Genomic DNA, 144,179 nt, shown 5'->3' with positions numbered 1-144,179 from the left:
GTGAGCAAGCTTGCCAACACTATCTGGCCAAAAGGCACCTTCACGGAAACCTCCAACTTATGGCAGCGGGAGTGGTTCTATATCACTGAACCCCGCGGTACCAAATGGGAGGCCACACCGGCGTTCCAATCTGGCCCTGCACTGCAACTCGCATCGTGGATTAATAAAGGGCTAGACTGGGGATCAACTGACGACGTGCAGACGCTGCAAAGTCGTATCCAGAGCATCCTCGACAAGAACACCGGCCTCATTAACGTGATCCAGGTGATGCTAGTCTGCCGGATCCTCCCGTGCCAGCGACAGCCTCTACGCATGTGGGAGTTCAATCTGGAAGGACCGCGGACCCTTCAGCAATTCTTTGGCACAACGCACAGAGGGATGTGGAAACTATTCTTCAAGACTCGAAAGTAGTGGCCGGACACATCCAAGGACATCGGCCTCGACTGCAACCATCCGGATACCTCGGTAAGCACCCAACTTCTGAATGCAACTCGGTTGATTATCTCATAACGCTGTACTGAGGAACCTATCTTCAACCAGGGCTGGATAAAGAAGGCGGAATGAATTAGGTGTCCGGCTCCACTTCCCAAAGACTCAGCTAATCCTGTGTTAATTAGGATGCTGGCCCCGGCACCATATCAAATGCCGGCGTAGGAGGACAAGAAGAAGAGCAAAAGGGCTGAAGGTGGCCTCCGCTCTAAAGGTATACTGGACGCTACGTCCGGGGAGACTGAAGCTCCCTCTTCTGAAGATGAAGACGAAGGGGAAGGAGAAGGTGATATTCCTTCTCCCCACGGAAAGAAAAGGACTGCCTCCGAAGACTTGGAGGTGGAGGCGCCCAAGAGAGGGAAGATATCCCTGTCAGATGGTTCGAGTGCGGAAGCCGATGTTGACGAAGAGCTCCTCTCTAGGGACAAGCCCTTTGCCGAATCGTAAGTGAACAAGGATGCTCTAGACGTGTCCCGTTCTTTTCGGTTTGGCAGGGTAACATTTAAACTATATGTTTGCAGTCCGGCCCGCTATCTACCTCAACAGTGCTCCTCATTGGGGGACTTGCCTCCGGAGATGATGGAAAGCGAGATGCCACCACAAGCTTTCTCGCCCCTAAGGGCGGACGACTTAGAGGTGTCGTCCCGGAGGATCTCCCCTGACCATCTAGCGGCGCGGGGGACAACGAAGACGGCGCCCGAAGGTGATACTTCGACCGTCAAGGATCCAGGGGAGGGAGCCCCCACGGGGACCAATAATGAGGGCCCCGAACTATCTGGTGTACATCAAAAGATGACTCTATGGTCAAGTAAGTGTGCCCCTCTGAAGGGAGTCTGTACTCCCGCAGCTGCCTCCAGGAATCCGGAGGTGCCGGATACACTGATGTACACATTGCAAAGCGCATCCATCTCAGAGGAACATCGTACCATAATGGGTACAATAGGTTAGAGGATTCTGTCTGCGAGAAGCGGATTGAATGAAGCCTTTACAGGCCTGCTGAGAGGCTTCGAGGTATGCAATGTAATATCTTTAACTGCTCTTTACATGCAAGAATGTGCCTGTGTATAGATAGTAGCCCCTGAGACTCTGGTCGGTCCACAGGGAGGCGATCAGAGGATCAAAAATATATGCTCACGAAGTAACATAATTAATTTGAAAACAGGCTGTTATGTCAACGACGACTGCCCAAGCTGCGGAAGTTGCAGATTTAAAGCATAAACTTGAGTTAGCTGATGAGGACATTACTCTTATTAGCAGGCGGCTCGACGAGGCACAAGGTATGTTTTTGGGATAGCCCGCTTATGCATGTATAATAGTATGAGCATGAAGCTAAATATTATACACTGTGACATGCTAAACTGTAGACGGTGCTACCGCGGTTGAGACCCTTCGGGCCGAGCTTGCCCGGGCCAAGGAGCAGGCCAGAGTGAGTGAGGCAGCTGCTGATTTAAAGGCCGAACAGGCCACTCAACGCCAGTGCGAGGAGAGAATATCTACCATGGAGCGAGAGCTAAAGGATGCCACTAGCAAATGCAAATAACTCGAGGAGGATAACAAAGCCAAGGCAGCCAAACTCGACAAGGCCTTACTAGAGGCGAAAGAAGCACGGTCCGAGTCTAGAGTGGCTCGGGAGGAGATCTGGCAAGCTGGGGAGATAGCGGCCGGTAAGCCCTTTCTTTTACAAACTAAGTTCGGCGACCCGAAGTATGCTATGCTTAATCAATTGTGGAGTTCTCCAGACGCGTTCTTGGACCTGTCGAAGAGTCTCCAACGCGACGCAGTTCTCCAAGCACAGGCAGGACGTGCTGTGGAGAAGCTTTTCTGGTCACAATTCAATATGCCACGGCGTCTGGCATTGTTGAATGAACAGTTGGCCCAATGGGACGAGCTCCACAAGATGTCTAGAGCTGCCATGAAGGACGTCGGAGCCCGGCTATGGCCGGCTGAACCCATCCCGAACAGCTATTTCGGTTTGGTGCAGCGACTTGTCGATGCAGTGCTGCGTATCGACGCCGTCAAGCGGTCGGCGTGCATAGAAGGTGCCCGGATGGCCTTCGTTCGCGTCAAGATGTACTGGGCAAAGATGAAGGCTGCTGATGTTGCAACTAAGGGCCCGTCCGGAGGCAAGGACCATCGCACGCCGGAGCACTATTTGGAGGACGTCCTAGAGGGCGCCCGCTTGATAGAGGGTCAGTGCTTGAAGGACATTATGTTCGAATAAGTGTACCGGAATTGTGAGAACAATATTATGATACATTAAGGTTGTGTTATATGTATGCCTTTGTCTGGAAGTTATTTCCTCTTGTGTGGCCATTTTTATAATCTGAAAGTTTGCCAGTCGTCGGCTTTAGCCCCCTCGCATACAATACGGGGGAGTTCGGAATAGCACCTGATCACACTTGACCCAACGTCTTGGTCCGTAAAGGAGGTGTCAGTGCGGCGAACTAGGCAATCGGACTATAGGGCTTTAACACTTTCACTTAGCCATAGGAGTTTGACGGTGGGACTACGAAGTAGCCCCTGGTATGTACGCGGTTATCCGAATATGGTTGCGTTACATAAGCGACCCGAAAACGGTCCTTCGTGTTATACGGAAGAAATCGCAAAAGATTCTAATAAGTCGCCGAGTGGTTGACCAGCTCTCGCCGCATCATGACAATCAGTTTTCGGCTTTCTCTACTGAGGTGTTTAACCAGGTGAACCGGAAACACAATCACAGTAATTCTCCCTTTACTACCCTAGCCGATAAGACGGAACGTAAGGTAGTAAGCACAGGAGCCGGGCAACCCAACTATTGACCCAAGACATGATTCGGAGCTGATGCATATAATGCCAAACTCATGACGCCAAAGTATGCTGTAGAGCTGTTCAGACTTTTCGGCAACCGATGTGTTGCCATATCAAGCCCCTGGCAATTAGTGCCGAGGTGTATGCGTGAAACGCCCGAAGAAGCAAAATATAATTCTATGAGGAAAAGCAAGTACTGAAGACGGATTATGTTCACTGGGATCTGATTGATACATTGAACGTAATCTTACAGATTATAACACCACCACCCTGGACATTTTACATGCTAGGGGTCGAAGGCTGAGAAAAAGGGCTCTATACAGGTTTTAAATAGAGTGTTTGGTCTACCAAAAATCTTTTGGACCTCCTGTCGCACGTCTGCGCTGCCTTTGCCTCAGCGAAAAGGATTCCTTAAAAGGAGCAATCTTTGGTTATTCGGACGAAACCGGGCTCCGAAAGAGTCCTTGTAGGTCTGTAGGATGAACAGGTTTTGAATCACCTGTGGCAAAAGATAAGAAATAGTTAAAAAAGAGAAGAAGGCTGTAGGAGGGCAAACCGTATTGTAGGCCTGTCCGTATGTGCCTCCGCCGATGATCAAGGTATTTTAAGTGCATAATTATGCATGCGCGATACGAACTTCACGGGTATATGTGGCGAACGATGGAGGCGGAACTGCTAATCCTGCTCTAAGATTAACCGGTCCTACGTAGTAGAGGCTGGTGGCTTAATGGCCGATGGGGTATGCGGCTTGATGGGGCCGCTTTGTATTTCGGCTACGATGGCCGTGGTATGCTCCTCGATAAGGAGGGAGCGTTCTGTGTTTCCGTTCATCGTGATGACACCGTGTGGACCGGGCATCTTAAGCTTTAGATAGGCGTAGTGTGGGACCACATTTAAACGAGCAAAAGCGGTCCGTCCGAGCAGTGCATGGTAGCCACTGCGAAACGGGACAATATTGAAGATCAAGTATTCGCATAAAAAGTTGTCCGGCGAACCGAAGACGACTTCCAGTGTGATAGAGCCCGTGCAGTGAGCGTCAACGCCGGGTATTGCTCCCTTGAAGGTAGTTGTGGTGGGCTCGATCCTTGAGGGATCGATGCCCATCTTGCGGACAGTGTCTTGGTAGAGTAAATTAAGACTACTGCCCCCATCCATAAGGACCCACATGAGATGGAATCCATTAATAATTGAATCAAGGACCAAAGCTGCCGAACCCCCGTGACGGATACTAGTGGGGTGGTCCTTGCGATCAAAAGTGATCGAGCAGGCCACCCATGTGTTAAATTCTAGGGCGACCGGCTTTATGGCGTAGACGTCTCGTAGTGTGCACTTGCGCTCCCTTGTAGGGATATGCGTCACATATATCATGTTTACTGTTTTTTACCTCGGGGGGAAATTTCTTCTGTCCCCCTGTGTTCGGTTGGTGATTCTCTTCGTCTTCGCTGTCACTGGGCGGCCCCTTCCCTTTGTGTTCGGTATTGAGCTTGCTGGCTTGTTTGAAAACCCAGCAATTTCTGTTGGTATGGTTGGCGGGTTTGTCAGGGCTGCCATGAATCTGACAGGGCCGATCCAGTATCTTGTCTAAACTGGATGGACCATCTCTGTTTGCCTTGAATGGCTTCTTCCATTAACCGCCATGTCTTGGGTTCCTGCATTATTGTTTTGATGCTTGTTTTTATTGCGTCGTGGCTTGCCATTGCCGTCCCTAGCTTCGGAGGTGCCAGGATCGCTGGTGCTATTGCTTCTATGAGCAAGCCAGCTATCTTCTCCCGTGCAAAAGCGGGTCATCAGTGCAGTAAGAGATGCCATGGACTTAGGTTTTTCTTGGCCGAGGTGACGGGCAAGCCATTCATCTCAGACGCTATGTTTAAAGGCCGTGAGGGCTTCGGTGTCCGGACAGTCGACAATTTGGTTCTTTTTAATTAGGAACATGGTCCAGAGTTTCCTGGCTGACTCTCCGGGCTGCTGGATGATGTGACGTAGGTCATCGGTGTCCGGAGGCCGGACATATGTACCTTGGAAGTTGTCGTGAAAGGCGTATTCCAAGTCTTCCCAGTTGCCAATGGAGTTCTCTGGGAGGCTGTTTAGCCAGTGCCGGGCTGGTCCCTTTAATTTTAGTGGGATGTACTTAATGACATGGAGATCATCGCCGCAGGCCATGTGGATATGGAGAAGAAAATCCTCAATCCATACTGCGGGGTCAGTTGTTCCATCATATGATTCGATATTCATAGGTTTAAACTCTCGTGGGAATTCATGCTCCATTATTTCCTCGGTGAAGCATAGGGGGTGTGCGGCGCCTCTATGACGGGCGGCATTGCGACGGAGTTCGGCCGACGTTCCTATGCGGTGTTCACCCCGAGTGAGGTTGTGTAGATCACGTCGGGCCTGATAGCCCTCCTGTCGTGTTGGGGCACGTTCCCTTGACCCGTATATTGATCTGGCTAGGCCTGCCCTAGTGTCCAGGTCATGTCGTAGGTCGTAGGTGTAATCCCGGGCCGCTGTCTCCCTGCCTTTACGGCAGGGTAATGCGGGCTGGTGTTCGGCGTGGGTAGCCGTTCTATCTCGGCCATGCGATGGCCGGTCGGCCACGTTACGCACTGATGGTACGGGCTCCAGCGCCTCGTCGTCGAATTGAGGTAGCAGCTTACGCTTCAGGTAACTCTTGGTTGGGGCCTGAGACCGTATTCCTGGGCTGCCAGGACGTTAGTCCATCTGTCGTTGAGCGTATCTTGTTCGGCTTGAAGACGTTGCTGCTTCCGTTTCAAGCTCCTCGCGGTTGCGATGAGCTGTTGCTTAAAGCATTCTTGATCGAGGGGTTCCTCTGGCACGATGAAGTCTTCATCGCCGAGGCTTATTTCATCTTCGGAGGGTGGCATATAGTTGCTGTCCGCCGAGTCCTCACTTCCGACTGGCTCATCGGGGTTACCCTGCCCCTCCTTCCTATCATCATGTTCGGATGTTGGTTCGATGGGGGCGTCTGGGTATTCGGCATTCTCCGGAGTGTTATCGTCTTCATTGCCGCTATTGCTTTCTTTGTCGCGGCGTGATTTTGAACGACGTCGTTGATGCCGTCGTTTTGGTGGTTTATTAGTGTTATTGTCCTTTATTGGATTCTTACAGCCTTCATCGCCATCCTCTTTTGGCGTATGCACCATGTATACGTCGTATGCGGAGGTGCCCACCCAGCGTCCGGTATACGGCGGGTTTTGGCTTTGTTCGTCTCCGGCATCATCGTCCATACCGTCGATGTCTTCGGAGCCGTAATCGAGCCTGTCGGTTAAGTCCTCGACAGTGGCTAGGAAGTGGGTGGTGGCTGGGGCATAGAATTCCCCGCTCCCAGCCCCTGATTCGGGCTGGGCGTAGTTCGGACATTGCCCCTCTATAATGACGAGGGATCGCATTAAGTCTAGAGCCTCGCTTAAAGGCGAGGTTTGGCCAGGGAGAAAAGAGTCCGTGGAGTACGACAGGAAGAAAACTTCTTGGCCGAGCTCACACGATGCTGACTCCGAGGGTTCGGAGCCAGTGTTCGGAGAAGAGTCCGGCTTCATGATGATTGCCAGTGGCGCTGCTTCCTCCGGCTCTCCCGTATTAGGCTTGATAGCCGTAGAGAGTCCGACGGGCTCGGGAATCCCGTCTTCGGACCTGGTGATGGGCTCCGGATCTAAGGCCAGAGCGGGGGTTGGGTCCGCGAACCCTTGGAAGATCAAGTCTCCTCGGATATCAGCGACATAATCCAAATTTCCAAAACTAATCTGGTGACCTGGGGCGTAGCTGTCCATCTGCTCTAGATGGCCAAGCGAGTTGGCCCGCAGTGCGAAGCCGCCGAACACAAAGATCTGGCCGGGGAGAAAGACCTCCCGCAGGGCAGCATTGTTGTAGATGACTGATGGAGCCATCGAACCTTCTGGCGACAACACAACGGAACTCTCAATGAAAGCACCAATGTCGGTGTCAACACCGGCGGATCTCAGGTAGGGGGTCCCGAACTGTCCGTCTGAGGATCGAAGGTAATAGGAGACAGGGACACGATGTTTACCCAGGTTCGGGCCCTCTTAATGGAGGTAATACCCTACTTCCTGCTTGATTATCTTGGATGAATATGGGGTTACAAGAGTTCATCTACCTCGAGATCATCATGGCTAAACCCTAGATGTCTAGCATGTATGATTATGATTGTCCCTCTACGGACTAAACCCTCCGGTTTATATAGACACCGGAGGGGGCTAGGGTTGTACAGAGTCGGTATAGAGAGAGAGGAATATTCATATCCAAACGCCAAGCTTGCCTTCCACGCAAAGGAGAGTCCTATCCGACACGGGAGGAAGTCTTGTGTCTTGTATCTTCATGGCCCATTAGTCCGGCCCACGTCACACAGCCCGGAGGCCTGAGGACCCCATTAATCCAGGACTCCCTCACCCACTATTTCAAAAGACACCCTCCTCGCCCGAAATCGCTCGCGCCCACTATTTGGGAGAAGCAAAGTTACTCTACTATCCTCGACCCTTAGTACACAGACCCAAGCCGAGAAGCCTAAAGGCAGGGGTAGAACTATAACCCCCCCCCCACACACATTTTAGACAAATGCATCCATCAGACTTGGTTCCCCCTTCCAATTCCCCATTCATACCTCGTGGGCGCCAAATCACCTTCACCTCGGAAGCTCCCTTCTCCCCAGCCATGAAACATCAGCCCCTCCTCCATGGCGCCCCCACCGCACCAAATACACCGCGCCCTCCTACCCAATGCTGGAGACACTGTCCGTTTGCCATCGTGCATTGGGCTGTGTGCCTCTTACTCCGTGCTGCCGGAGTTGCCTCGACGACGGCCACGTGAACCATACCGGAGCTGATTCACCCCCGCCATTGTGCATGGCGTCGGAGCGGCTCCAACTTCGGATCCGTCCAGGGCCCCAGCGCTGCTTCCCCGTAGCCGTCGACCGTCGCGACATCTCTGCTTCCCTGCCGCCGGTAGCCAACGCAACCGCGCCGGCCTCGCCGACTTGGTAGCTGGAGCTGCCTACTTCATCGGGCCGCAAGATAGGTCGTACCCTCATCTCAAATCACTTTATTTAGGCGTCAGTTGTCTGAATTTTTATTCTGGGCCAATCGATTCCCAATGGGAAGCAACACCTGTCGGCGTTCTGGGAACGGGGGTCCCCAGACTTGCCTGCCTGCGGCCCACGGCGTGGCTAAGCCGGCAGGCCGTACAACCCATCTTCATCAACATGGCATCCAAGACCCTCGCGAGGGTCCAAGCCTCGCAAGGCGGACGACACAAGACCTCCTCTGGAGTAGCCTAGCCGGGCAGGCTCACGAGGAGCGGAGATATCAAGGCGGGGCAAACCTCACGAGGCCCTCGTGACGTGAGCCATGACGAACAACACCAGGCAGGCGCCAGCGCGCACAGCGTCCTTCTTTCCTTTTTTGGTGCTAAGGACGCCAGCGCAGGCGAACAGTGCCGAGGCATCAGGCAAAGGTTGCTATGTTGGTGCAACAAGACCAAGACCAAGAGGACGGCAAGACGGAGGTCATCGTGGAGCCCAATACGGCGTCACCACCAGAGCTTTTCGCAGGCGAAGACAGCTTTTGTTAGGATAGCTTGTACTAGCTGCCCCCTTCAAATTTGCCCGCCGTTGTTGGCTCCCTTCCCGCTCGATATTTGGGAAGAGGACCAAGGCCTCTATAAATAGGTCTAGCCACCACGGTAGGAGGGGGATCGGGATCATCTTAGCTTGGTCCAACCCGATCGAGAGCATAGCCACAAGAACACCTCAACCTCAGGAGGCTGTTCTTCCCTTGTACTCTTCATCATCAGCCCAAGAGGCAATCTACCACCACCACACTGGAGTAGGGTATTGCACCACAACGGTGGCCCGAACCAGTATAAACCTCGTGTCTTTCTGTGTTGCGAGTTCGTCGAGTTCGTCCGCGAGATCTTAGCGAGCTAGGGCATAGATTGATAGGAGGGAAAGACTTTGCGCGCACCCAAGTGTTCGAACCTTAAGGGTTTGCCGGAACCCCACATCCGACATTTGGCGCGCCAGGTAGGGGTGCGCCGGAGCTTCTTCTCCACCGACCGACTCGCCGACGCTCCGCCGCCGCGATGTCCGGCGACCCAAGGGCCAGCTCCGACCGCTGGGCAGCCTGGCCAGCCCGGGCAGCGTCGCCTGCCCATGAAGCCCACGACCCCACGCTCCAGGCGGCACGAGCACCGCCAAACTCCGCCGGGCGCGGGCAGCGCAGCCAGGCGCTGTCCGCCCTCACTCCACGGCAAGTACGAGCCATGGCAAGAGTGGCGAGTCATGCCGCGGCAACGGCACCGCACTCACGGCGGGAGCAAGCAAACATGCGGGCGGCACTCACGGTGGCAAGGGAGCTGCTGCGATGCAGACTGATGGAGAGCGGCCGGGATACGCTGCTGGACGCGGCGGCGTCGGGAGCACCACCCTTCTGCTATCGACTCCCTCCTCAAGTCGCTGCAGGGCCACACGGCGGGCATCACCACAACCGCGCGCCGTCGGCTACGCCCGGGGGCTTCATCAACATCAGTGCGGCTAGCGGCGTAGGGGGCTCCGCCGCCCCCATGCCGCCCGCAACAAGCACGGGCGCAAGCGTCGCCCCCCATGGCCCCAGCTAGATGCCGCGCTACCGTCCTCAGGACGCCACCCTGGGCCGAGTAACATGGAGCGTGGGGCACTACGGCGAGGTGTTCGGAGTGACGGCCCCGGAGGCCTACATTCCCCGCACGATGGACCAAGAGTACGCACCGGAGGACGACCCTGGCTCGTTTGTTGGAGAAGATTGGGGAGAGGGGACGCTGGGAGCCGGAGCTTTCCAAGAACCAACGGAGAACCACGATGATCGCGCCTGCAACGGCAACTACGGGGTACCGCTACTTTCTCAGGAATAGGCTTACGCTAACCATGGGCTGTAAATGAATCAGGTTGCAACATCGATCGACGAGCCCTTCATGACAGCACCCCTCCCAACAAGGGAAACACGCTGGGGGGTCGCCAGGAAGGAGCCAGGAGCAAGGCCCCTCCTCGCGCCGCGCGACGCCAGGCGACACCCGGAGTTAGGCCCTCTGCGGGGGAGGCCTCGCCAACCCTTCCCCGGCAGAGGACCTGTGGTCGTCGAGGGAACCGCTGGCATCCTCTTTCCCTCCTTTGTGTCGTCCTGGTGACTGGTTGGCTCAGAGGAGGTCAAGGCTGGCGCAAGGCGGGGCCCTCGTCTGGCAATATGAAGCAAGGCCAGTACCTGTGAAGAAGGCCCAGTGCCTGTGAAGCTCGCCGCCCATGACACTCTCACGTAATAATGAGTTGGGGTTGTACACGCTCCGGAGTCTCAGGGGTGCCGGCCTCAGGCCCTGGGGCTCCCTCCCACGCCAAGTGGCAGCACTTAGCTCCGCGCTGGTGAGAAGACTTGAAGACCAGAAGACTAGACTAGGTGTCGGACGCGGCCTTTTGCTTTGGATCCCTTTCTCTGTAGCTTTGCTTTCTGGCTCTGGATTTGAGTTGAACTTGAGTTTTTATCGATGCGCGCGGGGGAAGCCTTTTCTCGTTCGAGCAATTTCTTGCCTTCTGGATCTCGTTTTTTCCGGGACTCATGTCCGTCGCCTTCCCCTCACGAGCTCCTCGTGAGCGGGACTTCGCGAAATACGCGCACGCCAAGCGCGCGCTAGCACTGCAACTGGTGCTCACCTCTAGTGGGGCCCCTTCTAACGGGGCGACGAGTTCCGCAGGGTTCTCTGAAACTTGACGCGTCGCGACCCAGCTCAAAGCTGGAACTGACTAAGGTAAACCACGATAGAGAACTCGCACCCAGATTCATGAGCTCACGAAGACACAAACTCGCATTGCATAGGAAAGTAAAAACTGCAGTTTGCTTACATGAGGGGCTCCCCCTCTCAAAATGCTCTTACAAGTTTCCCAAGGGCCATGCCCGAGTTTGTGCGCAGGGTGAAATGACAGGAGAACAAGGGATCAGCCAGAAATGTCGCTCGCTGTGTCACCCGCGGATTCATCACTCGCGTCGTCGCCGACTTCATCGGCATCGTCGCCGCCATCGGCGACGCCCCCATCGCCGTCGTCAACCACGTCGCCTTCGTCTACGACGACCACCACCGCGTCATCCTCCGAAGTGAAGGCCCTGACCAACACGTCCACATTGTCCTCAACCCAACGCGCTAGGTCGCCCCGGACAGCCGTGGGTACGGGGGTGATAGAGGCGTCGAAATCAAAGTTGGGGTCGGCATTCAGGAGATGACTGAAGACACGGGAGAAAGCGCGCTCGAGCAGGCCACGACCCCTTTCCTTCACAAGTTGGGGCACGATGAAGTCTTCATCGCCGAGGCTTATTTCGTCTTTGGAGGGTGGCATATAGTTGCTGTCCGCCGAGTCCTCGCTTCCGACTGGCTCGTCGGAGTTACCCTGCCCCTCCTTCCTATCATCATGTTCGAATGTTGGTTCGATGGGGGCGTCTGGGTATTTGGCATTCTCCAGAGCGGGGGTTGGGGCCGCGAACCCTTGGAAGATCAAGTCTCCTCGGATATCAGCAACATAATCCAGTTCCAAAACTAATCCGGTGACCTGGGGCGTAGCTGTCGATCTGCTCTAGATGGCTAAGCGAGTTGGCCCGCAGTGCGAAGCCACCAAACACAAAGATCTGGCCAGGGAGAAAGACCTCCCTCAGGGAAGCATTGTTGTAGATGACTGATGGAGCCATCGAACCTTCTGGCGACGACACAACGGAACTCTCAATGAAAGCACCGATGTCGGTGTCAAAACCGGCGGATCTCGGGTAGGGGGTCCCGAACTGTGTGTCTGAGGATCGAAGGTAATAGGAGACAGGGACACGATGTTTACCCAGGTTCGGGCCCTCTTAATGGAGGTAATACCCTACTTCCTGCTTGATTATCTTGGATGAATATGGGGTTACAAGAGTTGATCTACCTCGAGATCATAATGGCTAAACCCTAGATGTCTAGCATGTATGATTATGATTGTCCCTCTACGGACTAAACCCTCCGGTTTATATAGACACCGGAGGGGGCTAGGGTTGTACAGAGTCGGTTTACAGAGAGAGGAATATTCATATCCAAAAGCCAAGCTTGCCTTCCACGCAAAGGAGAGTCCCATACGGACACGGGAGGAAGTCTTGTGTCTTGTATCTTCATGGCCCATTAGTCCGGCCCACGTCACACAGCCCGGAGGCCTGAGGACCCCATTAATCCAGGACTCCCTCACCCACTATTTCAAAAGACGCCCTCCTCGCCTGAAATCGCTTGCGCCCACTATTTGGGAGAAGCAAAGTTACTCTACTATCCTTGACCCTGAGTACACAAACCCAAGACGAGAAGCCTAAAGGCAGGGGTAGAACTGTAACCCCTCCCCCCACACACACACACATTTTAGACAAATGCGTCCATAAGACATGGTTCCCCCTTCCAATTCCCCATTCATACCTCGTGGGCGCCAAATCACCTTCTCCCCGGAAGCTCCCTTCTCCCCAGCCATGAAACCTCAGCCCCTCCTCCATGGCGCCCCCACCGCTCCAAATTCACTGCGCCCTCCTCCCCAATGTTGGAGACACTGTCCGTTTGCCATCATGCATTGGGCTGTGTGCCTCTTACTCCATGCTGCCGGAGTTGCCTCGACGACGGCCACGTGAACCATACCGGAGCTGATTCACCCCCGCCATTGTGCACGGTGTCGGAGTGGCTCCAACTTCGGATCCGTCCAGGGCCCCAGCGCTGCTTCCCCGTAGCCGTCGACCGTCCCGACATCTCTTCTTCCCTGCCACCGGTAGCCACCGCAATCGCGCCGGCCTCGCCGACTTGGTAGCTGGAGCTGCCTACTTCACCGGGCCGCAAGATAGGTCGTACCCTCATCTCAAATCACTTTATTTAGGCGTCAGTTGTCTGAATTTTTATTCTGGGCCAATCGATTCCCAATGGGAAGCAACACCTGTCGGCGTTCTGGGAACGGGGGTCCCTAGACTTGCCTGCCTGCGGCCCACAGCGTGGCTAAGCCGGCAGGCCGTACGGCCCATCTTCATCAACATGGCATCCAAGACCCTTGCGAGGGTCCAAGCCTCGCGAGGCGGACGACACAAGACCTCCTCTGGAGTAGCCTAGCCGGGCAGGCTCACGAGGAGCGGAGATATCAAGGCGGGGCAAACCTCATGAGGCCCTCGTGACGTGAGCCATGACGAACAACACCAGGCGGGCGCCAGCGCGCACAACGTCCTTCTTTCCTTTTTTGGTGCTAAGGACGCCAGCGCAGGCGAAGAGTACCGAGGCATCAGGCAAAGGTTGCTATGTTGGTGCAACAAGACCAAGACCAAGAGGACGGCAAGACGGAGGTCATCGTGGAGCCCAATACGGCGTCACCACCAGAGCTTTTCGCAGGCGAAGACAGCTTTTGTTAGGATAGCTTGTACTAGCTGCCCCCTTCAAATTTGCCCGCCGTTGTTGGCTCCCTTCCCGCTCGATATTTGGGAAGAGGACCAAGGCCTCTATAAATAGGTCTAGCCACCACAGTAGGAGGGGGATCGGGATCATCTTAGCTTGGTCCAACCCGATCGAGAGCATAGCCACAAGAACACCTCAACCTCAGGAGGCTGTTCTTCCCTTGTACTCTTCATCATCAGCCCAAGAGGCAATCTACCACCACCACACTGGAGTAGGGTATTGCACCACAACGGTGGCCCGAACCAGTATAAACCTATTGGCTTTCTGTGTTGCAAGTTCGTCAAGTTCGTCCGCGAGATCTTAACGAGCTAGGGCATAGATTGATAGGAGGGAAAGACTTTGCGCGCACCCAAGTGTTCGAACCTTAAGGGTTTGCCGGAACCCCACATCCGACATTTGGCGCGCCAGGTAGGGGTGCGCCGGAGCTTCTTCTCCACCGACCGACTCGCCAACGCTCCGCCGCCGCGATGTCCGGCGACCCAAGGGCCACCTCCAACCGCTGGGCAGCCTGGCCAGCCCAGGCAGCGTCGCCTGCCCATGAAGGCCACAACCCCACGCTACAGGCAGCGCGAGCACCGCCAAACTTCGCCGGGCGCGGGCAGCGCAGCCAAGCGCTGTCCACCCTCACCCCACGGCAAGTACGAGCCATGGCAAGAGTGGCGAGTCATGCCGCGGCAACGGCACCGCACTCACGGCGGGAGCAAGCAAACATGCGGGCGGCACTCACGGTGGCAAGGGAGCTGCTGCGATGCAGTCTGATGGAGAGCGGCCGGGATACGCTGCTGGAGCGTGTTGCTGAGCTGCTGGACGTGGCGGCGTCGGGAGCACCACCCTTCTGCTATCGACTCCCTCCTCAAGTCGCTGCAGGGCCACACGGCGGGCCTCACCACAACCGCGCACCGTCGGCTACGCCCAGGGGCTTCATCAACATCAGCGCGGCTAGCGGCGTAGGGGGCTCCGCCGCCCCCGTGCCGCCCGCAACAAGCACGGGCGCAAGCGTCGGCCCCCATGGCCCTAGCCAGATGCCGCGCTACCGTCCTCAAGACGCCACCCTGGGCCGAGCAACATGGAGCGTGGGGCACTATGGCGAGGTGTTCGGAGTGACGGCCCCGGAGGCCTAGATTCCCCGCATGATGGACCAAGAGTACGCACCGGAGGACGACCCTGGCTCGTTTGTTGGAGAAGATTGGGGAGAGGGGACGCTGGGAGCCGGAGCTTTCCAAGAACCAACGGAGAACCACGATGATCGCGCCTGCAACGGCAACTACAGGGTACCACTACTTTCTCAGGAACAGGCTTACGCTAACCATGGGATGTAGATGAATCAGGTTGCAACATCGATCGACGACCCCTTCACGACAGCACCCCTCCCAGCAAGGGAAACACGCTGGGGGGTCGCCAGGAGGGAGCCAGGATCAAGGCCCCTCCCCGCGCCGCGCGACGCCAGGCGACACCCGGAGTTAGGCCCTCTGCGGGGGAGGCCTCGCCAACCCTTCCCCCGGCAGAGGACCTGTGGTCGTCGAGGGAACCGCTGGCGTCCTCTTTCCCTCCTTTGTGTCATCCTGGTGACTGGTTGGCTCAGAGGAGGTCAAGGCTGGCGCAAGGCGGGGCCCTCGTTTGGCGATATGAAGCAAGGCCGGTACCTGTGAAGAAGGCTCAGTGCCTGTGAAGCTCGCCGCCCATGACACTCTCACGTAATAATGAGTTGGGGCTGTACACGCTCCGGAGTCTCAGGGGTGCCGGCCTCAGGCCCTGGGGCTCCCTCCCACGCCTAGTGGCAGCACTTAGCTCCGCGCTGGTGAGCAGACTTGAAGACCAGAAGACTAGACTAGGTGTCGGACGCGGCCTTTTGCTTTGGATCCCTTTCTCTCTAGCTTTGCTTTCTGGATCTGGATTTGAGTTGAAGTTGAGTTTTTATCGATGCGCGCGGGGGAAGCCTATTCTCGTTCGAGCAATTTCTTGCCTTCTGGATCTCGTTTTTTCCGAGACTCATGTCCGTCGCCTTCCCCTCACGAGCTCCTCGCGAGTGGGACTTCGCGAAGCACACGCACGCCAAGCGCGCGCTAGCACTGCAACTGGTGCTCACCTCTAGTGGGGCCCCTTCTAACGGGGCAACGAGTTCCGCAGGGTTCTCTGAAACTCGACGCGTCGTGACCCAGCTCAAAGCTGGCACTGACTAAGGTAAACCACGACAGAGAACTCGCACCCGGATTCATGAGCTCACGAAGACACAAAATCGCATTGCATAGGAAAGTAAAAACTGCAGTTTGCTTACATGAGGGGCTCCACCTCTCAAAATGCTCTTACAAGTTTCCCAAGGGCCACGCCCGAGTTTGTACGCAGGGTGAAATGACAGGAGAACAAGGGATCAACCAAAAATGTCGCTCGCTGCATCACCCGCGGATTCATCACTCGCGTCGTCGCCGACTTCATCGGCATCATCGCCGCCATCGACGACGCCCCCATCGCCGTCATCAACCACGCCGCCTTCGTCTGCGACGACAACCACCGCGTCATCCTCCGAAGTGAAGGCCCTGACCAACGCATCCACATTGTCCTCAACCCAACGCGCTAGGTCACCCCGGACAGCCGTGGGTACGGGGGTGATAGAGGCGTCGAAATCAAAGTTGGGGTCGGCATTCAGGAGATGACTGAAGACACGGGAGAAAGCGCGCTCGAGCAGGCCACGACCCCTTTCCTTCACAAGTTGGGGCACGATGAAGTCTTCATCGCCGAGGCTTATTTCGTCTTTGGAGGGTGGCATATAGTTGCTGTCCACCGAGTCCTCGCTTCCGACTGGCTCGTCGGAGTTACCCTCCCCCTCCTTCCTATCATCATGTTCGGATGTTGGTTCGATGGGGGCGTCTGGGTATTCGGCATTCTCCAGAGCGGGGGTTGGGGCCGCGAACCCTTGGAAGATCAAGTCTCCTCGGATATCAGCGACATAATCCAGATTTCCAAAACTAATCTGGTGACCTGGGGCGTAGCTGTCGATCTGCTCTAGATGGCTAAGTGAGTTGGCCCGCAGTGCGAAGCCGCCAAACACAAAGATCTGGCCAGGGAGAAAGACCTCCCTCAGGGCAGCATTGTTGTAGATGACTGATGGAGCCATCGAACCTTCTGGCGACGACACAACGGAACTCTCAATGAAAGCACCAATGTCGGTGTCAAAACCGGCGGATCTCGGGTAGGGGGTCCCGAACTGCGCGTCTGAGGATCGAAGGTAATAGGAGACAGGGACACGATGTTTACCCAGGTTCGGGCCCTCTTAATGGAGGTAATACCCTACTTCCTTCTTGATTATCTTGGATGAATATGGGGTTACAAGAGTTGATCTACCTCGAGATCGTAATGGCTAAACCCTAGATGTCTAGCATGTATGATTATGATTGTCCCTCTACGGACTAAACCCTCCGGTTTATATAGACACCGGAGGGGGCTAGGGTTGTACAGAGTCGGTATAGAGAGAGAGGAATATTCATATCCAAACGCCAAGCTTGCCTTCCACGCAAAGGAGAGTCCCATCCGGACACTGGAGGAAGTCTTGTGTCTTGTATCTTCATGGCCCATTAGTCCGGCCCACGTCACACAGCCCGTAGGCCTGAGGACCCCATTAATCCAGGACTCCCTCACCCACTATTTCAAAAGACGCCCTCCTCGCTTGAAATCGCTCGCGCCCACTATTTGGGAGAAGCAAAGTTACTCTACTATCCTCGACCCTTAGTACACAGACCCAAGCCGAGAAGCCTAAAGGTAGGGGTAGAACTGTAACCCCCCCACACACACATTTTAGACAAATGCGTCCATAAGACATGGTTCCCCCTTCCAATTCCCCATTCATACCTCGTGGGCGCCAAATCACCTTCTCCCCGGAAGCTCCCTTCTCCCCAGCCATGAAACCTCAGCCCCTCCTCCATGGCGCCCCCACCGCTCCAAATTCACCGCGCCCTCCTCCCCAATGTTGGAGACACTGTCCGTTTTCCTTCATGCATTGGGCTGTGTGCCTCTTACTCCGTGCTGCCGGAGTTGCCTCGACGACGGCCACGTGAACCATACCGGAGCTGATTCACCCCTGCCATTGTGCACGGCGTCGGAGCGGCTCCAACTTCGGATCCCTCCAGGGCCCCAGCGCTGCTTCCCCGTAGCCATCGACCGTCGCGACATCTCTGCTTCCCTGCCGCCGGTAGCCACCGCAACTGCGCCGGCCTCGCCGACGCGGTAGCTGGAGCTGCCTACTTCACCGGGCTGCAAGATAGGTCGTACCCTCATCTCAAATCACTTTATTTAGGCGTCAGTTGTTTGAATTTTTATTCTGGGCCAATCGATTCCCAATGGGAAGCAACACCCCTCGAGGCGGCGGAGCTCCTAGGCTGCCGGTTGGCTGGTGTCTAACGTAAGGGCGCGGGGGCGCAAGTTCGGCATGGAAGCAGCGCTTAGATGGCTATCTTAGAGTTGCGTGGGTTGAAGGTACTGCCGCCACTAGATCTGCATGACGACGAGTCTTTGTGGGTTGGCCGAGGGCGGCGCAACCACGGCAGTGCGGTGGGGTGGGGAACTGGGTTTTGGTCAGAGCTCTCGCGGCCACGGACGGCGGAGGCAGGCTGCTCTACCGGTGGTCGCTGGCTCTTCGGGGAAGATTCCGAACAGTGTTAGCTGGGAGGCACAAGACGGCCATCAAGCCATCCGGCGTAGATCGGACAATACCAAAATAAAATAAAATCGTGTGAGCCCAATTTAGTCTTCATTCAACAAACGTGTGACCACTCTCGTACCTTGTTGTTGATCTCCTAGGGTATTTCTTCAGATCAGAGATATGTGTCGTTCTTAACATTATGCGTTTTCTGCATCTTCAGCCACACCGTCTTCCAACTCACCGTAGCTGCTCCAACAAGGGAAGCATACACTAGAAGGGAGCTATAGTCCCCACTCAACAGTTCCCTGCATCGAATGCGCATACCCGACTTGGATAGCCACAACAACTACAGGGCCATCGACAAGTCAGCACATGATGCTCACTCCTATGGATGGCGGCCAGATAGGTTGTACCCTCATCTTACTTGTGTGCAACATTTATGGCTTTGTTATTCATCTAAGCATGGGAAATAGATTATCACATTTCACTGTATATTCATGCTAATCTCTTACGGGTCTTGTTCAGGAGTTAACATTGTTCCATAGTTCAGCTAAGAGACTTGTTCTTTAGGTAACGTTGTTCCATAGTTTCCATCAACCAATGCTATCCCACAGGCCGGTGATTATAGTACTATACCACTTCTAGTATTACCTATGTTGTTCTTTAATACTTTTGTGTGCCATCTAGTTAATCTCAAGTACAAACCATATATATTCTATATCTTTCGTCTGTGTTCTCCCTTTAGTTTTTGAGACATGTTGATGCTAGTTAACCCCAGTCCTACTATTTATGTCATCTCCTACAAGCACTCATTACATAAATCTAACTAATAGTTGTCTTCCATGCATTCATATATAATTGCACACACTGATTTATCCACAAGAACCTCACGGAGCAATGTAATGGCCAACAAACTTGACATCAATGATACCCAATATGATGGAACATGTAAAGGCAGTTCTTCAGAAGACTTGCAGAAAGATGATGAATCCTATTCACCCCACAAGGTCCTTGCTCTAACTTGGCCCGTGATATGGGTACAACATGCATATAATGTCCTGGAGTGCATCTACTCTGTTGCAATGCCTTGTGCTTAGCCTGCTGATCATGCTTGTAAATATGTCATGCCTTCCTATTTTCCAGTACCTATTCCATTCATGATAACATGTTTTCAAATTCAAGTACTGTCATTCTACTCTATCGCAATGCCATCTGCTTAGTTTGGACATCATGCTTCTGAATATCTTATGCATTGTTATTCATTAGTATGTACTTCATCTGTCTACCATACCATGTTCTTTTTTTACATTGAAGTGATGTTCTAGTAGTCTGTTGCAATGCCACCTTAGTTTCCCAATCATACACGCATATGTTGCCTTAGTGTTTTTCTGTATGTATTCTGCTAGCATACAGTTTTACATTCAAGTAGTGTTTTTTACACCGTTGTCCTGTCGTATCCCTAGCTCTTACATCATACTCCCTCTGTCCGGATTACATGTCGCAGAAATGGATAAAAATGGATGTATCTAGAACTGAAATACGCCTAGACCCATCCATTTATTTTCGGATGGAGGGATAACATGTCAATATGTCATGACTTTCTATTCTTCAGTACCTATTCCATCTCTGCTGTAGCATGTTTTATAATTGAAGCACCATTCTTCTATATAAGGCATCCAAGGGGAAGACAGCTGTGTTAGAATCTGAAGGGTTACAAACCAGGTTTTTGCAAAAGATCCAAACGCCAGGAGATAGTAAACCAACTCCAGTTTTCATAGATACTACTCCAGCACAGAGAAACCCAACTCCTACTGATAATAAGCATATTCCAGTGGCCAAAGAACTAGTCCGCTCCAGTCCAAAAAAAATATGTCAACACCATTCTAAGAAGCGCGTGCGTATCCTCGCATCATGAAATTTTATAGCATTCGGATCATATTTTCTACGTGTTTCTTACCCATCTCTCTTTTAGAAAATAAGGTTAAACAGTAGAAGACTTTCCGCACTGGGACTATATTCGAGGAAAGTATCTTGCGGGAATTCTCTATGCTCCAATGCTGATGTAAGTACCTATTGTATATCACTATACTTTTACATCAGCATGTATTTTGTAAATCGGCGTGAATCCAACCTTTATCTGATCTAAATTTAGTTGTAGAAAAATGTATGGGGTTGTTTGGTTCCCAGCCACAGTTTGCCAAGCCAAAATTTGGCAGCCACAGTTTAGTTGGCATGTGTTTGGTTTTTGCCACACTTTGGCTTGCCACACTTTATTGCCCCTATGGCCCACTTGTCATAGAGACAATTTTTTGCCAACTTTTGCCAAAGTTTGGCGTCCAATTTCTCAGCCACACTTGTGTGGCTTGCCATACTTGTGTGGCTAGCCACACTTTGGCTTGGCCACACTAGTCTCCAACCAAACAAACCCTAAAGGCGACAATGTTGATTTTCGTAAGGAAAACTGCCTCATAGTTTTGCATACTGAGCTACATGAGTGTACTATCTCATATCATGCACATTACTGAATTGTAGTGCTGCTCTGGTTGCCCATTCATTCATTGTGTCAATGTTGCTTTCATATTACCTTACCTGGCTGATGATAGTTGTGCCATATTGTGTTAATTTGGTGTAGCTGGTGTGGTTTGGTTGCCCAAATGTTCGTTGTGCCAATGTTGGTTTCCTATTATCTGACCTGGACAATGATATCGATGCTAGTGTGTTAATTTGGTGCAGGCTACTGAAGATAAGAAGACAAACTCTGAAAACAGCAAGGCAACCCCATTGTTTCTTTCCAATAAATCTAGGTCGGGTAATATGGCAATAACTCTTGATTAATCTGTTCAGTTCCCCTCCTAATTTATGTTATGATGCAGTGGTCGAGACACTCTCCACTATCAATAATACAAGCCTGCCAAAATCGCCATCTGAATCTGTTCAGTTTCCTCTGTCTCGAATGCAATGGAAAAATGTATGTTTGTGAACCAATTACTGGCCGAAGCAATGATGGAAATGGTGGAGGAATCAGAGGTGCACATTCGTGCGCAACAACAACTGATTAATGTTTTCAGAGACAGTGTAGCAAAGCAGCAAGAACTTGCCCACATGCTTATGGGCGTCATCCGCGCTGAGGTTGCAGATTGTGACATTGTAGATCGTTAGGTTCTATTCATTTATTTGCACAGGGATCAATCTTTGATTGCCCAGTGGATGTAATTTCCTGTAATATATGCTGGATGTGCAACGTTTTTCCCTGTATGCCATACCTTCGCTTAGCGTGCCTCGCATTCCAGCTAAATGGTCACTAGGAAGCTAAAAAAGTAGTGAATTTATTAGTTAGCACGAACACTCGTGGGCCCTATATGAAGGAAGCAGCCCACTGGCCTTAATGAGCTTCCCTAATGGGCTCGCAGGGGCCAAAATTCTCATAGGCCTTTGATTGATCAGTTTTGGTCCTGTGCATAATTGCTTGTCGTAATGGGCTCAAATTATCTAATTGGGCCTACAGACATGTTCGAACTTTAGTGGGCCCATTAAGTTAATGGGCCTTTACCAGGCCGAAAGTTAATGGTCGGCCCTGTTACCTCCCAGGTCGTTAATAGGCCGACATCGAAGCGGGCAACAGGTGGGCCCATTTGATTTCACGGACCGTTAACATGCCAATACTAAGGTCAGGCTACATATGGCCTAACTATACCGTGGGCCTTTAGTAGGCCAAAAGAGACAGTGGGCTCGTACTGGACCATGAAGAGCATGGGCCACTAAGAGGCCGAAAGTTAGGTCGTACTGTATATGGCCCAACTGTGTTTTGGGCCTTTAGCAGGCCGAAAGAGAAACCGGGCTAGTATTGGACTATGAAGAGCATGGGCCGTTAAAAGGCCAAAACTCAGGTCCGACTACAAATGGCCCAACTCATTTATGGGCCGTCGACAGGCTGAAAGACACACCGGGCTGGAAATTGGCCCAACACTTAAATGGGTCACTAAAAGGCCGAAAGATGTACATCCTGAAAATTGGCCCATCCCTTGAATGGGCCGTTAACAGGCCGAAACCACATTGGGCCAATATTGAGCCCAAATATATAGCGGGCTGTTAATGGGCTCGAACTGACGATGGGCTGCAATGGTGTCAAATCGTTAACGGGCCATTGACAGGTCGAATTGGCACATTTGTATGGGCCGTGGGCTTAAATGGACCTGACACAAGTAGGCCTTATATGGGCCGTCTTGCTAATTTTTACTATGCCGGCCTTTTTCACCAGAATGGTCCACTATTGGGCCGTGCCACGTGTCGACCTATCATAGGCGCCTTCTGTCCAATGAGTGGATGACATATGTTCCAACGGTGAGCCAACACATGTTTCCTCTGGCCAATGAGAATTTTACACATGGAAAATCCCCATTGACCCCAGCTGTTAACGGGTTATCGGATCCGAAACCGGACCCGATAGCTTAACGGCGACCCGTTATGGTGGATGCCATGTGTCAGTTACCCTTGAGGAAAGCACTTCCGTGATGCACCATTTATCGTCATGGAAGTGGACACTTCCGTGATGATAATTTTGGTAATGTCATGGAACACTTCTACGACAACACATGTATGACTATCTTGATTTTGTCACAAAATCGTCATGGATGTACATGCATGACAGAAAACGTGACCTACTGTGACAAACACGTATCATCACGGAAGTGTACTTTTTTGTAGTGTATGTGACTCCTCTGTTTGTCCAATTAGTTTTTGCTTTAGTGGTTTATATTTTGAATAATTAGCTACTCTTGGTGCTGCTGTAGATGAGCTTGCATGTTGAATTCTTGGAGTTCTAAGTTGTTTGAATGCTTTCTATGGCCTCTATGTATCCCTATGAGTAGTTTCTACCAACCTTGTAAAGTTTTGTTGATAAATTTTTGTCACCCAAAAATTTTCAAAAAATTGTACGCGAATATGATGATCCTCTTTGGAAGGAGGTCTTAGAAGAGGAGATCCTCGGAGGCATCTTCTAGTGACAACTTCGTTCATCGGTCTTATGTTGAACCAAGTGAAAGTTCCATACGAGATGCCGCCACCAAACCATGCCTATGGCCATGCGACGATTATATAGTGCATGTGGGCATTAAGGAGGAATTTGAGCAATATGTTCACAATGCCGGTCTCGGTCCCTACATTTCAGGGCAGGCCGAGGCATCTGCACCGAGAGCCTCTGTGAGCTACCACACCGACTATTATCCAGGCTACTGACTGATTACCAAGTTAGGCCAAAAGCCTAAGCTTGGGGGAGTACGCATTTTTACCAACATTACATTCATGTTCACACATTTCATTCCAGTTGTTGGTGTCCACACTTTTTCATTGTACCATCGATGTTAAATTTATTTTACCGTTTTCTTCTTGTGTGTTTGAAAAACTTTGAGAAAATACAAAAATATTTCCTGCTTCTTTTTTTATTTTTCTTTCTAGAGTAGTTAGCTGTAGCACTAAAAAGAAAACCCAAAAAGATTTCCTTGTCCTTCTTTTGCTTGTTGGGAGCTTTCCCGTGTAAATAGTTTTTATCGTTTTTGTTTTCCCCCTTTTTATTTGCTTTCTTTCAAGAAAATCAAAAACTCCAAAAATATTTTAGTGTGTTTCTCTAAATTTCTTTTCTTTTATTTGAGTCTTACCGAGGAGAAGACCACGATGAAAATGTCGAGTGGCTCTCATTTGCATTATTGTTGATCTAGCAAAGAGCCTTTATTACCTTGGCTTCTCCTGTTGAATAAAATGTTTGTAGATTCCAGCTTAGTCCACGGCACTCTTGCACTATTATTATTTTCACACTGTTCGGTCGTGCAAGTGAAAGGCAATAAAGACGATATTTGATGAACTGGCCATGGCAGAGAGAAACGGGTATGAACTTGACTTGTTCTGTTTTTGTAAATATGTTTAACCTAGTATCCATGATTCAGACCATTATGATTAAACATGTTTGCAATGACTATTAGAGATTATAGTTTCTCATGCCATGCATAAGTATCTAGGAGTGGATAATGATTTATCTTAGATATCAACATTGCGTTAAAATGATTGTGATGTAGTATGATGATATGGTATCCTCCTCTGAATGTTTGAGTGACTTGACTTGGCACATGTTCATGCATGTAGTTGAATCAAAACCAACATAGCCTCTATGATATTTATGTTCATGGTGTTCATATCCTACTCATGCTAGCACTACAAAAAAGACACTTCCGTGATGATACGTGTTTGTCACAGTAGGTCACATTTTCTGTCATGCATGTACTCCCTCCGTTTGGAATTACTTGTCGCGGAAATGGATGTATCTAGACGTATTTTAGTTCTAGATACATCCATTTCTGAGACAAGTAATTCCGAACGGAGGGAGTACATCCATGACAAATTTATGACAGAATCAAGATAGTCATACCTGTGCTGTCCTAGAAGTGTTCCATGACATTACCAAAATTATCATCACAGAAGTGTCCACTTCCATGACGATAAATCGCGCGTCATGGAAGTGCTTTTGTCAAGGGTGACCGACAAGTGGCATCCATCGTAACGGGACGCCGTTAAGCTATCGGGTCCAGTTTTGGATCCGATAACCCACTAACAGCCCAGACCAATGAGGATTTTCCACGTGTAAAATTCTCATTGGCCGGAGGAAACACGTGTTGGCTCACCTTAGGGACAGATGTCATCCATTCATTGGACATGAGGCGCCTATGATACGTCGACATGTGGCACAGCCCAACAGAGGCCCATTCCGGTGAAAAGGCCGGCCTATTTGACTTGGTCAAAAGGTAATGGGCCGGCCCACGGAAAGCCTATTAACGGCCCATTCGTATATAGCCCATTTACGGCCCGCTAACTGACGGCCCGTTAAGGCCTATCCGAATTAAGCCCAGTAGTTTCATCTGGGCCTTCCAATATGATTCCAGCCCGTTGTAACTTCCGGCCCATGTATGGCCCATGATGTCTTTCGGCCCATACGAGACCATTTGTAACTCTTGGCCCATTAACGGCCCGTGGTGAATCTGGCCCGCAATGAACAGTTTACCCCTTTATACCCATTAATGGCCCATTATTCCATTGGGCCATTTCCAACCCGTGTTATCTTTCGGCCTCTTAGGGCCCATTTATTCTTGGGCTCATTTCCAGCATTCGGTTACTTACGGCCCGTCATTGGCCTTTTCTGCTTGTGGGCCAAATTCAGCCCGCGGTTACAATCGGCCCGTTACTTCGTTGGGCGATTTTCGTAACGTCGTCAAATACGGCCGATTAACAGCGGCCTGTTATTGTCGGCCCATGAACGGACGATTCCAAATCTAGCCCGTTTACGGCCCATAATGTGGTCTGTTATTGGCCCATGTTTGGCCTATCGATCGTACGGCACGTACAAGGCCCATTGATGCTATGGCCCGTAGAAGGCCCATTGATGCTACGGCCTGTAGAAGGCCCATTGTTTCTACGGCCCGTAGGAGGCCCATGGTAAGTACAGTAAATATGTAGCCCATCGTTATTGTGGCCTAGTTCTAAAAAATAGGTTATTACGGCCACTAGCAAACCGTGGAACAAGAACTGCACTGACTACAAACAAACAAATAAACAAGACAACAAGGAAATAAATAAGCAAGCAACTTACGCTAGGCTATCACGGCTATTACACATATTACATCCACAAGGAATCAAAGTTCACCACCAGTGCAAATATAGGGAACAAAGCAACATATCATATACACTGGTTGTCAAAGTTGGCGACCAGTGCAAATAAACGCTGCAGCAAAATAAGTCCAGAACTGAAACAATATCCTGGGTACCCATAATGCTGGCAAGATGCTTAGCAAGCTTATTAACTTTCTCTTGTTTGGCGCTCAAATCCTCCAGCACTTGTTGTTGCACTAGAAAGTATGCATCTGAATTCTGCAGGGATTTCCTCAGTCCTTCGGCTTCCTGTTGCATAACATTTGATCGATGTCTTTCAACTTGAAGTTGAGACACAAGAAGCTGAACTAATTCAGGCAGCGAGTTCGAAGAGCTGGTGCCAGCAGTAGTAGCCAGTAACTCGAACACTACATCAAGACAAGACTTTGGGGTTGTCTCAGTGTCTTCAATATAGTTTTTATCAGCTTTCTTGGAGACCAATAGGGATGTCTCACTATCTTGAACCTTATCTGCATTACTTTCTTTACCATTGCATAACGGGGTACTCTTCTCCAATATTTTATCCGCGTTCTAAAAGAGAAACAAACAAACACATCACAGGTTTACAATGTAGCATATGAAACTCATTTTGGTAAACCAGTTCAGTAGTAAGTGAACATGATAACAGCATGAAACAAACATATATCTATGTAGTATGGTCACTTATGGTCTATATCATTCTAGTTTATGTTGCCAAATCAAGATAGATACAATTTGAATCATATCTATTTAATACAAAGCAGCATAGACAGAATATAAGTGTGGGAAACTACACAGCAATAACAACACTTTTAATGTGCATGGCATGAGAACATAACTGTTTATTCAATTGAAACTGAAATCAACATAGAGCAAGTTACAACAGCAAATACGTTAAAGAAACATGTTCAAAACGTACCTGTTGCGCCATTGGAGTTTCAGTTGCATCCTTCAATTTGAAATTAGTTGGTATGAGTAAATACAATGATGCAAGAGCAAAGTAGTATGAACCATAGCTACGGAACCTGACCTGAGAACAATTCTTCTTATGCTTTAAGCGTTGACTTGGGGTTCGGAGTGGTGGTCCTCGTGCTTTGGGCACTGCAATTGCCTTAATAACTGCTCGTGTTTGGGTGCTCTGTGGTGGAGACGGTGCTGTGTCAACTAGAACTGGGTTACTATCTGCTGGGGTTGGGGTTAGAAGGGGTTGTCGGTGTCAAAACCGGCGGACCTCGGGTAGGGGGTCCCGAACTGTGCGTCTAAGGATGATGGTAACAGGAGACGGGGGACACAATGTTTACGCAGGTTCGGGCCCTCTCTATGGAGGTAATACCCTACTTCCTGCTTGATTGATCTTGATGAATATGAGTATTACAAGAGTTGATCTACCACGAGATCGTAATGGCTAAAACCCTAGAAGTATAGCTTGTATGACTATGATCGTGCGTCTACGGACCTAGCCCTCCGGTTTATATAGGCACCGGAGGGATCTAGGGTTACATAATGTCGGTTACAGAGAAAGGAATCATATCATGGACGCTAGGCTTGCCTTCCACGCCAAGGAGAGTCCCATCCGGACACAGGTAGAGTCTTCGGCCTTCGTATCTTCATGGCCCGTCAGTCCGGCCCATGGCTAACAAGCCGGACGCCCCGAGGACCCCCTAGTCCAGGACTCCCTCAGTAGCCCCCGAACCAGACTTCAATGACGAGGTGTCCGGAGCGCAGATTGTTTTCGGCATTGCAAGGCTGGTTCCTCCCCCGATGACTTTAAAGTGATGTATTCGGCCTTCCATTTAATGTCAAACCCCTTGGCTTTTGTATATCAACAACTTCAACTTCCACGTGTCGGGTGAATGCGAGAGGTTAGGGTATTTTGCAGATAGCCCCCTGGCCAGGCGAGGAAGAGTGTCTATTTAAAGAGATTGGATCTCAGATCCATTCGGCACCACGCGGAAAAATCCTCAGAGATTGCTAGGAGAGACCACTCCAACATGGCCAGCGCTCCCAGCTCCTCCTCCCGTCCCTGCGGCCAAGAAAAAGGCGAGCGGGAGAGGTGCTCCGCTCCCCATAGTCAGCTGGAGAAGCTACAAACGCAGGGATTTCTTCGTCCTGCGGATTTGGTACCTGTCCGGGCAGGGTCGACCTCCTTCAATGGTGAGGCGCAGGCGGAGAATTTCCCCAATCCATCTGAGGGGGAATGAGTGTGTTTCGTCCCCTACCTGCTGAGTGGCGTCGGGTTTCCAATTCATCCGTTCCTCAGAGGGCTTCTGGAGTACTATGGCCTCCAACTGCACAACTTCACTCCGGCCTTCATCCTGCATATCGCGGGTTACGTCGCCCTTTGCGAGCTATTCTTGGGTTGTGAGGCCCATTTTGAATTATGGAGAAAGCTATTCTGTCTCGTCCCGCGCAACCACGAGGATCAATATTCGAAGTGGGCGGAGACGAAATATGGCGCATCGCCGAGACTGGATACCTATCCGGCACACCAAAGAAGGCATCCGAAGAGGGGCCTTCCGAATGGTTCTATATTGAGGATGTCGCACTCCCGGTCCCAGTCCAAAGAGGTCCCCCCGAGTTCACAAGCGTCCCTTTGAAGAAACACCACAACTGCCGCCCTCGGAGCCCCGAGGAGGAAGATAGTGAGGATGTTCGTCAACTCATGAGCAAGATAAGGACGCTCGCTCAGTCCGGATTATAAATGGTCAAAGTAATGGCGACTTCCATAGTACGGGGGGTTCAACCACTCCAATACTGAGGGCTCCCCATGTGGCACTACAATGGGGAGGACGATGCCTCCCGCTGCGGCAGGAAAGGTCCGGACACCCCCGCCGCTTTGGCCAAAATTTTGGCCGAACTGTTCAAAGGGGAGGAAGAGAAGTTATTGCATATCCAGCACAGAGATGGATATTCCATGTATAGTCCTCCTAGCTGGGTAAGCCCCAACTCTTCTGCTCTATTCATTCCACTCCCTGAACTACTTTCAATGAGTATTAACTCGCCCATTTATAACAGCACTGGCGAAAGATTTCTGATGGGCTTCACAGCCCTGCCCCGCAGCCCGAGGGCCACAATCGGGACCTTGATCCTGGATTCGAAGAGGATCCGGATATATTCGTGGTGCTCGAGGGCGGGGTGTTCTACCAGGCGAGCTACGACGGCACAGAAGTGGCCATCATCGCCGACTATCCTGGCCTTCTCCCCGCTTCACACGTAAGTAATCGGGAGACACCTTGTCCAAAAGAGTTCTCTTATTCGACCTCACCCACCGCACCGTCATGTGCTCAGAAGGGGAAGCGTTCGGCGCGCCATGCTGCCCCAAAGGCATCTCCCAAGAGAGCGCCCCCCACGCTGGGCAAGCCTTCGAAGAGGAAGGCAAACGAAGGTACGGCCGAGCCGTCATCGAACAGGTATGGATTTGTAAATATGTTTTTCAACAGTCGCATCCAATTGTGATTTCTATGTTTGTCCTGTGTTAGGAAAAGAGTGCGCCAGACTATGTCCGGGGGTCCGGCCGGACATACTCCCCTCAGTCGGGATCCAGATCTTGTCGTAAAGAGGGGGCTGATACGGGGGTGACGCCGGATTGTCCTCCAGCAGAGGATTCGGATGACGTATCCGTCACCAACTCGGAAGTGTAGAGCGCCATGAATCATCAGCGCAGAAGGGCCATTTTTAGGAGAACCCAGCTTTTCAGAAGAGGGGTTCAATGCCTTCAACTCGGCTGATGCATATATCCGAGCTGCTCAAGTGGGGCTTAACAGAGCCACGAGTCAACATTTAAGAGATGTGCAAGTAAGTTTATTTTGTCCGAATATGTTAACCATATGCCAGTAGCCCCCGAGACTTGAAGCAGTTGGTACAAATGATTTAATGATCGTTGTGTAACCAGGTTCTTACAAAGAAGAACTACCTGCTAGCCCAAGAGCTAGAAAAGTGTCGGATAGAGCTAACTGCTGTTAGCGGCGAACTGGAAATGTCCAAAAAGGCGTCCTCTGGTAATGTTTCCCTCCATCGAGAAACAATAATTATATACCAGCTTGTGTTAATACTGTTGCTTATCTCCTAACAGGATCGTCAGATCAACTAGAGGAAAAAATTTAAGCCGCTCAAGCGGGCGAGAAAGAGGCAAAAAGACTACAGGCCGCAGGCGAGCGTGTTCTGACCCGAGTTAGAGATGAGAAAAACAAGCTACAGGATGCCCAGACCCAGCTGGGCGAGGAACTGAAGGATGTACGGGCCCAGCTGACTGATTCCGTGAAGGAAAATAAAAGGCTGCGAGGTGGCATATTCAGTATGTGTTCGAATTTACCTTCGAATAATTCGGAGATAACAAGGACTGACAGAGTTATGTCTGCAGGTATGCTGACCGGCCGTCCCGAAGAGGAGATGTCCGGATTCTCAGGCGATCTGCTACAAGAGCTGTCGCACATGCATGAGCAGGCTCGGCAGGCGATGCGAAGTGTTGCCAAGGCTTTGTGGCCATCTGCCTCCCCTCCAGGAAAGATGGAGGAGCTCCTAGAGCTATTCAAGGGAGCGCATCAGCGCTTTCGATTGTGGAAAATATTGGCCTGCCAGGAAGGTGCACGAGAGGCCTGGGCCATGGTGAAAACACGGTACACCAAGCTTGATCCGAATCATATGGCTCGGGACGGACCTCTAGGGTCAGATGGGAAAGAAGTTACCGTTAATTTGGTATATGACCAAGTAAAAGTAGCCGCCAAGTATTCCCAGAAGGATTGTATGTTAGATAGCCTGCTGGACGGTATAGAGGAGGAAATTTTTGAGTCCTAGTGACTATGTATTTTCCTTCTAGCTGAATTGTAAAACAATTGTCATGGCAGACCTTTTCGCTTCGACCCCTAGACCCGAAAGTGCAGAGTGTTTCCGAATACCAGTGCGGCCGAATAGACCGGGGTATGCTTGGAAACCAGGCATAGGGGTCATAGTTGCTTGAACAAACAAGTTGAGAGAATAGTTCCGTTAAGGGTTCCTTTCCCTGGGTGTGCATGCGTTAATGTGCATGTCCGAACTGTGATTGAAAAATCGCAGTATATTTTAAGTTCTGGGGGTTCACAATGGAGTAAATGCGAAAAACATCTTTAATCCACCGACCGAATATTCCCTTAAGAACGCTAGCTTTCGGCTTCACCCAGTCTGAGGTACACATCCGGATGACCCAGCAGTAACAATCGCAGAGGTGCTCCCTTTATGCCCTAGCCGAACTAACGGGAACGTAGGGCATAAGCACAAGAGCTAGGCAACCCAGCTTGGCCAAAACTTAAGTCATATCGATGCATATAATGGCGAAGAAAAGGTACATATGGGAAAACACATATGTGATGAGCTTGATGCTCAGAAAATAATGATAGCAAGCTTCTGTTTAAGAAGCCCCCAGGTATAATGGACGTACATATTTGAAGATGTGTGCATCAAGGGTGCGCGGTCTAACCGTACGAAAGCTTTAAGGCTAAAGAGAAAAAATGAGAAGAGAGAAAAAAATGAAGGAAACAACAAAGGGGAAGGAGACGAACAAAGAGTATGGCGCTAGGCATAGAATCTTCGGAGTCTGGCCGCGTTCCAGGGGTTTGTCTCTAGGCGATTGTCTGACGCATCACGCAAGCGGTACGCTCCTCCGGTGAGAACTTCGTCAATGATGAAGGGACCCTCCCACTTGGGCTTTAGTTTGTCCTTTTACTTCTCCGGCAGGCGTAGAACGAGTTCGCCAACGTTATAAGTCTTGGCCCGCACTTCTCTGCTTTGATACCAGCGAGCCTGCTATTGATAAAATGCGGAACGTGCTTTTGCGACATCGCGCTCCTCCTCCAGGGCATCTAAGCTGTCCTGCCGATCAAGCTCAACCTCTCTCTCTCTTCGTACATGCGCACTCGAGGTGAGTCATGAATAATGTCGCAGGGTAACACTACCTCTGCGCCGTACACCATGAAGAAAGGTGTGTATCCGGTAGTGCGATTGGGCATGGTCCGCAGCCCCCAGAGTACGGAGTCGAGCTCCTCAACCCAGTGATTGTCTGATTCCTTCAAAGACCGCACCAGCCTGGGTTTGATGCCGCTCATAATAAGACCATTGGCCCATTCGACTTGACCATTTGTTTGCGGGTGATAGACGCTTAATGCCCAGATTGGCGCACCAATTCTTCACCTCATCGGCTGTGAACTTGGAGCCGTTATCGGTGATAATGCTGTGTGGAACACCATAACGGTGTACAACGCCATACATAAAGTCTATCACTGGTCCGGCTTCGGCCGTTTTAACTGGTTTGGCCTCTATCCACTTAGTGAATTTATCCACCATGACCAGCAGATATTTTTTTCTTATGGCTTCCTCCTTTAAGGGGTCCGACCATATCAAGCCCCCAGACCGCGAAAGGCCAAGTGATGGGGATTGTTTATAGTGCGGTGGGTGGCATATGGCTCTGGTTGGTGAAAAGCTGGCATCCGACGCAACGTTGGACAAGGTCCTGCGCATCTGCTCGGGCCGTTGGCCAATAAAAACATGTACGAAAGGCCTTGCTAACAAGGGCCCGAGCTGCGGCGTGGTGGCCACCGAGACCGGCATGAATTTCAGCCAAGAGCTGCCGCCCCTCCTCCTCGGAGATACATCTTTAAAGGACTCCGGTAGCGCTTTTCTTGTAGAGCTCTCCGTCGTGAACCTTGTAGGCCTTCGAACGCCGGACTATGCGGAAGGCCTCGTTCTGATCCTCAGGGAGTTCTTTCCTATTAAGGTAGGCCAAGAATGATTCAGTCCATGGGGAAATTACTGCCATAATGAGATGGGCCGACGGTGTTATTTCGGTGGCTGAGCCCCCGATGATATCGATGTGTTCGGAATCTGGGGTTGTGTTCGGGTCCGGACTGGTGTTGCCGCTCTCCCCTTGCCACACCACGGATGGCTTGAAAAGCCTTTCCAGAAAGATGTTAGGTGGGACGGGGTCACGCTTAGCACCGATGCGGACAAGGACGTCCGCCGCTTGATTACTTTCTGGAGCCACGTGATGAAACTCGAGCCCCTCGAACCGAGCTGACATTTTCAGGACAGCATTGCAGTAAGCCGTCATCTTCGGATCTTTGGCATCAAAATCTCCTTTTATTTGAGATATTGCGAGGTTTGAGTCCCCGCGCACTTCTAGGCATTGTATGCCCATGGAGACGGCCATCCAAAGACCATGCAATAAGGCCTCGTATTCGGCTGCGTTGTTGGAGTCTGTATATAATATTTGGAGTACGTACTGGACTACATCTCCAGCGGGGGACGTTAAAACGACGCCCGCTCCTAATCCTGCCAGCATTTTGGAGCCATCGAAATACATAACCCAGTTGGAATAAGTGCCGTACTCTTTAGGGAGTTCGGTCTCTGTCCATTCGGCGATGAATCCGCCAGTACTTGGGATTTAATGGCCCGACGCGGTTTGTATGTTATGTCGAATGGAAGGAGCTCGATGGCCCATTTGGCAATCTGGCCCATAGCATCGCGGTTGTTTATTATATCATTGAGTGGTACTTCGGAAGCCACCATGATCGAACACTCTTGGAAGTAGTGTTGTAGCTTCCGGGATGCCATGAAGACCACGTATGCTATTTTTTGATAATGGGGGTACCGAGATTTGCATAGTGTGAGGATAGTGGATACTAATATACTGGCTTCTGAAGCAAGAATTTGTGTCCGTCCTGTTCTCGTTCTACGACGAGCACGGCGCTTACCACCTGGTGTGTTGCTGATATGTATAATAACATCGGTTCGCCGACATTCGGCGTGGCCAGGATTGGGTTGCTTGCTAGAAGGCCATTTCTTCCAGTCCGGCCGTTGCCACGTCCGTCCACTCGAAGTGGTCGGTGCGCCTTAGAAGGCGATAGAGTGGCAATGCCTTTTTTCCCAATATGGAGATAAAGCGGCTTAAAGCTGCCATGCACCCGGTGAGTTTTTGGACCTGTTTAAGGTCCGTTGGCGTAGCGAATTGTGACAAAGCTTGGATTTTGGCTAGATTTGCTTCAATTCCTCTATTGGAAACGATGAAGCCCAACAGTTTTCCAGTGGGGACGCTGAAAACGCACTTTTCCGGATTGAGCTTTATGCCATATGCACGGAGGTTGTTGAATGTGAGACGTAAATCGTCTATTAGTGACTCAACGTGCCTGGTTTTGATGACGACGTCATCTACATATGCTTCAACTGTCTTGCCGATCTGCTTCTCCAAGCATGTTTGAATCATGCGTTGGTAGGTGGTGCCGACATTTTTGAGCCCAAAGGGCATAGTGTTGAAGCAGAAAGGCCCATATGGGGTAATGAATGCCGTTGCGGCTTGATCGGACTCCTTCATCTTAATCTGATGGTATCTAGAGTACGCGTCGAGGAAACACAGTGAATCGTGTCCCGCGGTTGCGTCAATTATCTGATCAATGCAAGGGAGGGGGAAGGGATCCCTAGGGCAAGCCTTGTTGAGGTCTTTGAAATCGACGCATAGGCGCCAGGATTTATCCTTCTTTGGTACCATCACTAGGTTTGCTAGCCAGTCTGGGTGTTTGATTTCTTTGATGAATCCGGCTTCGAGTAACTTGGGTAGCTCCTCTCCCATAGCTTGTCGTTTGGGTTCGGAGAAACGCCACAATGTTTGTTTGACCGATTTATGTCCCTTTAAGATATTGAGGCTGTGTTCGGCTAGCCTGCGTGGGATTTCTGGCATGTCAGAAGGGTGCCAGGCGAATATGTCCAGTTTTGACGCAAGAACTCTCGTAGGGCGGCATCGACCATTGGATTGAGTTGTGCTCCAATAGATGCTGTCTCATTGGGGTCTGTTGGATGGACCTGGAATTTGACTATTTCCTCTGCCGGCTTGAAGGAGGTGGATTTGGGTCATTTGTCTAGGATCACATCGTCCCTGTCCATCATGGAGCGCAGTGCGGTTAACTCTTTGGCCGCGAGGGCTTCAGATAATGCCTCAAGGGCGAGGGATGCGGTTTTGTTTTCGGCACGGAGTGCTATGTCCGGGTCACTAGCGAGAGTGATTGTACCGTTGGGCCCGGGCATCTTAAGCTTCATATACCCGTAATGGGGTATAGCTTGAAAGCGCGTGAATGCATCTCGCCCCAAGAGGGCGTGATATCCACTGTTGAAAGGGGCCACTTGGAAGGTTATCTCTTCAGACCGATAATTTTCCGGAGTGCCGAATACCACGTCAAGTGTGATTTTCCCGCACAACGCGCTTCCCGACTGGGGATGATTCCTCGGAAGGTCGTGCTGCTCTGCTCGATGCTGCTCCTATCTATTTCCATTTTGTGGAGTGTATCCTTGTAGATGAGGTTTAGTCCGCTGCCGCCGTCCATGAGGACCTTGGTAAGCCGAAAGCCGTCCACGATTGGACTGAGGACCAAGGCGGCTGGTGCTCAGACTGTCCTGTATTTTGGTTCGTCACTGGCATTAAAAGTTATAGCCGTGTCGTTCCAAGGGTTTATTACTGTGATTTGGCAGACTTCGACGAGTTCGCGGAGTGCCCTTTTACGCCTATTGTTTGAGGTGAATGTCTCGAAGACCGTCAATACTTTGAGGTCGTCATCTTCTAGGGGGTGTTGTTCTGGGGTATTCTTGGTGAGGATGTCCTTGCCGCTCTTGGCCACTTGCCTGAGTATCCAACATGCTCTAAGGCTATGGGTTGGTTTGTTATCCGGTTTTATGTGTATTTTGCATGGCCCATCGATCCATCATTCCAGAACGGTTCCGCGCCCCGTAATTGGCTTGTATTTCATTACTACTGGACCGGGTGTACCATGAGAGTGTGCCCTTTTCGCCTGAACGAGGGGTTGAGTGAGGACCGATGGTTCCCAACGGGCTGCCTGAGTTTACCAGACGCTTTCCATTGCGCTGTACTTCTGTACGATAGTTGCCAAGTCAGCGAAGTGTAATATGCGATGGTGGTTGATGGCATTGATGATTCCCTCGTCCGTGCAATTGGTGCGGAATGCTGAGATCGCGTCTTCGTCGCGGCAATCTTTAATCTTGTCTTTGAAAAGAAGGGATCTGGCCCAGAAGTAATGGACCATTTCCTGGGACTGCTATTGTATGCTCATGAGAGCGCTTATGTCTGGGTCGGTGGGTGGATTTAAATCTGAACCTTGACCCAATTTTGGATCCGGAGTCTGAAGATCTTCCGGACTCAACAGTCCAGGCTCCGGGATATCAACTGATTTTTTTGGCTTGTCGTCCGATTCTATGTTCGGAGGACAAGACGCATCTCTTCACAGGTGGGTGTCCAGATCTTCGAGGTCGGAGATCCGGACATAGTCCGTCCTCAGTATGGAGGAAGAGTTGTCGTCCCATTCCTCAACTACCGCTATCTGGTGGGTGATCCGTGGAGCTTTGATTTCTCTCTGATCGGGTTTAAGCCCAATTCGATCGTAGTCTGTAGCGACCCCCCAAGGCGGCGATGTGATCTAAGAGCTCGTTCAAGGACGAAAGCTCCGCCGGATCCATTTGCTTGGAGTGTTCGGGGTCAATGCAAAGGGGATTTTCGACGACCCGAGAGGTCATCGTCGGCTTAACGGCCGAACGAGCGGTCATGATAAAGCCGCCCAGCCGGAGGGTTTGGCCTGGGGCCAGTGCTCCTCCAGAGGTAATATTGTCCATGGGAACAAGGCGAGCCATCGATCCTATCTTCGACGTCACAGTGGAACTCTCAATGAAAGCACCAATGTCGGTGTCAAAACCGGCGGATCTCAGGTAGGGGGTCCCGAACTGTGCGTCTAAGGATGATGGTAACAGGAGATGGGGGACACAATGTTTACCCAGTTTCGGGCCCACTCTATGGAGGTAATACCCTACTTCCTGCTTGATTGATCTTGATGAATATGAGTATTACAAGAGTTGATCTACCACAAGATCGTAATGGCTAAAACCCTAGAAGTCTAGCTTGTATGACTATGATCGTGCGTCTACGGACCCAGCCCTCCGGTTTATATAGGCACCGGAGGGATCTAGGGTTACATAAGGTCGGTTACAGAGAAAGGAATCATATCATGGAAGCCAACTTTGCCTTCCACGCCAAGGAGAGTCCCATCCGGAAACAGGTAGAGTCTTCGGTCTTCGTATCTTCACAGCCCGTCAGTCCGGCCCATGGCTAACAGGCCGGACGCCCGAGGACCCCCTAGTCAAGGACTCCCTCAGGGGTGTAGCTGGTTCTCTGTCCAACTGGGTAGGGGTACAATCTACGTGAGTCTAAGTTATGTGTGGTGGGGCTGGTTCTTGGGCAAGTACAACCATGGTTCTATCTGCATCGACTGGTAGCACAATCTTTTCTGAAGACCGTGTTTTTACTCCCACAGATATTGCCATCACCCCCTCCAATTTAAATGGTTGATAAACAAGAAACGTAATTGAATGTACAAACATTGTAAGATAGAAAGGTGCAATGGATAGTTGGGAAGAAAACATGGCATGAAATAATTCACATTTATGTTGTCTAACCAAACAGAATAGCAGGACATAATTTCACATATATGATGGCTAATTAAACAGGATAGCATGACACAATTTCAAATGTATGATGGCTAACTAAACAGGATAGAATGACATAATTCAACATATGATGACTATGTAAACAGGATGAGATGATATAACTATATTATGTGTTTTGAAAATGGGTTGGCATGCCATAATTCAGATACATGCTGTCTATGTAAACATCTTTGCATGATATAATTCAAATATATGATTTATATACTAAGCAAGTGAGCAGGGGGCAATCGCATATATGATGTGTCAACTAAGGAGATGGCATTCAATATTGTGCATATGATGTAAAAACTAAGCATTGCAATACAACATATGCATGATATGAGTAATATAACCCTGCCAAGTTTGGGCCTACACCTCAGGGGGATAATAGGGCTGGTCATCTGCCTCTGAATCCTCCTCTAAAGAGCTGTCTGTAACCAGCAAGATATCTTCTTCAGCAGGTAGCATTGTCTGCTCTGAAGACCTTGTTTTCACTCCAGATTTCTTCATCACCAATTCAAATGGCTGATGCACAGGAAGAGCAGTTGAATATACAAACATTGTCGACAAATGCAATGAGAAATAAAAAAAAGGACGGGATGATATAATTCACATATATGACGCTTGGCTAAACAGCATGGCATTGCATAATTCACATATATAATGCCTTGCAACAAGATAGCATTGCATAATTCACATATATAATGTCTTGCAACAAGATGTCATCGCATAATTCACATATATGGTAATTAGACACTAAACAAGTGGCATTCACACAAAGCATGTCTACACTAAGCAAATGACATAGCAATGCAAGATACCATATGCACGATATGAGCAACATAACCCTGCCAAGTTAGAGCATGCACCTCGAGGGGGGGGGAATAGGACTGGTCATCTATCTCTGAATCCTCCTCTGAGGAGCTATCCGTAACCAGCAAGACATGCGCTTCGTCAGATAGCATTGTCTGCTCTGAAGACCTTGTTTCCACTTCAGATTTTTCCATGACCGTGCCGAATGGCTGATGCATAGGAAGAGTAATTGAATGTACTAAAATTGTTGACACATTTAACACGTAATAAAAAATGATGGCATGATATAATTCACATATAAGATGACTGGCTAACCAGGGTGGCATTACAAAATTCACATATATGATGCCCGGCTAAACAAGATGGCATTTCATGATTCACCTATAGGATAAAGAAACTAAACAGATGGCATTGTAACGCCCACGATGCGGCTATATCTCCCACGTGTCGAGGCACGACTTAGAGGCATAACCGCATTGTGGTTTTGTCGCAAGAAGGGTCATCTTCACACAATCCCATGTAATGAACAAGAATGGGATAACGAGAGTTGGCTTACAATCGCCACTTCACACAATACATAAATATAATACATACATCATCCAAAATACACACATAGACCGACTACGGTCAAGATCCAAATGAAAATAAGATAACCCCAAATGCTAGATCCCCGATCGTCCCAACTGGGCTCCACTACTGATCATTAGGAGAAGACACATAGTAACAACCACGTTCCTCATCGAACTCCCACTTGAGGTCGATTGCGTCATCTTCACTGGCATTGTCGGCACCTGCAACTATTTTTGTAGAATCTGTGAGTCACGAGGACTCAGCAATCTCACACCCGCGAGATCAAGACTATTTAAGCTTATAGGAAAGGATGGTGTAATGAGGTGGAGCTGCAGCAGGCACTAAGCATATATGGTGGCTAACATACGCAAAAGAGAGCGAGAAGAGAAGCAACGGAACGGTCGTCATCTAGAAATGACCAAGAAGTGATCCTGAACTCCTACTTACCTCATTCATAACTCCAACCGTGTTCACTTCCCGGACTCCGCCGAGAAGAGACCATCACGGCTACACACACGGTTGATGTATTTTAATTAAGTCCAGTGACAAATTCTCTACAACCCGACAATAACAAATTCCCATTTGCCTCATAACCGCGGGCATGGCTTTCGAAAGATAATACCCTGCAGGGGTGTCCCAACTTAGCCCATCATAAGCTCTCATGGTCAACGAAGGATAAACCTTCTCCCGGAAAGACCCGATCAGTCTCGGAATCCCGGTTTACAAGACATTTCGACAATGGTAAAACAAGACCAGCAAAGCCGCCCGAATGTGCCGACAAATCCCGGTAGGAGCTGCACATATTTCGTTCTCAGGGCACACCGGATAAGTCAAGCTACGAGTAAAACCAAACCTCGAGTTTCCCCGAGGTGGCCCCGCAGGCTGCTCGATTCGGACCAACACTCGAAGGAGCACTGGCCGGGGGGGGGGTTAAAATAAAGATGACCCTCGGGCTCGCAAAAACCCGAGGGAAAAAGGCTTAGGTCGCAAATTGTAAAACCAAGGTTGGGCTCTGCTGGACGAGTTTTATTCAAGGCGAACTGTCAAGGGGGTCCCATAAATCACCCGACCGCGTAAGGAACGCAAACTCAAAGAACATAATACCGGTATGACAGAAACTAGGGCGGCAAGAGTGGAACAAAACACCAGGCATAAGGCCGAGCCTTCCACCCTTTACCAAATATATAGATGCATTAATTAAATAAGAGATATTGTGATATCCCAACATATCCATGTTCCAACATGGAACCAACTTCAACTTCACCTGCAACTAGCAACGCTATAAGAAGGGCTGAGCAAAAACGGTAACTTAGCCAAACAACGGTTTGCTAGGAAAGGATGGTTAGAGGCTGACATGGAAATATGGGAGGCATGATATAGCAAGTGGTAGGTAGCGCGGCATGGAAATAGAGCGAACAACTAGCAAAGCAAAGATAGAAGTGATTTCGAGGGGTGGTCATCTTGCCTGCAAGGTTCTCAGAGTTGTCGAAAGCTTGATCCTCGTAAGCGTACTCAACAGGTTCCTCGTTCACGAACTCGTCTCCCGGCTCTACCCAAGACAAGAACACAAGCAATGGAACCACAATCAAACACGGGGAATGCACAAGCAACATGATGCAAAACATGAATGATATGCGATGCATATGCGTGCTCCGGACGAAAAATGATGAACAAGGCAGTAACTTGACAAACCAAGCATGCCACTGGAAAGATGAGATGATTTCGGTTGAAATCGATATAAAGATCACCGGAAACGGATGCACGGTTTGCAAATGGCAAGCAAAACAAAAATGACACGAATCTGCGATTAACAGCAAGATAGCACTTAGAATGCAACAAGTAACAATGCTAGAGCACTCCAACGTAGCAACAAAGCATATGACAGTAATCTACAGGAGATGCTTGAAAAACGATGAACACTGTGCTACAGCTAGATCACAACATAACAAGCTCAAACAAGCATGGCAAAAGTGCAAAAGATAACAGGATCACAGACTTGGTGAAATTACTGGACATGCCTGAAACAGCATCAGGTAGCAATGTTCAGAGCATGAAAATAACATGCTACATGAACTTAAAATGGCAAAACAAGGTATGACAGTATTCTACTAAATGCATATGACAAAAGTCCCTTACTGACCATAAGCCAAAAAGGACCAGAAGATATGATGGCAACCAAGTAAACATAGCAAATTTCGTTAACAGGTTCCAGACTTGGCAGAAAACAGAGCATGGCAGAAACAATAATATGAAGGCATCTTGGTGAGCTTGATGCACTCACCACAAAGCAATGCATGACAAAAAAAATCTTACCTACAGCAAGATGGCATGTTCATGAAGCTATCCATGGAAAGAACAAATACATAGGATGTGTGGATCAACAATAATAAGCTTGGCAAAATTGAATATCATGTAAACAATATGCTAGAAATATTTTATAGCAAACGTAGAGCAAGATTGAGTCATGCTGTGTCACTCCATAATTGCAAACAAGGGCAGGAATGGATCAATTACAACAATATCTACAAAACATCCTTACTGAACATCTCCAAAATATGCATGGATCTCTCTGTAGCATCAAGTTTACATGGCAGCAAAATAACAGCAGACAGAGACTTAAGAGAAAATACCAATTCCCTGAAATCAGAAACATTACGGGGCCTAGTTTGCATGCTTGTGCTAGTCACCACAGAGATCACAAAAATACATGGTGTACACCCTTGGAAAAATAGCATGGCATACAACAAAACACATGTAGAGCTCATGCCCATAAGATGCCCAGATTAAATGATACAAAAATAACAAATATCCAAGTTCTGCTAAGTAACAGCAGACAACAGCAACTAGCACTCTTCAACCAGAGATTCGGGCATCAAGATGAACTCAAATGAACATGGAGAAATGGAATAAAATGTAGAGCATCACGAGACGAACAATTCGATATATTACACGCGCGAAACGGAGCTATATGCAGGGAGTTATGATGCGATGAACATGGGCATGTAATGTCAAAATCTCTAGACTTGGAAAAATCGGGGAGGAGAGAAAAGTCAACGCACGTTCGATGGGATCTGGATCGGGACTCGTCAAGGTCGCCGGAGCTCCTACCGGACGGGGAGGAGGGAGAGGACGGCGGCCCGAGGGAGAGGGCGTCGAGGAGGCCGGGAGGAGGGAGGCGCGGTCGCCGGCGCGCGCAGGCGCGGGGGAAGGCGAGGCGGCGGGCGGGAGGCGCCGGCTCGGCTGCGGGCGAGGTCGCGCGGGCCCGCGCGGGCCGGAGACGGGCTTCCCGGGCCGCGGTCTACGGGCGGCGGCGGGCGCCACGTGGCGCATCCCGATTGGGCGCGGGCGGTGGCGGGGATTTGTCCGGCGCGGACCGGACGCGTCTGGCGGCGGAGAGGGAGCGGGGCTAGGGTTGGACTGCGAATGTTTTCGGGAGGGGATGCAAATATATAGCTAGAGGGAGCTAGGAGAGTCCAATTGAGGTGCGGTTTTCGCCCACACGATCGTGATCGAACGACCTAGAGCATGGAAGAGAGTTTGGTGGGTTTTGGGCTTGTTTTTAGGGGGGTTTTGCTGCAACACACAAACGGACTTTGCGGTTGCCCGGTTAACCGTTGGAGTACCAAACGACCTCCAAATGGAACGAAACTTGACCGGTGGTATACCAAGGCCACTTCACAAGTCTCGGTCCATTCCGAGAACGTTCAACACCCGCTCACGAAAAGAAAACAAGAGGGGTGCGCCGGAGGAGGTGGGAGCGCCGGATTGCAAAACGGACAACGGGGAAAATGCTCGGATGCATGAGATGAACACGTATGCAAAATGAGATGCACATGATGACATGATATGAAATGGAAGACATGAAAAAAATGCAAAACGAAAGACAAAACCCGACCACGAAGGGAATATCATAACACATAGCCGAAAATGGCAAGAGTTGGAGTTACAAATATGGAAAGTTACATCCGGGGTGTTACAACACTCCACCACTACGAGAGGATCTCGTCCCGAGATCTAGGAATGAAAGAACTCCGGATATTCGGAACGGAGGTGGTCCTCACGTTCCCATGTGGCTTCTCGGTCGGAATGGTGCGACCACTTCACTTTCAGAAATTTGATTGACTTGTTGCGAGTCTTGCGCTCAGTTTCTTCAAGAATAGCAACGGGGTGCTCATGATAAGACAGATCTTCTTGGAGGTCAATCTCTTCGAAGTTGATGGTGCGCTCAGGCGTCTTGAAGCACTTGCGAAGCTGTGACACGTGGAACACATCGTGCACGTTCGCGAAGTTTGAAGGAAGCTCAAGTTGATAGGCGAGGTCGCCTCTTTTGCCAATGATCTTGAAAGGACCCACGTATCTAGGGGCAAGCTTCCCTTTGATACCGAAGCGACGAGTGCCTTTCATTGGAGAGACGCGGAGGTAGACATGGTGTCCGATCTCTAAAGCCAAATCACGGTGCTTACTATCATAGTAAATCTTCTGGCGCGATTGCACGGCTTTGAGATTTTCACGGATGACTTTACACATTTCTTCAGCCTCTGTGATTAAGTCATTGCCAAGAAGTTGGCGTTCACCAGTCTCTGACCAATTGAGAGGAGTACGGCACTTTCTGCCATAGAGAATCTCGAATGGGGCCTTGCCCGAACTCGCTTGGAAGCTGTTGTTGTAGGAGAATTCGGCATATGGAAGACAATCTTCCCATTTCATGCCAAAGGAAATGACACAAGCCCTGAACATATCTTCAAGAATTTGATTGACTCGCTCGACTTGGCCACTAGTTTGAGGATGGAAAGCTGTGCTGAAGCGAATGTTGGTGCCCATGGCCTTCTGGAAGGAGTCCCAGAACATAGAAGTGAAGATGCTTCCACGATCTGAAGAAATCAATTGCGGAATGCCGTGCAAGGAGACAATTCTGGAGGTGTAGAGCTCTGCCAACTGAGCTGCTGTGATAGATTCTTTGATTGGAAGGAAATGAGCCACTTTAGAAAGCTTGTCGATGACAACGAAGATAGCATCATTTCCGCGCTTGGACTTTGGAAATCCAGTCACGAAATCCATTTCGATATGATCAAACTTCCACTCTGGGATAGCAAGAGGTTGGAGGAGACCAGCTGGTCGTTGGTGTTCTGCTTTCACTCTTCGACAGACATCACATTCATTCACGAATTGCGCGATTTCTCGCTTCATTCGAGTCCACCAAAACGACTGCTTGAGGTCATGGTACATCTTCGTACTTCCAGGATGAATGTAAAGAAGAGAATTGTGTGCCTCGTTCATAATGACTTTCCTTAGATCACCTTTAGGAACCACAATCCGGTCCTCGAAGAACAAAGTGTCTCTGTCATCAATGCGATAGCACTTGTATTTGGAAAGACCCTTGTCGATACCACGTTTCACCTTCTTCACCATGGCATCAAGAAGTTGTGCCTCACGAATTTGATCTTCCAAAGTAGGAGAGACTAAGAGGTTGGCAAGAAAGCCTTGAGGAACAACTTGGAGATTCAGCTTGCGGAAAGCTTCACAAAGATCTGGTTGGAAAGGCTTGAGAATTAAGCTGTTGCAATAAGCCTTGCTGCTCAAAGCATCTGCAATGACATTTGCCTTGCCTGGAGTATACTCAATACTCGGATTGTACTCTTGAATCATTTCGACCCATCGAGTCTACCTGAGGTTGAGGTTGGGCTGAGTGAAGATGTACTTGAGACTCTTGTGATCGGTGAAAATGTCCACTTGTCTTCCCAACAAGAGATGCCTCCATGTTATCAATGCATGTACTACTGCCGCCAACTCAAGATCGTGAGTGGGGTAGTTCTTTTCGTTGGGCTTCAACTGACGAGAGGTATAGGCCACAACTTTCTTCTCTTGCATTAACACAGCACCGAGACCTTGAAGAGAAGCATCACAGAAAACTTCAAATGGCTTGGATCCGTCAGGAGGAGTTAAGACAGGAGTTGTGACTAGTTTCTCTTTGAGAGTGTTGAAAGCAACGTCACACTCAGGAGACCAGACATACTTCACATGCTTCTGGAGAAGGTTGGAAAGAGGCTTTGCAATCTTAGAGAAATTCTCAACGAATCTTCGGCAATAGCTTGCAAGACCAAGGAAACTGCGGAGCTGCTTGACATTCTGAGGAGGTTCCCAATTCACAATTGCGGACACCTTCTCAGGATTAACAGCGATGCCCTTGGCAGAGATGATGTGACCAAGGTAAAGAACTTCCTCGAGCCAAAACTCACATTTAGAGAACTTCGCATAAAATTGATACTCTCTGAGCTTGTGGAGCACCAATCGCAAATGTTTGGCATGATCCTTCTTATTCTTGGAGAAGACCAATATATCATCGAGATACACTAGGACGAATTCATTGGTATAGGGGTTGAAGATGAAATTCATCATCCGAGAGAATGTTGGCGGAGCATTGACAAGGCTGAAAGACATGACAGTATATTCATAAGAACCAAAGCTTGTTCTGAATGCTGTCTTGGGAATATCTTCTTCACGAATGCGAATCTGATGATAACCCATACGAAGGTCAAGCTTGGAGAATACTTTGGCACCTTTGAGTTGCTCGAATAGCTCATTGATGTTGGGAAGTGGATACTTGTTCTTGATTGTCTTCTTGTTCAATGGACGGTAGTCGACACAAAGTCGGTCTGTGCCATCCTTCTTCTGGACAAAAAGAACACCACAACCCCATGGAGATGAACTCGGTCTGATCAAACCCAGACGCTCTTGTTCATCGAGCTGTTTCTTCAATTCCTTCAGCTCCTTGGGTCCAAGCTTGTATGGACGCTTGCAAACGGGTTCCGTGCCAGGCTCTAGATCGATAACGAACTCAACTGGCCGGTGAGGAGGCATACCCGGAAGCTCTTCTGGAAAGACATCTTGGTACTCACAATCGACTGGAACTTGAGAGATGGCATTCAATTCGGCCTTCTCATTGAGAGAAAACAACAGAATGGTTTCATCACGAGCGGCATAAATGATAACATCCTCAGAAGAGTGTGTCAATTGAATTTCCCTGGCAGCACAATCAAGTTGAGCCTTGTGCTTAGAAAGCCAGTCCATCCCGAGAATAAGATCAATATCCGAGTCACCAAGAACAATTGGAGAAGACAGAAATTTATAGTTCCCCATCTTGATGGAAACATCCGGAACCACCAAACTAGAACTCAAACGTTTACCCGGAGAAACGACATCCATGGGTTTACTCAGATGAGAACAAGTGAATTCATGCTTGGCAAAAAAGGTCTTGACATGAAACAAAGAGAAGCACCAGTATCAAATAAGACTTTTGCAGGAATATCATTAACTGGAAGATTACCCATTATCACATCAGTAGATTCCTCCGCTTGAGCTGCATTCATCATGTTCACCTTTGCAAACTTGGAATTATGCTTGACCACTGCATTGCTGGAAGATCTGACAGGAGGAGGAGGCGGAAGGCGCCTTTGGTTGAAGCACTTGTTAGCATAGTGACCTTTCTGCTGACACTTGTTGCAAGTCACCTTTGAGAGGAGTTGGAAGAGTGGGAAGATCCATGGCCACCTTTGTTCTTCTGCTGGTAAGGCTGACGAAACGGAGGAGGAGGAGGCAACCAGAACTTCTATTGCTTAGCAGCCACAAGTGAGGAAGAAGAAGGCTGAACTGCGTCTCTGACTCTCTTCTTAGAAGCCTCACACTTGAGCTGAGCAGCCTCTTGTTTCAGTGCCATATTGTAGAATTGATCAAACTGAGTAGGCTCAACAAGAACGAGAGCTAACTGTAGATCCTCTCTAAGGCCACCTCTGAAGTGATAGATCATGCTCTTTTCATCAGGAACGTCTTGTTTAGCGAAGCGAGCAAGTTTCTGAAACTGGATGTTGAATTGATACACAGACATGTTGCCTTGCTTGAGATTGCGGAACTCCTCACGCTTGCTCTCAACAACACTTTGTGGAATGTGGTGCGATTTGAAGTCCCGACAGAAGTCAGTCCAAGTGATCACACGACCTCCTCTGGAATCTTTGTATTGTTGATACCAATCACCAGCTTGGTCCTTGAGCTGAAATGAAGCGAACTTGACATAGTCCTCAGGCCTGACATTGCTACATTCAAAATGCTTGTTGATGTCCACGAGCCAATCATCGTCATCCGTGGCCTCGGCAGAGTAGCTGAAAGACTTGGGCTGATTTGCGAGAAACTGGTTGAGGGTAGCAAAGTGAGACTGATTGTTGTCTTGACCTTGATTTCCTTGATTGCCTTGCCCTTGGGTGCGTTCTTGCAAGAGTTGCAGAATCATCTGAGCATTGGCGTTGGTGGCTGCCATGATAGCTTGCCATGCCTCCGGAGGCGGAGGTGGTGGCGGAGGGTTTGCCTGACTCCCTTCATTGCGATCCGGATTCTGACGCGTTGGCGGAGCCATCCTGAAGAGGGTGACATCCGTTAGCATCTTGATAGACAAATAGACAAGTAGAATCAACGGATAGAAATTGCAACATATAGTCTTCACAATAAACATTCGAACGAGGATGAACGAATGAATTCCATAGTAAATCATCGCACTTCCATAAATTGAGAAGCCACTTAGAAAAAGATATGGAATCAACATTTGATTTCGAAGCAACTCGAATACCGCAATTCAAAACAAAACAAAGTATTGGCTTGCAGAATAAGCCGGAACAAACATATGATAGAGATTTCGTCCGAAATTTTCGTGGTGGGGCCCACACGGGCTCGATCGTACAGCACCATCATGTACAAGGTTGTGCACATGACATACGAAGCGTCCCCGAGTCGGCATAGCCAAGGACTCTTTAAGACACTACGAGACCACTGTAAAACCAACCGTGGAAAGGCGGACCACTAGACGTCGAACCCCAATCTCATATCATGCGTCTGTCGGAAAGATATCCTAAGAGCTACTTGAATTCCCACTTATAAACTCCCAAAACTTTCTGGTTATGCAATCTGGTGTTGGGGATACAGGGGACACAAAATATATCACCCAAACTAGCAATCCCTAGATCCAGCTGTATCCATCCGTCAACACATAACCAAGAAACCTTCGGAAATCGTGTACCTCAACCTTCGAAAAGCATCCGTTATACGAGTTATGGCAATACTCCCGAACTCCCGCCCCAGTACTGGGTGGCGTCGAGGTGATCTCACCAACAACTGCATAAAAGAGATTTCGATGTCGGCGAAACTCAGGTATTCCAGAACTACAACGATAAAATTGTGACGACAACACCTCGGAGCTCAACTCCCCGGGACACTGCCACAACCCCTAAACGTCAGGAGGCACCAAGAACAATGTTCTCGTCACAAAACCATCAGAACGATTCCAAGATACCCACGTGATCCTAAATTCTTTTTTGTGAAATTTGAGGAGAGAAGAGTCAAAACTTCTACGTCAGGAGACCTCACCAGAGCGACGAAGGGACTGAGGAGTAAACAGATTCCTACTCTCCGATATATATAATCCTAAGACTCAAAACATTTTTGTTCTAGACTCAACAAGGCCAGCGATTCGATCAAGCAGGGGGCTCCTAAGTCAGGGATGGCTCTGATACCAACTTGTAACGCCCACGATGCGGCTATATCTCCCACGTGTCAAGGCACGACTTAGAGGCATAACCACATTGTGGTTTTGTCGCAAGAAGGGTCATCTTCACACAATCCCATGTAATGAACAAGAATGGGATAACGAGAGTTGGCTTACAATCGCCACTTCACACAATACATAAATATAATACATACATCATCCAAAATACACACATAGACCGACTACGGTCAAGATCCAAATGAAAATAAGATAACCCCAAATGCTAGATCCCCGATCATCCCAACTGGGCTCCACTACTGATCATCAGGAAAAGACACATAGTAACGACCACGTTCCTCATCGAACTCCCACTTGAGGTCGATTGCGTCATCTGCACTGGCATCGTCGGCACCTGCAACTGTTTTTGTAGAATCTGTGAGTCACGAGGACTCAGCAATCTCACACCTGCGAGATCAAGACTATTTAAGCTTATAGAAAAGGATGGTGTAATGAGGTGGAGCTGCAGCAGGCACTAAGCATATATGGTGGCTAACATACGCAAAAGAGAGCGAGAAGAGAAGCAACGGAACGGTCGTCATCTAGAAATGACCAAGAAGTGATCCTGAACTCCTACTTACCTCATTCATAACTCCAACCGTGTTCACTTCCCGGACTCCGCCGAGAAGAGACCATCACGGCTACACACACGGTTGATGTATTTTAATTAAGTCAAGTGACAAGTTCTCTACAACCGGACATTAACAAATTCCCATCTGCCTCATAACCGTGGGCACGGCTTTCGAAAGATAATACCCTGCAGGGGTGTCCCAACTTAGCCCATCATAAGCTCTCATGGTCAACGAAGGATAAATCTTCTCCCGGAAAGACCCGATCAGTCTCGGAATCCCGGTTTACAAGACATTTCGACAATGGTAAAACAAGACCAGCAAAGCCGCCCGAATGTGCCGACAAATCCCGATAGGAGCTGCACATATTTCGTTCTCAGGGCACACCGGATAAGTCAAGCTATGAGTAAAACCAGACCTCGAGTTTCCCCGAGGTGGCCCCGCAGGCTGCTCGATTCGGACCAACACTCGAAGGAGCACTGGCCCGGGGGGGTTAAAATAAAGATGACCCTCGGGCTCGCGAAAACCCGGGGGAAAAAGGCTTAGGTCGCAAATGGTAAAACCAAGGTTGGGCTCTGCTGGAGGAGTTTTATTCAAGGCGAACTGTCAAGGGGGTCCCATAAATCACCCGACCGCGTAAGGAACGCAAACTCAAAGAACATAATACCGGTATGACAGAAACTAGGGCGGCAAGAGTGGAACAAAACACCAGGCATAAGGCCGAGCCTTCCACCCTTTACCAAATATATAGATGCATTAATTAAATAAGAGATATTGTGATATCCCAACATATCCATGTTCCAACATGGAACCAACTTCAACTTCACCTGCAACTAGCAACGCTATAAGAAGGGCTGAGCAAAAACGGTAACTTAGCCAAACAACGGTTTGCTAGGAAAGGATGGTTAGAGGCTAACATGGAAATATGGGAGGCATGATATAGCAAGTGGTAGGTAGCGCGGCATGGAAATAGAGCGAACAACTAGCAAAGCAAAGATAGAAGTGATTTCGAGGGGTGGTCATCTTGCCTGCAAGGTTCTAAGAGTTGTCGAAAGCTTGATCCTCGTAAGCGTACTCAACAGGTTCCTCGTTCACGAACTCGTCTCCCGGCTCTACCCAAGACAAGAACACAAGCAATGGAACCACAATCAAACACGGGGAATGCACAAGCAACATGATGCAAAACATGAATGATATGCGATGCATATGCGTGCTCCGGACGAAAAATTGAATATCATGTAAACAATCTGCCAGAAATATTTTATAGCAAACGTAGAGCAAGATTTGAGTCATGCTGTGTCACTCCATAATTGCAAACAAGGGCAGGAATGGATCAATTACAACAATATCTACAAAACAACCTTACTAAACATCTCCAAAATATGCATGGATCTCTCTGTAGCTTCAAGTTTACATGGCAACAAAATAACAGCAGACGGAGACTTAGAGAAAATACCAAGTCCCTGAAATCAGAAACATTACGGGGCCTAGTTTGCATGCTTGTGCTAGTCACCACAGAGATCACAAAAATACATGGTATACACCCCTGGAAAGATGGCATGGCATACAACAAAATACATGTAGAGCTCATGCCCATAAGATGCACGGATTAAATGGTACAAAAATAATAAATCTCCAAGTTCTGCTAAGTAACAGCAGACAACAGCAACTAGCACTCTTGCACCAGAGATTTGGGCATCAAGATGAACTCAAATGAATATGGTTCAATGGAACAAAATGTAGAGCATCACGAGACGAACAATTCGATATATTATACGCGCGAAACGGAGCTATGTGATGAGAGTTATGATGCGATGAACATGGGCATGTAATGTCAAAATCTCGAGACTTGGAAAAATCGGCGAGGAGAGAAAAGTCAACGCGCGTTCGATGGGATCTGTATCGGGACTCGTCAAGGTCGCCGGAGCTCCTGCCGGACGGGGAGGAGGGAGAGGACGGCGGCCGGAGGGAGAGGGCGTCGAAGAGGCGGGGCGGAGGGAGGCGTGGTCGCCGGCGGGCGGCGGCGCGCGCAGGCGCGGGCGGGCGCTGCGGCGGCGCGGCGACGGACGGCGGCGCCGGCGGCGGGGCGGCGGCGGCGCGGGGGAAGGCGAGGCGGCGGGCGGGAGGCGCCGGCTCGGTTGCGGGCGAGGTCGCGCGGGCCCGCGGGGGCCGGAGACGGGCTTTCCGGGCCGCGGTGTACGGGCGGCGGCGGGCGCCACATGGCGCGTCCCGATTGGGCGCGAGCGGCGGCAGGGATTTGTCCGGCACGGACCGGACGCGTCCGGCGGCGGAGAGGGAGCGGGGCTAGGGTTGGACTGCGAATGTTTTCGGGAGGGGATGCAAATATATAGCTAGAGGGAGCTAGGAGAGTCCAATTGAGGTGCGGTTTTCGCCCACACGATCGTGATCGAACGACCTAGAGCATGGAAGAGAGTTTGGTGGGTTTTGGGCTTGTTTTTAGGGGGGTTTTGCTGCAACACACAAACGGACTTTGCGGTTGCCCGGTTAACCGTTGGAGTACCAAACGACCTCCAAATGGAACGAAACTTGACCGGTGGTATACCAAGGCCACTTCACAAGCCTCGGTCCATTCCGAGAACGTTCAACACCCGCTCACGAAAAGAAAAAAAGAGGGGTGCGCCGGAGGAGGTGGGAGCGCCGGATTGCAAAACGGACAACGGGGAAAATGCTCGGATGCATGAGACGAACACGTATGCAAAATGAGATGCACATGATGACATGATATGAAATGCAAGAGATGAACAAAATGCAAAACGAAAGACAAAACCCGACCACGAAGGGAATATCATAACACATAGCCGAAAATGGCAAGAGTTGGAGTTACAAATATGGAAAGTTACATCCAGGGTGTTACAGGCATTGACACAAAGCATGTCTAAACTAAGCAGATGACATATTTGATGTATCCAGTAAGCAATGCAAGGCACCATATGCATGATATTACCAACATCAGCATGCCAAGTTAGAGCGAAGACCTCAGGGGGTAAATAGGAGTGGTCTTCTCCTTCTGAATCCCCTCAGAACAGTTAACTTCCTCTTGAATACGATACAAAATGGGTGGAGGGGGGCTGCCTTTGCGCCTACCATGGAGCGACGTCTGCATGAAATTTTATTACCACGCAAGGCTCGTCTCTTTTGCTCTACATCTTCAGTTCCATTGTGTACAATAACTGACATGCATAGGAATAAAACATAGTGAGCTTATGTAAGGAGTGCATGCACAAATCCAGAGTGATGGTAGCAAACTATGGATAGACCCAAAACCAATGATAGCAGGAAGATAATAGCTTTAGTTAAAAAAATACAGATAATGGCTCCTTTAATGTTTGTTTGCACCCAACATGAAACTAATAGTAGACACCCAAGATTAACCAGATAGTAGATAGATAGTATTGATTGCTGCCCCAATATGTACCCCACAACCATTTAAAAACTCAAGTTTCAGCATTAGTTTGGACCTGACTCGGAGTCTAATAGGTGAACACGACGATAAAGTAGCATGTCATCATATTAAGCGATGCATAACGTAAGCAGACACGGAAGAGTGCGACCTCTCTTGCGGACCCGTGTAGTCCTCAAGGTCATCTGCTCAGTTGATGATGGTAATGCAGTTGTTGTGGCTGCCGGCGGCAGGGAAGAAGATCTGAGGCGGCGAAAGACAGTCTGGAGAGCGGATCCCTGCTGTGGTGAACCCTTCCGTGGTTGGAGCAGCTGAGCTGGGGTGGAACAGAGCGCAGCAGGAGCAGGACAAACCACACAAGGTTTTCTTTGACACATATCTGTAACAGAAATAATTGTGTAAGGGCTTGTTTAAATTTGAGGATTCTAACAATCCAGGGATAGGAAATAGACAGGAATAGGATAGGAATGCACGTGCAAAACAGAGAATTTAAAAACACAAGATTTATGCCCATCTGGGTGTTTGATTCACAAGAATTGGAAGATCATAGGATGCAAAGAAGCAAGGTGAGATTAAGTCAAACCACAAGAAAATGTACGATTATAATGCTATTATGCTACTATCTCTTAGTCTTGTGCTTCATGAATAGGAATTGGAAAAGGAGGACAAGTGGAAATTAAAATTCCTACGGTTTTTCTTTCAAGGAGACACTAAAGGAACAAATCCTACAGCTTTCCTTTGCTCCATTCCTTTGAACCAAATTCATGAATAGTAGTACCATAGGAAACTTTCCAATTCCTATGTTTTTCCTCCACTTTTCCTTTCAAGCACCGGCGATTCTAGTAGGCAGGCTTGAGCAAGGAAAAGCCTACACTCAAAAAATGTTTTTGTGCTACTTCTATTACTTTGGACCCAGGCCACTGCCCTACTAGCTCAACTCCGAGGCCCATCGACAAATGCATAGCTCAAACGCGCAGAGATTAATAATGATGGCATTCAAGAGAGTCCATCACGGATAGCTAAATTGCCTGGTACCTCACTGCTTGTCATATAGTAGGAGAAACTAATCGTATTTCACGTTACTGCGTGTGCTCAGTGGACAATATATATAACATGTAGAGTAAAAAAGAGATGCAACAAGTGTACAACCTCTTTGGCGAAGCCATGTCGATCTCAGCGTGATTGGGTTGGTCCGTGAGGATGATCCGGCCGACTTGGCTGTTGGAGGAGGGGAAGAAGATCTTAGGCGTCTGGAGATGGAGCCCGGGGTACTGCTCCGCTGTGATGGAGGATTTCGTCGTTGGAGCAGCTCCGGTGAGTTGTACGACGCCGAGGCTGAAGCAAGACAAGAGAGACAACAATTAACCTGAGTGGAATTCTAATAGCATCTCCAATAGATGACGTAAAATACATAACCACAAAGTGCTAGATGTAAAATACATCAGCCGCTCATCTCTGAACTGAACTGTTGAAACTTAATTTAACTGTCGAAACTGAACTTAACTGTCGAAACTGAATTTTTCTGTCGAAACTGAACGCACTAGTATCAGAAAAGCAGTAGTAGCAGCAGCAGCGCATCCGAGAGCCGGGGCAGCTGGTCGTGTAGCAGCATCAGGTGAGGCTACCCTGAGCCGCCAGCCACCACCGGCCAAACAATCGCCCCCCGCCGCCCCGCCCGCCTCGAAGCCACTCCCCACCGCCGGTCCAGCGCCACCCCGGCCATCCCTCTAGCCCCCCCTGTGCCGAGCTTTTTCTCCCGCGATCCCCACGCCACAGCCCACCACCGCCGGCGACCACCGCCCCCACCCTGAACCCTAAGATAGATAGTGGGGTACCTCTCCGGCGAGCCCCCCTCCCCACTACGGCTGGTTCTTCCTTAACTCCGGTGAGCTCCCCCACCCCCTGAAAATTGACTGACCCGAAAGTCGATTCCGTCGAATGAAGTGTAGCTAAATCGGAGCAGCATCGCAAGCAAGAGCAAGAGCGAGAGCAGCAGCAAGAGCAAGAGCAAGAGTAGACCAAGCAGGGGACCCAGAGCAAGAGCAGAGCAGCTGCGTGAGCGAGAGCTAAAGCAGCAGCATCTCCTACTGATGTGGACGTCACCACCGAGGGAGCGACGCCCTGGAGGAAGTGGCCGGCGACGCCGCCGTGGATGGAGCCGCGCCGTGTCGGCTCGGGACCGAGCGCCGACAGCACCGTGAGATCGAATCAAGAAGAAAATGCGGCGATTAGCTTACAACCTCTTTGGTTGCGCTGATTAGGCCTCAGCTTCATCCGAGGAAACGGTGATGATGATGCTCTTCCGGTGGTGCAGGTGAAGACGGCGGTGTGGGGATGGAGGTGGCACGAAAGACGAGGGGAACGTCGAGGGGAACGTCGGGGCAGCACCTTGGAGGTGGAGGACGGGGTGGCTGAACCGGCGGGACGACGAGATCGACGACGGATCCTCATCCAGTACGGTGGATGAGGGATGTCGAGGTGTTGTTGTGGACGACATCGTCAGGGAAGAGGCTCCGGCTGGGTGGCGGATGGAGGAGGGTGTGGGGCTTCGCGGGTTTTCGCGGCCTCGGTGTACGAATGGGTGGGCGGATGGGACGGGAGTGGGGAACCATGGATTAGGGACGCGCTTGTCCGAAATGTGGGGTAAGTTACAAAATTACCCCCACCGATTTGAGCTAGGCAGTTCTTTCGGTTCAGGGGTATCACGGGCATTTCACGTGTCAGGATTTCACAGGAGGTGGGAGTTTTCGCGCGCGTTGTAATTTTGGAATAGCAAGGCGCGGGTTGAGATGGAGGGAGTTGTCGGAGCACAACGAGACAAAGATATATCTTAAATATTTTGGGGTAACAAGGCACGGGTTGGAGAGGCGGGAGTTTCGCAGCACGATAGACACTAACTCTAGCTTGAAATTTCGGCGTAACAAGGCGCGGCTTGAAATTTCGGGAGAACAAGCTTAACGTGTACCCCAAAAAAAGACAATTCGCACCTCATCACTAGAGAGAGCTATGTCCCGTTTTACTATATTACTAGAAATGCATTCAAATACAACAAAAAAAATCAGGACAACAAACATAACGTGTACAGTACCAAAACAATTTGCACTTCCCTCAACAATAAAAAAACAATGTGTGTTGTCTAGCATATGGACTAAATTTGAGTACATTTTCCCTGTTTGAATGGGAATGTACTCGGGTTAGTTATACAACCATCTAAATATTATCTTCACAAGACATGACATGAATATAGGAGAAGTAAATTCCTATATAAATACGAACTACATGTACATACGATCTCAAATTCAAATATATGTATAGATTTTCTGTTGAATTCAAATCATAGTACATGTATGCTCTAGCTAGATGTTCGGAATCTAAACCATGTATGATATACTACGTACAATGTGTTTAACAAGCACAAAACACACACAAACACCATTTAGACTAGTAAGGTACACGTGCATTGCACGCATGAGATTTGGCAACCAAATTATGAATAAATACCATATTATAGCATGTAAGCTTTGAGTCATATATGCATGATGTAGATGTTCCTTTAATTCTTATAGTTCATTTCATTCAAAATCATCTAGTTTTATAAGAAAGATAATCTATTTTAAGATTCATGGAATTGTGCGTTGTAAGGCATAAAGTAAAAATAAATAATGGAAATCATGTAGAAAAACATTTGCGCAATTCTGATATAGAAGATTCTAGAACAAAGAAGAAGTGCTTGTGTTTTGAGGTTTGTGTATTATGCTTAAGTTCAACCATGGAGTCTTCTAGATTGTACATGTGGCAAAATCTGGTGGAATCTAGATGATATCTCTGCACCATCGGATTGGCCTCATCCAACGACCATCTTTCAAAGTTAAAGTTATCCGCACACTATATAAAAAATAAAAAATATAATATATATAGTGGTATAGATATAGATATGTGATGCGAAAGCCACCCATCATCTCCAATTAGAATATTGTGTCCATGCACGGATGCAATGTGTCCAAACGATGTCTGCTATCGATATCTCAAATACAAATCAGTCTGACCTTGTTCAATGTGTATACAGTACAACATGCTCGTTTCCAAACCACACCACGCATATCTCAGTTATATTCATGCATGCATGAGTTTCAAACATTATGGTCTCTTATTCTAATATTTGAATTCTACTTTACATTGATTATGACGTCACCTAGTCTTTTACACCCACACAGTCATCTTCTCTTTATAATTGTACCATTAACTTTCTCTCGTGCGTGCATGCACACACAGTACCGGTCGGCATTATCCATCGCACACATGCAATCTTTTTCTTCAGGTCGGTCTCCCATGCATGCACACACACCACACCTCCCCCTCCCCATCATATCGGGCATTCTTTATCTCTCACGTGCATGCGCAACGATCGATATTCCTCTATGTGTCTATATATATATCTAGGTCTTTCACAGTTTTGCACACAAACCGATCAATCTATATATCTAGTGAGGTCTCACCCTCTTTCCCACGTCCACATCGATCAATCTATACCTCTCTATATAGGATTACATAGCTAATACACCCACATTAATTATATATCCAACGTCCCCCTCTCATCATCAATGCCTCCGCTTCATCTCTCAGACGCGCGCACAGTGGCGAAGACAGGGGCAGCAAGGGCCCTGCCCCCCCTAACATCACTATATATCAAGGCTAATATGAATGTGATCATTAGACAATTGCTGGTAAAATGGTTTAAGTTGATGAATTGGCCCTCCTCGTAAAGGATTAGCAATGCTTGGCCCCCTGGCTCATTTATTTTTCATGGCTCCGCCACTGCGCGCAACAGTGCACGTTCTCGCCCCCTCTCTTCAAATATCGATCTCGCACTTGTGCACTCCTTCATAGTCTCCCTCCACTTGGCCCTCGCACCATCTTCTAGACCCCCATCGGATTTTTCCACATGTACAATCTAGCAGACTCCATGGTTGAACTTAAGCATAATGCACAAACCTCAAAACACAAGTGCTTCTCCTTTGTTCTAGAATCTTCTGTATCATAACTGCCCAAACTTTTTTGCTAGTTGAATTGCCGTTATTTGTTTTTTACTTTATGCTTTACAACGCACAATTCCATGAACCATGAAATAGATTAAGGGCTTCTTTGATTCAAAAGATTATCAAAGGAATTTTGGAGGATTCTAATTCTTAGGAATTTTTCCTATCTTGGTTGTTTGATTCGTAGGTTTGTAAACCATAGAAATTTTCCCATAGGATTCATTTGCACGAGATTTCATAGGAAACATCCCATCCACTCAAACCACTTTGAAAGAATCCTGTGTTTGTTCTATGCACAGTCAAACACTCGTACAATCCTGTAGGATTCAAGACAACATTCCACTCTAATCCCATGTTTTTCCTATTCCCGCGTTTTGGAAATCCTACGAATCAAAGAGGCCCTAGCTTTTTTATAAAAACTAATTGATTTTTAATAAGATGAACTATAAGAATTAAACGAAGGTCTACATCAGGCAATTATGACTCAGAGCTTACATGCTATAGTGTGGTATTTATTCAAAATTTGGTTGCCAAATCTGATGTGTGCAATGCACGTGTACCTTACTAGTACTTCGAGTATGTGCAAACATGTAAATTAGAATTCCAATGGCACGCTACACAGTGTCTGTCTTATAGTTCATGAAGCTACGTGGCACATGTGGAGGCGTTGTCGCGACCTCCTTGTGTGGATTGATCACAGTGACGTGCTGCTGCTTCCAGAAGAATGTACTCGTCCTTTTTGAGCCACACTGGCAGTAAATGCACGAAGCGAAGATGTGCACGCATGCCACACACGCACTCATTCCCTCGCACGCACACGCGGGTACACGGGGCGACACATTTTTGTACGAAGATCCACCCCATGTGATAATTTGACGCGTGTAAAGTCCTTCATTTCATTGATGGTCAATTAATACAGCGCATGCAAATTGAGTGGACGTGAGGGCGGAAGAAAGACATTACTACTCCACTGCGCGCATGCGAGTAGTTAAATCATGGGGTGCCAGTACTTCCATTGGTCTCCTTCGTATTTTGTGCCAATTTTGACCATATTTGTAAGTAACATAATATTTATGCATGCCATAAAAAAGTGGCACAAAAAAAGGGGGGCCAATAAACCAGGACGCAGGCAGCATGATCAATTTTGGCCAGGGCTATTGTTGGTGGCCTTTGTATTTAAATATGTACCAGTTGCGGCGGCACCGTTGGGCATGCATCGTAGGCGAGGTGAGCGGCCCTCCTTCCCCGCCAGCGATGCATTGACCTAGTCGGTAGCTGCTGCAGTGAACTTGCAACGCTATGTCTGTTTGCAACCTTGACAATCACTCCATCTATATGTATTGTTTTCCTGTAAAAAATACTTGGTCGTTTGGAAAAAGATGGTAATTGATTTATCACTAGTTTTAGAATGCTTGGTCGTGACAATCAACCGAAGCCACAACCAGAAGTCTCCATCGCGTCAGTACTTTACGGTCGGTCGCACCAACAGACGGTCGGTCGCACTAACAGACGGTCGGTCGGACCTGCGTCTCACCGAAGGGACACGCATCTGCTTGGCCTGACATGTACGACCAGTTACATCACTGACTTCTGCGACCGCATAGCAGTGTAGTACTCCCTCTATCTCAATTTACAAATCTTGCACGTGTACCTAGGTCATTAATTTGACCAACTTAATAAGAGGCATACATTACAAAAAAAATATCATTACAAACTTCAAATATTCTATTTTTTGATGATATATTTTTTATGTTAAACAATTTATGTTCTACTAAACTCATCGGGAGTACTTGAAATTTATGTTCCACTAAACTCATCGGGAGCCGTTTCGGGCCTCGAAACCAAAACCATCAATTAATCTTTACCTTGTTCCCATCACATTCCAAAGTACTAGTGCTACAATTAAGTGCAAGCCTGCTCACACCTACCAGTACGTACCAAACCTGAACATGTTCCCACTATGCAGGTTTTAGTACTAGTGCTAGTACTTTGGTTATAAAAAGGGGAATTACCTAACCGAAAATTACTCTACCTTCCTCCTCATAAGTCCTCGTTCTTCGTCCGTCCTTGCCATGGCCGGTGTGCAGAGCTCTAGGTCGAGAACTATCCGAACTACTTGTAACAAGGGAGCGGCAACCAAGGCTGTGAAAAAAAGAGGGCTCGCCGCCAGGCAGAGACCTCGAAAGATATCTCACGAGCAGGCGATGGCTCCCAGGAGCGCCCTAGCCACGGAGGCGAACATGCCGAGCTGGCGGCGCTGGAGTCGTTATCCCTCGACGGCATGCCCGATCAGCTCAATAAGCACCTCAATAAGCAGAAGGAGTTCATCCACAGCTTGGTGGAGCTGCTGAAGGAGAGCCTCGACAACATGTCTGCTGAGCTTAATGAGCAGGGGGAGTTGACCGCTAGCTTGGTGATGCTGCTGAAGAAGAGCATTACCTCGGAGAAGAAGGTGACCGGCGAAATCCCGCAACTTCAGGAGGACAAGGCGAAGCTCTGCCACGAGCTCGACCTGCTGAAGGAGGAGAACACCGGCTGGAAGAAGCTACATGAGAATAGTAGTTCCTCGATGAAGATGCTGCAGACCCTCGTCATGGAACAGAAGGAGGAGTTGGCGAAGCTCTGCATCGAGCACCCGGCTGCTGTCAAGGTACGTAATGCAGCCGTGGAATAGATGATGAAGGCTCGAGTCCAGAAATCCTGCGTCATGGACACAATGAAGACGATGGCGGAGGAGACGCGCAAGGAGATGGAGGTCGTGGAGGTGATGAAGAAGCAGTTACGACTCCGCGGCCAGCAACCCTTCATGCAGTGAGAGCAGCGCCCCAGACTTGTGTGTGCGTCTTTCTTCTTTTTTGGGGTGATAATCTTCCTTCTTCTTTTGCTCCTGTGTTTCTTCTTTTGCTTCGGGTGTTTCGCCGCACGTGTCACCTTCTCTGCGAGGAATGAACAGAACAATGCTAAAAATGAGATGACTAGCAAATTAGATCATTCTTTATCGCCAATAGAACAATGCCTCTTGCTAGTAATATATAATAAGAGTTGAGAGTAGAGGATATGGCACTAGCCTGCCGTGTTTCGTGCTCCTCCTTCGTAGTCCAGTGGAAAAGTTTGAGTATACCGCACGGTTCTTTGCTCCTCCTCAGGTCATCGGATCACAAGGCCCCGCCTTCCAGCAGTAATGAGCCGTCAAATCACAAAGGCCCTCGCCTCTCTTCAAACCGACCAAGCTAGACTGCCCCGCCCTCTAGCCTTTTAAAAAATGTATACTTTTGTACAGTAGTAGTATTGATGGATTGCGACATGGAGCAAAACTAACAAGATGAAATTAAAGAAAAAAGGTGGTACATATAGAGAGCGCTCGTCGCCAAATTATGCATATAGTACTATTTAAAAAGCTAGTAAGTGCTTAAATGGGGTGCTAAATTATATTAAAGAAATTAGCATACCTATTTAATTCTTGGGTTATTATTATTTATGCCACTAGTTGTGTATCACTACTCAGTTTTGCCATTAGAAGTTACAACTACTCAAAAATGCCATCGATCCGTTATATGCCTGCTCAAAAATGCAATTAGATATCTCAAAAATGCCATCGTTAAGTTAGATGTTTGCTCAAAAATGCCATTAGACATTGTTATTTTAACGTCAAACCCGTTGACCATGTTATATGACAAAAATAAGCCGATTCTCACAATGATAAGTGTGGCCCCGCTTGTCAGGACTAACCAAGCGAATAATTTTACAGGAAAATAAGAACGATGTTGGGATCAAGTAGGCCCCACACTTTATTTTACTGTAGTGAGATAGAGGGAGAGCTGGCATGTTGGTCCATCAGTATTTATGTCATTATAAAATGGCCAAAGAGATTTGAGTCACAATAATGGTGTCCAGCACAACACACTCCTCAAATAAAACTAAGCACCCTGATATTCTTTGACAACTAAAATGTTGGCTATATGATATTGGCCATATATATATTGTACGTATATAATGTGAAGAAACGAGTGGTAGTACTATACCAACTAAAAAATGAACTGTAAGAAATACTAGTATGTACGTACTGAAGAGTTAAAGTAACGAGAAGGAACATAACATAGTTCTGCTGGGGGCTCAGCACTACGTTTGCAGCAGCATACTCCCTCATCTTCTCGCGTCTCTGTCGAACCGACTAGGCGGAACTGCCCCGCCTACCGCGCGGGAAAAGCCCCGCCCTCAACTTTTAAATAGTACAATATACTAATTTTGTATCCATGGATTGCGCCATGGAGCAAAGCCTCAAGAAAATGGTAGTACACATTTACGGAGTACAGTATACAACACGCCCGTCGCGTTCGGGTCGCACCCCAGACGGTCGGTCGGTCTGGCACGCCGCTCTCCAAATGGAACGCGCGTCATATTGCGTTTGCACACACATGTGGGACCGCAATTTAGAACCGACCATAGGCACACTCCCCGGCCCCGCAAGTCGGGTGAGTTAATAGAAGAGAGAGACGAGCGATAGTACTAGAGAAGTGTTGTATAGACGTTGGTGCCTAGACGATCCCTGCATGACACGGAAGATCAGTTCGTCCATGCATGTGACCAGACTCCAGCAGACACGCCTGGATTGGCTATCGTCTACATATCGTGCAGGCTGTGTTGTACATGGTTGTAGTTCTAGTGAGAAATCTAAAATAAGGTTTCTTGTCATCTCGCAAAATTAGGTGTCATGTGCTTCGTATCACTGCGAGGGTTAAACAGCGACAACTCAGTTCCTCCAAGGCGCTAGTCATGGGGGCCACATGCACGAAGACTACTCGGCTGCCATCTATGTCAAGCTGGCTATGTCAATTAGGGCATCTATTGATGGACCCCTTTTCTATGAGTTTATCTTTAATTTGAGCTTTGATCCTTGTCTAATTTGTCCGTCGGGATTCATGTTGTCTCCTTTGGGCAGTGAGGTTATGGTTTCTTGTCATGTTATAATCCGGGGCACGTGCATGAAGACAGTCATTGATGAGGTCAAGCCGGCTCCGGTAGACAAAAGAAAACTAGTAGTACTCCACTATATAGGCAGAAGCCTCCACACTTGCTTGCTAGTGTTGCTCTCTTCACACTATCTCGTTCTCTCCAGATCTAAACACGACAGCGGTAGCCACACACTCTCTCTCTCTCTCTCTCTGCTCACCGCTGGTCACAGAATCAGCCGTATCCTCTCCGCTGGGGAAGGTGAGAAGGTGCAACGTTCACGCGGTCGTCCTCGGCGACGGCTCTTACCCACTGCCGGCACGTCCCGATCAGCGTGCCTTGTCGTTCTCTCCCAAGCACTGCTGGCTAGGGAGGGCCTCCAACCCCTTCTTCCTCGCTGCCGTAGTGTGGGCAGATCTGGCCTCCCTAGCAACATCCCGATGACCCTCAGGTATAACTTCCTTTGAAACCGGCCTTGCTCTACTTCCCAAGCTCCTGACGTCGCTGCATTTGTATCTTTTACTATTTCCCAGGCCCCCTCGTAGATAGGATCGATGAACTGTTCGAAAGCCACCTAAAGTTTTACTATTAAGAGGTAAAACTAGTTCATGCACTCGAATCTAGTACTACTTGGTTCAAACAAGGAGGAAACGGGGTGGGGTGGGGTGGGGTAAGATTTGTTACCTGAATCTAGGACTTGGTCGAAAGAGGAAATAATGGGGGCGAAAAGTAGCAGAGACTGGCTATCCAACTGGTCTCTAGGTCTAATAGGGAAATAAAGGGAAACGCAGTACAAACTCAATATAAACCCCACCCCACCCCACCTTGATGTTGCTCAAATTTATTGCAACCTTGATGTTTCACAACCAACCTTGATGTTGCTCAATTTTATTGCAACTAATGAAGAAGAAGCTCTGTGGGTTTCGTTTTCTGATGGAAATGGAACCGGGGCTGGAGCCCTTTTCTTAAAAAAAATAAAGAAGAAGATGCTAGCTCATGGGACATTGCTTCATTTTAGGTGAACTGCACCAAAAGGTCCCAAGAATTGAATCATCGATGTTGGTGACTGGTGTCATCCCTTCTACGATGGCGTTGACTGCAGACATGGTTCCCATCACGAGGTATGTTCCTTTTTGGTCTGACCGTTTGCCAAAGATCCTGCATGTTGAGTCTGCTCTTGTGCTATTGTTTTGGCACTGCCATGGTAAAGCAGTAATGTTATTAATTTGCACCTTAATCTAGTGGCACTATTAATTTGAGGCAATGTTTTGTCACCGCTAGTGGCACCGATTTTTTATATATATCGAAAGAGGGGGTTTCCTCCGATTTCATTAAAGAAATCCAACCATAGAGAACCATTATCCGACGACATCTCTGTGTAAACGGGCAGTTATGCAACTACTACTAGAACGGACTGAGTACTAGCAGGAGACAAGTTCGCCACATAAGCTAGGCAGGTAGGGGGACGCAGCACCAGCTCGACCAAGTTTGGATTACAACCCAAATGCTACCACAGAAACATCAGAGGGGAAGATAGGGACTGAAAGAGCCAGCTTCAGCATCCCAGTCTAAGCACCCCCGGCCTCCATCCTTGCGACGCATGGTACACCTCGTTTGCCACCTGCTCGACCCTAGTGCCACTAATAAAATGAAGTAATAATACAGTTAAAATAGAGCGAGTGTCCTCTCTATCATTTCATTTCCAATGTAGATAAAGAAAGTGCTTCTCTTTGTTAGTATATGTTTCATCAATGAGTCCCATTGTTAATGTTTAAGCGTTTCTGCAAACTGGGGTGCTTAATTTTAGGGTATCTGCACAAAAATAGAGATTGGAATGTCACACGGCCCCTCCTTGTACTACCGTTGTACACTGATGTTCATCACTGGCAGAAGGTGTACCGGGGAGACTTGGGTCGATTTCCAGTATGAGGCGTCGCAGGGCCCATCTCGCCCTCGCAGCATGGCATACTATGATACTATCGCAATATTTTTTTCTATTTATTAGTGTATGTTTCATCAACTAGTGGCACTATAATGTAATCACGCCTTTTCATTATCTGTGCAAACAGGGTTATTTAGCTGCATTTTGGTGGAACTGCACAAATGTACGGATGGAACCGGCATATATGCAGAGTGCGAGGTGCCAAGTAAAAATTACCAACACCAAACCTGCTCCATCTAAGCATTGGCATCCACCACCATCAGTGGGATGTGTGGCGCTCACTGTGGACGGATCTTTCTCGGCAGAAAATCCTCTAACCAAATACTAGTAGCTTAGACTTAAAAAAATACTAGTAGCTTATATTGGCAGTTTTCTAGGGGTGTACTCTTTTCTGAAAGAAGCACCAATCTATTTTTTTTATTTGTACACAGTGTCACAACTTTGACCCAAAGGTCCAGAGCTATTTTAGGGTGATTGGCATAGTACTCGGAGACTGATTGTAAGCATGATTTTTATTAGCTGTCACACTAATTGTAAGCATGAGCAGATGGAAGATTAGGTTAGTGCGAAGCTTACCTTAAACCCTACCGACGCCGTTGAAACGAGGCGAGCGTCGAGGGAACCGTGGAGAACGGCGGGGAAGCGACGTCGCGCCATCCGGCCTCCTCTTGCGGTGGGAGAACGAATACTCATGTGGCTCCGGCTGGCTCTGCACCCTCACGAACGGCACACCGTACTCGATCGATTCGTTATCCTCTGGGTGCTCGATCTTTGACCTGTACGCCCACAACCTCTGCCTGACTTTCGCCTCGGGTGAATCTGTCTGCTCCATCGCCCAGAGGAGATACTCGATGAACTCGAAGGACTACGGTGTGACTGCCGCCGAGGAGTACATCGCCGCCGTCTCGCTCTTTCGCATACATTGCCACATGGCCCTCACCGTCCTTGAAATCTCCCACTCATTGTCAAACCAAGTAAGGATCTCCTTCAACCTGGCTAACTTTTCCTGGTCGCCGCCGGTGATCTGCCTGATTCGCTGCTGCATCCTCTCCATAGATGTCCTTCTGAGTGGTCTGGCGCTAGCTTTGGAAGATGGGAGGAGAGACGGTGGTCTTGCAACAGAGAAGAGGGAGAGGCGAGACGGTGGTTTTGGAATGGAGATGATCGAGAGGAGAGGGGGTGGTTTTGAAATGGAGAAGAGGGAGAGGAGAGACGGTGGTTTTGGAATGGACATGATGGAGAGGAGAGGTTTCCCTGCCTTTCAGTCGCTGACAAGTGGGCCCCGCGCTTGGTGTGACCCATGTGTCAGTGTCTCAATGGTAGGATGGGCTACGTCAGGGGATCCTCGTCCGAGGAGAGTGGAGGTCGTTTTGCAATGGAGAAGAGGGAGAGGCGAGACGGTGGTTTTGGAATGGAGATGATGGAGAGGAGAGGAGGTGGTTTTGCAATGGAGAAGAGGGAGAGGAGAGTGCGGCAGCGATTTAGGATTGGACGAGAGGGCCGGCGCAATGTGACTGGATCAAAATCAAAATCAATTTAACCTTCAATTAAGAAAGCGACCCCACATTAACTAGTCTCCCTTTTATTCTGGGTCATAATTGACCATGATTTCACAAATAAAATATATGTTATGCATTGCAAAAATAATATAATTTGAAAGTAAATTCAGATACGAACCAAACGATACAATTTTTGGTGACATGCTTTCACATTTTGCTTGTCAAATACAGTACGTGGTCAAACTTTGACCCAAAATCGCAAAACAAAAAAATACTTCCAAGACTAGCGCCGCTCCTCTCCTCTTAAACCACCGCTGCTCCTCTCCTGTTCCAATCTAAATCCAGCGCCGCTCCTCTCCTCTTCCATTTCAAAACCACCGCCCCTCCTCTCCTATTCCAATCCAAAACCAGTGTCGCTCCTCTCCCGTTCTAATCCAAAACCAGCGCTCCTCCTATCCTCTTCCATTCAAAAACAACCGCCGGCGAGTGGAGGTGCTGTGGAGAAGTAGATCGATGGAGGAGTACAACCGATATGTGAGGATCGCAGACGGCGACCCTGTGAAGCTAGCTAGGATGTTGGAGATACAGTGTTGGTTTGACAACAAGGACCAACTAGCGGCGACGGTGACATCCATGGCCAAATATCTGCAACAGAGCGAAAAGGCGGCGATACTCCCGAAGGGAGTCACGCGGGAGTACATAGAGCTGCTCCTCTGGGCCATGGAGCAAATAGATTCATCGAATCCGATCGTGAGGCATTGGTGGTGGGAGTATCAATCCCAGATGGAACATCCACCAGAGATTGAAGGATCGAGCATCTACAGGGTGTCGTTTGTGAGGGTGTCGTGCCAGAGCGAGCCGGTGGAGTCTTCGTCGATCGAACCCAGCTGTAAGAGGAGAAAAGCAGTTGGCCCGGCGACGCTTCCCCGCCATCCTCTCCCTCGCCATTCACATCGTCTCACAGGGCGGTTGTCTGCCGCCTAGGAATAGGAGGGGACTGCCCCCCAGCCCAATAGTCGGGTAGGTCGTGAATTGTCAGGAGGAGCTTAGGGTTGTCAGTATTTGCAGGTTGTGAATTGTGTTTTGTGTTGTGTATTTTGAGAGTACTTTCAGATATGAATGTCTTTCGAATTTCAGATTTGTAGTATTGAGCATATGAAGTATTTTATGAATTCTAGAGATCTATTTTTAGCACTTAAAAAATGTTTTTTCATAGGAGTATAAAAGTGCAGACAATGTGATTCTCGGAGAAGAAACTGCAAGTTTCAGTTTTAGATAAGAAACTGCAAGTTCAGTTTCAGATAAGAAACTGCAACTTTCAGAGGCAGAGCATTTATATTAACACGGCCTTTTCAAACAGGGTTAACATCATGTTGGAAGTTTTATTCATGGTCGAAAATGGAACTACCAGCCAGTTAACATCATGCTGATCAACATTCATGCATAGCACATCTTCATATGATGCATAGTCAAAAAGATATGCTATTTTCAAAATGCCCACACAATGTCGAGTGTGCGAAAAATAGAGAAAATGAGGGACGAAGTTTTGGCAAGTGTTGGACATGGTGTGCGTAGATGACAATGGGGACCCACATGTCAATAATGGCAGAGGCAAAAAATTTGGAGATATTTTCCCTACATCAGGTGGAATCGAACCCGAGCGGAACAGCTGTCGGGTAGTGTCACTTGGCCACTGGGCTAGTTTAGTACTTTCGTTACAAATAAGGTACTGCCTTGGGTGGTCCGATCACCTCATGCGCCTTTGTGCGCTCGCCACGGCGCCGCTGTCTGACGTTGTGAACATGTTGACCAAACAAGAGGAATCTAGAGAGGACTGTACGTGGAGAGGCGGACAGTCGGGACCCACCAGGTCTATGGCCGTACGCAAGCAAGTGCCTTATTGAAAAAAACTTCCTCCTAATGCTATACTGACGTTGGGGCCCACGAGTTTTTCAACATAGTTACATTTTTTAGGTGCTTCAACGTACGAGATAAATTCACAATGAAGTTGTGGAGCTGGCGGGTAGTATCATTTATTATCACTGGGGCAGCAAGTATCCGCTGGGTTTTGGGCTGCCCTGTCTAGGCTTTCTTTTTTAACATGCGCAGCCCACAACATGCCGGTTTGTATTTTTTTGAGGGCCGTCATGTATTGACCGGCCTATGGACCTCCCATACGAGGTTTTATTTTTCCTGAAACATCGGCAGCCCAATTTATGTATTTTTTTGAAGAAAACGCAGAGGTCTGTTCTATTTTTCTATATAAGAATAGGAACGCCTGGTCCAACTTTTGTTTCCCTTCTAACTATATTATATATATTTAAATTATTTTATATGTTATTATATATTATTGTTATTGTCATCGTATATTTAACATATACTTACATATGTAAGAAAACAATATCCCACATCTTATTAACTTATAAAAATAATTTCTTAACAATAAAATACTGGATTTTTTTGGCAACGAAAATCCTGGTGATTGTATACAAAAGCTTGGTAAGATTTAAGGACCAATGTAATAATAAATCACTTATTATTTAAATATATTTATAACAAAATGCTCAGCCCCTGTTTATTTTTTCATAACATTGCTGCGCCCAACCCAACATTATAATTAGAATCAGCCCAGCAAAATCATGTATTTTGAGAAAGTGCAAATGGCCTGTAATTTTTTAGGAGAAAAATAAATGGGCCGCATGGACGCTACATTATTTGTTCACCCAGCCCACTAAATGGACTGTAATTCTAAAAAAAGATCAAATTGACTGTAAATTCTGAAAAAATGGGTTGAATACGTGCCACGTTTTTGGAGGCTGAAATGTGGGCCAAGAGGCCGAAGCCAACGCAAGTCATTGTCAACTTAGTCAACAAATGATTCTAACATCATTAGCCGTTGGATTTAGTAAGCAGAGCATTCTTGAGGGTACACTGGAATTTCATCTAGTCACTTTCATCACGTTGGTTTGATTTGTGTTCGCTACTTTGATAATTTGATATATGGGTGGACCGGTGCTTAGGTGTTGTTCTTACTTGAACAAACCTCCTAATTATGATTAACCCCCTCGCAAGCATCCACAACTACGAGAAAAGTATTAAGAATAAATCTAACCATAGCATTAAACTTTTGGATCCAAATCAGTCCCTTACGGAATAGCGCATCAACTAGGGTTTAAGCTTCTATCACTCTCGCAACCCATCATCTAATAACTACTCCACAATGCATTCCCTTAGGCCCAAATATGGTGAAGTGTCATGTAGTCTACGTTCACATGACACCACTAAGGGAATGACAACATACATACCATCAAAATATCGAACACATATCAAGTTCACATGATTACTTGCAACAAGATTTCTTCCGTGACCTCAAGAACAAAAGTAACTGCTCACAAATGATAATCATGCTCAAGATCAGAGGGGTATTAAATAGCATAATGGATCTGAACATATAATCTTCCACCGAATAAACCATATACTAATCAACTACAAGCACCAATCTATAGTTCAGGTACAAAGATTGAACACAAGGGATGAACTAGGGTTTGAGAGGACATGGTGTTGTTGAAGATGTTGATGGAGATTGCCCTCCCCAAGATGGAAGAGTTGTTGGTGATGATGATGACGATGATTTCCCCCTCCGGGAGGGAAGTTCCCCCGGCGGAATCGCTCCACCAGAGGGCAAAAGTGCTCCTGCCCAAGTTCCACCTCGAGACGGTGGCGCTTCGTCCCGGAAGTCCTCTCTTTATTTTTTCTAGGTCAAAATGACCTATATACCAGAAGAGGGGCACTAGAGGTGGGCCGAGGAGGGCACAACCCACCAGGATGCGCCTGGGCTCCCTGGCGCACCCAGGTGGGTTATGCCCACATGGTGGGCCCCCTCTTGTACTTAGTTGCTCCAATATTTCTTATATATTCCATAAAAAATCTCCGTGAAGTTTCAGCTCATTTGGAGTTGTGCAGAATAGGTAGCCTGACGTAGCTTTTTCAGGTCCAGAATTCCAGCTGTCGGTATTCTCCCTCTTTGTGTGAACATCGCATATTATGAGAGAAAAGGCATTAGAATTACTCCAAGAAGCATTATTATACATAAAAAGAATATAAATAACAGTAGGAAAATATGATGCAAAATGGACATATCAACTCCCCCAAGCTTAGACCTTGCTTGTCCTCAAGCGAAAACCAAAATCGAAAAACATGTCCTCATGCTTAGAGAGAGAGGTGTCGATAAAAATAAAATACGAACATAGAAGCATCATGTATATTATTATAATAGCAACAAACTTTAACATAATACTTTATAACAGAACTTTTATCATAAAACTTCTCATGAATAAGTAACAGTTCATCTCAACATCGAAGTATAAAGCATAAACTCTATTGAAAACCAACAAATTATGTTCTCTGTCAACTTTGCAACTACAATTCATCATCTTTTCAGGAAGTGTCACGTATCGGAGCCTTTCGGCAAGTCCACATACTCAACCATCATATAGTCTTCTATGATTGCCAACACTCACCGCATACACATGAGCAAAATGTTTCAACCAGACACATAGAAAGATAGGGGCTTATAGTTTTGCCTCCCAACGTATTCACCTCAAGGGTGATGTCAACAACAATAACTCATGCCACCCATATCCAACTGGATATATGTGCCTAGATCTTTCCTCACCACATGATGCTGGCCAAAAGAGAAAATAAAAAGGAATAGAGAGAAATACTTTGACTCTTGCATAAAAGTAAATACATAAAAGTAAAAGATAGGCCCTTCGCAGAGGGAAGCAGAGGTTGCCATGCGCTTTTTGTTTGTATGCTCATTCTCTTAGTGAAAAATAACGTCACGTTATATTGCCCCTTATGATAGCAATCTTTATTATGCAGTCTGTCGCTTTTATTCTTTGCCATCACAAGTTCGTACAACGCTCAATTTTCTCTTACACTAAATGATCTAACACTTTTAGAAGCAATTTTTATTGCCTTATTGCACCAATGGCAACTTACTTGAATGATCTTACTCAATCCATAGGTAGGTATGGTGGACTCTAAAAACAAGATTTGGGTTTAAGGGTTTTTGGATGCACAAGTAGTATCTCTACTTAGTGCGGAATTTTTGGCTAGCAAAGATAGGGGGCATGCACCACATGTTAAAGGATCTATGACAATATAACTTCTATGTGAATATGAACAAACATAAATTATTACGTTGTCTTCCTTGTCCAACATCAAAATTTTTGGCATACAATATTTTGATGGGAGCTCACAATCACAAAAGATGTCCAAGATATTGTATTTGCATGTAAATCTTCTCCCCTCTTATTAATTCTTTCCTGAATTGCATCATTGACCAATGCTATGTTTGTAAATCTCCAATAAATTTTTCTACTTATACTCTTCCTTATGTGATGTCGTTACTTACCATAAGATTAGCATATGATATTTTCATTTATTTCCTTTCTTTTTATTGAACATGAAAGTAAAGAAAGCAAAACTCAAACTAAACTTTATTATATATCTCGCACACGATTACAAGGATAGATCACTAAGCAAACTCTCGAAAAGAAAGGATCGGACTAAACTTTTATTCATCTAAAGCAAAAGATAACTATGGATCGAACCGAGATAAGTAGAGGCAAAAGATAGTGGAGGTGATACGATACCGGGGCACCTCCCCCAAGCTTGGCACAAGCCAAGGGGAGTGCCCATACCCGATACTCAAGTTTCCTTTGTTGATGAAGAAGGAGGTGGTTGTGATGAAGTAGTAGCAGTCTTATCCTCGGGTTTCCATGGCAGAGGCTCACCATCATAAGAGGAGGAGTGAGTCTCGCGGGTCCTGCAACTAGCAGCCAAACTCATACCTTTAAACCTCGCCTCGTATTCAAAGACTTGGTTTTGGAGATCGTAGATCTGGCTTTGGAGGAAGCTGATTTGCTCGTTGAAGGTGAAGACAATGTCCTACATGGACTTGCCATCCACCTTGAGATCACGGGTGTAGTCCACGATCATGATATGATTCGCATTGAGTCCATGTTCCACCATCCCCTTGCATCGGAAGACCTCCTGCTCCATAGCTTCAAGCCTGGCCTCCACGGTTCCCCCCCATTTGGGCCCTTGCACATCGCGGATGTGGAGCACCCCCTCATGCATCTGGATAGCCTGAGGGTGCTGCATCACCTCCCGCAAATATGGGTTGATGACGTTCTCGAAGAACTTGTCCTTGGAGGAGCTTGAAGTAGACATGACGGTCTAGATTTGTCAGAAAACAGAAAGAAAAGAAAACAGGAGATTTCTCCGTGATACGGTGGTCAATAGGTTCGGGGGGGATATAAAGATTTTTTTTCTCTTAGAAGACAAGCAAACGGGAGAAGAACTAAGTCTGGAAGGTACTCGAGGTGGGCACAACCCACCTGGGCGTGCCTGGCTGGTGTCTTGTGCCCACCGGGGTTACCTTCCTGGTTGTTTCTTATTTTCCTATTTTTTATATATTCCAAAACTGACGACAAATATATTTGTGGATTTTTTGGAGTCCGTTTACTTACCGTATCACGTACCTCCTCTTTTTTCATGATTCTGGATTGTTCCGGAAGGTTTCCTTTATGTGTCATTCCGGTGTCATAGTTTGTATAATATTGCTTTCAACATTAATGGGCGTACCTGAGATATAATGTTTTATTCTTTGCCCATTGACAACCTTCGGGTTAGTACCCACGGCATTATTTATTTTGATGGCTCCAGATCGATAAACCTCCTCGATAACATAGGGTCCTTCCCATTTGGAGAGGAGTTTTCCTGCAAAGAATCTGAAATGAGAGTTGTACAAAAGAACATATTCTCCAACTTTGAACTCACGCTTTTGGATTCTTTTATCATGTCATCTTTTAACCTTTTCTTTAAATAACTTGGCATTTTCATAAGCTTGGGTTCTCCATTCATCTAGTGAGCTAATATCACATAACCTCTTTTCACCGGCAAGTTTGAAATCATAGTTGAGTTCTTTAATTGCCCAATATGCTTTATGTTCTAACTCAAGAGGCAAATGACAAGCTTTTCCATAAACCATTTTATAAGGAGACATACACATAGGATTTTCATATGCTGTTCTATAAGCCCAAAGTGCATCATCTAATTTCTTAGACCAATTCTTTCGGGACCTGTTGACAGCCTTTTGCAAAATTAATTTTATTTCTCTATTGCGAAGTTCAACTTGACCACTAGATTGAGGATGATAAGGTGATGCAATTCTATGGTTAACATCATACTTAGCAAGCATTTTGCGGAAAGCACCATGAATAAAATGTGAACCACCATCAGTCATTAAATATCTAGGGACTCCAAACCTTGGGAAAATAACTTCCTTAAGCATTTTAATAGAGGTGTTGTGATCAGCACTACTAGCTGGAATAGCTTCTACCCACTTAGTAACATAATCAACAACAACCAAAATGTGTGTATACCCATTAGAGGAAGGAAAAGGTCCCATGTAATCAAAACCCCAAACATCAAATGGTTCAACAGCAAGAGAATAATTCATATGCATTTCCTGACGCTTAACAATATTACCAATTCTTTGACATTCATCGCAAGCTAAAACAAACTTACGGGCATCCTTGAAAAGTGTAGGCCAATAAAATCCAGATTGCAATACCTTGTGAGCAGTTCTATCTCCCGCATGATGCCCTCCATAAGCTTCGGAGTGACATTTCCGTAGGATTTGTCCCTGTTCATGCTTAGGTACACAACGTCTAATAATACCATCTACTCCTTCATTATAAAGATGTGGGTCATCCCAAAAGTAATGTCTTAAATCATAGAAGAACTTTTTCTTTTGTTGGTATGTGAAGCTAGGTGGTATATATTTAGCAACAATGTAATTAGCATAGTCAACATACCAAGGAGTGTTATGAGAAACATTTATTGCAGCTAATTGCTCATCAGGAAAGCTATCATTAATAGGTTGTGGGTCATCAAGAATATTTTCAAGCCTAGACAAGTTATCAGCCATGGGGTTCTCAGCTCCCTTTCTATCAGTGATATGTAAATCAAATTCTTGTAGCAAAAGAACCCACCTAATGAGTCTAGGTTTAGCATCTTTCTTTTCCATAAGGTATTTTATAGCAGCATGATCGGTGTGAACAATTACTTTAGAACCAACAATGTAAGATCTGAACTTGTCACAAGCAAAAACAACTGCTAAAAATTCTTTTTCAGTAGTACATAGTTTCGTTAAGCACTGTCTAGAGTTTTCCTAGCATAATGAATAACATTCAATTTATTATCAACTCTTTGTCCTAGGAAAACACCAACAGCATATTTCAAAAGGCAAGTTCCAATCAAGTGGTTGAAAAATAGGTGCAGAAATTAAGGCTTTCTTGAGTGTTTCAAATGCTTCGGAACAATCATCATCAAAAACAAAAGGAATATCCTTTTGCAAAAGACTCGTAAGAGGCCTAGAAATTTTAGAAAAGTCTTTAATAAATCTCCTATAGAAACCAGCATGACCGAGGAAACTACGAATACCTTTGATATCCTTAGGACATGGCATTTTCTCAATTGCATCAACTTTAGCCTTATCCACCTCAATACCTTGTTCAAAAAATTTATATTCCAAGACAATACCTTCATTAACCATAAAGTGGCACTTCTCCCAATTCAAGACAAGATTAGTTTGCTCGCATCTCTGCAAAACTCGATCAAGGTTGCTTAAGCAATCATCAATAGAAGTCCCGTAGACGGAAAAATCATCCATGAAAACCTCAACAATCTTTTCACAAAAATCAGAGAATATAGCAGTCATACATCTTTGAGAGGTAGCAGGTGTATTACATAAACCAAAAGGTATACGTCTATAAGCATAAGTTCCAAAAGGAAAAGTAAAGGTGATTTTCTCTTGATCAGGTTGTGAGACAGGTATTTGAGAAAAACCAGAATATCCATCAAGGAAACAAAAATGTGTGTGCTTTGACAATCTTTCTAGCATTTGATCAATCAAAGGCAGAGGGTGATGATATTTTCTAGTAGCTTTGTTTAATTTTCTAAAATCAATTACCATTCTATAACCAATGACAATTCTTTGCAGAATAAATTCATTCTTATCATTAGGAACAACAGTAATACCTCCCTTCTTAGGGACATAATGAACATGACTTACCCATCTACTATCAACTATAGGATAGATTATACCTGCTTCTAGAAGCTTCAGTATTTCAGTTCTTACCACTTCTTTCATCTTCGGATTTAAGCGTCGTTGGTGATCAACAACGGGTTTAGCATCAGGTTCCATATTAATTTTGTGCTGACAGAGAGTGTGACTAATTCCCTTTAAATCAGCAAGAGTATATCCAATAGCAGCTCGGTGCTTCTTTAGAACCTTTAATAATCTTTCTTCTTCATATTCTGAAAGGTTAGCACTGATAATAACAGGATATATCTTTTTCTCATCAAGATAAGCATATTTCAAAGTGTCTAGCAATTGTTTTAATTCAAACACAGGATCACCTTTAGGTGGAGGAGGACCTCCTAAAGTTTCAATAGGCAAATTGTGTTTAAGCAGAGGATGTTGTTCAAAGAAAAGTTTATCTATTTCATTTCTTTCTTGCATATGCATATCATTTTCATGGTCTAGCAAATATTGTTCTAGTGGATCAGTAGGAGGCACAGCAATAGAAGCAAGACCAATTATCATCCTTACTAGGCAATTATTTCGTATGATGCTTTCTACTAAACTTAGAAAAACTAAACTCATGAGACTCGTCACCAAAACTTACACCGACAGTTTGTTTCTCACAATCTATTTTAGCATTAACGGTGTTCAAGAAAGGTATTCCAAAGATAATGGGACAAAATTCATCATGTGGGGAACCAAGAACAAGAAAATCAGTAAGATATTTTATTTTCCCACACAAGACTTCAACATCTCTAACAATCCCAAGTGGTGTGATGGTGTCTCTATTAGCAAGTTTAATAGTATCATCTATGTCTTCTATTTTTCAGCGAGTGCTATATCATTCATAATTTCTTGATATAAAGTAAAAGGAATAGCACTAACACTAGCACCTAAGTCACATAACCCATGATAATAGTGATATCCTATTTTGACTGAGACAACAGGCATGCCAACTACAGGTCTATGTTTATCTTTTTCATCGGGTTTGGCAATTCTAGCGGCTTCATCACAGAAGTCAATAACATGCCCATCTTTATTTTCTACCAAGAGATCTTTAACCATAGCAACACTACGTTCTACCTTGATTTTTCATACGGTTTAGGTGTTCTGATATAGCTTTTATTGACCATAGTTGAAACTTTAGCATGTTCCATTATCCTAAGAGGGAAAGGTGGTTTTTCAATATAAGCAGTAGGAACAACTGGATCAACATTATAGATAATAGTTTCATCTTTAGCTATTACCGGTTCTTTAGTTTCTTCTTTAATAGGTGGGTGATATTTAAACCACTTCTCCTTAGGGAGATCAACATGAGTAGCAAAAGATTGACAAAAGGAGGCTACTATCTCAGAGTCAAGTCCATACTTAGTGCTAAACTTTTGAAAAGCATCGGTACTCATAAAGATTTAACACAATCAAACTTAAGCTTAATACATGAATCTTTACGTCGAGTTCCCAATCTTCAGAGTTGCGTTTAATTCTTTCTAAAAGATCCCACTTGAATTCAATAGTCTTCTTCATAAAGGAACCAGTACAAGAAGTATCGAGCATGGATCGATCATCATGAGAAAGCCGAGCATAAAAATTCTGAATGGACAATTTCTCTTGAGAGCTCATGATTGGGGCATCAATATAATATTGACTTAAGCCTCCCCCAAGCTAGAGCGATACTTTCTCCTTCATGAGGCCAAAAATTATATAGGTAACTCCGATCACGATGAACTAGATGCATAGGATATTTTTTTGGTGAAACTCCAATTTCAATCAATTCCAATTCCAAGATAAAATATCATCGCATAGCCTATACGATGCCAATTCTTTTCAGTTCAAAGATAAAGGGAAAACCTTCTTCTTAGCTTCATCTCCGGGTAAACCTGCAAGCTTAAATAATCCATAAATTTCATCCACATATATCAAGTGCATATCAGGATGTTCGGTTCCATCTCCTGCATAAGGATTAGCTAGCAGTTGTTCTATCATACCTGAAGGAATTTCATAACTAATATTTTCAGTAGGTGTAGTAGGTGAAGATACCCCGAACAAACCCCTCAAAGGATTGTTTTCCATAGTAACAAATGACAGTAAATTTCAGCACGTAGTAATAATTTTCGTTACCAATTTCCACTTACCAAGAGCGCTTCACTCCCCGGAAATGGTGCCTGAAAAGAGCCTTGATGACCCACTAGTATATGGGATCAATCATAGTCCTTTCGATAAGTAAGAGTGTCGAACCCAACGAGGAGCAGAAAGAAATGACAAGCGGTTTTCAGCAAGGTATTCTTTGCAAGCACTGAAATTATAAGTAACTAGTAGTTTGATAGCAAGATAATTTGTAACGGGCAAGTAATGATAACGGTAAAAAAATTGCAGCAAGGTAGACCAATCCTTTTGAGGCAAAGGACAGGCCAAAACGGTGTTTTATAGTAAGCAAAGCGTTCTTGAGGGTACACGGGAATTCCATCTAGTCACTTTCATCATGTTGGTTTGATTTGTGTTCGCTACTTTGATAATTTGATATATGGATGGACCAGTGCTTAGGTGCTGTTCTTACTTGAACAAACCTCCTACTTATGATTAACCCCCTCGCAAGCATCCGCAACTATGAGAAAAGTATTAAGAATATATCTAACCATAGCATTAAACTTTTGGATCCAAATCAGTCCCCTACGGAATAGCGCATAAACTAGAGTTTAAGATTCTGTCACTCTTGCAACCCATCATCTAATAACTACTCCACAATGCATTCCCTTAGGCCCAAATATGGTGAAGTGTCATGTAGTCTACGTTGACATGACACCACTAAGGGAATCACAACATACATACCATCAAAATATCGAACACATATCAAGTTCGCATGATTACTTGGAACAAGATTTCTCCCGTGACCTCAAGAACAAAAGTAACTACTCACAAATGATAACCGTGCTCAAGATCAGAGGGGTATTAAATATCATAATGGATCTGAACATATAATCTTCCACCGAATAAACCATATAGTAATCTACTACAAGATGTAATCAACACTACTAGTCACCCACAAGCACGAATGTATAGTTCCGGTACAAAGATTCAACACAAGAGATGAACTAGGGTTTGAGAGGAGATGGTGTTGTTGAAGATGTTGATGGATATTGCCCTCCCCAAGATGGGAGAGTTGTTGGTGATGATGATGACAATGATTTCCCCTTCGGGAGGAAAGTTCCCCCGGCAGAATCGCTCCACCGGAGGGCAAAAGTGCTCCTGCCCAAGTTTCGCCTCAAGACGGCAGCGCTTCGTCTCAAAAGTCCTCTCTTTATTTTTCTAGGTGAAAATAACTTATATACCAGAAGTGGGGCACTGGAGGTGGACCGAGGAGGGCACAACCCACCATGGCATGCTTTGGCTCCCTGGTGCGCCCGGGTGAGTTGTGCCCACCTGGTGGGCCCCCTCTGGTACTTATTTGATCCAATATTTCTTATATATTCCATAAAAAATCTCCGTCGAGTTTCAGCTCATTTGGATTTGTCCAGAATAGGTAGCCTGACGTAGCTTTTTTAGGTCCAAAATTCCAGCTGTCGGTATTCTCCCTCTTTGTGTGAACCTTGCATATTATGAGAGAAAAGGCATTAGAATTACTCCAAAACATTATTATACATAAAAACAATATAAATAATATTAGGAAAACATGATGCAAAATGGACGTATCACTCACCACCAGGAGTGAGTAATTCCTTCGTAGGGTTGCTGGACGGTGATGGGTTGGATGAGATTTATCATGTAATTGAGTTAGTTTTGTTAGGGTTTGATCCCCAGTATCAACTATACTCTGAGATTGATGTTGCTATGACTTTGATATGCTTAGTGCTTGTCACTAGGGCCCGAGTGCCATGATTTCAGATCTGAACCTATTATGTTTCATAAATATATGTGAGTTGTTTATCCTATCTTGCAAGTTGTAGACACCTATTATGTGTTATGATCCAGATACCCCAAGGTGACAATAATTGGGATATTACCACAGTTTGAGGAGTTCATGTATTCACCAAGTGCAAATGCTTTGGTCCGGTTCTCTATTAAAAGGAGGCCTTAATATCCCTTAGTTTCCTTGACCCCGCTGCCACGGGAGGGTAGGACAAAAGATGTCATGCAAGTTCTTTTCCATAAGCACATATGACTATATACGGAATACATGCCTACATTATATTGATGAATTGGAGCTAATTCTGTGTCGCCCTATGTTATGACTGCTACATGATGATTATTATCCAACACAATTATCCATCGCTGATCCAATGCCTACGAGCTTTTCACATATTGATATTTGCTAAGTTACTTTCGTTGCTACAGTTGTTACAATCACTACAAAACTGCTACTGTTACTATTGCTACCGTTACCGTTACTTCCATACCACTTTGCTACTAAATACTTTGCTGCAAATATTAAGTCTTTCAGGTGTGGTTGAATTGACAACTCAACTGCTAATACTCGTGAATATTCTTTGGCTCCCCTTGTGTCGAATCAATAAATTTGGGTTGAATACTCTACCCTCGAAAACTATTGCGAGCCCCCATACTTGTGGGTTATTATCGGCTTCTATTTACAATATGTTGTCACCATATTCCTTTAAAGTTGAAAACCGAGGATATTAATTATATGGATCTGACCGATCCATTCGACAGTGAATGTTGAAAAGGTGCTGGAGTTAGATGTTGTTTCCCTTTTCAATCTGGGTTTTGTCTAAAACTCATGAACAATCCTCGTGCTTTTGTACCATTTATAAGCCGGAGTTTTATGTTGTTCCCCTTTTCCACTGTATTTTTCACCAAGTTTATGATTATATTCCAACATATCCCCCTGTCAGTTGGACCTAGCAGTTTTTTTTCTTGAGATAAACCTAGAAGGTTCCTTGCATGTGGTTAGGAGAAGCTATCAACTTTTTCGTTTATTAGATCAAGCAGGTTGCAACTTGGCTCCAGCATGCGCAGCTCGGTATATTTACTTCCTACATAGAGCCCAACCTTGTTGATTTCTATCTGACTATTTTTTAGGACCAAAAGTAAATTACTCTATGGCATGGTGACAAAGGCAAAGAACATCTGAATTGCAGAATCTGAGTGCTTATACAAGGTGGTGTCGACCTAGTCAACAAACGATTATGCATTTCATAGCCATTGGATTAACATCCAACGTTTGTCGTGCTTCTTCTATCTCTTTTCTTCTTCCTCCAGCCGCCAAACCAAACCACGTCATCGATCCCGCCTGCTCCCGCCTCTCATGGCTGGCTCCGCCTCCTCCATGCATCACAGCCCCACCGTAACCTAAACCGTTGGCCAGACCATACCTCTACTCCCACACACCTCCTGTTATTCTCCGGCGAAGTCATCCCCACCCCGCACTCCAACCAGTCAACCCTCGTACTACCGTCGGCTGTCATGACCGGTTTTCCAATAAAACATTTATTGAGAAACCGACCCATTTATCGGACCAGCATAGAAGAATCCTTCTTACTGGTAGACAAAACCTTGATACAGGAATCAAGAAGTACTAAATATTATACAGGGTTGAGCTGAGGCTGCTCAACAATCTATTCCAAGCACGCCGATATTATACATAAAGGCGGATATGACACAAAGGGGTATGGTGGCATAACTACTGACTCGTAATAAAAGTGGTGGTGGATATGTCAGAAGCGGGTGACATGACTCCTAAATCTTACAACTCATCGAGCGTTGGAGTGAGGCTCGAGGACTTTTATTCTGGGTAGCGGAAGCGTATATAATACAAGTGACCAATTCCAGGATCGCACGGGACTGACTGGGACTCCTCTAGGCGTCGGACTCGCTATCGAACTCTTCATCCATAAGATCGCCTTCATCAACATCTGGCCAAATCAACAAGCCAGGTGAGTACTTTGAAAGTACTCGCAAGACAGTTTGGACATAAGATATAACAAATGCAAACATGATGCACATGAGCAGATTTGTAATGCGCACTCAGATAATAAAATTGCACTGCATGATAAATAAAAAGGAAGTCAGGCGGTAGTCCTCCCAAAATCCCAATGAAATAACTGAAGACCAATCGAGTGTCTGAAGCGACGCCTCGAAAGGTAAAATAAACTAACAATGCCGCAGTCGGGCGTCAGGGCGACACCACATAAAGGGCTCATATTGGAATATAAACGACAGTGCGTGCCACAGTCGGATGTCTGAGCGACATCACATAAAGGGCTTATATCAAAAGTAAATAACAAGAGTGCCACAGTCGGACGTCTGAGCGACATCACATAAAGGGCTTATATCAAAAGTAAATAACAAGAGTGCCACAGTCGGACGTCTGAGCGACATCACATAAAGGGCTTATATCAAAAGTAAACAACAAGGGTGCCACAGTCGGACGTCTGAGCGACATCACATAAAGGGCTTATATTTCATTATTCGAATTCAAGTAGCTCATGAATTTAAATCATCTCAAGGAAATGCTCATGTACGTAATAATAAACTGTTTAGTCCATCCACAGGAATAACATTCAATCTGGACTACCACTCATGTTTATTCACCGGGGATTCCCACTGAGACTGACACAGAGACTGACGCTGAGACGGACGTTGAGACTGATACTGATACTGATATGGATATGTTGACCAAGATCCTTGACCATGGGCACGGTTACTCGGATGGGTTTTGACTCTGCAGAGTTTGTACTTTTAACCACAGCCAACGGATTTCAGTAGTCACAAGGGACTAGTTCCATCTACGGTGTTTTAGGCGAAACACATCTAACCAGTAGACACCCTTTCCACATCCCGCTGCCAGCAATCACCCTAGGCAACATTCAAGAAAAACCTTAAGACGGGGAGGCTACAACCTCGCGTAGCATGGGATCAAATTTATATCGCGCGCTCTAAGGGGTGCCCCCCTCTCGGTCCCAACCGGAAACACACATGCCCCCTGACCGGATGACTGGCTTTAATCCACGGCAATGGAACCCTCATCCCGGCCCCTCTCTTTGGTGTGTACGAGGAAAGAGGTTTGCAACTTACTAAACCGTATTCTTTGCAGAAAACATGTGGTAGCACAAAAGGGGACGGACGGTAACGTGGCTTGATCCACATTAACACGGGAGCTTAACGGTTGACATAAGACTAGCATGCTTCAACAATACCATCTTAACACCTTTCATGTCACCACATGATTGTGTTATCACCCATCAAAATTGCCTTGCATGCAATATAACTCTCATTGACGCTCTTATAAACGTGCCATGAACTAACTATTCAAGCAAACATGCAAAACACTTATCATATCAAAGGTTCAAACGTGCTTGCCTGGTTCGGAGTAGTCGGAGTCTAGCTCGGCGAAGTTCGCGGCTCCGTCAGCTCCTCTGGTATCTACGGTATAAAGAGAACGCGTACTAACGTAAATACCAAGTGTGCATAAAAGTTGTTCCAAATATTTTTCAAATATATATTATAAAAAACTAGACAAAAATATAAGACTGACAGAAAAAGAATCAACTAAAAAGCATCTTTTGTTTAAAAGATATAAAGGTTTTAGTCCTAGGACTAATCTGTGATGAAACAGAAAAGACCCAGGGGCTAGTTTGAAAAAGCAGAAAACGTTTCGGTTGGAAATACGCCAGCCCAGAAGGAAAGCGTACTTTGACCGAAGGCGTTTTTCAGAAAACGTTTCAAAACAGAAGAGGAGAGGCTGACGAGGGGGTCCCACCCGTCAGGTTCAAACTTTGAAACAGAGCTCGCCGGCGCCGAGGCTCGCGGTGGTCACCGGCGTTGATCCACGGCGAGGCAGGGGGATCGGAGGGTACCTACGGGTTCACGGTGTCCTTCCGCGTCGGTGGGTGGTGGACTTGGTCGTCGGCGAGCACCACGTCGACGGTGGCCTCAACTCCGGCGGACGGTGGTTCGGGCGAGGATGATACTCTCCGACGAGAGCTGCAACCTTCAAATTAGGGCGCGGGTTAGAGAAGTGGTTGCATTAGAAGGCTACTGGCATGGTTTGAGAGGCGGGGGTGCACGCACTTGAGCAAATCTTGCCGGATCCCGAAGCGGGTCGGGGCGGCCGGAGTCGGGGAAGAAGGCCTCCCCGAGGTCTCCCCAGTGGCTGGGCGTGGTTCTGGTGAGGTGGAGTGATGGTGCTTGGTCGAGATCGAGCTCGGGGCCTCCTTTTATAGCCGATCCGAGGCGGTTGCTGTGACCGTGATTTCTCCGGTGAGGATTACGGCGAGGCAGTGGTCGGACGAGAGGTTTAGGGGGCTGGGCAGCAGCGGATTGGTTCACTGACTCCGTTTCTCAGTTACTCTCGGTCGGACTTGGGCGATACTCCAGCCCTCGACGGAACGACCTCACGGGCTCGTCGGCGACAGTGGGCGTGCTCTGCGCCACTCAGGCCGCGGCGACGGTGCGGCAGCGCGTCCAGAGGAGAGGACGGCCACGAGGAGGCTGCTGGTGGTGTGGGCGGTGCCGGACGGCGCCATCCCTCGCTGCGCCTCTCTGGCAGCGGTAGCGGGTGCTGCTGCCGCCGCTCATGGGGGCGGTGTTCCTCCTGCCAGCTCACCGCCGACGCTAGCGCCCGTCCAGGCGACCGTGCGGCACGGTGGATAAGAAGCAGGAGCAGGGAGCAAGAGGCCAGTGCGAGTATTGGCGAGATGGACGCCGCGATTCTGAAGAAAACGACACCGATGGCTGAAACTGAACATTGAACCTGTACACAAACAGTGCATGCCAGGTGTTCGACGATATGTTTCAAGCACGTGGAAAAAATTTCTGGAGTTGATCTTTGGTGGAGAGGTCTCTTGATGCATCTGGAGGCCTCATGATTTTTCTCAGAATTTTTGGAGAATAAAAATAATGAATTTCACCAAAAATGACAATTCTGGTCCAAACTTGCAGCAAGAAAATTTTGAAAATTTTGAACTATGGGCCAGTGGATCTTCATGGATCTTGGTTGAGGGTTCTAAGGAATAGCCAGGGAAACCTGTTTGGAATCAAAACTCAAAGGAATTCTAGTGGTTCCTTTGTAAATCTCTAAGGGCCAAAATAGAAGACAGAAAAGATTTTTGATTTAAAATAAATGGAAATAACTTCAAGGGGGAGTTAAACTTGCTGGATTTGGAGCTTGACTTGACTCAAAGTGGGAAGATGGCTTTTGGGAGGGAGATTTCAACCTAGGTCATGGCAAGAGATAATTTTTGAAAGGGGAAGGATCAATCCATAAGTCATAGGGTTATTTTTAAAAGAAAGGACTTCAAAAACTTTCCCAAAGAAAGTAGTTGTGTTGAGTCAACACAAAAATGAAAAGCCCTCAAGACTAAAGTAAAAGTTGAGAAAGAAACAAAAAAAATACTTGCCTTAAAGGTTTTGAGAAGGAGAGGTTTTAAAAAAAATTAAATAACCTCCTTCCCATAAAAAAGGAAATTAATAAAACCAAATAAATTTTTTTGGGGTGTTACAACACCTACCCCCTTAGGGAAAATCTCGTCCCCGAGATTTCAGCTGATCCTCAAATAGGTGTGGGTACTCTGCCTGAAGGAAATCCCCTCTTTCCCATGTTGCTTCATCCTCGGTGTGATTGCTCCACTGAACCTTGAAAAACTTAATTGTTTTCTGACGGGTCCTCCTTTCGGACTCCTCCAATATTTTTATTGGACGTTCCCTGTAGGTGAGGTCTGGTTGCACGTCAATGCTCTCATGAGACACATGCTTTTCCGGGTTGCTTACACATTTCCTCTACTGTGAGACGTGGAACACGTCGTGGACGTCTGACAGTTCTCTGGGTAGGTCTAGCTGGTAGGCTACTGTGCCTCTTCGTGCAACCACACAGAAGGGTCCAATAAATCTTGGGGCTAGCTTTCCTTTAACTTTGAACCGTTGCAGGCCCCTCATAGGAGACACTCGTAGGTACACATATTCACCGGGTTCAAAGCTGACTTCACGATGTTTTCGATCGTAATAGCTCTTTTGTCGGCTTTGAGCTGTCTTGAGTCGGTCCCTGATTTGTCTAACTTTCTCCTCAGCTTCCTTGAGCATGTCTGGGCCGAAGATACGACTGTCACCTGTTTCTGACCAATTTAATGGGGTACGACATCTCCGCCCGTACAATGCTTCAAAAGGTGCCATTTGTAGACTGGCTTGGTAACTGTTGTTGTATGCGAACTCGGCATATGGCAAGCTTTCCTCCCAACTGGTTCCATAGGTGAGAACACATGCTCTCAGCATGTCCTCTAGAATTTGGTTCACGCGTTCAGTTTGTCCATCAGTCTGGGGGTGGTATGCTGTACTGAATGCTAGTTGAGTTCCCAGAGCTTGTTGTAAATGATCCCAAAATCTAGAGACGAATTGAGTGCCCCGGTCGGATATTATAGTCTTTGGGACTCCATGCAGACAAACTATACGGGAGAGATAAAGTTTAGCAAGCTTCTGAGTGGAGTAGGTTGTCTTTACGGGAATGAAATGTGCTACCTTGGTTAATCTATCTGTGATGACCCATATGGCATCATTTCCGTGTTGTGACCGAGGTAGTCCGACAATAAAATCCATTCCAATTTCGTCCCATTTCCACTCAGGTATCCTGTTTGGCTGTAGTAGCCCTGCTGGTTTTTGGTGCTCAGCTTTAATGCGCTGACACGAATCACAACATGCAACGAAGGTGGCTATGTCCCTCTTCATACCGTGCCACCAAAACTTTTCCTGAATGTCCTTATACATTTTGGTTCCTCCAGGGTGGATTGAATATGGAGCGGTGTGGCCTTCGGTTAGAATTTGCTGTTTGAGGTCCTCAATGTTTGGTACGCAGAGTCTGTCCCCGTACCATAATACTCCCTCATCGTCTACGACGAATTCTGAAGCTTTGCCAAGACTCACTTTTCTCTTTATACCTTCGATGCTGGGATGTCCATGCTGAGCCTTCTTAATCTGTTCCATCAGGGTGGGCTGTAATTCCAAACTTGACACGTTGCCCTCAGTGACCATTACCAAGTTGAGTTTGGTGAACTCCTGCTGAAATTCAGGCCTCAACTTCTGTAGATTGTCGTTGCCCGAGCTGGGGTTCCGACTAAGAGCATCTGCCACTACATTCGCTTTTCCTGGATGGTAGTGAATGCCGACATCATAATCCTTGACTAATTCCAACCAGCGTCGTTGCCGTAAATTGAGTTCTGGTTGCGTGATAATATATTTAAGGCTTTTATGATCCGTATATATTTCACAATGATTCCCCAGCAAAAAGTGCCTCCACTCTTTGAGTGCATGGATGACTGCTGCCAACTCCAAGTCATGAGTAGGATAATTTTCTTCATGCTTCCGTAGTTGCCTGGAAGCATATGCGACAACTTTGTCGTCCTGCATCAATACGCACCCGAGGCCTTTCCGGGATGTGTCACAATACACTTCAAAACTTTTGTGTATGTCTGGCACAACCAATACCGGTGCTGTTGTTAATTTCCTTTTGAGTTCTTGGAAACTTTTCTCGCACGCTTCAGTCCATACAAATTTCTTGTCCTTCTTGAGTAACTGTGTCATTGGTTTTGCTATGGTGGAGAATCCCTCAATAAACCTTCGGTAATATCCAGCCATTCCTAGGAAACTTCGTACGTCTGTTACGTTGGCTGGTGGTTTCCAGCCAAGTACGGCCTTGACTTTTTCCGGGTCCACGGCAACACCTTCTTGGGTCAATACATGGCCTAGGAAACCAACCTGTCTTAACCAAAATTCACATTTGCTGAATTTGGCGTATAATTTATGTTTCCTTAATTCTCCCAGTACAATTCGGAGATGTTCAGTATGTTCTTCTGGTGTCTTAGAGTATACCAGAATATCATCAATGAACACCACAACAAATTTGTCCATAAATTTCATAAACACTTTGTTCATGAGGTGGACAAAATATGCGGGGGCGTTTGTCAGTCCAAACGGCATTACTGTGAACTCATATAATCCGTATCTGGAGGTGAATGCTGTCTTAGGGATATCTTCTGTCCGTACCTTTAATTGATGATACCCCGATCTTAAATCAATTTTTGAGAAAACCTTGGCTTGTGCGAGCTGGTCAAATAAATCATTTATCCGTGGCATCGGATATTTGTTTTTGATGGTGACCATGTTGAGTGCTCGATAGTCAATACATAATCTTAGTGTCCCATCCTTTTTCTTTGCAAATAATACTGGTGAACCCCAAGGTGAGGAGCTGGCTCGTATAAATCCTTTGTCCAGTAATTCTTTTATTTGCTTCTTTAATTCTACCAACTCGGAGGGTGCCATTCTATAAGGTTTCTTGTAAATGGGGGTGGTTCCAGGTGCTAGTTCAATGCTGAACTCTATTTCCCGGTCTGGTGGCATGCCTGGTAGTTCTTCGGGAAATACGTCAGGGAACTCACACACCACTGGAACTTTTCTTAACTCTGAAATGTCCACCTTGTTCAACTTTGGTTGTCGTGACCTTGGTCTTTCTTGAGCTGCAACTTTTATTGTCTTGCCGTGATGATGAGTGAGAATTACAGTCCGATTGAAGCAGTCGATAAATCCCTTGTTGGTGGTTAACCAGTCCATTCCTAGGATAACATCCAGTCCTTTATTTTCCAACACGATGAGATTCGCCTGAAACTTTAGTCTTTCAAACTCAATAATCACACCTTGGCAGTAACTCTGAGTGATTTGCTTATTCCCGGGGGACTTGATGATCATGGATTTTTCCAAAGGAAGTATCGAAAAATCATGTTGCAAAACAAAACTCTTCGAAATGAACGAGTGAGAAGCTCCAGAATCAAACAAAACCGTGGCAGGTATTGTGTTGACAGGGAACGTACCGAGTACGATATCTGGGGCATTCTGTGCTTCCTCCTTGGTCACATGGTTCAGGTGACCCTTCTTGTGATTGTTATTAGGATTGAAGTTGTTACGCTTGGGAGCTGGATTAATTCCACCGTGGTTCGCCTTGGGGGCCGAGTTCCTTGGCTTCGGGCACTGTTTGGCATAGTGTCCTTCCTCTCCACAAGCATAGCAAGTAACACCTGGGCGATACGTAAAATCCTTGTCCCTTGCATGAAAATATTTGGTTGGGCTTGGAACATTGGTCGTGGATTTGTTCGCTCCATTTTTCTGAAAATCAGTCTTGTTCCGGTTGTTGCGAGCATGAGTAGTTTTGTCCCTTTTGCGCTTGCGAATATCCTCCAAGCTGCGGCGTTCATTTTCCAATGTAATAGCCTTGTCCACAAGTGTTTTGAAATCTGGAAAGGTGTGTACGACCAGCTGGCATTTAAGTGCTGGTGCCAGACCGTCCAAAAATTTCTCCATCTTTTTATTTTCAGTCATATGCTCTTCGTTGGCATAACGAGATAATTGAGTAAACTGACTATTGTACTCAGTCACTGTCATGCTTCTCTGCTTGAGGTCATCAAACTCCCTTTTCTTGATCTTCATAATGCTTCTGGGAATGTGCGCCCCACGAAAACCTTCTTTAAATTCTTCCCAGGTGATGTTATTTTCATTGGGGTGCATGTGTAGAAAATTTTCCCACCATGATGCAGCTGCTCCAGTGAGGTAGTGAGGTGCATAAAGTACCTTCTCACGGTCCGAACATTGTGCAATAATTAATTTCCTTTCAATGTCTCGAAGCCAATCATCGGCCTCAAGCGGCCTATCAGTGTGAGCGAACGTTGGGGACATGTCTTTTGTAGTTCAGACAATTTGGAATGCGGCTGGTATGGTTCACGGTGATTTCCCATATTGATAACATGATTCATCATTTCTTGATGCTGCTGCTGGCTTTGCTCATAAAGGCGGCATACTTGAGAAAATGCTGCCTCACTGCCTTGCTGACTTGACTGCCCCTGTGTGAAGTTGTTGCTTGTCTGGGTACCATAATTTTCTTCCGGCGGACTTGGCATGGAACGAGTCCAGAGACGAGGCATTTTCCACTCTGGGGTATTTTTGCAAAAACTCATGAGAAAAATCGAGTGGCAAAAAGATTAATTTTGTAAAGGCAGAATTTAAAAGACTCCAAGACTTTTCAAGAAAAACACTTGATTGCGCATGGAGAAGGACTGCTCAGTACATATCTTACACGCGAGTCGTAATTATACAATACATCACTCAGGATGTGCGTACACATTCCTGACATGTTATTTAGGCTAGTGCACTTCTCCGAGTTCCTACATGATGCGCACACAAACTACTTCTCACCAAACCTATGTACATATAAACATATCATACAAGCTGGCACATCGCACGGCTGCTAGTCGCACTCAGTCGGAGATGGTGAAAATTTCCTTCGGCCTGCCGAGGGTAAGACCCAGTGGTGTAGGAGACTCAACCTCCTCCTCACTAATAGGCTCCAGGCGCGAAGTACTGAGTTGAGGAGTTGGTGCGGGTGCGGCAGGTGGTGCAGCTCTGATTGGAGTAGGAGCAATGACTTGGTCAAACTCCTCAGTGGTAGGCAGGCGGCGAGCGGTGGCTAAAATGGCAGGTGCATAGGATGCTGAGGACGAGACGAAAGTCAGTGGTGGTGCCGTGTGGAGAAGCTCCCTCCTGTTGGCGGAACAGCCCTGAACTGAGTCCATACGGGCAGCCACAAGGTCGTCCACGAGGTTGTCAAAAGCTGCCTCAAGAGCTTTGAGATATTCAACAAGCATCTCAATAGCCTCATCTCTCTCTCCCCTAGGGCAAGCGAATGCATAGTGACAAGTATATGGCACATGGCATGGGAGGTAGCGGTAGCGACGAGTCTTCATCGTAGGAAGAACATCCCGAAGACGAGCTATCGCCTCACGGGCAGCCATCTGCATGGCATGCCTCTCCGTAGGCATGGCCCTTCCCACAAAACGGAAGTGGCGAGACGCAGAACGTCCTCCCTTGAATTGCACCGCGGCCTGGTGCATAGACACGTTGTCGCTGATCTTGTGCTGGTAGAGTGTGAACTCTGGACGAGTCGATGGCCCGATCGCGAGCTTGGTGATGGAGACGAGAAGCTTGATAAACCCCTCAGGCACATTGGCGAACACCTGTGATTCGCAGTCGTCGCCAGCCATCTACAAAGGTAGACAAAAATTCCGAATAGTCAAGTCATAAATTTATGATGACCAACAGAAAATCGCTACACTTGCAAAAAGTTGAAAAGTACTAAAAACGCTAATAACCAATTAGCGATCGCACCTAGTGGCTTCCTACAGTCAGCCTGGCTCTGATACCAAGGTTGTCAGGACCGGTTTTCCAATAAAACATTTATTGAGAAACCGACCCTTTTATCGGACCAGTATAGAAGAATCCTTCTTACTGGTAGACAAATCCTTGATACAGAAATCCAGAAGTACTAAATATTATACAGGGTTGAGCTGAGGCTGCTCAACAATTTATTACAAGCACGCCGATATTATACATAAAGGCGGATATGACACAAGGGGTATGGTGGCATAACTACTGACTCGTAATAAAAGTGGTGGTGGATATGTCACAGTGAAGTGGGTGACATGACTCCTAAATCTTACAACTCATCGAGCGTCGGAGTGAGGCTCGAGGACTTTTATTCTGGGTAGCGGAAGCGTATATAATACAAGTGACCAATTCCAGGATCGCACGGGACTGACTGGGACTCCTCTAGGCGTCGGACTCGCTATCGAACTCTTCATCCATAAGATCGCCTTCGTCAACATCTGGCCAAATCAACAAGCCAGGTGAGTACTTTGAAAGTACTCGCAAGACAGTTTGGACATAAGATATAACAAATGCAAACATGATGCACATGAGCAGATTAGTAATGCGCACTCAGATAATAAAATTGCACTGCATGATAAATAAAAAGGAAGTCAGGCGGTAGTCCTCCCGAAATCCCAATGAAATAACTGAAGACCAATCGAGTGTCTGAAGCGACGCCTCGAAAGGTAAAATAAATTAACAATGCCGCAGTCGGGCGTCAGGGCGACACCACATAAAGGGCTCATATTGGAATATAAACGACAATGCGTGCCACAGTCGGACGTCTGAGCGACATCACATAAAGGGCTTATATCAAAAGTAAATAACAAGAGTTCCACAGTCGGACGTCTGAGCGACATCACATAAAGGGCTTATATCAAAAGTAAATAACAAGAGTGCCACAGTCGGACGTCTGAGCGACATCACATAAAGGGCTTATATCAAAAGTAAACAACAAGGTGCCACAGTCGGACGTCTGAGCGACATCACATAAAGGGCTTATATTTCATTATTCGAATTCAAGTAGCTCATGAATTTAAATCATCTCAAGGAAATGCTCATGTACGTAATAATAAACTGGTTTAGTCCATACACAGGAATAACATTCAATCTGGACTACCACTCATGTTTATTCACCGGGGATTCCACTGAGACTGACACAGAGACTGACGCTGAGACGGACGTTGAGACTGATACTGATACTGATATGGATATGTTGACCAAGATCCTTGACCATGGCACGGTTACTCGGATGGGTTTTGACTCTGCAGAGTTTGTACTTTTAACCACAGCCAACGGATTTCAGTAGTCACAAGGGACTAGTTCCGTTTACGGTATTTTAGGAGAAACACATCTAACCAGTACACACCCATTCCACATTCCGCTGCCAGGAATCACCCTAGGCAACGTTCAAGAAAAACCTTAAGACGGGGAGGCTACAACCTCGCGTAGCATGGGATCAAATTTATATCGCGCGCTCTAAGGGGTGCCCCCCTCTCGGTCCCAACCAGAAACACGCATGCCCCCTGACCGGATGACTTGCTTTAATCCAGGGCCATGGAACCCTCATCCCGGCCCCTCTGTTTGGTGTGTACGAGGAAAGAGGTTTGCAGCTTACTAAACCATTGTCTTTGGAGAAAACATGTGGTAGCACAAAAGGGAACGGACGGTAACGTGGCTTGATCCACATTAACACGGGAGCTTAACGATTGACATAAGACTGGCATGCTTCAACAATACCATCTTAACACCTTTCATGTCACCACATGATTGTGTTATCACCCATCAAAAGATCACATCATGTTTCGAAACATACTGGTAGTTGCCTTGCATGCAATATAACACTCGCTGACGCTCTTATAAACGTGCCATGAACTAACTATTCAAGCAAACATGCAAAACACTTATCATATCAAAGGTTCAAACGTGCTTGCCTGGTTCGGAGTAGTCGGAGTCTAGCTCGGCGAAGTTCGCGGCTCCGTCACCTCCTCCGGTATCTACGGTATAAAGAGAACGCGTACTAACGTAAATACCAAGTGTGCATAAAAGTTGTTCCAAATATTTTTCAAATAAATATTATTAAAAACTAGACAAAAATATAAAACTGACAGAAAAAGAATCAACTAAAAAGCATCTTTTGTTTAAAAGATATAAAGGTTTTAGTCCAAGGACTAATCTGTGATGAAACAGAAAAGACCCAGGGGCTAGTTTGAAAAAGCAGAAAACGTTTCGGTTGGAAATACGCCAGCCCAGAAGGAAAGCGTACTTTGCCCGAAGGCGTTTTTCAGAAAACGTTTCAAAACAGAAGAGGAGAGGGTGACGAGGGGGTCCCACCCGTCAGGTTCAAACTTTGAAATAAAGCTCGCCGGCGCCGAGGCTCGCGGTGGTCGCCGGCGTTGATCCACGGCGAGGAGGGGGATCGGAGGGTACCTACGGGTTCACGGTGTCCTTCCGCGTCGGTGGGTGGTGGACTTGGTCGTCGGCGAGCACCACGTCGACGGTGGCCTCAACTCCGGCGGACGGTGGTTTGGGCGAGGATGATACTCTCCGACGGGAGCTGCAACCTTCAAATTAGGGCGCGGGTTAGAGAAGGGGTTGCATTAGGAGGCTACTGACATGGTTTGAGAGGCGGGGGTGCACGCACTTGAGCAAATCTTGCCGGAACCCGAAGCGGGTCGGGGCGGCCGGGGTCGGGGAAGAAGGCCTCCCGAGGTCTCCCCAGTGGCTGGGCGTGGTTCTGGTGAGGTGGAGTGATGGTGCTTGGTCGAGATCGAGCTCGGGGCCTCCTTTTATAGCCGATCCGAGGCGGTTGCCGTGACCGTGATTTCTCCGGTGAGGATTACGGCGAGGCAGTGGTCGGACGAGAGGTTTAGGGGGCTGGGCAGCAGCGGATTGGTTCACTGACTCCGTTTCTCAGTTACTCTCGGTCGGACTTGGGCGATACTCCAGCCCTGGACGGAACGGCCTCACGGGCTCGTCGGCGACAGTGGGCGTGCTCTGCGCCACTCAGGCCGCGGCGATGGTGCGGCAGCGCGTCCAGAGGAGAGGACGGCCACGCGGAGGCTGCTGGTGGTGTGTGCGGTGCTGGACGGCGCCGTCCCTCGCTGCGCCTCTCTGGCAGCCGCAGCGAGTGCTGCTGCCGCCGCTCACGGGGGCGGTGTTCCTCCTGCCAGCTCACCGCCGACGCTCGCGCCCGTCCAGGCGACCGTGCGGCGCGGTGGATAAGAAGGAGGAGCAGGGAGCAAGAGGCCAGCGCGAGTACTGGCGGGATGGACGCCGCGGTTCTGAAGAAAACGACACCGATGACTGAAACTGATCACTGAACACTGAACCTGTACACAAACAGTGCATGCCACCTGTTCGATGAAATGATTCTGGCATGTGGGAAATTTTTCTGGAGCTGATCTTTGGTGGAGAGGTCTCTTGATGCATCTGGAGGCCTCATGATTTTTCTCAGAATTTTTGGAGAAGAAAAATAATGAATTTCACCAAAAATGACAAATCTGGTCCAAACTTGCAGCAAGCAAATTTTGAAAATTTTGAACTGTGGACCAGTGGATCTTCATGGATCTTGGTTGAGGGTTCTAAGGACTAGCCAGGGAAACTTGTTTGGAATCAAAACTCAAAGGAATTCTAGTGGTTCCTTTGTAAATCTCTAAGGGCCAAAATAGAAGACAGAAAAGATTTTTGATTTAAAATAAATGGAAATAAATTCAAGGGGGAGTTTAACTTGCTGGATTTGAAGCTTGACTTGACTCAAAGTGGGAAGATGGCTTTTGGGAGGGAGATTTCAACCTAGGTCATGGCAAGAGATAATTTTTGAAAGGGGAAGGATCAATCCATAAGTCATAGGGTTATTTTTAAAAGAAAGGACTTCAAAAACTTTCCCAAAGAAAGTAGTTGTGTTGAGTCAACACAAAATGAAAAGCCCTCAAGACCAAAGTAAAAGTTGAGAAAGAAACAAAAAAATACTTGCCTTAAAGGTTTTGAGAAGGAGAGGTTTAAAAAAATTAAATAACCTCCTTCCCATAAAAAAGGAAATTAATAAAACCAAATAAAAATTTTTGCGGTGTTACATCGGCCTACGATTACGCTGCCACATCTTGCTCGGCTTTGGTTCGTTCCCGTCAGAGGTCTCACTATCTTCCTCCGCCTTGGTTGGCTCGCCGCGGTGCCACCCTCTCTCGTTGTCAACATGATCCACAATCGAGAGGAATTATGAGATGATTGTATGTGAAGAGGATGACAATAGGGACACACCAGGGTCATGTCAATAAGTAGCAAGTTTCTCCTTATTAAAGAAAAATGCTTCCTCCTAATGGTTTCCTAACGTCTGGCTTCCACGCCATTGTCAATGTAGTCAATAAACAAGAGAATTGCACAAGGAGCGGCTGACATCAGGGACCCAGCAGCTCGCGATGTTGTTTTTTTGTTCTTGAGAGGTAGCAGGGTATCAACTGGACTGTGCGAGGGATGTGGTCGTCTAGCCATGCTTCTATTTTATGTTTACCACATGACGAACCCAATTGTTTTTTTCTTTCCGAAAATGGCTAGCCCAGCTTTTTTATTTTTTGCAGAATACCCAACAGTGGCCTACTTGCTTTTCTCCGCCGTGCTGGGCTGGAAATCTTTCAAGATAAGGAGGGATGCATTCGGATTGACCAGAAAATGGGCTATAAGTAATAACAAACGGTTGTAAATTCAGAAGAATACAACAAACATGCAATTAGTTTCTAATTATTTTTTCTGAATTTTGATATCTTTTAAATTTTATTGATTTTTTTGCGGGCAAATTTCATTGGATTTTAAATTAATATAAATTTATTTTTTGAATTAATTTGAACCTGACTAGAAATCTCGGGATTAAATACAGTTCGAACACCAACGAAATATGCAAAATTTCATTGAAATTTTTAAACATGGCCAGAATTGGTCTGTAATGCTAACAAAAAGAATATGTGCTTGAATAAATTCGTTAAGAATTAACAAATGAGTTGTAAATTATTACAAAATGATAGCAAATGGTTGTATGCTATTTGTGACAGATTTGAAGGGTGACTTGTTGGCCTACTAGGTTAACGTGTATGCAAGGTTTTGTTAACTTAGTCAACAAACGATTCTAGCAACACTGACCATTGGATGTTAATCCAACAGTCGTGATGCTTCTTCGATCTTTGATCTTTTTGCTCCAGCCGCCTATTCCTACCTCCCGTGGCCGGCTGTGCTGCCGGGTAGGCCATACCGCCTCACCGTGCTCCCACCGCTGGCCAGGCCATCCCTATACTCACCCACACCTCCTATTATTCTTCGGCAACAGCAGCCTCACACCGCAACCGAACCAGTAAACCCTTGTACTCCCCTCCGTGTGGGCAACCACCATCCCGTCTTTCCTGACTCCAGGTCGTTCCCTTCCTAGGCCTCGCCGTCGTCCACCACCTCTCGGTAGGGAGTCGTCAACGCGGTCAATGAACGACAACCATCGGAAGAGGACTGTACGTGCAGAGGCTGACAGCTGGGACCCACGAGGTCCATGGTCGCACACAAGGAAGTGTCTCCTTATTATGTGAAATAAAAAGTTTCCTCCTCCTGACAGCTGGGACCTACCAGCTATATCTTCTGACGGAAGGAAGTGCCTCCTCTTATTACGGGCAAAATATGATTCCTCCGCCTGACAGCTGGGTCCCACCAACTCTATCTTCGCACGCAAGGAAGTGACTCCTTAACCCCCTGAGAGTTGGGACCCACCTGGTCGAAGCATACATAGTGTTCTCTGTCTCGTCATAAACATGTATACATTCATACTGGTCGATCAGTCTCTCTACAACGATGAAACGTGGCTGAGTAAGGAGCGGCACGTGTCGTAGTAGAGCCGCTGACGTACGTAGCATGTCATGCAGTCCCATCTAAATCGTGTGCACGTACGTACAACCATGCTGCAAAAAATACGGCCACGTACATACATACCGACGGGGTCTCAAACACCTACTCGCACATACGTACGGCCAGGGCTCGTGTACACGGATGGCAGCAATGGCCTCCAGTTCATCGCTAGCCAACCGGCTGGGTCAGAATGAAGAAACATCCTCGTGTTCATCGGGAGGAAACCAGCTGGGTCGGAATGCGTCCTGTTCATCGGGAGCCAACCGTCTTGGACGGAATAGCCGAAACGGGGTCCTGTTCATCAACTTGGGGTTTGGCGTACCGCAAAACAGAGGAAACAGACTTCTCGCCAACCGCCTACGGTCGAAACGGAGTCCTGTTCATCGAGAGGGGTCTGGGATACCACAAAACGGAGGAAACGAAGTTCTTGCCAACCACCTACGATCGAAACAGGGTACCATCATTGGGAGGGGTTTGGCATACCGCAAAACGGAGGAAGCAAACTTCTCCTCAAGCGCCTACGGTCGAATGGGGTCCTGTTCATCGGGAGGGGTGTGGCGTACCGGAAAAAGGGACTCCGCAGGCTACCATTCATCCACCGTATACTGCCTCGCTCCAGCCTCCACGGGCTACTGTTCATCCACTGTCGACTTGCTCCAGCCTCCACCGGCTACTATTCATCCAGCCTCCACGGGGTCCTATTCATCCACCCCCAACTGGCTGGGGCGTGCTGGCCTCCTCAGGGTTCTGTTCATCCAGCGCCAACCGCCTACTACCACGGGGTCCTGTTCATCCACCCCCATCGGCTGGGGTGGGGCGTACGAGCGGGCGGCAACAACGGAAACTGTTCATCCACAGCCAACCAACCAGCTAGGTCAATTCACCACATCTCGTGCAATGGGCTCGTTTATGCAAGTATCGACTCGTTCTACGTATAATGCACACGGCAGCAACAGGCACTGTTCATTGAGAGGTAACCCAACCAGCTATGTCTCGCACGGGGGCTCGATGCAACGGCTTCAGTAAGCAACATGTAGTAGCGATCAATCGCTCGGGTTCAGTTACCAGCGAAGGAAGGTAGGGCTCAGTTAGCAGCTATCGGATTCAGGGTTCCGCAGTCCCTTGAAAGGTTTGAACTCTAGGGTGCATGCGAAGAACTCTCCCCTCCCAGTCTGCCTGCTCAGCGATTCCACGGCCTAGCTCGATTGTCGGGTGGTAGGTGCGACATATGCCAACGGGTGGCTTATCATTGTGGGAGCCAGTAAGACATCGCCGGTGCCTGGAAACGGGATGAGGCAAAGACATGCACGCCGGCGAATCTTACCCAGGTTCGGGGTTCTCCGTGGAGATAACACCCCTAATCCTGCTCTGCGGGGTCTCCGCGTGATCACTAGATCAACACAAGTGGCTACAAGCGGCTCCTTGAGCTGTTTGGCTAGAGGAGGAAGAAGGGCAAGGCTAGCTGTCCTCTTCTCTCTATGTGGTGTCTAAAACTCTAAGAGATCAACCCTTTGCATGGGTGCCCCGGGGGGTTTATATAGGCCTACCCCCAAGGGGTACAATGGTAATCCGGCTGGACGCGGGTCCTAGCCGTCAGTGTCTGTATCCGCCGGCTTCTCCGCCGGCCGCTAGGGCCCGCCGACTGATGGGTCCCGCCGGCTGCCGGCCTCTTGGCCGACAGGCCAGTCCCGCCGCCTGGGGGTCTTGTCGGTGGCTGGTTACTGTAGCCTCGCCCCTAATGACGAGGGCTTTGTCGAAGTAAGCATGGCTACAGTGCCACCGCTTAGCGGGCTCTCAATGTAGCCTTACCTCATCTTGTCTCTTTAATGATGCACATACTTCGAGGGTGGGGGGTAGCCGGCTATTGGGAGCCGGCTACACCCCAGGCCGACTGGGGGAGGCTTGGCCGCCTTCGAGCGTCTCTCTGGCTGAAGGGGCCCGCCGCCCGCGGGCCGTACTGACAGCCCGTCGTGGGTGGCGCCATGGTCAACATGGCAACAGTGCCGCGCCGGACAGGGGATGCCCGACCCGTACGGCGCACTGTGGCCACGCGTGCTCCGGGATTCGGGGGTGGCAGGTTGTACTATAGCCACGCCCCGTCTCGTCACCGTTATGTGGGCGCAGCCCTTGAGGGTGCAGTCTTAGTCGGCTTTTGGGAGTCGGTCTTCTTGTGGCCGGCTTCCTGGAGTCGGCCATCTTGTGGCTCTCTTCGGGAGGGTCTTTAGGGCCGGGTCGCCTTCCAGTAGTCGGCCTGTGAGATAGCCGGCCAAGGGAAGGCGGCCCTGCGCGGTGGGTGCTTGAAGGCTTGATCGGCCTGATAATTTTTGAAGAGCCAGGGGAGTCGGTTAGGCTACCCGTGGCCATTTACTCCGACAGTAGTCCCCGAAGCTGGTTGGGCTTCGAGGCTAAAAGGAGGACGAGCAGCTCAATCAGCTTCCTATCTTGAAGAGCCAGCGGCTAGGAGCCGGCTTTTGATCAGGTGCGCCGTCTTGGCGAGTTTTTGAAGTCTGAAGGTGGGAGGCAGCTGGTGCGCACGCCGGGTTGCGGGCCGGCCGCTTGCCGCCCGCGCGCCACGTGGCACCCTCCGGCTGGAAAAGCCTGCCAGCCCACGCGCGCGACGGGACGCCGCCGTAGGCCGGGGCCCAGCACTTCCACGCCTAGGCCTAGGTGTCGATCTTCTATGGCCCAAAATGGGCCGTTCACCTTCCAACGGCAGTTTCCGCACGTCGTTAGGGCGCAATAATCGCGGGGCGTGGGGGAGTGGGAGCAGTTAATCCCACGCCCCCCCCCCGGCGCCTTGCCTCCTCGGCTTCGCCGCACGAGGCTATAAATAGGGGGAGGAGGGGGAGCGGCAGGCGCTCGCACGCTCACCCTCGCTTCGCCATCTTCTTCTTCTTCCTCTCCGTCGCTGCAGCCCCTCGCCGCCGCGCCGTCCCTCTAGTCTTCGCACTACCCCGTAGCTTCGCCGCCGCAGGGTCGTGGTTTCGTCGTCGCTGCGCCCTTTCTCATCAGCTCCTTGGCGTCATGTTGCACGGCGGAGACTGGGACGGCTCCAACGTCCACGCGGACCACATCAACTTCCTCCGCAAGACGCGGCGGTTGCCCGGCGAGGACCAGGTGCGAGTCCATCTTGCGCCGAAGAAGGAGATCTCGCCGGCGCCGAAGGAAGGCGAGCGGGTAATCTTCCGCTCGCACTTCCTGCGCGGCCTTGGCATGCCTGCGAGCGCCTTCTTCCGCTCCTTCCTCGAATTCTACCAGCTCCAGCTGCACCACCTCACTCCAAACACGGTGGTGCTGTTGTCTGCCTTCGTCACTTTGTGCGAGGGATTCCTTGGCGTCCTTCCCACCCTCGAGATCTGGGGGGAATTCTTCCAGTCCAAGCTCGGCACCCGCATGCAGGGCGTGCCGGCTCAGAGCGGCGCCTTCATCGCGGTGCGGAGGCCGGTAGCCGACAACCCCTTTCCTGCCATCACGCTGATCCAGTCGGTGAAGCTCTGGCAGAAATCCTACTTCTACATGAAGAACGTCGCCCCGCAAGGCGACTTCGTCAACTTGCCGGCTCATGTAGCCGGCCCGCCGGCTGGGAGGCGGCCCAGTGGTCATATCGGGCCAGAACGCTGTCGCCGGCTGGAGCCGCCGACGTCGCACGACTCCGGGTAATGGGCCGGTCGGAGGGCCTGACCGGGTCCGACCTGCTGGCCGCCTTCGTGGTGCGCCGGCTGCTCCCGCTCCAAGGCCGCCCTCATTTGATCTGTCAAATGAGCGGCCAACTCGATTCGAGTCGGATGTGCACCAAGGAGATGCCTCACTCCGAGGTAGCTCTCATGGTGAACTACCTCGCGAACTGCAAGCTCACCGACGAGTGGCAGTTTGGCAAGGAGCCGTACTCCCGTGCCCATCCCCCGCCTATGGTAAGCTTTCTTTATCTTCTCTTCTTTACTTTTGTCACCAAGTTTCTCTTGGCCGACTCTGACCAGTCGGTTTGTCTTGGCAGAGCCCTCTCCTTCGACCGGCGCCAGGGCAGCGGGGGCGGAGCGCCAATTTCTTCCCGACCGTGCGACGCATGACTTGGACGACCCCGACTTGGGGGCAGCCGCTATGGACGACAACACCAAGGGGGGAGGCGGCGAGGCAGGCGGCTCCGGGCTTGGAGCCAGCTTCAACGACTGGCCGGATGATGATGAGGCGGAAATCGTCCCGCGCCGCCAGCCGGCCTCTGACCATGGCGCGGGCTCGTCTACTGCGCCGGCTGCCCGAGGCGGCACGCAGAAGTGCTGGGCCGCGCCGAGCCTATTCGGCAGTCGGCCGAAGAGGCCCAAGAGCACGGCAGCGGCGACCAAGCGGGACGAGGCAGCCGCGAAGGCGGCCCGCTACAGCACGGTGGTGAAGCAGCCACAAAAGGTTTCGGCGTAAGTGTCGATTCTCTCGCGTATTCCTTCTTCTTTTCTTGTCGATACCTTCTGAATCCTTGTCTTGACTTATCAAACAGGGCTCCGCTCTCTCTTGAGCAGACCGCTGCCGCCTCCGTGGTTGGATCGGCGGGAGGATCCGCAAGCACCCGCCGCGTGGACCCCCGTGCCGAACTTCAAGCAGCGATGGAGCGGAATGCGCGGGAGGCGCGGGAGGAGCGGGAGGCGGAGGAGCTGAGGGCGGCCGCTGTCAAGGCGGTGCAGGATCTGGCGGAGGAGTCGGCGGCGGCACAAGCCGACGCGGCGGCCAAGACCCAGGCGGAGGCTGCAGCCACAGAGAGGGCGGCGGAGGCCCTGCTTGTCATCCCCCTGCGCGCCGTGGCGCCCGAGATCCTGGAGCCCCCGCCGAAGGAAGCCGGTGGCGACCTGCCGGGGATGGAGAGGGAGGAGGACGACGTCGTCGTCCGGGAGAGGGAGGTGGCACCGCCATCGCCGACTGGGGCGGACTAGGGCAGCCGGCCTAACACGCCGCCCGTGCAACCGGCTGGAGGCGAGTCGGCTGCAAGGACGGACCTGGTGGTCCGGTCGCCATCGCGCCAGCGCGCGGGGAAGGCGACTTCGGCGCCGGACCCGCAGAAGGCCGCGGGCTCTAGCTCATCGGCCCAGGATCTGGAGACGGCCAGCGCGAGATCGGGGTGGACGCCGGGTGGTGGGACGGCCGTGGTAAACGTGGCGGCGCAAGAAGTCCGGAACCGGCTTCAGTCCCAGGCCGCCGTCCTGAGGCAGTACAATCAAGAGTTCCTCGCGACACGGACGGCCATTCGGGTGAGTCTTCCCGCTTTTTCTGTTTCTTGATCTTGATTTCTTCCGTGGGGGCGCGTCAGCGCACCCACTGGGTGTAGTCCCCGAGTTCCGAGTCGGCTGCTGAGCAGGCGGCTTGGAACTTCTTAGTAGACTTCGATTGCTACCTTGTTCTTATTCGCTTCTCCATCCTACTTGCAGGACTACCACAACCTCCGCGCGGCTGCCTTCAACTCCCACGCTCGGGACCTGACCCAGAAGACCGTTGATCTAACTGAGAGCCAGAGTAAGTGCCTCATCTTTTATCTCACGTGGGGGCGCGTCAGCGCACCCACTGGGTGTAGTCCCCGAGATTCGGGCCAACTGCTGAGCAGTCGGGCCGGATCTTTTCTGGCGACTTTTTTCTTATTGCTTTTTTCTTCTTTGCCATATCTGCAGAGGCCAATGCCAACCTGAGGGAGCAGTTGGGTGGGAGCCAGACCGCCCTTCGCGCCAAGGAAGCCGAGTTCGACGCCTTGGCTCAGGAGCGTAACCGCTTGGTCAAGAAGCTGGCCGACCAGGAGGAGAGCCATAAGGCGGCCCTGAAGGCGGTGCAGGACAGTGAGGCCGCCCTCCAAGCCGAGTACGAGACCGAGGCGGCGAGCGGGGCTGAGGCAAGGCAATCGCTGATCAACGGCTACGGCCAAATTGAAGACTTGGTTGACGGTAGGCCGCCTTCTTCTTCATTCCTTCGCTTGCCGCTTGCCATTTGGTCCATTCTCTGACTTTGTGTTTTTTTATCTTCCTTTGTTTCTTGTGCAGAGTACTTCCCTGGTTACTCTACTGCCGCCAGCCAGGTCATCGAGGCCCACCGCGAGGCGCAAAGGCAGGCTGGTGCTGAGATCGCGCCGAATGCTGATCGGTCGCTTGAGGAGCAGCTTCTGTCGATCCAAGCCCGCCTCCAGCTGGCTCACAGCATGCTCCGCCGTCTTCAGCGCGTTGGGGCGCAAGTGCTGGCCGCCCTCTGGCCCGGCAAGGTGGTTCCCCGTACCCCCAGTCGGACTGCCGACTGGCTGGAGGTAGCGGTTGGCCGCTACGAGGCCTGGAAGGCTTCTGCAGCTCGGTCAGGCGCCAGGCGGGCGCTGGAGTTCGTCAAAGCTTGGTATCCCGAGCTGAGCTTGGACCAGCTGGCCACCTGGCGGCAGGAGCCGGACGAGGAGCTGGAGGCGGTGCGGCCGTGTTGGAAATATGCCCTAGAGGCAATAATAAAATGGTTATTATTATATTTCCTTGTTCATGATAATTGTCTATTGTTCATGCTATAATTGTGTTATCCAGAAATCATAATACATGTGTGAATACATAGACCACAACATGTCCCTAGTGAGCCTCTAGTTGACTAGCTCGTTGATCAACAGATAGTCATGGTTTCCTGACTATGGACATTGGATGTCATTGATAACGGGATCACATCATTAGGAGAATGATGTGATGGACAAGACCCAATCCTAAGCATAGCACAAGATCGTGTAGTTCGTTTGCTAGAGCTTTTCCAAATGTCAAGTATCATTTCCTTAGACCATGAGATTGTGCAACTCCCGGATACCATAGGAGTGCTTTGGGTGTGCCAAACGTCACAACGTAACTGGGTGGCTATAAAGGTGCACTACGGGTATCTCCGAAAGTGTCTGTTGGGTTGGCACGAATCGAGACTGGGATTTGTCACTCCGTATGACGGAGAGGTGTCTCTGGGCCCACTCGGTAATGCATCATCATAATGAGCTCAATGTGACCAAGTGTTTGGTCACAGGATCATGCATTACGGTACGAGTAAAGTGACTTGCCGGTAACGAGATTAAACAAGGTATCGGGATACCGACGATCGAATCTCGGGCAAGTAACGTACCGATTGACAAAGGGAATTGTATACGGGATTGATTGAATCCTCGACATCGTGGTTCATCCGATGAGATCATCGTGGAACATGTGGGAGCCAACATGGGTATCCAGATCCCGCTGTTGGTTATTGACCGGAGAGTCGTCTCGGTCATGTCTGCATGTCTCCCGAACCCGTAGGGTCTACACACTTAAGGTTCGGTGACGCTAGAGTTGTAGAGATATTAGTATGCGGTTAACCGAAAGTTGTTCGGAGTCCCGGATGAGATCCCGGACGTCACGAGGAGTTCCGGAATGGTCCGGAGGTAAAGATTTATATATGGGAAGTCCTATTTTGGCCACCGGAAAATGTTCGGGATTTTTCGGTATTGTACCGGGAAGGTTCTAGAAGGTTCCGAAGTGGGGCCCACCTGCATGGGGGGACCCACATGAATGTGGGTAGTGGGGGCAAGGCCCCACACCCCTGGTCAAGGCGCACCAAGATCCCACCTTACAAGGAATAAGATCATATCCCGAAGGGATAAGATCAAGATCCCTAAAAAAGGGGGATAACAATCGGTGGGGAAGGGAAATGATGGGATTTCTTTCCCCCACCTTTGCCAACGCCCCAATGGACTTGGAGGGCAAGAAACCAGCCCCCTCCACCCCTATATATAGTGGGGAGGCGCATGGGAGCAGCACAAAAAAGTCCCTGGCGCCTCCCTCTCCCTCTCGTGACACCTCTCCCTCTCGCTGAGCTTGGCGAAGCCCTGCCGAGATCCCCGCTGCTTCCACCACCACGCCGTCGTGCTGCTGGATCTCCATCAACCTCTCCCTCCCCTTGCTGGATCAAGAAGGAGGAGACGTCTTCCCCAACCGTACGTGTGTTGAACGCGGAGGTGCCGTCCGTTCGGCGCTCGGTCATCGGTGATTTGGATCACGACGAGTACGACTCCATCAACCCCGTTCACTTGAACGCTTCCGCTCGCGATCTACAAGGGTATGTAGATGCACTCTTTTCCCTCTCGTTGCTAGAAGACTCCATAGATTGTTCTTGGTGATGCGTAGAATTTTTTTTAATTTCGGCAACGATCTCCAACAGGCCGGATATCATCCAGCGCGCCTCGGCAATCGCCGACTACACCGACACCAGTGCCTTTGCCCCTGAGGTGGATGATGACGGCATTGCTCAGCCGGAGGAGTGGTTTGGGCTGAACCCGGCGGATGGTGAGGACTCGGCGGAGGAGATTGACTCCAGCGACGAGGGTGAAGAGGAGGAGGGAGAAGATGGTGAAGACGCCGGGCCATACGGTGGAGCGACTGGCCAGCCTGAACTTGATCATGCCTCCAGCAATGAGGCGCGTGCGAGCGTGCCGCCTGCAGCTGGCGATGATCAAGCCGAGACTCGCAGCCGGCCACTCCTCCAGCCGGCACTGCCGTCTCCACTGACCTGCCCGGCTCGCCTGTTGCACCCTTAGCCTGATCCGCCACCTTTGCTTTCCTATTTATTGCTCTTTGAACAATATTTTGTTAAGTTTGCGCAATTCCACCCATTGGGGTGTATTCGAACTATGTTGAATGCCGGCCTTTCGAAGGCCTTTTGTGTAAATATAATCATGCATGTGCTTGGCTTCCGATTGTATTTGCTTTTCATCTTTTTGGCTATTTCCTTTGCCGCCTTCCCTTGGTCGCCGCCTTCCTAGCCGGATAGCTGCTCTGCAGTCTGTGGCTGGAGAAGTGCTAGGCCGTTTGGGAGGGCAAGTACTCTAGCTTTCTTAGATTGTAGCAAGGTGAATGGGAAGCCGGCCAGCCGGCTATTCTGACAGCCGGTAGGCGGGGTGGGAGGCCGGCTTGTGTTATATAAGTTCGTTAGTCCTTAGCCGTTTTTCGTGTGGGCATCCTTTCCTGCCTTTGACTCTTGCCAGTCGGACAGTCAGTTCTTCGAGCTGCAACTTTCAACAAGAGAGGGCTCAGGTGCCGGCACACTACTTGTCTGACTGCAGGTAGAACTTTAATATAACTCAAGGCGGCAAGTCCCCGGGCCGACTGATCAAACCCGGTGCCGGACAGAAAATCAAATGTAATAATACATTCATAGGTATGACACTCGTCATACATAGATAAAAGAGGGTAGTCCCCGAGTGCACCTCGGGGGGCCCGTTGTCTTGTACTTAATACAAAAGGTAGCATGGTACAAACTGCTTTTAACTGTAAAATCTTCTCAGGAGATTGGCGTTCCATGGTCGTTCCGACTCCTTGTCGGAATCATCTCTCTTGCGTGCCTTCGGCTTCTGTGCGTCGATCAGGTAGTAGGAATCGTTGCCTAGGGCCTTGCTGATGACGAAGGGGCCTTCCCAAGGGGCCGAGAGCTTGTGCTGGCCGGCTGTTCGCTGGATCAGTCGGAGCACAAGATCGCCTTCTTGGAAGGATCTTGGCCTGACCTTCCGGTTGTGGTAACGGTGCAAACCCTGCTGGTAGATGGCGGACTGGTTGAGTGCTAACAGCCGGCCCTCTTCCAGCAGGTCGACGCCGTCATCTCGCGCTTACTTGGCCTCCGCCTCCGTGTACATGGTGACCCGAGGCGACTCGAACTCGATGTCAGTTGGGATGACAGCCTCGGCACCATATACAAGGAAGAAAGGGGTGAAGCCGGTTGACTTGTTCGGGGTAGTACGCAGACTCCAGAGGCCGGCCGGCAGCTCGTCGAGCCAGCAGCCGGCCGAACGCTTCAGTGGTACAACCAGTCGGGGCTTGATACCGGAGAGGATGAGGCCGTTTGCTCGCTCGACTTGGCCGTTTGACTGCGGGTGGGCAACGGACGCTAAGTCCAGTCGGATGCCCTGTGTCGCGCAGAAATGTGCCAGTGCTCCTTGGCCAAAATCCGTGCCATTGTCGGTGATGATGTTGTGTGGTATGCCATACCAGGTGGTGATATCTGTGATGAATGTCACGGCAGTTGGCCCATTCAGCTTCTTGATTGGCTTTGCTTCAATCCACTTGGTGAATTTTTCTACGGCGACAAGCAGATGTGTCATGCCGCCGCGCGCCGTCTTGAATCGCCCCACCATGTCCAATCCCCAGATGGCAAAGGGCCAGGTGAGGGGGATGGTCTTGAGTGCAGAAGCCGGCAGGTGTTGCTTGGAGCTGAAGACTTGGCTCCCTTTGCAGCATTTGACTAATTCCTTGGCGTCTTCCAAAGCAGTCGGCCAAAAGAAACCATGGCGGAAAGCTTTGGCGACAAGTGATCTTGAGGCAGCGTGGTGGCCGCATTCGCCTTGGTGGATGTCCTTGAGGATTGCAATGCCCTTCTCAGGCTCGACGCAGCGCTGGAAGACTCTAGTGACGCTGCACTTAACGAGTTCTCTGTTTATTATTGTGTATGCTCCGGATCGGCGTTGAACTTGTCTTGCCGAGATCTCGTCAGTCGGCAGCTCTCTGTTTACCACAAAGTTGAGGATGGGTTGGGCCCATGATGGAGCTGTGACTTTTTCTATTGCCAAAACGGCTACTGCGACCAGGGTGGGTGGGTTGGGTGGTGAAGAGTTGGAGTCGGCCACCGCCTGTTGTGTCGTTGCAGTCCCCGGGCCGACTGCTGCAGTCCCCGGGCCGGGTTCTGATGTCCCCGCGCCGGGTGCGACTACGGCAGTCCCCGGGCCGCCTGTCGATGTCCCCAAGCCGCCTGCTGGGTTCCCCAAGTCGGATCCGACTACATCAGGGGCAGGCGGTACGAAGATGGAGTCTGATTCTGGAGATGGCTTGACAGACGGTTTGAGGAGGCGTTGAAGAGAGACGCCGGTTGGTATAGCTTGTCGGGTGGAGCCGATCCGTGCCAGGGCATCTGCTTGCTCGTTGTCGGCCCGTGGCACATGGAGGAACTCGCATCCTTCAAAGTATCCGCTGATTTGCTGAATGAGGAATCGGTAGCTCGCCATGTTTGCGTCCTTGGTGTCCTAGTCGCCGCATGATTGTTGGACTACCAAATCCGAGTCGCCATAGCACAGGATCCAGCGTATGCCGAGCTCTTTGGCTAGCTGGAGCCCGTGTATGAGTGCCTCATACTCGGCCACATTGTTGGAGGCGGCAAAATGAATTTGCAATGTGTATCTGAGTTTGTCGCCCTTGGGAGAGGTGAGGACGATGCCGGCTCCCAAGCCGGTGCGCATCTTGGATCCATCAAAGTGCATCCGCCAATGAGTGGAGTCGGGAGCCGGCGGTAGGTACTGGGTCTCGGCCCAGTCGACAAGGAAGTCGGCCAATGCTTGGGACTTGATGGCGGTGCGAGGCTGGTAGAAGATCGTGTAAGGAGCCAGCGCAATGGCCCACTTAGCCACTCGGCCGGATGCATCCCGGCTGCCTATGATCTCGGCAAGCGGGGCAGTACATACGACCGTGATGGGATGCTCTTGAAAGTAGGGCTTCAGCTTCTTGGAGGCGAAGTATACTCCATAGCACATCTTCTGGTAGTGCGGGTAGTTTTGCTTCGAGGTGGACAGTACTTCGCTCAAATAATACAACGGCCTCTGGACTAACTGAGCCCGGCCTTCTTCTGGGCGTTGGACCACAATCACTGTGCTGACCACTCGGCTAGTCGCGGCAATGTAAAGGAGCATGGGCTCTTTCTCAGTCGGCGCCGCCAAGACAGGTGGCGTGGTCAGCAACTTCTTCAACTCGTGGAAAGCTTGGTCTGCTTGGTCGTTCCAGTCGAAGTGGGTGGACTTCTTCATGTGTCGGTACAGGGGGAGAGCCTTCTCTCCTAGCCGGCTAATGAAGCGGTTTAGGGAGGCCAGGCACCCGGTAAACTTCTGGACGTCTAGCAGCTTGGTAGGAATCTCCATTCTCTCTATGGCCTTGATCTTCACTGGGTTGCACTCGATGCCCCGTTCGGGGACCAAAAAGCCTAGAAGCTGGCCGGCTGGTACTCCGAACACGCATTTCTCAGGGTTGAGCTTGATCTGAAACCGGCGCAAGTTGGCAAATGTTTCTCTGAGGTCTTCCAGCAGGGTGCCACGCTTCTCCGTCTTCACCACAATATCGTCTACATAGACGTGGGCATTTCTGCCGACTTGCTTGAGGAGGCATTTCTGCATGCAACGCTGAAAAGTGGCACCGGCATTTCTCAAGCCGAATGTCATAGTCAGGTAGCAGAAAGCTCCGAATGGTGTGATGAAGGCGGTTTTCAGGCGGTCGGCTGGATCCAACTTGATCTGGTGGTAGCCTGAGTAAGCATCCAAGAAACTCAACAGCTCGCATCCAGCTGTGGAGTCTATCACCTGATCAATTCGAGGAAAGGCAAACGGATCTTTGGGGCAGGCTTTGTTGAGGCTAGTGTAATCTATACACATGCGCCATTTATTGTTTTTCTTCAACACCATGACCGGGTTGGCAAGCCATTCTGGAAAAAACACCTCCATAATGAAGCCGGCTGCCAGGAGCCGGGCCATCTCTTCTCCCACAATCCTTCTCTTTTCCTCCGACAGTCGGCGGAGGGTTGTTTGACTGGTTTTGCGTCTGCTCGAACGTGTAGCTTGTGCTCGGCGAAATCCTTCAGAACACCCGGCATGTCCTTTGGGGACCATGCAAAGATGTCCCGATTCTCACGGAGGAAGTCGACGAGCTCGCCTTCCTATTTGCTGTCCAGGTTTGCCCCAATGACAGCAAACCTCTCCGGGTTCTCCGGGTCCAGAGGTATCTTCTTTGTTTCCTTGGCTGGCTGGAATGAGCCTTAAGCATCATATTTTTTGGGGTCAGGGGATAGGGCCGGCTGCTTGCCGGCCATGGCCACGACTCGGTCCAGCATCTTCTTCTCTTCAGCAATCACGAGGGACTCGGCCAGTCGGCTGCTGGCTGCAGCACACTCGGAGGATTTCTTGTAGTCTCTGGCTATGGTGATGATCCCCTTTGAACTCGGCGTCTTCATCTTGAGGTAGGCGTAGTGGGGCACAGCCGTGAACTTGGCCAGGGCGGGTCGGCCAAGCAACGCGTGGTAGGGGCTCTCTAGATCCACCACTTCAAACCAGATTGCCTCTCGGCGGAAGTGATCCTTGTCTCCGAAGAGAACATCCATCTTGATTTTGCCGATTGGTGAACAGGACAGGCCAGGCACGATGCCATGGAACACAGTCCGGCTTGGCATGAGTTGCTTCGTCTTGATGTTCAGCTTCTCCATGGTGTCGCGGTACAGTATGTTGATGCTGCTCCCACCGTCAATCAGTACACGGGAGAAACGGGCAGCTCGCCTTTCTGTCGCGAGGGTGGCGTCCAACACCAATGCATAGGAGACGGCATCACCTCTGGGTGATCGGCCCGGCTCCAGCTGATAGGCCTCTCAGACCAATGCATAGACTCTGGGTTGCTAGAGGCCACCGCGTTGACTTCTCGGTGTTGTCGGCGCCGGCTGCGCTTGTCTTCAGTTTGGCTTGTAAAGACGATGTAGGTGGCGTGCTCATCTGGGAACTCATCTTGAATGGCTCCGACTGCTGGTCGAACAGTCGGCTGCTGAGGAGCTGGAGGCGGCAGGCCAGCAGGTGGAGGCGGCACCAGCCCCTCGCCTTTGGAGATCCGCGTGAACCAATGACACTTCCGAGTCATGTGGTTGGACGGCTTCGCGCCGCTGTGGAACTTGCAGGGGGCATCAAGGGTTTGCTCATAGGAGAGAGCCGGCTGCCAAGCCGGCCTGCCGCCCTTCTGCTTCTTGGGTACGGGTCGCTCTTCAGGTTGTTCGTCTTCGACTGTGGCTACTTGCCGACTGGTGGAAGGCGGCATAGGGGCCTTGCGCTTGTTATAGTTCTGGTAGGGGCGTCGACTGGAGTCACCAGCCGGCGTCTTGGGAGCCGGAGCGAGCACCTTTCCAGAGGCATCCACTCGAAGCTCGGTCTTCATTGAGGAGTCGGCCGTGGCGTACTTGTCTGCTATGATCAGCAGCTCGTCGAGGGTAGTCGGCTCGTCGCAGAGGAGCCGGTGCTTGAGGAGGGTGCCCTCTCGGCACCCGGCGGTGAAGTACTCTATGGCTTGAACCTCGTGCACCCCTTCGCAGGAGTTGCGAAGCTCGGCCCAACGCGTGAGGTAGTCGCGAGTTGATTCGCTGGGCCCTTGGATGCACAAGGAGAGCTGGCGGGGCTTGGGCGGCCGCTTGTATGTGCTGGTGAAGTGGCGGATGAAGACTTCCGTGAAGTCTAGCCAGCTGTTGATGCTGTAGGGCTTGAGGCTGTTCAGCCAAGTGCGTGCCGTGCCTTGAAGCATGAGCGGGACGTACTTCCCAGCAACGCGCCTGTTGCCATTCGCTATGCGGACTGCGGTGGAGTAATCGATCAACCAGTCTTCCGGCTTCACGGAGCCGTTGTATTTTGGTGTGTCTCTTGGGAGCGAGAACCCTTTGGGGAAGGGCTCGTCGCAGATGCGGGGGCCAAAGCAAGGCGGGCCGACATCATATTCTTCTTCTAGCGCCAGGGATCGCACTAGACGGTCGATCCGGTGGCGGGCGTCATTCTCGCCGACTCCTTCGCGGTGGCCTAGTCGGCCGCCGAGAGTCGGATGTGTAACAGGCGGCGGGGTGGGATATCTCTCCCCACAAGGCGGGGGAGGAGGCGGATCGCCTCGTCGTTCCACAGCTCGGGGGCGGCCTTCCGCGTCGCGCTCGATGGTGAGCCGAGTCCGGCTGCGGCTAGCAGCCGGCTCCTTGTCTTTCCTCGCGTGGGCGCCGTCTGCAGTCGGCGTCCGGGATGTCGCGTCGTGCTCTCGGCATGGGAGAGGACTTTCAGCGTGGGCGCTGGCTTCATGCCGCTCTACGGCCGCGTCGATCAGCTGCTGGATACGTCTAGTCATGTAGGGGAGCTCGTCGGCCCCCAGCCCGTTCAGCTCGTCTACGGCCGCCTGAGCGGCACGCAGGTTCTCGAGTGGCGTGGCGTAGACTGGGCGATCTGCTCCCAGCATGCTGGCGATGGCCGCGCCGCGCTTCTTGACGAAGTCGGCTCGGCTCGGCCCGCCAGGAGGCGGCGTACCGAAGGAGGCGCGGTCGACTTCGCGCTGGTGAGCCTCAGTGAGGCGTCTCATGGATGCTATCTTCTGCCCTTCCGCAACGAGGGCGAGGCGGCGTGCCTCCAGTGTCTCGACGTCGGCGTCGGCCGGAATGGGGACGGACAAGTCGTGCAGCGCTGCTTGTAGGGCGTCGTGGGCATTCTCGCCTGAGGCGGCGCCATGGCTGATGACCAGTACCTCAGTGACAGCGCTGCTGCCACTGTCAGCTCGAGGAAGAGGGTCATCGATGATCACCACGTTGGTGGGGAAAGCGTCAAGAGATGCCGTGTCGGAGTCGACAAGCATCGGGTCGGTGGAACCGACCGACTCCAAGTCCACAGCAAGCTCGCTGGAGACGTGAAGCTGGTCTAGGAGGCTGACGAGGCGGCTCTCGGGGCAGTCTGTGCCCGTGTTGGACGCAGGCTCGTCGGAGATGCGAGCCTCGCCAAGAAGATCGGCGAGGCAGCTCGCTGCGCAAGCGTCGTCGACGCCTTGCAGCGCGTCGGGGCAAGCACCATCGGGCGTGTCGGGCTGGCTACGCTCGCTGGGGAGAAAAAGGGTTCCCGTCCAGAACAGGTCTCCGGACGACGGTGCACCTAGCCCCACAGTGGGCGCCCAATGTCGGGTGGTAGGTGCGACATATGCCGCTGGGCGTCAACCTCTCTATATAAAGGGACGACCCGGCGGCGGTTTAGGGACAAGTAAGAAAATCTCGATAACCAGGCAGGACGGTTTAGCTCTTGGTCATCGAAACCCTAATCAATACCACCTCAACTGGACGTAGGCTTTTACCTTCACCGTAAGGGGCCGAACCAGTATAACCCTCGTGTTCCTTGTCCCGTTTAACCCCTTTAAGCTTCCTAGCTGCGATGGCTCCACGACTAAGTCCTTGCACGAGGACATCTGCCGTGACAATTCCACGACAGTTGGCGCCCACCGTGGGGCCAGCGCATGATGGATTTGAGTTCTTGAAGGGCAGCTTCGAAGGGCTCAAGGGATACGCTGTGGGCCGGATGACCAAGAGTCGTCGCGGCAACCTCTACATCGACGATGCAAACTGGGGCCCCGACGCCGGCTCAATTGAGTACGGGTACCGGGTCCCCTTCGGCAGAATTCATGTCTTCATTGGCAAGATTGGTGAGCCGGGCCCTGAGCCGGATCTCTGCGCCGATCTCATCGAGACGGCTCAGCGCGCACGACCCGCCCGGGCTCTAACTGCCTTGAAGCATGCTTTCGTGGGATGTGTCCATGGAGGACTCTCTGAAGGATCTGGATCTGGTGATGAGACGGCCGCCGGCTCTGACGGCGAGTCGTCTACGGATGAGTCAAACTCGTTGTATCAACTTCAAGATGGCAAACTCAGGGGTTGTTCCGATGGCAGCAGCATTCCGGACCCCTTTGAACCGCCGAGCCGGGTTGGAATCTTCATGGCCAGCGCGCAACCTGTTCAAAACCCCGCCTCCGGGTGAGGAAGCCCGGTGCCTTCGCCGGCTCAGGTGCTGATGGATCTCACAGACAAGATGACGGTCCTGTTGACCGCTATGGTGGCTCCGGCGGATCAAGTTCAACATGACGCGGAGGTGGCACAGTTAAAGTTGGATCTAGCAAAGGCCAAGGAGGATCTGGCGGCGGAGGGGATCAGGATGGCTGCAGAGAGGGCGGCTCTCGACGCCCAGACTCAGTTGATTCAGGCACAGTCCTTCTGGCTCACGATGGATCAGAACGCATCCAATGAGGTCATGAGAAGGAGGCATCAAAAGGCCCAATCTCGACTCCCTCCGGTTTACGATCCTCGAAACCTCTTCAACACGCCGGGTGCAGGGTCTAGTAACCCGCCAGAGATCATAGTGCCCGGGGCTGGGACGCCAATTCAGCCCCAAGTGATGGGACCTCCCCGGGTGAACCCTGCCCCGCCTCAGTACGTGCTAATACCACCAGGTCATTATGCCAACCCGTTGGAAAACATGGTCGCCGCGGCGGCGCGGCTGGCGGCTCTCCCAATTGATGGTGACTCTCCAACGGCGGCTGAAACCCGCCGGGTCAGAGAACTCCTTCAGATGGCTCTGGCGCAGCAAGAGGAGTATTCTTATAGCCGGGACAGGATTCATTCAACCCCTCGTCCAGGCCGGAGCCCGAGTTACAGCAGACACATGGCCTCAGCGACCAGCTCAAGTAATGTCCGACGCCATGACTTGCCTCCTGGCCACGGCCCGGCTCATAACGGAGCCTTTCACGCAGTAGACCAAGACAGGGCACGGCAAGAGGCGGAGCAGGTGCCTCAGTTGACGGCTTACCAGCCACCCCCGGCTTATCCGACGGCTTCCATCGACGTGGGTATCCCTACAAGGACTGGAGGTGTCCCTTGTCTAGTTCCGGCTCTCCGCAATGAACGTCTACCCAAGGACTTCAAAGGGCCTAGGAAGGTGCCTAATTACACGGCCGATTTACAACCCGGAGCCTGGATCGAGAGTTACGAGATGGCCATGGAATTGCTGGAGGTCAGCGAAGCGGCGATGGCCAAGTACTTCACCATGATGTTAGATGGGACTGCCCGCACTTGGTTGAAAGGGCTGCCACCGAATTCTATCGGGTCTTGGGCTGAGCTGAAAGCCCGGTTCATCCAAAGCTTCAAAGATACCTGTAGGCAGTCTATGTCAATTGTGGATTTGACTAACTGTAAACAGCAGGAGGGTGAGTCTACGACACATTGGGTTCGCCGGGTCAAACAGATAATACATTCATCTGATAAGATGGATGCCGGCTCTGCAGTCTTAATGTTGGAGCAGAATTGTCGTTTCATGCCCCTGAAGATGAAACTCGGGCGGCTCAAGCGCGATTGCAATGATATGGGTACGCTGATGGCGGCTCTCGTCAAGTACGCCGACTCTGATAGTACCAAGGACCCCGCGTCAGATGATGAAAGGACAGGGAAGGGAAAGAAGAATGGCAATGGCAAGGGTCCTCAGCATAACCCGGCGAACCAAGGAGGTAACAAGCGTAAGGCTGATGGTAGCATGGAGTTTGTGGCCAATGCCAGCTCACAGGGTAACAACCAGCGAAGTAAGGGGAGGCCACCTCCCCGAGCCGGCGGTTCAGGCCCAACGCTTGAGCAGTTGTTGAATGAGCCTTGTCCAAGGCATGGCTCTAGGGAGAAGCCGGCTACTCATCTATGGAAAGATTGCGCAATCATGAAGGCCTTTAAGAATTCCAATGCCTTTAATGGCAACAATGGCTCGGGCGGCGGCTCAGGCGCCGGCGGCTTTCATGGCCCGGGCGGCGGCTCAAATTCCAATCCTCAGAATGTTCAAGGGGGCTTTAATCAGCAGTCCGGCCAGGGTCATCAACAGCAACAGGGGGGATACCAGACCAATCCAAAGCAGCTCAATGGTGGACAGTATCATGTATTTACCACCAGTCTGTGTAAGCGAGATCAGAAGCTTCATAAGAGGGCTGTGAATGCTGTTGAGCCGGCGATTCCACGCTATTTAAGATGGTCTGAGCAGCCTATTGTGTGGAGTAGGGAGGATCACCCTCCCCGGGTTGATAATCCGGGTCACCTGGCCCTGGTGGTGGCTCCTCAGGTGGGAGGATATAAGTTCACTAAGGTGCTCATGGATGGAGGTAGCAGCATCAACATCCTCTATTATGAGACCTTCCGCCGTATGGGGTTGATTGATAAGAACCTCAGCCAGTCCAATACTGTTTCCATGGTGTGGTGCCTGGCAAGTCGGCTTATCCAGTTGATAAGACTGAGCTGGAAGTGGCCTTTGGAGATGAGTACCACTACAGGGTGGAAAAATTGACCTTTGAGGTGGTCAAGATAAGAAGTCCGTATCATGCCATATTTGGGCGGCCGGCTTACGCCAAGTTCATGGCACGGCCGTGTTACGTATACTTATAGCTCAAGATGCCGGGTCACAACGGGACCATTACGGTTCATGGCAGCCGAAAGATAGCCTTGGAGTGTGAGGAAGGTGACGCGGCTTATGTAGAATCTGTTTGTGCAAGAGAGGAGCTGAAGTTTTACAAGGACAATGTTGACCCAACAGATATGACGTCTCTGAAAAAGCCGACCACGGAGCATGAGCCGGCAATGAAATTTATGTCAGCTGATGAGACTAAACTTATTGATTTCGTTCCAGGTGACTCATCTCAGCAGTTTAGCATCAGTGCCAATCTGGATCCAAAATAGGAAAGCGCGCTCATCGAGTTCATCCGTGAGAATAGGGACATTTTTGCATGGAAACCTTCTGACATGCCAGGTGTACCTAGAGAACTCGCTGAGCACACTCTCAATATTGATCCGAAATTTAAGCCGGTCAGGCAATTCCTTCGGCGGTTTAATGAGGAGAGGCGAAAAGCCATTGGTGAGGAGGTGGCCCGGCTCTTGGCGGCCGGGTTTATTGTCGAAGTCTTTCATCCAGAATGGTTAGCTAACCCGGTGCTCGTGCTCAAGAAGAATGGCACCTGGCGGATGTGTGTGGACTACACGGATTTGAACAAAGCGTGTCCGGCTGATCCTTTTGCTCTCCCCCGTATTGATCAAATCATTGATGCCACGGCGGGTTGTGAGCGCTTAAGTTTTCTGGATGCTTATTCTGGATACCATCAGGTTAAAATGGCAGTTAAGGACCAGGAGAAGACGGCGTTCATCACTCCCTTTGGAGCCTTCTGTTATGTGTCTATGCCTTTTGGACTCAAGAGTGCACAGGCGACTTACCAGCGTTGTGTGCAGAATTGTTTTCATAACCAGATTGGGCGCAATGTTCATGCCTATGTGGATGACATCGTGGTTAAGTCAGGGAGAAGGAGACCCTGGTCAATGACCTTGGAGAAACCTTTGATAATCTCCGGGTTTACAAGATGATGCTTAACCCGGCCAAGTGTGTTTTTGGTGTTCCTGCAGGCAAGCTCTTGGGTTTTCTGGTTTCTAACAGAGGCATTGAAGCTAACCCGGAAAAGATAAAGGCAATCACCTCTCTGGCTAAGCCGGCGTGCATCAACGACGTCCAGCGTCTAGCAGGCCGCATCGCTGCTTTGAGCCGGTTTATAAGCCGTTTGGGTGAAAAGGCCATGCCACTGTACCAGTTGATGAAGAAAACTGATGACTTTGTCTGGAATGATGCTGCTAATACTGCTTTTGAGGATTTGAAGAGACAGCTAGCTGAGCCCCCAGTCCTTGCTGCTCCGGTTGACAAGGAGCCCTTATTACTGTATGTAGCTGCTAACACACAAGCCGTCAGTGTGGCTGTGGTGGTGGAGCGCAAGGAAGAGGGTAAGGAGTACCCGGTTCAGCGGCCGGTTTACTACGTCAGTGAGGTGCTCATCGAGTCCAAACAGCAGTATCCACATTGGCAGAAGCTTGTTTATGGTGTGTTCATGGCAAGCCGAAAGCTTAAGCACTATTTCCAGGGTCACCCTATCACTGTGGTTAGTTCTGCTCCCCTTGGAGATATCATCCAAAACAGAGAAGCCACATGAAGAGTGGCTAAGTGGGCTATAGAGCTTGGGCCTCATGGTCTGAAATACGTACCACGCACTGCTGTTAAATCTCAAGCTTTGGTGGATTTCATCAACGATTGGACAGAGCTGCAGGTGCCTGAAGAAAAGCCGGATAATACATATTGGACTATTCACTTCGATGGGTCTAGGCAATTGGAGGGCTCGGGGCTGGAGTTGTATTGGCTTCCCCTAAAGGTGACAAGCTTCGTTATGTGCTACGGTTGATGTTTCCCTGCACTAACAATGCGGCTGAGTACGAGGCTTTGCTCCACGGTCTTCGGATGGCTATGGAGATGAGCTTGAGCCGGGTAAGGTGCTTTGGCGACTCAGATTTAGTGGCTCAACAAGTATCAGGCAAGTGGGATTCTAAGGACCCTCTCATGGCGGCTTATCGCCGTGAAGTTGATGCCATTGCTGGACACTTTCAGTGTTACCAAGTAGAGCACATCGATCGCAGGAAGAACGGGGCGGCTGATGCACTAAGCCGGTTGGGCTCTCAGCGAAAGCCGGTGCCGCCTAATACTTTCTTGGACATCTTGCATAACCCTTCTGTTAAGTTACCTACAGAGGAAGACTTGGTTGTCCCTGACCCGGAAGCACAGTTGGTGGCGGCTCTCCACATCACCCCAGACTGGATAGTACCATACTTGGCTTACATGACCCGGGGAGATTTGCCTGAGTATGAAACTTTGGCCAGACAAATAACCCGGCGGTCTAAGTCAATGGTTATTATCAATGGCGAGCTGCATCGTCGCAGTGTTACTGGAACTTTCCAGCGTTGTGTTTCCCCTGAGGAGGGCCAAGATATTTTGCGTGAGATTCACGAGGGGGATTGTGGCCATCATGCCGGCTCAAAATCTCTTGTGGCCAAGGCTTTTCGTCATGGTTTTTATTGGCTGACGGCTCATGCTGATGCGGAGGACTTGGTCAGTAAATGTGATGGTTGTCAGAGGTTCTCGCGACGGGCTCATGTGCCGGCTCAGGAGCTGAGGATGATTCCAATCACTTGGCCATTTGCGGTCTGAGGGCTTGATATGGTTGGGCCTTTTAAAAGGTCCAAGGATAAGAAGACCCACCTTTTGGTGGCAGTTGACAAGTTCACAAAGTGGGTTGAGGCAGAGCCAGTTAGCAAGTGTGACGCGGCCACATCGGTTCAGTTCATGAAAAGGGTGATATTTCGCTTTGGTTTTCCACACAGCATTATAACTGACAATGGTACCAATCTGTCTAAGGGTGCCATGGAGGAGTTTTGTCAACGAGAGCATATTCGACTTGATGTTTCGTCAGTGGCTCACCCTCAATCCAATGGTCAAGCTGAGAGAGCTAATCAAGAGATCTTGAAGGGCATCAAGCCCCGGCTTTTGGTCCCTTTGCAATGGACGCCGGGTTGTTGGGTGGAGGAGTTACCCTCCGTGTTATGGAGCATCAATACCACTCCTAACAGGTCTACGGGTTACACGCCGTTCTTCATGGTTTATGGAGCGGAAGCAGTCCTCCCTAGCGACATCCGTCATGACTCACCTCGAGTGGCGGCTTATGTGGAGGCGGATAATGAGCAGGCGCGCCAAGATGCTCTTGACTTGTTGGACGAACAGCGTGATGTGGCAGCAGCTCGCTCGGCGATTTACCAACAGGACCTGCGCCGTTATCACAGCCGCCGGGTTAAGTCCCGGGTCTTCCAGGAAGGTGATCTGGTGCTCCGGCTCATCCAAGATCAAACAGATGCACACAAGTTATCCCCGCCTTGGGAAGGGCCCTTTGTGGTCAGTAAGAACTTGCAAAACAGGTCATACTACCTTATCGACGTTCGGGAGCACAAAGATTCACGCAACTCGGAGGAAGTTACCCGTCGGCCGTGGAACATAGCTCAGCTTCGGCCTTATTACACTTGAGCCACCGGCTCTCATAATGTACATATTCCTATAGCCATGTATATATTATGATAAATAATAAAGCAGGACCTCTGTCCTTTTCTCCTCCAAGGGTAAACGTGTTAGTTCCATTACAATATCACATGGTCACTTGGAGGTGGATCCGGCTTATGATCGTATTCGAATCTAGCCGTAAACAATATGATCATTTGGGGGCTTCCTGTTCAAACATAGGTCGTATTCGAACCAAAGAGAACATAGCAGCCGATACCCACTTGATTGGCAAATTGCCGAGCTCATTGGGGAATTTTCTTTGATCATATTTGAATCATAGATCAACCCCCTTTGGGAACCGACGTGGATCGTATTCGAATCAGCGTCGTTAAACAACTCTTAAGGTCATTTGGGGGCTTCCTGTTCAAACATGGGTCGTATTTGAACCAAAGAGAACATCGCTGTCGGTACCCTCTTGATCGGCATCGCCAAAGCCACTGGGGGCTATATGATCGCATTCGAATCTTAGCTTAACCCCTTTGGGACGGCTCTCTGGTCGTATTCGAACCGGAAGCCCCTAAGTTTTGATCTTCTGACTTACAACAAGTTCTTTTGGTCACATCAGCAGTGTGCAAGGGTGGTTTTTACTTCGCTGGCTTAATTTTGATTCACAACGTTGATAACACATAGTAAAGTATTCTTGATGAAGGTAAACCGGAGTTGATATCTTCAACTCATTATTCGGGTTACATAAACCGGAAGTATACATGAAGGCTTGTAAGTATGCTATATGATTACGTCAAAGATATAATTGAGGGCCAGTCTTTGGTGACTTTTGTTCATATTCCGGGTTATATATATAAAGTCTATGATTCTCAGTGCGGTAAGCCGCCTAGAGACTTGTGACTTGTTTTCTATGCAGGATGGTTAAAGACAGCTATTCAAGCTTAAGGAAAATAACTGATCGATTATAACCCGGAGGAATAAGAGGAAGCAGCTTCAATGGAGTTAAGCATTCAACACGTGCACGATGGCACGACAAAATTAAGTGTTTGTCCTACTCTATTACAAGACTCCCCGAGTCCAAAAAGTGAGGCATTGTTTTAAGGTGTAACCATGAGCCGCCTAAAAGTCAAGGTGCTTGTTGAGTTGGAGCTTCCGGCTCATCCCTCTCCGCTCCTCCGGCTGATTCCATGACCTGGAAGGTTGATGATTTCCAATCAATGCCGCTCAAAGCCTCAAATTGAGCCTCGTCATCAATTAACCCGGCCGGGTCAACTTCTGGGGCAAAGGTGTGCTTACGAGTCGGCGGGATCAAGCTGATGGCTTCATAACGTGGAGTGGGGATCCTCTGATTTTCCGCGTCGTAGCCCGGCTGGTACTTGGTAAGGTCGGTGTCATTCCCAATCAGGGTGGCCACCAGGCGCACGATCTTCACACAGGCAGCAAAGTCTTTTTGGTCGAAGGGGGTGCCATCTTCCTTCAGGCTGGGGTATCCAAGCGCGATGTCGGCCGGGTCTAACTCCGGAAGAAAATCCTTGGCCCGGCTCAAAGCAGCTATCGCTCTGGCTCTTGCAGAGGCCCGCCTTAGCTCTTGGAAGTTCTGAGGAAGAACGGCAAGCCGCCTGAGTACGTCCGCCAGGTGAGTCGGAACCTCGTTGGACAGGGCCACAACAGCTAACGCACGTTGTGACCCAGTATAGAGTTGCTCCACCAAGGTGTATACGGCCTTCAGCTTCGTCAGAACATTCTGGTTAAGGTTGGAACTTCTGGGACCTGTTTAAACAAAGTCAGGTAAGCCGGAGATAGTAGGGGGACTTATGAGACATAAAGAATGAAAACTTGGTAAAAGCTTGCAGAATGGCTTACCAAAGATTGCGGAGACCATCTGTGACACATGGCGCTTTAAGCCGGAGAGTTCGGCGGTTCTTTCAGTTAGAGCAGCCTCAGCTTTTTCGGCCCGGCTCAGCAAGGCGGCTCTCTCTTCAGCCCAAGTCTTCCGCTCTGTTTCAAATTTCTTCTTCAGCTTTTCTTGTGTAGCAACACTGAACTCAAATTTGGCGTTGGCATTCCGGGTCTCAGTTTCCTGAGTCTTCAGGCGGTTCTTCAGCTCAGAGATTTCAGCTTGAAATTTTTTGCAGGCGTACAAATTCCGGGTTACAGTTTGAGTAATTATTATGAAACATTAAAGTCCCAAGCACTTTGCAAGCAAAGACACTTGGCACTTGGGGGCTAATGTATGCTGAAAGATTCTATTTCTGATTGCTGGTTAATGAAGGTAAGCCGGAAGTTAAGTCTACAACATATTCTATCATAAGTAATAGACTTGGGGGCTACTATGGTAAGGATGACTATGGAGTAAGCAAGAGAGTTGTACCTCAGATTTCTGCTGTATCTGCTTCACCATGTCGATCTCCAAGTCCCGGCTGTTGTGCACTTGACCAATATAACTTGAAACAATGTCTCCAATGCTCAAATTTGCATAGTCAGTAATCTCCAGCCTGGCCCTGCGGCGCTCTAGCAGCTCTTCCTTGGCAGAGAATTTTGCCAGCGCAGTGGGTCTCCCCGGCTCAACAAATTCCGTCCAGGTGATTACAACGTCCGGGTCATCGGCCGGCTGAGCTGGGATGGAGATCTCCGGGTTAGTTGAAGCCTCTATGACTGGCTCGTCAGTTGGAGCGGTGGCTTCAGGAGCTGAGGCAGATGGCGGTTCTTGAGCTGAAGCTTCCGATTCAGTCAGGACCGGCTCTTCGACCGGCTTGTTTTTCTTCGCCCTCTTGCTGAGCTTTGCTTGAGCACTGAAAGGACAAAAGGTTAGTACAAAAGCATGAGTAAAGATAAGCACAACATAAGATGATCATCATTACCCGGGTACGGTCTTGAAAGCCGGCAGGTTAGATTGCATAGAATCACCAGAGGAAGGTGAAGTTTCCTGATAATTTGAATCAGAAGAATTGAGCGGTTGACGAGTAACGCCCGCCAAAGGATGAAAAGGATATAAGTTGGAGATAACCTCGGTCCGGCGTTTCCTTGATGCTTCAGGTAAGCCGGAGGAGAGGTCTGCATCCTTGTTGGTCCGGGTGTGCCACCGGCTCTCATGAATCTGTCGCTTCAAAAGAAATTGAGGATCTTGATAAGCTAAAGGATGTGAAAATCTTACTTTCCGGGTTACTCTTCGGACTTTCAGCCTCGGCAAGGGCTCTGAGTCGGAGGAAAGTGTAGTTACCTCTTCGGTCACCGGGTTACTCGCTCCGGTGTCCTCCTGCTGATAATCAGTATCGATAAGACAGATAGGAATAAATAAGAAACAAAAGAAGAGCCTAAAGAATCAAGGGTTACCTCTGACTCGGAGCTATCACTTAGTTGAAGCAGCTCTGAAGCAGTAGGCCTGCTTCCCTTCTTGCGGGGAGCGGCTCTCCTGGCGGCTTTCTTAGCCTTCCTGGCTTTTTTAGCCGCCTCATGGTCATATTTGACCTTCCAGAACTTGTCATTAGCCTAAAAAATACAACAAAGATTTCTTAAAGCTCAGATGAAAACTATTAAAAGGGAAACCAAGGTGTTCAGGTCAGTGGCTTACCGCCGAGGCCGGGTTAGCTTGGCAGAAGGGGTTTAAGCCGGTCCTCCCACAGTCGGCTAAGCTCTCATTCAGGAGAGACTTGGTCATGTCGTCCATGACGTCCTCAGGAAGATCGTTGGGGTTGTGCCGCAGAGGGTCATCCTTCCGGCCCGTGTAAGCACACATTAAGCCGGGGCGGCGGCTCAAGGGGATCACCCGCCAAGAGATCCAGACCCGGACCAGATCAATGCCGTTGAGGCCATTTCCCAGGAGAGCCTTGATCTTATTGATGGTGGGGACCAGAGGTTGACGCTCAGCTTGAGATAGTTTGTCTGGCAGAGGGTGATTTGGCTCCAGACGCAGGGCATGAAAGCCGGGCAGAGGGCTCTCATCAGCCGGAGAAGTGTCCTGGCAGTAGAACCACATCTGGTTCCAGTCCTTTGGATGGCTTGGCGGTTCAGCGTAAGGAAAAAGGCAATCTCTCCGTCGTTGAATGGAGATTCCGCCAAGTTCCAAGCTAGGCCCGTTGGCGCACTCATTCTGGCGATTCAGATAGAACAACTCCCTAAAAAGCAGTAGGCTGGGCTCTTCTCCAACATAGACTTTGCAGAATACTTGGAAGTTGCAAATATTCGACACGGAATTGGGTCCTATGTCTTGCGGCCGCAGATCAAAGAAGTTCAGAACCTCTCTAAAGAATTTTGAGCCGGGCGGTGCGAAGCCCCGGCTCATGTGATCAGCAAATATCACCACCTCGCCATCTCTAGGTTGAGGTCTTTCCTCTGACGGGTCAGGAGCACGATAAGACATGACCTCCTTCTTGGGCAGGTAACCCGTCTTCACGAAATCGGCTAAAGTGTCATCAGTAACATTGGATCTCATCCAGTTGCACGTGATGGGTGCCTTGGGAGCCTTAGGTGGCATTGTGAAAAACGAAAGCCTATGACAAAAGGAAATGTCCGGTTCAATTATAAGCCGGAGGAAATTTATAGTTCAACACTCAAAATGGCGGCTTATGAAGGGGCCTAATGACATATGGCTAATTGCGTCGGGTTATCTAAGCCGCTGTGGGCGCCGTGAGTAATTCAAGTTGTCTACAGCTTGATCATAAATGAGCCAGAAATTTTACAGCGCGTGGCCTCTTTTAAGCCGGAAACGTGAGCCGCCATAGCTAAACAGATGCAATTTTTGACTAAGTGTGGCGCAAACAAGTTTCACAGATCGCAGTAATTATTTTGGATCAAACGGTCGGCTAAAAAGAAAAATTTCTAGACCTAGAACTGACGCAGAAGAAGTTCATGGATTCAGAACGAGATCTTATTGCACACAAAGGGGATCTACTAGCATAAAAATGGATGCGCAACAACTACCGCAGGAGCTCCGTACTACTTTTGGATCAAACATGACTGTAGTGGAAGAACTACAAGGAACTCGAGAAGAACAGCGAAGAACAGAGGAAGAACAGCGGAACCCTAAATGCGGATCTACGGTGGAGAGGTGCAGGGACTTACCGGTGCTGAGGAGTTGCGGAGGTCGCCGCCGTTTCTCTGGACAAGTCAGGGTGATGCAGCGGCCGAGGTTGACGAAGGCCAGGAGAGCGGCGGCGGCGGCGCAGCTCGAGCGGCGGTACAGTAGCGAGAGGAGGAAGATGTCACATCCTAGCTAGTTCATGCATTAGAGTGTTGCATCATGTCTACATTTCACAGAAACCTGAAATGGGGAATGCCAGAAACCCCCAGCACCCCCCCCGGAACAACTAGGGTTTACTAAAATTCTTTTCAATGAACCTGAAATGCCCTCCATAAATGTTCACCATCTTTGGTCTTGGCTAAAACCTCTGCCAAAAATGGTTTCACATTTTTGGAGGCCATTTTGGGTTTTTGCACAAGCCATAAGTATTTGCATTTGGGCATTCTAAATGCTATAAATATTTTTAAATGCCCAAATAATTTTGAAAGTATTTTTAGGCTGTTGGGAATAATCTCAAAGGTGCCTCAGAATATTTTCAGGATTTTTCCAAATGAAATAGTATTTTTACTATTTCAAAACACAGTACAGAAATAATCAAAAAGGAGAAAGAAAACAGAAAGCAGAAACTTACCTGGCAGCCCACCTGGCGGCCCAGCACTGTGCTGGCCCGCGCCAGTGAGCTGCTTGCTCTCGCCAGAGCAGGCAGACAGGTGACGCGGCGAGCGCGAGCTCGCCACCGCGCCAGCTGCTTGCCGCCCTCGCCGCGGATGAGCTGGACGACCTTCCTCGACGCGCCCCGAGCCCCTGGACATCGTCACTCTCCCCCATCGCCTCTCCCTCGCCCTTTCCCCACCATGGCCGACGCCACCGCAGACACCTCACCGGAGTAACCGTGGCCACCGTCGACCTCGCGCCATTCCACTGTGTCCTACAGCTCTGCCGTCGCCCACTCCTTCGAGCAAGCCGAGCCCCGAGCGCTCGTTTGCCCCGAAGCTCCGCCACCGACCTCGCCTTCGCCGCTCCCCGTCGGAGATCCCCTCCGCCGTCGCCACTGCTACAGCTTGTCTCCGACCCCGCCGCCTGCTCCGTCGCAACCGCCGTGAGCATGGCCACCTTCCCATCCTCCCCTCTCTCTCTCTCGAGCTCTGTAGCCACCGCACGAAGCTCACCCGAACGCGCCGCCGTACGAGCTCGTCGCCGACGAGGCTCCGGCCATCCAACGGCCGCACCACCGTAGCCATTAGCTTCACCGCAACGCCAGGAACCCGTAGCGCCATCGCATGTCCCTCGCCGTGCTCTCTAGCTACGGTTTCAACCACGCCCTTACTCCGGCAGCCGCACGGCTCGTCGCCGGCGTCGATTCCGGCGACCCCGAGCTCCACTACCACCACCAGTCGACGCGGTTTGCCCCCAGCTACACGTAGGTGCTCTCCGCCGTCCTTTTGGTCGCCGGAGGAGCAAACCCGCACACCACCGCCGCGTCTGGACGTCGCCGGCGGCTAAACGCCGGCGATTCAGCGTGGTTTGACCACGGTTTGACCCCCCAGGGTCACTGACAAGTGGGGCCCGCCTGCTAATTAAATCTGGGTTAAAGTTAAAACTAATCCTAATTAACTAATTACCTAACCGTGACACTGACACAGGGGACCCACCCGTCAGGTTTGACCTGGACGACCCCGCTGACCCGCTGACGTCACACTGACGTCAGGCTGACGCAATAAAACATTTACTGGAATTATTCTTATATTGGAAATTCCAGAAATTATCACAAACTTCAAAAAATCATAGAAAATAATCTATAGCTCAGAATGAAAAGATTTATATATGAAAAATGATCAGAAAAATCCATTCTATCCATCTGTACTGGTTTCATGCATGATTAAGCAAGTTAACCTACTGTTTTATACAGAACAAGATAAGGCATTATTATGGGCCATTTATGAACTTGGAATTTGAATATTTGATTCAAATTAGTCCAAACCTTTCTGGCCTTAGTTGCATTAGCCCAATACATCCATTTTGCCATGTCTCATGCATGCATCATATTGTTGCACTTGCTTGGTGTTGATTGTGCTTCGGTATGCTCATCGTGGTAGGTCCTGCCTCCGAGGATATTCACGGGTATCCAACTGAAGGGCAGTATCCCACCACCACTCTGTCAGGCAAGCAACCCATTGATCATTTCGATACAAACCCATCTTCTCGCTTCTGCTCTCGTTTACTGCATTAAGACAACGCGTTTCAAACTGTTGTGTGTTGTGGTAGTTGAACCCACTTTCCTTTGCATGACCTGTCATTGCCATAGTAACTAGATGAAACCCACTAGCATGTGTAGGAGTTGATTGAGCCTTGTTGTGTTCCTACAATGCTATGCTTGCTATGCTTAGAGTTGTGTCAGGTCTGGCTCATCAGGGTGATGAACTAGAGTGAAAGTGTGTGTGTCGGTAAAGAGAGTAAAGTGTTGAATACGATTTGGTAAAGGTATCGATGGGAGGCCATGTAGGAGTACATGGTGGGTTGTTTCATTGAGACCGTCCCTAAGAACTGAGATCTGTATGCGTGATTTAAGATTCAGCTACTACCACACATTGGGCCCGAAACCAATGGACCCCCTCGGCTTCTTATTCACCCTTGTCCTCTGTCCAGGAGTTGCACGTAGTTTCTGGTGTTTGTAGTAAGCTGGAGGCCGTGGACAGCGCTGACCAAGGGGTGGGCTGTGATGCGGTAGGCTCGTGGCTCGGTGTACCGAGTCGCCCGTTTGGTGACCGGGAACCCTGCACACATCGTTCGGGGCCGTAAGTGGAAACCCCGGCCGGACTCCCTGCGGATGGAACCTGAATAGGCGATAAACCTGGACTAGAGACTCGAGTGTTTAGGTAGGCTGTGGCCGACACCCACGTTGGGCTTCCGCTTGAAGGTTGCCGAGTACACGTCGTGTAGCGACGATAAGTGGTGAGAGCGTGTGTGACGAAGTACACCCCTGCAGGGTATGAAACTATTCGAATAGCCGCGTCCGCGGTAAAGGACTACTTGGTCGCTTATGCAGTTCATAGACAAGTAAATGGATACTACTAAAAGCCTCAAGATAAGTGTGAGTACCGCGGATGGCCCTCTCGTTGGATGACGAGGGAGGATCCACGGTGGAGTATTGAGTTGGTGATTAGTGGACTCGTGTGCGAAAACTATTTCACAAGTGGTGTATCGTAGGATAGCTTAGCCAAGAGTCAAAGCTGGCTTGCTGCAATAACCCCACTACCTTCTTGAGAATGAACATGTATAGTAGGATCTGTTGTAAGACTTGCTGAGTACCTTTGTACTCATGTTGCTTTAATTACTGTTTTCAGACGACAACACCGCCCCTTCTGACGGGTTCTACGTAGAACTCGACGACGACGAGTGACGCGCCACCCAGGTGGTGATCTAGGCTTGTGAAGGGCCTATATAGATAGACAGGCTTCGTCAAGCCTTCTTTCTTTCTAGAGTCTGTACCCAGACAGTTTGCTTCCGCATGTGCTTGTATGATTGTATGACTTGAGTGTGGGTCATGTGACCCCTATCTGTATGAACAAGTTATGTAAGGCTCTCCGGAGCCCTTTAAATAAAGTACTTGAGTTGTAGAGTTTTGTTGTGATGCCATGTTGTATTTGCACATATCGAGCATATTGTGTGTATGTTTGAAATGCTTGGTATGTGTGGGATCCGACAATCTAGTTGTTATCTTTAGCAGCCTCTCTTATGGGGAAATGTAGTCTAGTGCCTCCTTGAGCCATAGTAGTCCGCTACAGCCCGGTTCACCGGAGTCCTGCTAGCCCAGCACTACTGCTCTGGACACTTGACTGGCCGGCATGTGAGTCATATCGTTCCTGTGTCTGTCCCTTCGGGGAAATGTCACGCGGTGACATCCGGAGTCCTGCCTAGCCTGCTACAGCCCGGGTTCCCGGAGTCCTGTTAGCCCAGTGCTACAGCCCGGATTCACACGCTGCTGACCGACACGTTCGATGTTGATTCATGTATGCCTGTCCCCATACGTTAGTGCCGCTTTGGGTTCACGACTAGCCATGTCGGCCCGGGTTCTCTGTCATACGGATGCTAGCGACATTGTCATATACGTGAGCCAAAAGGCGCAAACGGTCCCGGGCCATGGTAAGGCGACACCCGTGGGAGTACCGTGCGTGAGGCCGCAATGTGATATGAGGTGTTACAGGCTAGATCGGTGTGACTTGGAATCGGGGTCCTGACAGCGTTGGCATCAGAGCCGGACTGCCTGTAGGTGCGATAAGCCAAACTGGTCGATGTCGAGTCTAGAAATGCTTTAGTTATATGTAGGGGAATTGATTGTGGGAGGGAACGTAAGGTGCTTTTACTCCTTTACCTTGTGCCCTCTGATTTGAGTCATTCTCTTCTCATTCTACGTGGGTTAAGGACTAGGCTCTCTCCTCTCTATCAGGTTCACGTGTTACTAATCCGTAGTAACTTATAGGATTGTTGGTTCCATGCTTCGGTTCAGTTTCTACTACCCTAGTATGTTGTCGGTTGAACCAGAACCTTGACATGATGTTGTTGAGTGGTATTGCAAAACTGTTGCGAATGTCTCAAATCCTTTTTCGAGCATTTACAGCCGTTATGCTGTCCGGATTCTCCTAGTAATACTAATGCCTTGCATCATTTCGTGCTTTCAGATGGCCACCCGTTCCCAGAACCAAGTGGTTCGTCTGACCCGGTGCATCGGCATACCTGGTCACACGGCCATGTTGGTCCGAGTGATGGTTGAGACAGGCTATCGTTGGTATCCCGAGTATACCGTCGAGGAGCAGTTCCGAGACTTTAACCAAAGTCAATATCTTTGCACCGTCAGGATTTATCCATCCTATCCCGGAGCCACTGAACCCCTCCATTGCTCTTATGGACTTGGGGTTACTATCGAGATGTCTGTGCAGGACGCAGCTTACTCAATGATGACTATCATGCGAGCCAAAACTGCTTTGCTTCAGAATACCGACTACCGCTACATGCCAGCAGCACTCCCTGGGGCACAGGGGTACTATCAGGCTACTTACTGTGATTCTACCCATGAGGACTCACTACTCCGCACCACCACTGAGATGCTTGAGGACAAGGACCGTGAGAATCGTGCCTTGCGAATGGAGCTCTTTAATGCTCGTGCTGATCACTGGGCCACTCTGACACGGTTTGCACCTGCCGTGCAAGCTGGGTTCATGGACATGAGGGACTTATACCCCGTGCGATCTGGTCTGCCAGAATGTATGGAATGGTGTGATGTAGGAGGCATCACCCCTCCTCGTGGACCCTGTCTGCCACCGTTTGTTGGACCAAGGCCACACCCGAGTCCCTATGGACCGCAGGCTCCATAGGACCGTCTATTTCCAGATGATCATGTTCAGCTTCCAGGACATGGTGGTGACTTCTATGAGGATTACTACGGAGACGTCTGAGTTGGCAGTAGATCTACTAGTATTGTAACAGTTGTAATCCCCACAGTCCTGCGTGTCTTGTGGAATACAACTTGGTGTGTATCACGTTCCGGAGGTGTAGAAAAATAATGTATAGGAGCTTGGAATGCCTCTGATGAGATGTATCGTCTTTCATCGTAGTTGTACCTTAGCCTGGGCTTGTACTAAACTATGTATGGCGTGTATGACCGTTGGTATATGTATGTTGCTATGTTACCATGTCATACTGATGGTCATCTCTGCATTCCGCGTTATCCATTACATTCCGCTTTTCCCTATCAAGATTCAGCCATCCTCGTCTAAATCGTTGCCTTGTTTCTCCTAGGATGGTTAACACCCGCAACAACCCTGCTGTCCAGGCGCAGGATGAAGCCAATGCAGCCAGGGCGGAGGATCTGCCCCAACCGCCTTCACTGGCCGAAGTTATGCTGGAGGCAGAAAGAAACAAGCGTGAGACTAACCGCTTGCTAGAGCGAATTGAGCAGAATACTGCACGTCACCAGAGGAACGACCTGGTGTCCCTCAATGACTTTATCAAGTTGTACCCACCGAAGTTCAATCATTCCGTCGAGCCCCTTGATGCGGATGACTGGCTTCGCAGCATCACCCATAAGCTACGTTCTGCCAACGTAGCCGAAGCTGATAAGGTTACCTACGCTGCCTATCACCTCGAAGGCCCTGCTAGCCTTTGGTGGGAGAACTTTGAGGCTATGCGCCCAGCTGGCCAAATCACTACTTGGGCTGAATTCAGTGAGGTTTTCCGTGAGCATCACATTCCGGAGGGTCTCATAGATCGTAAGCGGGAAGAATTCTGCAACTTCACCCAAGGCAGACTGACCGTGGATGCATACAGCCGTGAGTTTGGAAATCTAGCACGCTATGCTCCTGAAGAGGTATCCACCGACGCCAAGAAGCAGGCAAGGTTTCGCAAGGGGCTTAGCCCCGAGCTTCGCCGTGATCTCCGTCTACATGAGTGTACCTCTTTCCAAAAGTTGGTCAATAAGGCCATCAGTGCCGAGACAGGACAAACTGACTATGACGCTACACGCAAGCACTCTCGTGACTTGGTTCCTCATCTGGCTCCGGATCCCAGAAGCGCCGGGTCTGGATTCCAAATACTGCTTTGCCACCCAGGTTCACTCCGAGGCCATCCTTCGAGGCGCCTCGCCCCAACCAGCAGCATGCACCGCCCAAGGTTTATGGTGGCCCCGCTGCTAATGCTGCTCCACGCCCCAATATTGTGACATGCTTCAAGTGTGGAGAAACGGGTCACTATTTGCGCGAGTGCCCCCGAAACAACCTAAATCAACCTGGACAGTCCGTTGGCCATGGTAAGCCAGCAGGAAAGACTTACTACGCCAAGCCAGCCACCACTCCACGTGGCCATGTCAACTATGTTTCAGCTGAAGAAACTCATGAGGATCCCAACGTCGTCCTTGGTACGCTCCTTGTTAATTGCCATCCGGCAACTGTTCTTTTCCATACTGGAGCATCTCATTCATTTATCTCTGAGAGCTATGCTCGATTACACAACACAACATTTAGTGACATGCCTACTTCCATGGAAATTCAAACTCCTGGTTCTAGATGGCAAACCTCTAAGATAAGCCATGGAAATGAAATTCTTGTTGACAGACTGGTCTTCCTTGCATCACTAATAGCTCTCAAGTCCTCGGACATAAACATCATCTTGGGTATGGACTGGATGTCAGCTCATTATGCTAAGATTGATTGCTCTACTAGAACTGTTCAACTCACCCATCTGTCGGGCAAGACAGTCAATGTTTTGACCCGAGTGTCTAAACGTCAGCTCTACTCATTAAATGCCAACCCTCTTCCAGACCTCGAAGATGTGCCGGTAGTCTGTGACTTCCTGGATGTCTTCCCTGAAGAACTGCCAGGTATTCCACCTGACAGAGATGTTGAGTTCGTGATAGACCTCGTTCCAGGAACCGTCCCAATCTCTAGAAGACCCTATAAGATGGCACCCCTAGAGCTATCCGAGCTTAAGAAACAACTCGATGAGTCCTTGAAAAAGGGTTTCCTCCGTCCTAGTTCTTCTCCGTGGGCTTGCCCCGTCCTCTTCGTCAAGAAGAAGGATGGTACGGATCGGATGGTTGTAGATTACCGACCCGTCAACCTAGTCACAATCAAGAACAAGTATCCGCTTCCCAGGATCAACGACCTGTATGATCAGCTCGCTGGATCCTCAGTCTTCTCTAAAATGGATTTGAGGTTGGGCTACCATCAAATCAAAATCAAGAACGGGGACATTCCTAAAACGGCCTTTGTTACTCGTTATGGCCAATACGAGTATACAGTCATGTCCTTCGGGTTAACCAATGCTCCAGCCACCTTCTCTCGGTTAATGAACTCAATCTTCATGGAGTATTTGGATAAATTCGTCGTGGTATACCTCGATGATATACTCATCTACTCCAAGAACGAGGCAGAACATGCCGAGCATCTAAGGCTAGTACTAACGAAACTTCGAGAGCATCGCCTTTATGCCAAATTCTCCAAGTGTGAATTCTGGTTGCCAGAAGTGACCTATCTAGGCCACGTGATCTCTGGTAAGGGTATTGCTGTCAATCCCGAGCGAGTTCAAGCCATCCTTGACTGGACTCCCCCTGAAACGGTTAAACAAGTTCGGAGTTTCCTTGGCTTAGCGAGCTACTGCCGTCGCTTCGTCGAGAATTTCTCCAAGGTTGCTAAACCTCTAACCGAACTCCTCAAGAAAGATAAGAAGTTCGAGTGGACCCCACAGTGCGAGTTCAGCTTTCAGGAACTGAAAAGACGCCTGACGTCTGCCCCCGTACTCGTACCACCAGATTTTTCTAAAGACTTTGTTATTTATTGCGACGCCTCGCGACAAGGACTAGGTTGCATACTCATGCAAGACCGTCATGTGATTGCCTACGCTTCCCGACAGTTGCGTCCACATGAGGATAATTATCCCACACATGATCTAGAGCTTGCAGCCGTAGTCCATGCACTCAAAACATGGCGACATTACCTTCTCGGTAATCGTTGCGAGATTTTCACAGACCACCAGAGTCTGAAATACATCTTCACCCAACCGGATTTGAATCTCAGGCAAAGACGTTGGGTCGAGTTGATCTCAGACTACGACTTAGGAATTACTTACACCCCGGGCAAAGCCAATGTCATGGCTGATGCGCTAAGCCGTAAATCCTATTGTAACAACTTGATGTTACAACAAAGTCAACCACTTCTCCACGAGGAATTCTGTAAGCTTAACCTTCACATTGTTCCTCAAGGATTTCTATCCACCCTGGTGGCGAAACCTACCCTTACGGATCAGATCATTAAAGCTCAGAAGGTAGATCCGGGAATCTCCCGTATTAAGAGAAACATCAAGAAAGGAGTTGCGGATTGTTTCTCCGTTGATGACCAAGGTGTTGTGTTCTTTGGAGACCGCCTAGTGGTTCCCAAGGTACGCAACCTGAGGCGATTGATCCTTAAGGAAGCTCATGAATCTCCTCTCACCATTCATCCCGGTAGTACTAAAATGTATCAGGACCTACGCCAGAGGTTTTGGTGGACTAGGATGAAGAGATAAATTGCTCAATACATTGCTAATTGCGACGTCTGCCGTCGTGTTAAAGCAGAGCATCAACGGCCTGCTGGCACCCTTCATCCTCTGGCTATTCCTGAATGGAAATGGGATAAAATCGGTATGGATTTCATTACCGGGTTCCCCAGGACCAAGAGAGGGAATAATGCTATCTTCGTTGTTGTCGATCGTCTTTCCAAAGTAGCCCACTTCCTACCTGTTCGTGAGAGTATAACCGCTAGCCAGCTAGCAGACTTGTACATCTCCCGAATAGTGTCTCTGCATGGTGTTCCATTGGAAATTAACTCAGACCGTGGAAGTCTCTTCACCTCTCGATTTTGGGAAAGCTTCCAAAATGCAATGGGAACTCGTCTCTCTTTTAGCACCGCTTTTCACCCTCAATCAAGTGGTCAGGTAGAACGAGTTAATCAAATTCTGGAGGATATGCTCCGAGCTTCTGTCATCTCCTTCGGCATGGATTGAGAGAAATGCCTTCCATTCGCCGAGTTCGCTTATAACAATAGTTACCAAGCTAGTTTGGGCAAAGCCCCTTTCGAGGTTCTCTATGGACGAAAATGTCGAACGCCTCTTAACTGGTCAGAAACCGGGGAAAGACAACTCTTTGGCCCGGATATGATTCAGGAAGCAGAAGAGCAGGTTCGCATTATTCGTGAGAAATTGAAAACAGCCCAATCTCGCCAAAAGAGCCATTATGATCGCAAACATAAGGCTATGACTTTTGAGGTTGACGAGAAGGCTTACCTTCGGGTGACTCCTTTAAAGGGAACCCATCGATTCGGTATCAAAGGCAAATTGGCTCCTCGTTACATTGGACCCTTTCGCATTCTCGCCAAGCGAGGAGAAGTTGCCTACCAATTGGAACTACCTCCGCATCTTTTCAAGGTTCATGACGTCTTCCACGTTTCCCAACTCCGGCGTTGCTTCTCGGATCCTATCCGTGGAGTGGACCACGAAACGCTTGATCTCCAAGATAATCTCACATACCGGGAGTATCCCGTTCGAATCCTTGATCAAGCCGAGCGTACCACTCGATGCCAAAACATCAAGTTTCTCAAGGTTCAATGGTCACACCATTCCGAGAAAGAAGCTACTTGGGAAAGGGAGGATCGTCTTCGACTTGAGTACCCCACCTTCTTCCCAACGGATCCTAAATCTCGGGACGAGATTCTTTTGAGTGGGGGTGAGTTGTCACATCCTAGCTAGTTCATGCATTAGAGTGTTGCATCATGTCTACATTTCACAGAAACCTGAAATGGGGAATGCCAGAAACCCCCAGCACCCCCCCCCCCGGAACAACTAGGGTTTACTAAAATTCTTTTCAATGAACCTGAAATGCCCTCCATAAATGTTCACCATCTTTGGTCTTGGCTAAAACCTCTGCCAAAAATGGTTTCACATTTTTGGAGGCCATTTTGGGTTTTTGCACAAGCCATAAGTATTTGCATTTGGGCATTCTAAATGCTATAAATATTTTTAAATGCCCAAATAATTTTGAAAGTATTTTTAGGCTGTTGGGAATAATCTCAAAGGTGCCTCAGAATATTTTCAGGATTTTTCCAAATGAAATAGTATTTTTACTATTTCAAAACACAGTACAGAAATAATCAAAAAGGAGAAAGAAAACAGAAAGCAGAAACTTACCTGGCAGCCCACCTGGCGGCCCAGCACTGTGCTGGCCCGCGCCAGCGAGCTGCTTGCTCTCGCCAGAGCAGGCAGACAGGTGACGCGGCGAGCGCGAGCTCGCCACCGCGCCAGCTGCTTGCCGCCCTCGCCGCGGACGAGCTGGACGACCTTCCTCGACGCGCCCCGAGCCCCTGGACATCGTCACTCTCCCCCATCGCCTCTCCCTCGCCCTTTCCCCACCATGGCCGCCGCCGCCGCAGACACCTCACCGGGTTAACCGTGGCCACCGTCGACCTCGCGCCATTCCACTGTGTCCTACAGCTCTGCCGTCGCCCACTCCTTCGAGCAAGCCGAGCCCCGAGCGCTCGTTTGCCCCGAAGCTCCGCCACCGACCTCGCCTTCGCCGCTCCCCGTCGGAGATCCCCTCCGCCGTCGCCACTGCTACAGCTCGTCTCCGACCCCGCCGCCTGCTCCGTCGCAACCACCGTGAGCATGGCCACCTTCCCATCCTCCCCTCTCTCTCTCTCGAGCTCTGTAGCCACCGCACGAAGCTCACCCGAACGCGCCGCCGTACGAGCTCGTCGCCGACGAGGCTCCGGCCATCCAACGGCCGCACCATCGTAGCCATTAGCTTCACCGCACGCCAGGAACCCGTAGCGCCATCGCATGTCCCTCGCCGTGCTCTCTAGCTACGGTTTCAACCACGCCCGTACTCCGGCAGCCGCACGGCTCGTCGCCGGCGTCGATTCCGGCGACCCCGAGCTCCACTACCACCACCAGTCGACGCGGTTCGCCCCCAACTACACGTAGGTGCTCTCCGCCGTCCTTTTGGTCGCCGGAGGAGCAAACCCGCACACCACCGCCGCGTCTGGACGTCGCCGGCGGCTAAACGCCGGCGAGTCAGCGTGGTTTGACCACGGTTTGACCCCCCAGGGTCACTGACAAGTGGGGCCCGCCTGCTAATTAAATCTGGGTTAAAGTTAAAACTAATCCTAATTAACTAATTACCTAACCGTGACACTGACACAGGGGACCCACCCGTCAGGTTTGACCTGGACGACCCCGCTGACCCGCTGACGTCACACTGACGTCAGGCTGACGCAATAAAACATTTACTGGAATTATTCTTATATTGGAAATTCCAGAAATTATCACAAACTTCAAAAAATCATAGAAAATAATCTATAGCTCAGAATGAAAAGATTTATATATGAAAAATGATCAGAAAAATCCATTCTATCCATCTGTACTGGTTTCATGCATGATTAAGCAAGTTAACCTACTGTTTTATACAGAACAAGATAAGGCATTATTATGGGCCATTTATGAACTTGGAATTTGAATCTTTGATTCAAATTAGTCCAAACCTTTCTGGCCTTAGTTGCATTAGCCCAATACATCCATTTTGCCATGTCTCATGCATGCATCATATTGTTGCACTTGCTTGGTGTTGATTGTGCTTCGGTATGCTCATCGTGGTAGGTCCTGCCTCCGAGGATATTCACGGGTATCCAACTGAAGGGCAGTATCCCACCACCACTCTGTCAGGCAAGCAACCCATTGATCATTTCGATACAAACCCATCTTCTCGCTTCTGCTCTCGTTTACTGCATTAAGACAACGCGTTTCAAACTGCTGTGTGTTGCGGTAGTTGAACCCACTTTCCTTTGCATGACCTGTCATTGCCACAGTAACTAGATGAAACCCACTAGCATGTGTAGGAGTTGATTGAGCCTTGTTGTGTTCCTACAATGCTATGCTTGCTATGCTTAGAGTTGTGTCAGGTCTGGCTCATCAGGGTGATGAACTAGAGTGAAAGTGTGTGTCGGTAAAGAGAGTAAAGTGTTGAATACGATTTGGTAAAGGTATCGATGGGAGGCCATGTAGGAGTACATGGTGGGTTGTTTCATTGAGACCGTCCCTAAGAACTGAGATCTGTATGCGTGATTTAAGATTCAGCTACTACCACACATTGGGCCCGAAACCAATGGACCCCCTCGGCTTCTTATTCACCCTTGTCCTCTGTCCAGGAGTTGCACGTAGTTTCTGGTGTTTGTAGTAAGCTGGAGGCCGTGGACAGCGCTGACCAAGGGGTGGGCTGTGATGCGGTAGGCTCGTGGCCCGGTGTACCGAGTCGCCCGTTTGGTGACCGGGAACCCTGCACACATCGTTCGGGGCCGTAAGTGGAAACCCCGGCCGGACTCCCTGCGGATGGAACCTGAATAGGCGATAAACCTGGACTAGAGACTCGAGTGTTTAGGTAGGCTGTGGCCGACACCCACGTTGGGCTTCCGCTTGAAGGTTGCCGAGTACACGTCGTGTAGCGATGATAAGTGGTGAGAGCGTGTGTGACGAAGTACACCCCTGCAGGGTATGAAACTATTCGAATAGCCGCGTCCGCGGTAAAGGACTACTTGGTCGCTTATGCAGTTCATAGACAAGTAAATGGATACTACTAAAAGCCTCAAGATAAGTGTGAGTACCGCGGATGGCCCTCTCGTTGGATGACGGGGGAGGATCCACGGTGGAGTATTGAGTTGGTGATTAGTGGACTCGTGTGCGAAAACTATTTCACAAGTGGTGTATCGTAGGATAGCTTAGCCAAGAGTCAAAGCTGGCTTGCTGCAATAACCCCACTACCTTCTTGAGAATGAACATGTATAGTAGGATCTGTTGTAAGACTTGCTGAGTACCTTTGTACTCATGTTGCTTTAATTACTGTTTTCAGACGACAACACCGCCCCTTCTGACGGGTTCTACGTAGAACTCGACGACGACGAGTGACGCGCCACCCAGGTGGTGATCTAGGCTTGTGAAGGGCCTATATAGATAGACAGGCTTCGTCAAGCCTTCTTTCTTTCTAGAGTCTGTACCCAGACAGTTTGCTTCCGCATGTGCTTGTATGATTGTATGACTTGAGTGTGGGTCATGTGACCCCTATCTGTATGAACAAGTTATGTAAGGCTCTCCGGAGCCCTTTAAATAAAGTACTTGAGTTGTAGAGTTTTGTTGTGATGCCATGTTGTATTTGCACATATCGAGCATATTGTGTGTATGTTTGAAATGCTTGGTATGTGTGGGATCCGACAATCTAGTTGTTATCTTTAGCAGCCTCTCTTATGGGGAAATGTAGTCTAGTGCCTCCTTGAGCCATAGTAGTCCGCTACAGCCCGGTTCACCGGAGTCCTGCTAGCCCAGCACTACTGCTCTGGACACTTGACTGGCCGGCATGTGAGTCATATGGTTCCTGTGTCTGTCCCTTCGGGGAAATGTCACGCGGTGACATCCGGAGTCCTGCCTAGCCTGCTACAGCCCGGGTTCCCGGAGTCCTGTTAGCCCAGTGCTACAGCCCGGATTCACACGCTGCTGACCGACACGTTCGATGTTGATTCATGTATGCATGTCCCCATACGTTAGTGCCGCTTTGGGTTCACGACTAGCCATGTCGGCCCAGGTTCTCTGTCATACGGATGCTAGCGACATTGTCATATACGTGAGCCAAAAGGCGCAAACGGTCCCGGGCCATGGTAAGGCGACACCCGTGGGAGTACCGTGCGTGAGGCCGCTATGTGATATGAGGTGTTACAGGCTAGATCGGTGTGACTTGGAATCGGGGTCCTGACAGAAGACGATGGAGGCGACAAGTGAATGAAGCCTCATGAGCCGGGCTTATTTATAAGGTGCGGCCGATAAGTGGGCGCGAGAAATGAGGGGGCCACGACGTGATTATCGTGCCACGAAAACGCCTCGATTTTCAGGATAGCCATTAAAGATAAGATCCGTTGGGATATGGCGGAATAAAAAATGAACTTAATGGGAGATGACGTCATGGCGGGTTACCAGGAATCCAGAAGATGACGTCACGGCGGGTTATAACCTTCGCATGAATATAAGCCGGAAGATTTTTTTCTCTCAAAGGGATTGAAGATTGACATGAACCGGTTCAAATCAATCTGGGGCCTAACGTTGAGGATATAACCATTGGAGTCACCCGCCCAGGAGGGGTCGGGTTACTCATAATGGTCATCATGCGAAGCCCAGCACCAAACTTGAAGACGGCGGGTCAATCATGGGCTTAAGACCCGGAGGTGGCTTAAGGCCCGTAGTGTTAACCGCCGTTAGGGTGAAACTTGTAGTTTAAGGCAAGAATAGCTAAGAGTCCGAGCTGGACACTGTTATGAGCCGGCCGGGGCTCTGAGAGCCGTTGGGCGTCAACCTCTCTATATAAAGGGATGACCCGGCAGCGGTTTAGGGACAAGTAAGAAAAACTCGATAACCAGGCAGGACGGTTTAGCTCCTGGTCGTCGAAACCCTAATCAATACCACCTCAACTGGACGTAGGCTTTTACCTTCACCGTAAGGGGCCGAACCAGTATAACCCTCGTGTTCCTTGTCCCGTTTAACCCCTTTAAGCTTCCTAGCTGCGATGGCTCCACGACTAAGTCCTTGCACGAGGACATCTGCCGTGACAATTCCACGACAGATCGCGTGATCATTTAGATGACTAGATGGATGTCTATCTAAGTGGGAGTTCTTAAGTAATATGATTCATTGAACTTAATTTATCATAAACTTAGTCCTGATAGTATTTGCATATCTATGTTGTAGATCAATAGCTTGTGATGTAGCTCCCCGTTTATTTTTGATATGTTGCTAGAGAAAAATAAGTTGAAAGATGATCGTAGCAATGATGCGGACTGGGTCCGTGATCTGAGGATTATCCTCATTGTTGCACAGAAGAATTATGTCCTTGATGCACCGCTAGGTGACAGACCTATTGCAGAAGCAGATGCAAATGTTATGAACATTTGGCAAGCTCGGTATGATTACTACTTGATAGTTTAGTGCGCCATGCTTTACGGCTTAGAACTAGGACTTCAAAAATGTTTTGAACGCCACGGAGCATATGAGATGTTCGAAGAGTTAAATTGGTATTTCAGACTCATACCCGTGTAGAGAGGTATGAGACCTCTGACAAGTACTTTGCCTACAAGATGCAGGAGAATAGCTCAACCAGTGAGCATGTGCTCAGAATATCTGAGTACTACAATCGCTTGAATTAAGTGGGAGTTAATCTTCCAGATAAGATAGTGATTGACAGAGTTCTCTAGTCACTATCACCAAGTTACTGGAACTTCGTGATAAACTATAATATGAAAGGGATGAAGAAAATGATTCCCGAGCTCTTCGCGATGCTAAAATCGGCGAAGGTAGAAATCAAGAAAGAGCATCAAGTGTTGATGGTTAACAAGACCACTAGTTTCAAGAAAAGGGTCAAAGGAAAAGAAAGGGAACTTCAAGAAAGAATGGCAAGCAAGTTGCCACTCCTGTGAAGAAACCCAAAGCTAGACCTAAGCCTGAAACGAAGTGCTTCTACTGCAAAGGGAGTGGTCACTGGAAGCGGAACTACCCCAAATACTTGGCGGATAAGAAGGATGGCAAAGTGAACAAAGGTATATTTGATATACATGTTATTGATGTGTACTTTACTAGTGTTCATAGTAACCCTAGGGTATTTGATACCAGTTTAGTTGCTAAGATTAGTAACTCGAAACAAGAGTTGCAAAATGAACAGAGACTAGTTAAGGGCGAGGTGACGATGTGTGTTGGAAGTGATTCCAAGGTTGATAAGATCACCATTGCATACTCCCTCTACCTTCGGGATTAGTATTGGACCTAAATAAATATTATTTAGTGTTTGCGTTGAGCATGAATATGATTAGATCATGTTTATTACGATACGGTTATTCATTTAAGTCGGAGAATAATTGTTGTTCAGTTTACATGAATAAAACCTTCTATGGTCTTACATCCAATGTAAATGGTTTACTGAATCTCGATCGCGGTGATACACATATTGATAATATTGATGCCAAAAGATGCAAAGTTGATAATGATAGTGCAACATATTTGTGGCACTGCCGATTAGGTCATATTGGTGTAAAGCGCATGAAGAAACTCCATGCTGATGGGCTTTTGGAATCACTTGATTATGAATCACTTGATGCTTGCGAACCATGCCTCATGGGCAAGATGACTAAGACTCCGTTCTCCGGAACAATGGAGCGAGCCACTGACTTATTGGAAATAATACATACCGATGTATGCAGTCCGATGAGTGTTGAGGCTCGCGGCGGGTATCATTATTTTCTGACCTTCACAGATGATTTGAGCAGATATGGGTATATCTACTTAATGAAACATAAGTCTTAAACATTTCAAAAGTTCAAAGAATTTCAGAGTGAAGTAGAAAATCATCGTAAGAAGAAAATAAAGTTTCTACGATCTGATCGCAGAGGCGAGTATTTGAGTTACGAGTTTGGTCTTTATATGAAACAATGTGGAATAGTTTCTCAACTCACACCACCTGGAACACCACAGCGTAATGGTGTGTCCGAACGTCGTAACCGCACTTTATTAGATAAGGTGTGATCTACGATGTCTCTTACCGATTTACCACTATCGTTTTGGGGTCATGCATTAGAGACAGCTGGATTCACGTTAAATAGGGCACCATCTAAATCCGTTGAGACGACACCATATGAACTGTGGTTTAGCAAGAAACCTAAGTTGTCGTTTCTTAAAGTTTGGGGCTGCGATGCTTATGTGAAAAAGCAAGCTCGAACCCAAATCGGAGAAATGTGTCTTCATAGGATACCCAAAGGAAATTGTTGGGTACACCTTCTATCACAGATCCAAAGGCAAGATATTCGTTGCTAAAAATGGATTCTTTCTAGAGAAGGAGTTTCTCTCAAAAGAAGTGAGTGGGAGGAAAGTAGAACTTGATGAGGTAATTGTACCTTCTCCCGAATTGGAAAGTAGTTCATCACATAAATCAGTTCCAGTGATTCCTACACCAATTAGTGAGGAAGCTAATGATGATGATCATGAAACTTCAGATCAAGTTACTACCGAACCTCGTAGGTCAACCAGAGTATGTTCCGCGCCAGAGTGGTACGGTAATCATGTTCTGGAAGTCATGTTACTAGACCATGACGAACCTACGAACTATGATGAAGTGATGATGAGCCTAGATATGCAAAATGGCTTGAGGCCATGAACTGAGATGGGATCATGTATGAGAACAAAGTGTGGGCTTTGGTTGACTTGCTCGATGATCGGCAAGCCATTCAGAATAAATGGATCTTCAGGAGGAAGACGGACACTGATAGTAGTCTTACTATCTACAAAGCTCGAATTGTCGCAAAAAGTTTTCGACAAGTTCAAGGTGTTGACTACGATGAGATTTTCTCACTCGTAGTGATGCTTAAGTCTGTCCAAATCATGTTAGCAATTGCCACATTTTATGAAATCTGACAAATGGATGTCAAAATTGCATTCCTTAATGGATTTCTTAAAGAAGAGTTGTATATGATACAACAAGAAGGTTTTGTCAATCCTAAAGGTGCTAACAAAGTGTGCAAGCTCCAGCGATCCATCTATGGACTGGTGCAAGCATCTCGGAGTTGGAATATCCGCTTTGATGAGTTGATCAAAGCATATACACTACAAAAAAAGACACATCCATGACATTTTGGGCCGAACGAAAAAAAATTCTGTCATACATATGACACTTCTATGACGATAATTGTGACAAAACCCGGTATCATCATAGATGTGGTGGGCTCCTACTTCTATGACAAAAAATCATGACAGAAAATGGGCTTTTCGTCCTGGGCGGGCCGGAGACGCAGCTGCATGACATTCTTTGGGCCGTCCATGACGGAAAAAACCATGGTAGAAGCGAGGGCGAGGAAAATTTCGGGGAGTTCCCGGTTACGATGGGAGGTCGAGGGCCGAGCGATGCGCGTTTCTCTGAACACGTACACGCGTGTGTGCGAGGCGTTGGCTCTAACTGAACCCGAGCGAGGCGTTAGGCTCTAACTGAACCCGAGTGATTGCACTGCAGGCTACGCGTTACTGAACCCGAGCGATCGATCGATGGCTATTAATTGAACCCGATCGAGCAATTCCTTCGCTACTGCTGCTAACTGAAGTCGATTGATGCTGCCTCTGGATGAACAGTGAGCGTTGCTGGGGGGTTTGGATGAACAGTTCCCGGTGGGGGTGGATGAACAGGACCCCGTGGTGTTGCCTCTGGATGAACAGGACCCCGATCGATCGAGCCGGTTGGGGCTGGATGAACAGGACCCCGTGGAGGGCAGGATGAACAGGACCACCCCATGGAGGGCAGAACGAACAGTAGACGGTGGAGGACTGGATGAACAGTAGCCCGTGGAGGGGTGGTTGAACAGGAGCCCGTGGAGAGGGCTGGTTGAACAGTAGCCGGTGGAGTAGCGCGTGGTGGAGGCTGGATGAACAGGAGCCCGTGGATGAACAGTCGCAGGTGGAGGCTGGAGCAGGTCGACGGTGGATGAACAGTAGCCCGTGGAGGCTGGAGGGGGTTGACGGTGGAGATGAACAGTATTCGTGGAGTCCCGTTTTGCGGTACGCCACACCCCTCCCGATGAACAGGACCCCCGTTTCGACCGTAGCGCTCCAACACAAGTCCGTTTCCTCTGTTTTGCGGTACGCCACACCCCTCCCGATCAACAGGACCCCCGTTTCGACCATAGGAGGTCAGTTTCCTCCATTTTGCGGTACGCCAGACCCCTCCCGATGAACAGGATCTCGTTTCAAACGTGGCCGGTCGAACACAAGGTCGTTTCCTCCGTTCTACGGTACGCCAGTGTAACGCCCACGATGCGGCTATATCTCCCACGTGTCGAGGCACGACTTAGAGGCATAACCGCATTGTGGTTTTGTTGCAAGAAGGGTCATCTTCACACAATCCCATGTAATGAACAAGAATGGGATAAAGAGTTGGCTTACAATCGCCACTTCACACAATACATAAATATAATTCATACATCATCCAAAATACACACATAGACCGACTACGGTCAAGATCCAAATGAAAATAAGATAACCCCAAATGCTAGATCCCCAATCATCCCAACTGGGCTCCACTACTGATCATCAGGAAAAGACACATAGTAACGACCACGTTCCTCATCGAACTCCCACTTGAGGTCGATCTCATCATCTGCACTGGCTTCGTCGGCACCTGCAACTGTTTTGGTAGAATCTGTGAGTCACGAGGACTCAGCAATCTCACACCCGCGAGATCAAGACTATTTAAGCTTATAGGAAAGGATGGTGTAATGAGGTGGAGCTGCAGCAGGCACTAAGCATATATGGTGGCTAACATACGCAAATGAGAGCGAGAAGAGAAGCAACGGAACGGTCGTCAACTAGTAATGACCAAGAAGTGATCCTGAACTCCTACTTACGTCATTCATAACTCAAACTGTGTTCACTTCCCGGACTCCGCCGAGAAGAGACCATCACGGCTACACACACAGTTGATGTATTTTAATTGGGTCAAGTGACAAGTTCTCTACAACCGGACATTAACAAATTCCCATCTGCCTCATAACCGCGGGCACGGCTTTCGAAAGATAATACCCTGCAGGGGTGTCCCAACTTAGCCCATCATAAGCTCTCGCGGTCAACGAAGGATAAACCTTCTCCCGGAAAGACCCGATCAGTCTCGGAATCCCGGTTTACAAGCCATTTCGACAATGGTAAAAACAAGACCAGCAAAGCCGCCCGAATGTGCCGACAAATCCCGATAGGAGCTGCACATATCTCGTTCTCAGGGCACACCGAATAAGCGAAGCGTACAGGTATCAACATAACCCAAGTTGCCAAGGGACGGTCCCGCACGGTGCTCTAGTTTGGACCAGCACTCAGAGGAACACTGGCCCGGGGGTTAAAATAAGATGACCCTCGGGCTCGCGAAAACCCGGGGGAAAAGGCTTAGGTGGCAAATGGTAAAACCAAGGTT

This window comes from Triticum aestivum, chromosome 5D (assembly GCF_018294505.1).
Source record: "Triticum aestivum cultivar Chinese Spring chromosome 5D, IWGSC CS RefSeq v2.1, whole genome shotgun sequence".
Taxonomy (NCBI): Eukaryota; Viridiplantae; Streptophyta; class Magnoliopsida; order Poales; family Poaceae; genus Triticum; species Triticum aestivum.
The sequence above is the reverse complement of the archived record's forward strand: the minus strand, read 5'-3'. Positions refer to the sequence as shown.